The 115,442-nt window shown below is 43.7% G+C and overlaps 1 protein-coding gene across 1 annotated transcript; it reads left to right on the top strand.

Annotated features, from left to right (window-relative positions):
* Window positions 1-4,083: 4,083 nt before the first annotated feature.
* On the top strand, window positions 4,084-109,858 carry LOC114021340 (disintegrin and metalloproteinase domain-containing protein 9). Its single transcript, XM_043525839.1, has 19 exons — window positions 4,084-4,138; window positions 7,064-7,146; window positions 11,049-11,113; window positions 14,757-14,835; window positions 18,954-19,030; window positions 20,603-20,810; window positions 24,826-24,897; window positions 29,997-30,068; window positions 33,679-33,848; window positions 41,239-41,320; window positions 53,970-54,127; window positions 68,535-68,709; window positions 80,764-80,853; window positions 82,213-82,405; window positions 87,460-87,565; window positions 96,050-96,233; window positions 105,377-105,454; window positions 107,760-107,871; window positions 109,824-109,858. Exons 1-19 carry the CDS (start codon window positions 4,084-4,086, stop codon window positions 109,856-109,858), a joined length of 2,094 nt encoding a protein of 697 aa, XP_043381774.1.
* The last annotated feature ends 5,584 nt before the right edge of the window (window positions 109,859-115,442 follow it).

Genomic DNA, 115,442 nt, shown 5'->3' with positions numbered 1-115,442 from the left:
GGTAGAGCACTGTTTCAATCCTTTACCCACCCTTCTGCCCCTCTGTCGGAGTTAGCCAGCAAGCAGGAACTGAGAGTGTGTGGGGCCAGCTGGGCCTCTTATACCAGTGCATGAGCATGTGGCAGTAGAGGGTGCTAGAGCTGGCCCAACAGATACCACTGAGGGGGAAATCTTCGGTGACAGTGCATGCAGCATGTGCACACCTAATGTGGAATGGACATGAGCAACACATCTTGAAGAACAACAGTTAAGGAAAGGTTAGTCACTTTTATTTTCTGTGAGGAGATGTTTGTGGTTGCAGTCATCTGGGCTCCCCCAGAGGTCCAACAGACTATCCAGTACCTCCATTTCAAAAGTCTCTCTTTGTTTTTGGATAAGATGGACGATAGGCTCCATAGCCTGAAAGATTCCAGGGCAACATTAAAATCACTTGGAATCTATACTCTGGCAACAAAAAGGAAACAGTTCCCTCCACAACAGTCATACAGACACCAGGGATTTACTCCCTGTTCTCAGGATCCAACAAGGAGAAAGGATAGGAGACAACCATCAGTATGTTCATCCTTTCCAGCTACCTCATATAAACAGGCATTTTGATGGGTTGGTCCAGGGCAGTGGACCAGTTACTTTAGTTCCATCTGTTTCCCACCTCTTGTTTACAAATTGCTTATCTGCTTCCTAAGTGTTTGGGCCCATGTAACATCAGATCTGTGGGTCTCAAGCATGATCGAACTGGGATATGTCCTCTAGTTCATTTCTATCCCTCCTTCCAATCCCTTGTCTCTCTTCAGGGACCCCTCTCACCAGATTGTCCTTCAGCAGGCGATCCAGTCACTCCTTCAGGCATGGGCCATAAAGGAAGTGCAATTGTGCTTCAGGGGAAAGTTATCTACTCCCGCTACTTTCTTATTCTCAAAGCAAAAGGAGATTACAGGCCTATTTTAGATCTAAGAGAGTTGACCAAATTCCTGAGGAAAATAAAATTCCTCATAGTTACCTTAGTTTTTCTGAGACTGGTATGAATATATTTTCCACAGAATCCACCCTTTAACTGTTCAATACTGCTCCAGAATATAACCAAGCTGAAAGAAAATTTTAAAAAACTTTTAAAAAATTAACAAAATGTCCTCCAAAATTTGAAAAACAGCTTAAAACAATAACTCCCAGAAGTGAGAACTACTTTAATTCTTCAACTGGTTGTTAACACTGAAACCTAATAATTACTGTTCTAAGGCTTTTCTACAACTAAAAATTGAAATTTCTTGACTTTGAGGTGATTAATGGCACAACTTTAATCTTCTCTTCCTGAATTTTTTTGATGGAGCAAATATAAATTGTTATATGGAAAACAGTGTAATATGTAGGTTTAACAAATAATGCTGCCAAATCAGTCAGTAAAATATAAAGTGACAAAGAGAAGCTCTGTATAAAAGTAAAACTGGAGAGATGACATACTTCTTCTGTTAAACTCTACCTCTATGGAAAAGTGGAATCAGTTTTTTGAATGGAGTATAACTGAGCACTAAATACCAAATCCTGACTGTGAACAAGATAAATGTGGGAACATAAAAAGACAATATATGCTTTACTTGTATTACCTTTCTACAAGACACTGTGTGAGAAAAGCAGTATTCACTCTGAGAAGTAAACATAAAATATAGGAAAGTTGAAAAAGTACTGTTTGTCTTGTAACGCCTGTGTGCTTGAAGTGGCACTCTGGCCCCCTCTAGTGGTGGTTAGGCCCCTGAGAGATTGATGAGCCTACTGCAGCCTTGGCTAAGAGATATGTGTCTTTTACCTCATGCATTAGCAGCTCAGGCATTTAGCTCCAGAGGGTCCCTGGTTTGATCACTGCTGCCGATTCCCCTTCATGGGTCAGTGTTACAAGTGCCAACTCCATGGGATTCATGGAGAGATTGTTTTCTTGAAACTCTGTCAACATCAATGAAAAGTAGAGTCATGAGTTGGCAGAATGTGGCTTGCAGATGGGGGATTCATAGATGGGAGGTTTGGGGGTGGAACAAGAAGGAGCAGAACACAGCCTGCTGATGAAAGGCTTGAGGGGGCGATGCACTGAGGGTGGTTTGGGAGGTGGAGCAGGGCCCATGGGGACAGGGGGTGACTTAGGGAGGCATGTTCGCTTTGCCTGAGACAGATCATACCTGCAGGGGCTAAGGGAATCTGGGCTGTGCCCCAGAGAGGAGAGCCACAAAGAGAGGGCTGGAGAGGCAGCCAAATGCCAGGTTAAGAATGGGGGGAACCCCCAGCCCTGCCCCATGTAACCAGGACAAGCCAGAAACCTCTTGCCAGTCCCCTACCAGCTGAGAGACACCAATAGAGCTGCTGCCAAAACTATCTAACTGGAGAGGAAGCACCCAGCATTGCTTCTGCTTTCTGTTCTGGACCTGGGAGTGTCCTCTTGCCCGAGCAGGGTGAGCACAGAAGCTAGTAACAGGGGCAGGCTCAGCAGAGTGCCGAGGAATTGCTCAGCTAGGCAAGCCGGCTTCCCACTCCTTGCTGGGGGATTTTGATCAGTTAACATTTCAGTGGCCATAGGCTCAAAGATCTGTTGACAGATGTTTTTTCTTGCATCACCCTCACCTAGGGAGTGGCACCTGACCTGATCACTAATGGCTTTTACTAAGCAGAAGATCAAAATTTTTCTCCATAAAAGCAGTTGTATCCTTTTCCCTTCCAGCTTCCCCACCCCATTAGATCTGGCTTTTCACCCCCTCCCTGCCACCAAGGAATCGAAGCTGAGCCCCAGTTACGGGCTAAGCCCCAGTTATGGGCTAAGGATTTATTCTGCCACCAGGCGCTCTAGTCAAACCCCTCTTCTCGTTCATAGCCTCTCAGCCCAGGAAGTTCCAAGGACATGCCCACGTGAGACGTAATGGCAGCGCCTTGACATAGTAAGAAGAGCGTGGGACTGATTTTATTAACACTGTTGAGCTGCCTATGCAGACTGGCAACTTCTTTCTCTGAATATCACTGTAATCGGCCGTGAAAGTTGCTAGATGTGTTCCTGCTCACTTTGACACTTATTTCCTCGCTCGGGAAACCAAAACGTCACTAAGCCTGGTGACAAAATTGCTGAGTTGGCAGCACGGCATGGTGGGGTGGAGGACGGAGAGAGGAACGAGGCTGAGGGGGATTCATGTGGGAGCCAGTCAGGGTGGGAGCCACCAAGGTATCTTTGGGGGAGTGAGGCAAATGGGACGTGGCAAAGGGCAGGTTCAGGCGCGGGGTGGGAGGGTCTTGGGGCTAGGAGGGGGCGGGGATAGGATTGGGTGGCAGGTGGGGTTGGGCCTGAGGCAGGGAGGGGACCAGGGTGGCACTGAGGGAGTTGGAGGGGAGGAGGCAGTTGAAGCAGAGCTGGCACTAGGGCTGGAGGGGTGGGGGTGGGGCTGGCACAGATGCAGTAGGAGTGCAATGGCGGGGGGCTGGGTCTGAGGCAATAGGAGCGGAGGGGGTGGGGGCTGGGCCTAAGGCAGTGGGAGGGGAAAGAAGGGGGTGGGGCTGGCACTGAGGCAACAGGAGTAAAGGGGGAGGGGCTGGCACTGAGGCAATAGGAGCAGAAGGGGTGGGGGCTGGGCCTGAGGCAGTGGGAGGGGAGAGGAGGGGATGGGGCTGGCCCTGAGGCAACAGGAGTAAAGGGGGCGGGGGCTGGCCCTGAGGCAGTTGGGGCGGGGCTGGCACTGAGGCAATAGGAGCAGAGGGGGCGGGAGCTGGGCCTGAGGCAGTGGGAGGGCAGAGGAGGGGGCGGGGCTGGCACTGAGGCAGTTGGAGCGGGGGCGGGGCTGGCACTGAGGCAATAGAAGCAGAGGGGGAGGGGGAGGGGGCGGGGGCGGGGCCTGAGGCAGTGGGAGGGGAGGGGGCGGGGCTGGTACTGAGGCAGTTGGAGCAGGGGCGGGGCTGGCACTGAGGCAATAGGAGCAGAGGGGGAGGGGGCTGGGCCTGAGGCAGTGGGAGGGGAGAGGAGGGGGCGGGGCTGGCACTAGGGCAGTTGAGCAGAGGGGGTGGGAGACGCTGTCTCTGTTCTTGCAGCACGTGGTTGGCCGGTGTGTGTGAGGAGCCGCAGGGATGGGGCTGCAGGTCTGGGCCCTGCTCCTGCTCCTGCTCCTGCTCCTCAGCCCAGGTGAGGGGGGCAGTGAGTCTGGTGGAGATGCCAGAGCGGGTAGATATTTGGGGTCATGCTTGCAAGGTGGAGGCCATGCAGGGAAGGGGGGAGCCAGGAGTCAGAGCAGGGTTGTGAGGGAAAACAGGGCCAGAACAGGAGGAGGAGCAGGACTGGGGCACAAGGAGGGGAACAGGGGCTTGAGGGGAGGGGGAATATGGGATCTTGGGGGCAGCAGGGAGCACTGGGGGTAAATCAAAGGGTGGGGGATTTGTGAATCCAGAGCAGGGCGCACGGACGGGGGATTCAGGAGGTGCCAGAGAGGGACTAGGAGCAGGATTTCCTGAGAGCAGGTCAGGGCCTGGAACCAGGCAGGAGGCAGAAAGGGGCTGTGGGCCTGAGGGTTCATGGAGGCAAACTGGGAAGGGGGGCAAAGGGACTCTTTTGGGGGCAGGGAAGAGTGAGCACAGACGACCAAGGGGGAGGTTCAAGGAATGAGGCAGGGAGAGATTAGAACCAGGGGCAAAGGGCTGCGAGGCGTATGGATTCTGGAGTAGGGTGGCCCAAAGCAGCAGCTGGAAAGGGGCGACCTGGAAAAGGGGCTGGCTGGGAAGTGGCTGAGGTGACGTCTCTCGAGGCCGGTACTTGGCTGGTGTGTGTGAGGAGCAGCTGCAGTGGCGCTGCCTCCTGGGGGTTCCATGGCCAGGCTGATGCTGGGACTTTGCTCCTGCCCTTGGTCAGATGAGTTCAGGTGGGGAAGGGATAGTGGTGCCTCTCGTGGGGAGGGGGAGCAGTGTGGCGTTGCAGGGGGAAGGGAAGAGGGGCAGTGAGGTTGGAGGAGAGACGGGGAGGGGCCCACCAGGTGGGATTGTTGTTGCCAAGAAGGCCCAATGGCATTTTGGGATGTATAAGTAGGGGCATTGCCAGCAGATTGAGGGACGTGATCGTTCCCGTCTATTCGACATTGGTGAGGCCTCATCTGGAGTACTGTGTCCAGTTTTGGGCCCCACACTACAAGAAGGATGTGGAAAAATTGGAAAACGTCCAGCAGAGGGCAACAAAAATGTTTAGGGGGCTGGAACACATGACTTCTGAGGAGAGGCTGAGGGAACTGGGATTGTTTAGTCTGCGGAAGAGAAGAATGAGGGGGGATTTGATAGCTGCCTTCAACTACCTGAAAGGGGATTCCAAAGAGGATGGATCTAGACTGTTCTCAGTGGTAGCAGATGACAGAACAAGGAGTAATGGTCTCAAGTTGCAGTGGGGGAGGTTTAGGTTGGATACTATGAAAAACTTTTTCACTAGGAGGGTGGTAAAACACTGGAATGCATTACCGAGGGCGGTGATGGAATCTCCTTCCTTAGAAGTTTTTAAGGTCAGGCTTGACGAAGCCCTGGCTGGGATGATTTAGTTGTGGATTGGTCCTGCTTTGAGCAGGGGGTTGGACTAGATGGCCTCCTGAGGTCCCTTCCAACCCTGATATTCTATGATTCAGAGGGTGACACAGCAGGAAATGAGGAGCCAGGCCCACTGAGTTTTTGGGGGGATGAGAATGATTTTGTGAGGGCAGGGGCAGAACAGGATGGGGGAGGAAGGGGAAAGGTGTGAAGTAGGGAGTTTGGGGGTCATGGCTGTGGTCAGAGGTAGTGTGGAGGGATAGGGCAGGACCCACAGAAGGCTTGAGGGATGCTTGAACAGGGAAAGTGATGGGGGCTCCACAAAGAGATAGTGTTTTGTAGTGAAGCCTAGGCATGGTGATTTTGAGGGAAATAGGGTTGCTGAGGGGGTTTTGGAGCACTCCAAGGGGAGGCTGCATTTCTTATTTACCAGCTGGTGTTTGATTTTTTTTATTTGAGATTTGTGTCAAGCTCTTTTTAGAAGGAAATTCAGGTTCGATTAAAAATGCACAAGCCACATTTATATTTTTATTAAGTTGAATTAGCTTGAATGTTCTGGATATGTAAAATTGTTAAAATGTTTTTCATTTAAAACAGATCTATTAAAGAAAGTAACTATTATCAGGAGTTGATTAATTAAGTTTCATTGTTTGTGGTCTCTGTAGCCTTCAAAATTTTAGAACTAGTAGAGCTCCTCCCTTCATACATCGTCTTTATTCATATTATGAAAGAGGAAAATGAGTTTTTGTTTTTTAATCTCCCATTGGTTTCTTAAATTTGAAAAAACTAGTCATTGAACTGAACTAGTTGAATAAACTGAAATTAAGAAAATATTCTCTCTGCACCTGCAGAAGAGGATACTGGTGTCAAAAGCTGGTTTAGAACTTCAACAAACTCTGGTTCCACATGCTTAGCCAGTGACTTCCACCAGTTCAATGGTTTGACTTTCTTTAAACTTTGCAGCAAAAATGTACTGCTTACTATTGTTGTTGTAGTTAAACGATTTTAGTAGATTATAATAAGTTTAGGCCTTTAACATAGGTTGTTAATCTCAAATTTAATTTTAAATTGTTTATTTTTAACAAAATGAAACTTTAGTTAATTTAAATTAAAAAATGTTATTTAAATAAAAAATCTGTGTTTTTCTATCCAAATAAGGAAGCAAGATGGTCCAGTGAGGGTTTTGGCTGGCAGTGGGGGTGAGGAGAGAGGGCCTGCTGAAGGGGGAATATGTTTGATGGGGGGAGAGCAAATCAGGGTGATGAAACAAGGATGGGAGGGGCCTGCTTGAAAAATTAACTTGAGTTCGGAAAGAGAAGCAAGGGAATAGTAATGCTCTTTTCTCTGTCCAAGCTCCTCAAATGGTTTACAAATATTATTGAATTAAGACTTCATCCCTCTCATTTCCCCTTGAATTTTTCCTCATTAACATATTGTACAGAGTGACTTCTGTATAGAATTATTTGCAGTGCTAGTTTGGTAGAACATATCCCAGTTATTATAAACTTTAAATATTGTGTTTTGTCTTTGTAACTATTTCTCTTTCTAGGATTTTCTGAGACCTCAAACTTTTCTTATTATGAAATAATAGTGCCAAAAAAGCTTGAACCAAGGGATGGCATTGACAACAAGGTAGTACTGCTCTTTTAGAAAATGTTAATTGCTATGTTGCATCTGACCAATGGTCCATTAATCCTGTCTCTGACAATGGAAGTACCAGATGCTTTGATGGGAAGTGTAACACCTCCATTAAAAAAGTGTGTATTGGGGAAAGTTTCTTCCTAATTCTGAGCAATTAGTGGTTTGGGACTGTTCTAAATCACAAAGGTTGATCATCCTTAATACATTTTTATCATTGCCTGTGTGACTGCAGTTGATATTTTTATTAGAGGAACACAGTGGGCATTAATAACATAAATCATCTGACTGTAGTAAAAACATATATGGCTCAAGTGAAGGACTCTCCCTCGCAGCCTCTGCAGTGAAGACTGATGTAAAGAATTAACTTAGCTTCTCTGCAACAGCCTTGTCTTCCTTGAGTGCTGCTTTAGCACCTCTATTGTCCAGTGGCCTCACTGATTGTTTGGCTTCTGATGTACTTTAAATAATTGCTGTTAGTTTTTGTCTCGTTTGTTAGTTGCTCTTCGGATTCTTTTTTGGACTGCCTAATTATTCTTTTATGCTTGACTTGCCAGAGTTTATGCTCCTTTCTAGTTTCCTCAGTAGGATTTGACTTCCAATTTTTAAAAAAGTCTTTAACCGCCTCTTTTACTCTGTTTAGCCATGATTGCAATTTTTCATCTTCTTACTGGTTTCAGAGCAGCAGCAGTGTTAGTTTGTATCCGCAAAAAGAAAAGTAGTACTTGTGGCACCTTAGAGACTAACAAATTTATTTTACTGTTTGTTTGTTTGTTGTATACATTTAATTTGAGCTTCTATTATGGCTTTTTTAAAAAGTTTAGGAGTACTTGTGGCACCTTAGAGACTAACAAATTTATTTGAGCATAAGCTTTCGTGAGCTAGAGCTCACTTCATCGGATGCATGCAGTAGAAAATACAGTGGGGAGATTTTATATATACAGAGAACATGAAACAATGGGTGTTACCATACACACTGTAACGAGAGTGATCAGGTAAGGTGAGCTATTACCAGCAGGAGAGAAAAAGAATGTTTTGTAATGATAATCAAGGTGGGCCATTTCCAGCAGTTGAACAAGAACATGTGAGGAACAGTAGGGGGAGAAATAAACATGGGGAAATAGTTTTACTTTGTGTAATGACGCATCCACTCCCAGTCTTTATTCAAGCCTAAGTTAATTGTGTCCAGTTTGTAAATTTATTCCAATTCAGCAGTCTCTCATTGGAGTCTGTTTTTGAAGTTTTTTGTTGAAGAATTGCCACTTTTAGGTCTGTAATCGAGTGACCAAAGAGAGTGTAGTGTTCTCTGACTGGTTTTTGAATGTTATAATTCTTGACGTCTTATTTGTGTCCATTTATTCTTTTACATAGAGACTGTCCAGTTTGGCCAATGTACATGGCAGAGGGGCACTGCTGGCACATGATGGCATAGATCACATTGGTAGATGTGCAGGTGAACAAGCCTCTGATAGTGTGGCTGATGTGATTAGGCCCTATGATGGTGTCCCCTGAATAGATATGTGGACACAGTTGGCAACGGGCTTTGCTCAAATAAATTTGTTAGTCTCTACAGTGCCACAAGTACTCCTTTTCTTTTTGCGGATACAGACTAACACGGCTGCTACTCTGAAACCTTTAAAAAGTTTGTGTGCAGCTTGCAGGCATTTCACTCTTGTGACTGTTCCTTTTAATTTCCTTTTAATTAGCTTCCTCATTTTTGTATAGGTCCCCCTTTTGAAATTAAATGCTACTGTGGTGAGTTTCTTTAGCATTTTTCCCCTACAGAGATGTTCAATTTAATTACACAATGGTCGTTACTTCCAAGACGTTCTGCTATATTCACCTCTGGCACCAGATCATGTATACCACTTACGACTAAATCAAGAATTGCTTCTCCCCTTCTCCATGATTAGCTGTTCCAAGAAGCAGTCATTAATGGTGTCTAGGAGTTTTATCTCTGCATCCCATTCTGAGGTGACGTGTTCACAGTCAGTATGGGGACAGTTGTCAAAATCCATTGTTATCATCAGGTTTTCTGTTTTTGTAGCCTCTGTAATCTCCCTGAACATTTCATAATCATCATCACCATCCTGGTCAGGTAATTGGTAGTATATTCCTACTGTTATACTCTTATTACTCAAGCATGAAATTTCTATCCATAGAGATTCTATGGTACTGTTTGATTCATTTAAGATTTTTCTATATTTGACTCTATGCTTTCTTTAACATATTGTGCCACTCCCCACCAGAGCAACTTACTCCGTCATTCCGATATCTTTGATATCCTCGTATTACCCCATCCCATTGATTATCATTATTCCACCATGTTTCTGTGATACCTGTTACATAAATGTCATTTAATACCAAGCACTCAAGTTCACCCATCTTAGTATTTAGACTTCTGGCATTTGCATACAAGCACTTATACAATTTGTCAGTATTTAGTTGTCTGCCTTCATGTGATGTAGTTGAATGGAACTCTTTTTCACTTGACTTTCTCTTCAATTCCTACCTAACTTTATCAACTTTTATCCTCTCCTCTTTAATAAATCCTCCCCAGAGGGATGGCTCAGTCTGAACTGTGTGCTCCTCCACAATTGTTGCCTTTCTGCCAGCCCTTATTTAGAAACTCCTCTACAATCTTTTTAAGTTTACATGCCAGCAATCTGATTCCATTTTGGTTTAGGTGATTCCCATCCTTCCTCTCTAGACTCCTCCTTTCCCAAAAGGTTCCCCAGTTCCTAATAACCTAAATCCCTCCTCCCTACACTATTGTCTCATCGACACATTGAGACCGTGCAGTTGTGCCTGTCTAACTGGTCCGGTGTATGGGACTAGAAGCATTTCAGAAAATGCCACCTTGCAGGTCCTGGACTTTAATCTCTTATCTAGCAGCCTAAATTTGGCTTCCAGGACCTCTCTCCTGCCTTTCCCCATATCATTGGTATCTACACGTAGCACAACCACTGACTCTTTCGCAGTACTGCACATAAGTCTACCTAGATGTCTTGAGAGGATGCATCCTTTGTGCCCAGCAGGCAATCCACCTTGTAGTTCTCCCAGTCATCACATCATCTGGAAGGAGGGTTCCAACTATTGGGTCGTTTCCTTCTGCTCCAGCATAATGTTTTCCTTACCCAGGACCTTCATCCTCCTCAACAGCACAGAGGCTATCAGACTGGGAGTGAGACTGCTCTGCCATGTTCTGGAAAGGCTCATCTATGTACCTATCTGTCTCCCTTAGCTCCTCTAGTTCAGCCACTTATCTCAAGAGCCAATACTTAGTCTCTGAGAGCCATGAGTTGCTTGCCTGAATGCACTCACGCCTCCTTGCCCACAAAGCAAGTCATTGTACATGGTGCATTTATTGTAATAAACTGGATAGTCCCCACTCTGCTGCTGGACTTCTGCTTGCATTATTTTTACTCTTGCTGAGGTTTTAGGGGGTGGGGTGGGGTGGGGTGGTATTGGCCTAAATTTAGAGAATGTTCATTAGGTGTACCTGGCTCTCATCTCCCTCTCTAAACTCCCTCGCAAATCTTCCCTGGTCGCTTAGGAGCTGACTTTTGAAACCCCTGTTTTCTCTCAGTAAGCCCCACCCCCTTGTCACAGGATCCTAAAGTTAAATACTGTTGTTACCATGGGAAGTCAATGTATACAAGGGATCCCAATACTGCTAACAGTGATCCAGCTGGACCAATGTTACAGCTTTGGGAAGTATTTAGAAAAGTTCCCTAGTACAGAGGGTTCTTAGATGGAAGAAAGATACCTTCTCTGAACACAGTCTGAGGAAACGTAGTGGATACAATTTTCATAACATGCAATATCGTATAGGGATTGATTAGTATGAGTTTTATGATACTATTAAATTATGTTTTTTTATTTGAATGCTCTAGGAGGAGGTGTCTTATCTTATTAGAGTAGAAGGAAAACACCATATTGTTCACCTGTTACAGAAGAAGTAAGTAACTGCTCTCTTCCAAACCTTTCATCTGCTCTTTTTATAGAGAAATAGGTGTATGTGGGGCTTTATAATAAAGTATGAAGACAAAAGTTCCTTTCCCCAGAAGCTATCAGTCTAGATATGGAGAAATAACTGAAATGGTAAAGTAGGAGGAAAGGGATGCAAAGAAAACTGCTTATATGGGAAGCAGTTAGAGGACTAATAATTATAGCGGGTCAAGTGTTTCCATGTTTTAAAGTTAAAGCTAAATTTCCATTTTATAAGCTTGATTTTTTTATATACTTTCTAACTTTGCCAAGAGCAAACCAATGCACATGAAATTCTACACATGTGTAATCTTCTGCCAGAAAGGATATTTTGGGAAGTTTTGAAACACACTGGAGAATTAAAAAGACACAATTAAAATAAAAAAAGAATCCTAGTAAAATTGGAAACATGGATAAAATTAGAAAGGCTAAGATACAAAATGAGTTACACCTAACAAGGGACATACAAGGGAATAAGAAGAAAGTTTATAAATACATTGGGAGCAGGAAAAAAATTACCTCGACAAATTAGAGAACTGATCTGAAATCAACAAGATGAAATTCAGTAAAGACAAGGACAAAGTACTATACTTGGGAATGGAAAATCAAATGCACACCTACAAAATGGGGAATAACTGGCTGGGCAGTAGTGGAAAGGATCTGGTGGTTTTAGTGGATCACAAATTGAATATGAGTCAACAATGTAATGCTGTTGTAAAAAAGGCTAATACATTCAAGATGTATGAACAGGAGTGTCATGTGTAAGGCACGGGAGGTAATTTTCTCTCTCTAGTTGGCACTGGTGAGGCCTCAGATGGAGTACTGTGTCCAGTTCTGGGTGCCACATTTTGGAAAGGTGGGGACAAATTGGAGAGAATCTGGAGGAGAGCAATAAAACTGATAAAAGGTGTAGAAAACATGACCTATGAGAAAAAGTTAAAAACTCTAGGCATGTTTAGTCTTGAGAAAAGAAGACTGAGGGGAGACCTGGTAAGTCTTCAAATATGTTAAGGGCTGTTATAAAGAGGACAGGGATCATTTGTTCTCCATGTCTGCTGAAGGTAGGACAAGAAGTAATGGGCTTAATTTTCAGCAAGGGAGATTTAGGTTAGCTATTAGGAAAAACATTCTAACTATAAGGATAGTCAAGCACTGGAATAGGCTTCCAAGGGAGGTTGTAGATTCCGTCATTGGAGGTTTTTGGCAGGGATGGTCTAGGTTTACTTGGTCCTGCCTCAGTGCAGGAGGCTGAATTAGATGGCCTTTTGAGGTCCCTTCCAGCCTTACATTTCTATTATTTCAATTAATATGTTTCAGAGAGATGAGAGCTACAAACAAGATGCAAAAAGAAAAGGAGGACTTGTGGCACCTTAGAGACTAACCAATTTATTTGAGCATAAGCTTTCATGAGCTACAGCTCACTTCATCGGATGCATTCAGTGGAAAATACAGTGGGGAGATTTATATATGCAGAGAACATGAAACAATGGGTGTTACCATACACACTGTAAGGAGAGTGATCCGGTAAGGTGAGCTATTACCAGCAGGAGAGCGGCGGGGGGGAAAAAACCTTTTGTAGTGATAATCAAGGTGGGCCATTTCCAGCAGTTGACAAGAACATCTGAGGAACGGGGGCGGTGGGGGGGGGAGAAATAGTTTTACTTTGTGTAATGACTCATCCACTCCCAGTCTCTATTCAAGCCTAAGTTAATTGTATCCAGTTTGCAAATTAATTCCAATTCAGCAGTCTCTCCTTGGAGTCTGTTATTGAAGTTTTTTTTGTTGAAGAATTGCCACTTTTAGGTCTGTAATCGAGTGACCAAAGAGATTGAAGTGTTCTCCGACTGGTTTTTGAATGTTATAATTCTTGACGTCTGATTTGTGTCCATTTATTCTTTTATGTAGAGACTGTCCAGTTTGACCAATGTACATGGCAGAGGGGCATTGCTGGCACATGATGGCATATATCACATTGGTAGATGTGCAGGTGAATGAGCCTCTGATAGTGTGGCTGATGTGATTAGGCCCTATGATGGTGTCCCCTGAATAGATATGTGGACACAGTGGGCAACGGGCTTTGTTGCAAGGATAGGTTCCTGGGTTAGTGTTTTTGTTGTGTGGTGTGTGGTTGCTGGTGAGTATTTGCTTCAGGTTGCAGGGCTGTCTGTAAGCAAGGACTGCCCTGTCTCCCAAGATCTGTGAAAGTGATTTGTCAAAAACAGACTCCAAGGAGAAGACTGCTGAATTGGAATTAATTTGCAAACTGGACACAATTAACTTAGGCTTGAATAAAGACTGGGAGTGGATGGGTCATTACACAAAGTAAAACTATTTCCACATGTTTATTCTCCCCCCGCCCCCCATTGTTCCTCAGATGTTCTTGTCAACTGCTGGAAATGGCCCACCTTGATTATCATTACAAAAGGTTCCCCCCCCCGCTCTCCTGTTGGTAATAGCTCACCTTAAGTGATCACTCTGGTTACAGTGTGTATGGTAACACCCATTGTTTCATGTTCTGTGTGTATATAAATCTCCCCACTGTATTTTCCACTGAATGCATCTGATGAAGTGAGCTGTAGCTCATGAAAGCTTATGCTCAAATAAATTTGTTAGTCTCTAAGGTGCCACAAGTCCTCCTTTTCTTTTTGCGGTTACAAACTAACACGGCTGCTACTCTAAAAGAACAAGACGCCCCTCTTTGAGGTGATGAATCCATGTTAGCACTTGTAGGATGTATGCTTCCTAGTGCTGCTAAGCTTTTTGAACCTCCTAGAAAAGCAGTGCCCATGAGTCCACACAAACACTCCTTCCCAGAGCTAATGTTCAGAGCTAAGGTTATAAAATGTCACACCATCTCTTATTGCCTTGGTTTCTCTGTTTGGCATGTAGCTGTAGGTATGGGCAACTTCACTCTGTGCCTGGAGAGAAGCTCTTAATTTATTCAACCAAAAATCTCCTGTCAGCTACTTAATCATTCTAGGTTTGTCATGTTTGGCACCATTGTGCTTGTGAGAGAAGGGGCTTTCGAATGATACCCAACTTGACCTATTTCCAATGACATTGTGTTATCAAAATTTTCACCAACTGGTGGACCTGGGAGCCAGGGTGGTGAGAAGCAATCACCTCTGCCATACCACAGAAGGGTGTGGCTGAAATAATGATTCTGTAGTTTTTTATTAATCAAATGACACCTCTTTTACTTCTTTATCATTAATTTGCCCATGCAATTACATGTGCTCCCAGACTAATCTGTAAAATGGGAATAATGGGATCTCTGCAGTTCAGTTCACATTATTTTCTTCACTACCACAAGGGCTAGAAATATTTTTATAATGAATGATGAGATTTTAGAGCACAGCTCTGTGGCAAGAAGTGAATTCTACAGCAAATTCACAGCTACAGAATGTATTGGGCCCTGACATAGACCTAGAGCCTCAAAGATATGTAGGTGACTAAATCCCATTTATTTCAGTGGGAGCTAGGTGCCTAAATGCCTTTGAGGATCTGGTCCTTAGACCACATGTAACCAACAAAGCATATACATCAAGACTGAAAGCAGCAGGTCCTATGCTTTTGAATTTCTAATTTTAGGTTTTTGTAATCTTTATTTTCAGAATGTTCATAGCTCCAAATTTCCCAGTTTTTACTTACAATCAGAAGGGAGACTTGATAACAGATTATCCATATATACGGGTAAGTGTGAGAAATGTACCTAAGAGGACACAATACTGAGTAAAATTAAGCTGCCATGCTCTAAAGATTGGATGTATGAAAGTGTCAATTTTGATAGCAAATTCGTGGTTTTTTTAATTGGGTTATAACTTGAGGGTGTATTCTGTGCATTGAGGCAACCGTGTCCTGGGCTGAAGAGTGATATTTATATCCCTAAATATTGGTTAAAAACCCTGAGGTAAAATACTAAATCTTTGAATTCATTAGCCAAATTCTAAATGAAAGAGGGGATAACCTGTAGAAAATGAGCTGTCAAACTGGTGAAAGGTTTAAAATAATTTAAAAAAATAAAAGTTTAAAAACCTTGTTTGTCCTTCCTACTCTCTGTCCTCATGCCCAGCTAGATGGACCATTGGTCTGACCCAGTACGGCCATTCTTATGTTCCTACATTCTTCTGTTCAAATGTTTAGAGAGTCCTTTTCCAAATATATAATAAATGTAGACACAAAATGAATAGTTAGTGCAAGGACAAGAGCTGTGCTGACTTGTAGCAGGAAGTGGAGTGGGAGAGTGTGATGGTGGGAAGGGACCAATCTTTTTCCCATTGAAGTCATTGGTCGAACTCCTGTTGACCTCATTGAGAGGAGGATTGATTGTGCCTGAAGGAAGGAAATCGAACAAGGACACTCTAAAAAACACTCACTTTCAGTAGTTAGACAGCCCCCTTTTCTTTGGTTTGTTGGTATTTTGTCCTTTTTTTATGTAAGCTTTGGTGCTCTTTAACTTCAGCCGAAGGAAGTGAGAAGTAGAAGTGGCTAAAATTGTTGCTGGAAGTAAATTTAAATTCACCATTCAGGAGCCAGTCAGAAGAGAGACTGCAGTAGCCAGTGAGGCTAGAGACATAAGGTTGACATCCACATATCTCACATGCGTTGTTGGTAGATGGGCACTACAGCACACAGTGCCTCAGAAATCCTTTATTTTCTTTCCAACGTGTACATAGTTAAGCTGAATCTTCCTTCCTCTCTAGGGATGATTTACTGCTTTCTACATCCCAGTATAAAGACCATCAAACATGGAGGATAGAGAAAAGGACGCAATACACTTCAGTAGATAATTCACTGGAGTGGGACTGAGGCCTGGGTTCAGTTCTCAAATTTATCTGACTTGTGTGGCATTGGGAAAGTCACTTTACATCTCTCTGCCTCTGTTTCTCCACCACCGATTTGTCCATCTTATCTTTAGAATGTAAGCTCTTCAGGGCAGAAACTGTCTCTTACTATATTTTTGTATAGTGCTGTGGTGTTAATTGAGATGGAATAAATGTGCCCAGAGAATCAAAGGTGTTACTGTGACCCTATCACTGTTCAACATTATACAGTTAAACCAGGCTTCGGGTTTGGAATACAATATAGACACATTGGCCTGCTTAATCCCATGACAAACACACAATTAAAACATCATTATTAAAGATATAGATAAGGAAAGAACAGTTAAAGCATTTGAAATGTAAAGTATTAACAGTCAGAGTAATTAATCATTGGAACAGCTTACCAGGGCTTGTGGTAGATTCTCCATCTCTGGCAATTTTTAAATCAAGATTGCATGTTTTTCTAAAAAAATCTGCCTAGGAATTATTTTGGGAAAGTTCTCTAGTCTGTGTTATACAGGAGTTCAGCCTAGATGATCACAGTTGTCCCTTCTGGCTTTGGAATCTGTGAATCTCTGGCTTCAGCTTGTTCAGTCATGATGTAATTAAATGTAGGGGAACGGAGGAGGGTAACACTTCAACTCTCTCCAGGAGGTGTGAAGAAGGGGATTGGGCTCAGAGAAAAGTGTGTAGATACCACCTCACCCTGGGACAGGTATGAGTCTTCTGACTGAAGTGCTACAGTGTCAAGACTCACCCTGCAGGGACCCCAGGCTTTTGTGGCGACCCCAACCAATCAGACATATTGGGGTAATGAGCATATGGGAGCTCAGCAACTCTAACCATAGTTACCTCTTCCATGGAATAATGAGGGAGGAGATTTGTGCAAGTTAGGTAAGAGCTGATCTGTGATTTCCTGAAATTTGTATTTTGATAAAATCATTGGAATTGTTTAATAAGTGAGTTAATATATTAAGTTTGAATTAATAAGCAGTAACAGCAGATGCTCTGTCTAAAGGTGGGGTGCCAGCACATCTTGGGAATACTGGTGAGGTACTCCTGATGTGTATGGTTTTGTTTTGTTTTATTATTTTTTATAAATGAGAAATGTAATGAATTGGGCCTATGTCTGTACAGCTTATGAATTCTGGTTGATATTGAAAAGTTGTATTATGAAAAACGGCTGTATCATGAGTGTGTTAATGTCTGTGGATTCACCATTGATGACAGGAAGGTATACACCATACAGATATGATGGGGCAGTGCTTAGGCCTCAGTGACCCTATTCAGGTGCAAACACCTGAACAATGGGTGAGCTGTATCCTTAGAAAAGCAGTTTAGCTGAGTCTGAAGGGAACAGGGGAAGAAGGAGAGAGGAAAGTTATCCAAAAGACAGAAGAAAGGAAGGGAGCGGAGGGTTTTAAATAGTGAGCCGCACAGAAACAGAGAGAGCCAGACAGGGAGGAGGCTTTGGGGGCAAGAGAACAAGGAGGGCTCTGTCTTCTTTGTTAAGCCCAAATGGTCCAAGAACTCTGGACAGCCCAAGCCCAAAGAATACCCTGGAGTGGTGAGGAAAATATGGCAGTTACATGTGTGCAGTATTTACTGTTTTATATGATCTATACCAGTGGTGGGCAACCTGCGGCCCATCCGAGTAATCCACTGTCAGGCTGCCAAACAGTTTGTTTACATTTGCACGGCTGCCCGCAGCTCCCAGTGGCTGCGGTTCGCTGTTCCTGGCCAATGGGAGCCACAGGAAGCAGTGGCCAGTATGTCCCTGTGGCCCGCGCTGCTTTCTGCAGCTCCCATTGGCCGGGAACGGCGAACCGTGGCCACTGGAGCTGCAGGTGGCCATGCAAATGTAAACAAACTGATTGGTGGCCTGCCAGTGCATTACCCTGACTTGCCATGTGCAGCGTGCAGGCTGCAGGTTGCCCACCACTGATCTATACTCTAGTGTACTTTACATATTGGAGTAGTCCTAATAAGCCCCAATTATTATGTACTGTAATACAAATACATGAATAGGAAACTTCAGTCCTGCTTCTGAATATTCTTTCTAAGATCCTCCATGTCTGACAATTTGATTCTCCCTTCAAGGATCATTCATTTAAGTAATTTGAAAGAGAAGAAAGGTTTATTTTCTTAAGAGATTTGGGGATTCTTCTTATCAAGGCTTTGTTGCAAATGAATGGAGCCAGATAATATTTTAACTTTTACGCAGTTGTCTTCTCAAGTGGAAGAAATGATATTGTTCTGGAGTTGGTCTGCCTCCAGTATTAGGGAAAAGGGGAACAGGCCATTGTCTGGACAGGGAGGGTCTGAAGAAGAAAATTCACAAGTAAGGCTGCCTTTTAACTTCTGTTTCTTGCCAGCACTTGTATATATCATCCTTGTTACATATGATGTCAGATTTCCATATGAATCAGTACTTTTTTCTCAACTATTTGAAATACTAGTTAAAGCAAGATTATGTAGTTTGGGTGTTAAATTGAGGCCGCTTCATCCCTATTCCTTTACCTTCCCTAGACTGCACTAAATGAGAAAAATTAATATCATTTCTATCATGTACTGCAAACAGCAGCCTTCAGCTAGTTGTTGATGCTAAGGCTGCAGAAGTGTGAATAGTAAGGTAGACAGGAATTTGTTGTGTGAAAGGTGCAATGTAAGAGAACCTCCCTTTTGAAGCTCACTCCATTTCAGCTGCATTGTCTCCGCATGGTTAACATGAGTAAAAAGTAGCAAAACGTGGTTTTGCTACCAAAGTCAGCAGAACTAACTCTGAGTGCACACAAGAACAGAGCTGCTGAGTGAAAAGGTGCCATTTATACATGGTCACGTTTCATCTTAGAACCACATTTTGAGAGCAGATGCAAAAGAGTTTTGTCATTGTGTTGTGTATCTTTAATTTTGTGTAACTAGTGTCTGTTGTTCTATTTGACTACAATTAATGGTAGAGAAGAAAAACATTTTTTTTGGACCTTGCAGGATGATTGCTACTACTCCGGATATGTGGAGGATGTGCCAGAATCTGTTGCAGTTCTCAGCACCTGCTCTGGGCTCTGGTAATGTTGGCCCCTCAATCGGTTAGATTGTAAACCATGTGAATTACTTTCTTCTGAGATGGACACAAATCAGATGTCAAGAATTATAACATTCATAAACCAGTCGGAGAACACTTCAGTCTCTCTGGTCACGCAATCACAGACATGAAGGTCGCTATCTTACAACAAAAAAACTTCAAATCCAGACTCCAGCGAGAAACTGCTGAATTGGAATTCATTTGCAAATTGGATACTATTAATTTAGGCTTAAATAGAGACTGGGAGTGGCTAAGTCATTATGCAAGGTAGCCCCTTGCATTTCCCCTTGTTTTTTCCTACCCCCCACCCCCGGACGTTCTGGTTAAACTTGGATTTATGCTGGAAATGGCCCACCTTGATTGTCATGCACATTGTGGGGAGAGTGGTCAGTTTGGATGAGCTATTGCCAGTAGGAGAGTGAATTTGTGTGGGGGGGGGGTGAGAAAACCTGGATTTGTGCTGGAAATGGCCCACCTTGATTATCATGCACATTGTAGGGAGAGTGGTCACTTTGGATGAGCTATTACCAGCAGGAGAGTGAGTTTGTGTGTGTGTGTTTTTTGAGAAAAAAGGTGGGGGGGGGGTAAGAAAACCTGTATTTGTGCTGGAAATGGCCCACCTTGATTACCATGCACATTGTAGGGAGAGTGGTCACTTTGGATAGGCTATTACCAGCAGGAGAGTGAGTTTGTGTGTGTGGTTTTTGGAGGGGGGTGAGGGGGTGAGAGAACCTGAATTTGTGCAGGAAATGGCCCACCTTGATTATCATACACATTCTGAAGAGAGTGGTCACTTTGGATGGGCTATTACCAGCAGGAGAGTGAGTTTGTGTGTGGGGGGGTGGAGGGTGAGAAAACCTGGATTTGTGCTGGAAATGGCCCAACTTGATGATCACTTTAGATAAGCTATTACCAGCAGGAGAGTGGGGTGGGTGGAGGTATTGTTTCATGGTCTCTGTGCATATAATGTCTTCTGCAGTTTCCATGGTATGCATCCGATGAAGTGAGCTGTAGCTCACGAAAGCTCATGCTCAAATAAATTGGTTCGTCTCTAAGGTGCCACAAGTACTCCTTTTCGTTTTGAGATGGGAATGTAGATTTAACATAACAGTATCATTTTTTAGTGCCTTCTCTTCCGAATGCAGATTTTACGCAAACTAGTTCATAAGGGTCATTCCATAGGGCTAGATTCAAAAGTCTGTAATCTTATTTTCCTTTTTTATTTTATAGATTGTAAAACAGAATGTAGTGCAGTGATGACTGATCTGTGGCATGGTGGTCACTTGGGACTCTTCAAGCTCTTAATTGTTGCCTCTCCAGAGTAGCTGTGTTACCAAGAACATTTGTATTTGATTGTTAATTGAAAATGATTTTCCCCTATAGCACTTTTCTTTCAGGAAGGAAGAGGGGAAATTTCAATATTTCAAAAACTGCATTATACATCAAAAATAATTGAGATGAAAAATTTCTGACCACCTTTAATATTTATGTACATCTTTTAAGAAACTTTTCAGTTTTGAGCCCCTTAATCACACTTCAATTTTGCAATTCTCAGGGGACATTTGAAGGTTTATGATTTAAACTATGAAATTGAACCTATTAAATCTTCCTCTACGTTTCAACACATTATTTATCGAATGATGGCTGAAGAAGACTCACCTGGTCGGTGTGGAGTAATTGATGAAGATATCGAAGATGGAGCAGCTGAAAACAGAGAACGTCAAATACCTGAGGTTCAAACTGAGAAACAGCTTGTAATAGGTGTAAGCGTTCTATATAGATTCACGTAAAGTAAATTGATATTATGGAGAACTTACAAAGCTATGCGTGTTAGACCCATCTTTCAAACTCACTGTTAGAAGTGAGCTCACCTCTGCTGGAAATTCACAAAATAAATCTCTTCTTCCATAGTTTGTCCATCTATAAGTCTGGAAACAAAAAGCATTCCTGTCTGATTGTGAGGAAAGCAATTTGTCAGAATCATGGAATATATGTAAACCTGTGTGCCTAAATGCCCCAGTTGATCTGTCTCTGCTGGAGATAGAAGTTCCAGCTCTATTTCTCTTTGCTGATTTCTTTCTAGAAATGTTGTCATCTATGCTTTCTAGAAATGTTGTCACCCTTTGGTCAGGATTAGAAAAAGCCCAATATTCTGCTTCCATCTTGCAGAAACAGCTCACTTTTCTCCCTCTGTTTGTGTTTCACATAGGGAAGGCCTGAGATTCTGGGGTAGAACGGAGAGTAGAGTTAGTGTTACAGTTAATCTTTCCCACCTTTCTTTCTCCTTTTCCTCTTGGTGTGTTCTTGACCTATGGACTGAAGTGGGGGAATGCATTGGGAGCAGGCAAGTGAAATTAGGACTCTGTTCTCCAGTCCCTGTTTCCCCCAGCTGTGGAGATTGCCCCCCACTCATCTTGGGCTGGCGTTAGATCTCAGGACGAACGCTCACACTCAAAAAGTTAATGTTTCATATAGTTACCCTTTCTACCCTTTATCTCTTCTCTAGATTTGGGTGACTGGCATACTGTCCTCAACTTGCAGGATGCCTACTTCCATGGGGCAATCAGCCCTGGCCACAGAAGGCTCCTAAGGTACATGATCGGAGGACATCATTAACAGTTACCCATACTACCCTTTGAACTATCATCAGCACCGAGGGTTTTCACCTAGTGCATGGCAGTTGTAGCAGCCTGACTCTGCTGTTGGGACGTTCATGGTTGGTATGGGGTCACTCCAGTCATCAGGTGAAGAGCAATATCCCGTAGACTCTATCTGTTCACCTTTATACACCTGAAAATAAATAGAGAAAAATCATTCCTGTCACCACTCCAAAGAATTGGGGTGGTCCTGGACCTGACCTCAGCCAAGGCTTATCTGCTCTTACCTGTGTTTTGGGCTATACAGGACCTTTGTGCGATGTTCAAAGGTCAGCCAAAAACCACAGGCAGAATTTCCTAAGGCTCCTGGGCACATGGCTGCTACTTCCACCCCGCATGCCAGACTCCATCTCTGAGGTATGTAGGCATGGCTCAAATCAGTCTACTCCCCTCAGATACACCATCTGGACTAGTTAGTATGCATCCAGCCAGGGTATTGTCATCTTTGAACTGATAGATGAACCAACACAACGTGTGCGAGAGAGTCCCATTCTCACTGGCTCTCCCCGCTGTGACTGTGATGAGTCATTTCTGAGTTACCTTTGGGCCTGTGCCTACTTAAGCCCAGTGAGTCATCCCTGAGCCAAAGAGTGTGATGCGTCATCAGAGGCAATTACCTGCCGGTCTTGTGATAGCTCCAGCATGGCCACACCAGTTCTGGTATTCAGACCTTATACATTTATTCAACCGTGGCTTCATAAACATTATCACCATTAGAAGGACATAATCTCTCAGAATCATGATTTAATCTTTCATCCAGAGTCAGCATCCCTCTGCCTGACGGCGTGGATGTTGCATGGTTGACTTCTGTGGACAAGAGCTGCTTCTTGGACATTCAAAATATTGTATTACAGAGCATGAAAGCAACTAGAAGAACATACGTGGTTAAATGGAAGCATTTTTCTTTGTTGGTGTTAGGATATAGATATTCAGGCCTGCCTGTCAGGCCTACACTTTAAGAATGGAGGTATATGTTTATCATTTAGCTAGTAATAGAGGTATACAAGAAAGAATCTGTGTAAGGGCTTTCTCTCACTGTGACAGTCTGAGGCCCTGTTCTTAGGCCAATGCCTTTGGCTAAGCAGCAGAGGCAGCCATAAGCTGGGAAGTGTACGGTCACATCCTCACATTCCAAGCTAGTCAATATGGGGCTGTTAGGAAGGTGATCCGATCTATCACCTCCAGAGAAAGGGAAGAGCCTAGAAGATGTAAAAGGAAATTTAAGTTGATAGTTTTCTGTCTGGTAAGAACTCACTTATCAATAGACACAGCTGGGAAACCCTTATGTCTTTATAGATGTAGTTGTGAAATCCTCACTTCTGTATTGTTTTGTCATTATAGTTCCCACTTTGCTATTGTTTATTTGCATGGTCTCTGTCTGGTTCTGTGATTGTTTCTGTCTGCTGTATAATTAATTTTGCTGGGTGTAAACTAATTAAGGTGGTGGGATATAATTGGTTAGCTAATCATGTTGCAAGATGTTAGGATTGGTTAGGTAAATTTCAGTAGAATGATTGGTTAAGGTAGAGCTAAGAATATTACTATATAAATTAGGGGCGAACAGGAAGTAAGTTGGGATTTGAAAATAAGGAAAAAGGAACTTGGATTTAAGCTTGCTGGAGGTTCACCCCAATAAACATTGAATTGTTTGCACCTTTGGACTTCGGGTATTGTTGTTCTCTGTTCGTGCGAGAAGGACCAGGGAAGTGGGAGAGTGAAGGAATAAGCTCTCTAACAGTTGGCATCCAGTCATAGTTGTGTTCTGATCTAAGCTTCTGTTCTCATGATTTTTGAGCTATTTATTATCTTTAAAGATATCAGGCTTGTTGTTAAGTTCCCAAAAGTTCAGTTTCCCATTTAGCAGCAATGTTGGCCTGTCATCCACCAGAACAAGGAACTTCTGTCTTTCCCCACCAGACAGTTAACAGACTTTTAAATTGTTTAACATGAGTTTTTCCACCCATAAATTGGATACCTCTCCCATGGCACCTAAACTTGATTCTCTCAAAATAGATTGTTCCACCCTATGAGCCTGTCATCTTGTTTGTTACATCAGTGATCAATGACAACTGTATTCCTAGTAGCCTTTACTTTTTCTCATAGAATAAGCAAGATATACAATTCATGTCAAATTCTCCATATATTGTCTTTATTGTGGACAGAATGACAATGAGACCTTGTCCTAATTTTCATTCTGAAGGGGGTCTCAGACTTTGACATCAACCAATACCTCCACTTATCAGTGTTTTTTCCCTAAGAACTCATTCATCTGCAGGGGAAGCAAAGCTTCATATTTTTCATATTAAAGAACACTTTTGTACCACCTTATCAAAACAAAACCCACCTGCAAATCAATCACTCTTTGTGGCATTTGGTTGCATATCAAAAGAACAATCAGTTTCAGCTCAGAAATGTTCAGGATGGATTGCTGATTGCGTTCAAGTAGTCTATGATGTTAACAAATGGAGCCTTTCAACTTACATTGGAGGGAAATAGATCTGGGGCTCTTGTCTCCAGCAGAGGCAGATCAACTGTGGGTGCCTTTTCAATGACAGCCCTCCAGGTGTGGTGAGGTGGAAATATATAAAATTTCATGACTGCTAAACTGTCATGAGCAGTTCACAGCCTCTTAAAGCCCAACTTCACTGAAACCAAGTGTTGCAGGAAAAAAAGAAGTGAGAAGCTCGTCCATACCCAGCAACAGCCCTGGGACCAAAAGAGCTACTTCTTATTTTGACCTAAATCCTTTGCTGCACAAAAAGATTGTGGGATTGGGTGGGTTACAGCAAGAAACTGTAGATGGTTTTGTTTCCCCACTGAAAAAATGTGAACAACCACTGCTCTAGAGAAGCCCTATGGCAAAGAAAAATGATTTTTACAGTATTACATACTCAGTGTTGTCGGTTAGTTTCATGCAGTTCTATTCAAATTCATATTGTAGGTGCCATGACAATGTTATTCTGCAGAATTGTATTGAATTATATTTCTGTGAGATGTTCCCATGGGGTGAATTGTGTAATACAGGAGAGTATGGATCAGAGCTGTATTCTGTGACTCTTCATACAGGTAAAACACCTGAATTTACTTTACATAACCCTACTTTACATATCTTCACTTCCAGAAAGATGGACTAAGCCGTTCGTACACATCTTCCAGATACCTAGAACGTTATTTTGTAGCAGACAAAGCCAAGGTAAGTCTCATCAAATTATAGCGATAGTGCTTTGTTCTAATTGTAATTTGATACATTAAAACTATTTTAGTAGTAATCCTTCTGTACTTAAATCTCCCAGTAAAAATATATATGAAACATTAAAGTTTGATTTATAGATCAGGATGTGAACCATTCTCCTTAGTCATTGGTTAGAAATGTAAATATACTCTTCAGTTGATGACAGTTCACTGACATAATTTGTGTGTCCATGAAATGTAATTGTCACTGGTTATAGTTGCAGCTGTTCAGCCTGTGTGAAAATGGTGCTGGTTAAGGCTGGATCGATCTGCTTTGAGATTAAGGAAGGGGTCTTAAATAGTGCCTCAAGAATATGCTCTGAAATAAACTCAACAGACTCACCTATTTGGATATCAGTTCTGCACCAGTACATCTTGTACTCATATAGTAGATGCTTCTTAATAGTAATTGTGATAATAGCAACTTCAGGTTAAAGGCAACATTTTGCCAGGAACCAGTCCTGTCCCATTAACATCAGTGTTAATGGGATTCAGATATTAGCCACAGGAATGATGCTCATTAGCAATTTTCTTTTTTTTAGAGGAGATGTCCTACCTGTAATCAGATTCCTGGCTCTGAGCACATGCAGCTGAATTCTTCCACTATATGCCATGACTTCCTAACACATGGACCTATCACCAATAAAGCTCGGGTCCTGGAGGCACTATGTAAGCTTGGCATTATATGTGAATCCCAGCCAGTGGCAAGCCATGGATATAGTACCTGTGGAAGAGCTGTTTTTGCTTGCAGCTGCATTGTCGTTTCTGTGAGTCAGTGGTGGGCATTTCAGCAGCAGTTTCTGTCCTTCAGAAAGCAATGGTGATGGTCTTGTTGGGAAATTAATCCATGGCAGGGTTGAGACTCTTGATGCTTGCTACATGTTCTGATCCTCTTTCCCTTGGCGATAGTACAGTTGTTCATCTGACTTGCCCACATTGCCGTGCAGCAGTTCATCTGAGCCTTTTCCTGTACTGGTTGAGAGTCCTCTCTGTAAGAGATCCAGGTGCTTGCCTTGGTTCAGCAGAAGTGGGAGGGTCTGTCAAGAACATGGAAGAGTATATTTTCTGTCCATGGAGAGAAAGAAAGAAAAAATTTCCGCTCCCCCTTTTAGTGTTGAACATCATGACAAGGCTAAAATTTAATACTTTTATCATCTAAGTATACTTTTATTCTATCTTTATACACAGGACTGTTCAGATGCTCATGCTAGTCACATATCCAGACCAAAGATACACTGTTGTGACAATTTGATTTATTTTTTTGAATTGGGACCCGCTTTTGGCATGTGGGGGTAATCGGATCATGGCCTCTTACCAGTATTAGGTTTTAACATTCTTTCAGGCCAGAGAAACCTGGGAGGATATTAATCTGTTGGAGGTCCTAGAGTGGAAGAGGGAGCAACTTTTCCAGGCCAGCAGAGGAATTCCATCTATACAGAGGAGATTTATTTTTATCATCTGCTAACTAAGGAGCATGTCAATTAGAGAAGAAGGCTATTAAAATACAAGGATGGCCATTGGAAGTTTGTCTTGCCCAGGAATCTCACCCACCATCTAGAATTTCTCTTATGTGCAAACTTTTCAAGCATCAACTGTTGGCAATGGGAGAAAATCCAGACAAACATTGGCATGGTGCTGAAGTAAGATGCACCAGGACTGACTCTCTTCTGCCTCCTCCATCTCCCCCCAGCACACACACGCACACACACACTCCAGGTAGCATGCCACGAATGGACAGGGCCAGGAGCCCAGTATCACCATCCCCAAGGGACTTTTCCACTTACTAGTGCCACTGGGACATCTCAACCAAAGCATACTACTGTACTGCTAATAGTGTTATAATTCTATAGAGACAAGGTGGGTGAAGTTTATTGGACCAGCTTCTGTTTGTAAAAGAGACAAGGTTTTGAGCTCACACAGACCAGAAATGTACCCAGACTTGTAAACAAGCTCTGTGTAAACTTGAAAGCATTCCAAGAGAAGTTGGTCCAATAAAATAATATCTCACCCACCTTCTGTAATATCCTGGGACCCACATAGCTGCAACAACACTGCCTACACCAGTGGTATAATTTTATAGCAATCTACTAATGTGACAGAGTTACAAAGAGAACAGTATATGTAGAAATATGCACCAATGATTACTAAATCTGTAGTCCTCATCCTTTTTTAATAGTAAAAAATGAATTGATAGTGGCTTATTTACATCTTTATCCCATTTGGAATCTGTCTTGGTTGGGGAGGTAAAAGGGGGGCTAGGGAAAAGGTGTGGCTTCCATGCTCAATTGAAGCTAAATTCATCCCCTATTAATGTAATCTCTGTGTAACAATAATTTTATTGGTCGGAATCTGGATATCCCTCCTTCCTCCCCTTCCACTTATCTGGCAATTTCCAACATTATAATAATAACAGAGTTGATCGGTGCCACTTGCCAGGCTCTAGCTGCGGTTTCTGCTGTTTTGCTTCTTCCTCTCCAAGCTGTTCCCCAGGCTCATTCCTGAACAACTCTTTGGAATATGGCTCCAGGCCCACTCTGCTGCATGGCCTGGTATGGTGCTAGTTCCTGCTGCAGAGTCTGTTCTGGGGTCTTTTTCTGCTATTCTGCCCCCTCTGTCAATGGGCTGTCTTCTGGTGCTATCCACATCTCCTCTTCCTTCAGTCTGAAAATCATCATACCATCCCTGTTAGGAAGCTAGTCACTGTGGGCTCTAAACTCAGGATGGGGGCAAGCAGCTATTTGAACTCTTTGTAGTAGGGGCTAGTAGTCAGGGAGTTCCAGGACCTGCCATTGTCATCCTTGGCCTGTAAGTAGATGGTTTTGAGGTATTTAATATGCTCCCTGCACTAGGTAGCAGTCCAACTGATCCCCACTCCATCAAATTCTTTGAGATCCTTACATATAATTTCAGGTTTCTGATGCTTCTTCTAAAATCATGGTCCTTGCTTTCCTCACACCATAGGTTAACCAGAACGCTGGCATGCTCCTCTGGCCAGATAGCAGCATGCTGGGTAAGCATCATGTATTTGGCTCAGCTTGAAGATTGAGCTCTGTAGAAAATGGAGCAAGTCATGTGGAAAGAAAGATTAACTGACCAGTGTAAATAAACTGGCAGGTAGCTACCCGTTCATAGGAGGGTAGAAGGAAGGAAGTAAACAGAAGAGGTGGAAGGCACAAGCCCTAGGAATTATGAGATGGTATTGGAGGATTAACCAAACACCCACTCAGTTACACATACTTCAGCTCCATGATCATTACGAAGTTAGCAAGTAGGCATACACCTTAAAACGAAACACATGCTTTTACCCATACCCCAGGAGTGCAATAGAACATTGGTTCAAAGGACATATAAGCTTGTGGCTAATGGTTTTGTGTGTGGATGGTAGGAGTGTTTGGGCTAAAACACATAAGAATGTGGTAAGTCTGCAGTGTAGACAGACCTCTGGAGCAAAGAATGTAACTAGCAGGATTGGAGACTGCACAGGTGCTGATTTTCCAAAGTGCTGGGGGGTGCTCGAACCCCGGCTCTGCCCCAGGCCCTGCCCCCAGTCTACCCCTTCCTCCAAGGCTCTGCCCCGCCTCTTCTCGACCCCGCTCCGCCTCCACCCCTGAGGATGCCGTGCCCTCGCTCCTCCCTCCCCCAGCCTCCTGCACGCCGCGAACCAGCTGATCGCGTCAGGCAGGAGGTACAGGAAGGGAGAGGGAGGAGCTGATTTGTGGGGGCCTCGGCAGGCGGGAGCCACTGGTGGGTGGAGGGGAGCTGATGGGCTGCCAATGGGTGCTCAGCACCCACCGTATTTTCCCTGTAGGTGCTCCAACCCCGGAGCACCCTCAGAATCGGCATCTATAGGAGACTGGAAAACTCTGGAAAACAAGAATGGTGGTGGATAACCCACTGAACATGAACTCCTAGTGTAATGCCCTAGCTAAGTGAGCTAAACCACTTCTTGGGTTTATAAACAGGGCAACACTGAGTCAGAGTAAGAAGATGGTATTACTTCTGTATCCAGCATTGGTGAAACCATTATTGGAACACTATGTCCAGTTCTGATATCCACACTTTAAAAAGGATGTTGCAAAATGGATGAGGATTCAGCGAATACCCACAAAGATGATTTGAGGTCTGAAAACCTGCTTTCCAGTGAGAGGTTTAAGAAGTTCAATCTGTTCAGTTTACAAAGAAAAAGGTTAAGAAGTGACTTGCATACAGTCTATAACAATGGGAGATGATCAGTGATAGTAGAGGCTCTTTAGTTTAATAGACAAAGATATAACAAGACCCAGTGTCTGGAGACTGGAACTAAATAAATTCAGACTGGAAATTTTTAACAGAGCAGTTCATTAACCTTGTGAGCAATTTACAAGGGGATACCGTAGATTTACCATCACTGAAGTTTCGAAATAAAGATTGGATGACTTTCTAAAAGATTTGCCTAAGTCCAAGTTGAACGTGAGATCCCAGCGTGATGCTGTGGCCTAAAGGGCTAATGTAATCCTTAGATGCATCAACAGGGGAATCTTGAGTAGTAGTAGAGAGTTTCTTTGCCTCTGTGTTGGGCATTAGTACAACCACTATTGCAATATTGTGTCCAGTTCTGGTGTCCACAATTCAAGAAGGATGTTTGATGAACTGGAGAAAGTTCAGAGAATAGTCACAAGAATGATTAAAGGATTAGAAAACATGCCTTATAGTGATAGACTCAAGGAGCTCAATCTACTCAGTTTAGCAAAAGGAAGGTTAAGGGGTGATTTGATCACAGTTGATAATTGCCTACAAGGACATTAGTTTTTTGATAATGAGCTCTTCAGTCAAGATCCAAGGGTGAAAATCCTGATGGAGTATTTTCAGAGAAGTAGAATCACAGGAATATAACTCCCTTTTCTTGGAAAATGTAAGTTAATAAAAATTAATGGGAGAAGTGAAATAGTAATATGTAAGCAAATATGTCTGAATCACACTTAATGGAAAGATTTTTCATGAAATGTGCTGCTGTTTAAAGATATCACATGGAATTAATTTCTGTTCAGGATGGAGGTTCTAAAATGTTCTTTTCACTCCTAGTTTCGCCTTGAGGATTCTAATGAAACTTTAGTGACATTGAAGATGCTTCAATATATCCATTTAACAAGTGAAGTGAGTTACTATTTACTCTTCTTATTCTCATTTTTGGGACTCCTGTGGCTGACGCAGTGTTAGGACTGACCAATTGTACCTAGTCTAGGTTAGTAACCTACCCAATTCAAGGGAAGGTCCTGTTATGCCTTTTCCTTTAGCAATCAAATTTCCTGTTTTCTGCTGGCGTCGAGTAGAACCAACAAAATATAGTCCATCTGTGATGGGGTGTCTAGATCTCACACAGTAGCAATCAGGAAGAGGTGAATAAATGGATCAGTTACATCTCCAGCTGCGATTAAGTGGATGATTAGCATTCGCTGTGATAAAAGGCTATAGCTTAGGCAGAAAAGGGAGACAATCAAACAGCAGGCTGGCCATTCAACTGGTTTTAAGCCAGCTGGACCTGTTTTTGGTAATGTTTGTTCCTATCTGGTACTGGATGTGGTTTTGTCTGGTATCAGAGCATGCTGCTCCACCTGTGCCAGTGTGATCTTGCACGCACAGTGCATGTGAGGTCATGACACAGAAGATGTCATTTTTCAGAGCATGTTGCTCTGCCACTGCTGGAATGACTTTCCATGTACTGTGCATGTGAGGTCACACCATCCTTTGTGCAACACAACCTCACACGCATGGTGCCTGCAAGGTCATGCTGGTAAAGGGAGGGGTGATGCCCTCTGCAAAATGGCATCCTCCACGTGGAGTGACCTCACATGCACTGGACAGGGTGGGGTGGCATGGTCTGCAAAATGGCGTCCTCTTTGTGAGTTCATGCAAGGTCTCGGGGAGGGATTATGCAGGCAGGGGTGGATCTATGTTGTTTTGGAAGTACCTGGGTTCCCGGTATTCTGGGGATGCATCAGTGGCAACCCTACTAGAGAATCTGAGAGTTACCTTGAGGAAGTTCCTCAGCAGCAGACTGGGAAGAAGCTGACCAAGGAGATGGAGCTTTGGGGACAGAGGATTAGAGTGTAGCTCTGTAAAAGATGTCTGCAACCAGGCAAAGATAGAAGCAACCCAGGGAAGCACCAATGGATTGTAAGAAGTAGATCTTAACTGCTTAACACAGGGTCCCTGGGCTGGAACCCAGAGAAGAAGGTGAGCCTGGGTTCCCTTACCACTGCCCGCAGGAGGGGAGGTGTAAACCTCAGGAGTAAAGAGGCAAGAAATATTGAGCCAAGATCAGGCTTGAAGACCTAATCTAAAGTCATTAGACCTTAAGTTTTATTTGGACTTTTTGTTATCTCGGAAGGGGGTGAGGCTTTAAATGACTTGGTCAGAGGGCTGAGTCACATGAAGAGACAGATCATGAGTGCATGAGCTGCTGTTGGGGATCATTAGCTTCTTCAGCCTGGGCTGGATACTGGCAGGGAGCGAGACACGAACACCGATCTATGCTTCCCAGTGGGGTTGCTAAGGACTGAATGACAGGTGGAGATTAAAGATAATCTAGGGCTGGCCCAACACCTAAACAAATATTTTGCCTCAGTTTTTAGTAACAATAATGTGGAGCTTGGGGGCAGTGGCAGTGTGGCTAATGGGAACAAGGATATGGAAGTAGAAATTACCACATCTGAGGTGGAAGCCAAACTCCAACAGCTTAATCAAACCCAAATCAGGCCGTCTGGATAAATCTCTGTCCAAAATTTAAAGGAATTGGCACATGAAATTGCAAGCCCAATAGCAAGAAAATACAACCTAGATGGAGCTACTATAAGGTGGGTGCATAACTGGTTGGAAAACTGTTTCCAGAGAGGATTTAACAGTCAAGCTGGAAGGGCATATCAAGTGGGGTCCCTCAGGGATCAGTTCTGGGTCCAATTCTGTTCAATATCTTCATCATAATTTAGATAATGGCAGAGAGAGAACACATATAAAGCTTGTGGATGATACCAAGTTGAGAGGGGTTGGATGTATTAGCAGGAGTGTTGTAAACAAGACACAATAAGTGATTCTTCCTATCTACTCTGCACTGATTAGGCCTCGTCCAGAGAGGAGCAACAAAAATGATTAAAGGTCTAGAAAATATGACTTATGAGGAAAGATTGAAGAAATTGGGTTTGTTTAGTCTGGAAAAGAGAACACTGAGTGGGGACATAAAAGTACATAAAAGATTGTTACAGGGAGGAGGGAGATAAATTGTTCTCATTAATAGGACAAGAAGCAATGGGCTTCAGTTGCAGCAAGGGTGGTATAGGTTGGACATTAGGAAAAACTTTCTACCTGTCAGGGTAGTTAAACACTGGAATAAATTGCCTAAGGAGGTTGTGGAATCTCCATCATTGGAGGTTTTTAAGAGCGGGTTAGACAAACACCTGTCAAGGATGCTCTAGATAATACTTAGTCCTGCCATGAGTTCAGGGGACTGGACTAGATAACTTCTCTAGGTCCCTTCCAGTCCTACGATTCTGTGATTCTGTGGGACACTAGATGAAGAGGAGTCTGAGTTACTATAGAGAATTCTTTCCCAGGTGTCTTGCCAGTGGGTCTTGCTCACTTCCTCAGCGTCCAACTGATTACCATGTTTGGGGATGGGAAGAAATTTTCCCCCATGATAGATTAGCAGAGGTGCTGGCAGAATTTTGCCTTTCTGTGCAGTGTGGGGCATAAGTCACTTGCTGGTTTGAACTAGAGTAAATAGTGAATTCTCTGTAGTCTTTAAATCGCGGTTTGAGGACTTTGGTAACTCAGCCAGACATTATGAGCCTATTGCAGGAGTGGGTGGGTGGGCTTCTGTTGCCTGCAATGTGCAGGAGATCAGACTAGATGACCATAACGGTCCCTTCTGGCCTTAAAGTCTGAGGGCAGGTCTACGCGACAGCTTAAGTCAATCTAACTTACGTCATTCAAGGGTGTGAAAAAGACTCAAGTTACAGCAACCTAAGAGCTATCCACGCCGGCACTATGTCGGTGGGAGATGCTCTCCCACTGACATTACTTCTGCCTCTCACGGAGGTGGAATAATTATGGCGACAGGAGAGTGCCCCACCGTCAGCATAGAGCAGCTTCACCAGATGCACGACAGCAGTGCAGCTGCATCAGTGCAGCTGTGCCAATGTAGCACGTCTAGCATAGAGCTGCCATGAGTATATCAAGCCACCACGAGTTTAGCCGCCTGCCAACTTATTGTTGGATTGTTCTCTACAACATAATTTTGTTAATGGTAAACCCTCTATTCAGTTCCAGTTAAACAATATGCACATGAGTGAAGCCCATCCCTCCCATTCCCCGAACAGTGCATGAAAGTGATGGTATGTTCGTGCATGGGGCAGAAAGTACAAGTGACCATCGACAGAACAGAACAGAAAAGCTGTACACAAAATACTGTCAAATGCACAAAGTAAAGAAATGAAAAAGCAGATATTGGTCTAAGTTATTTCAGCTTTTGTAATTACGAGTGTTGTTTGTAATTATGATATGTAAACATTTTTCCAGCCAGAAATAAGATTTTCAAATCCATAAGCCTCCCTTTAACATTGTGATTTTAAATTGAGTCCTGCAGCTACTGATGATGCCAACAGAAATACACATGGGGAGGGACACCAACAATGTGGATCTATTAAGGATAATAGCTTCAAAGTTTTACATGTAGATGACTTCTTTTTAATACTTAATATTATGTTTTTAGATGTACCGTCCATTTGGTCTTCATATTATACTGGTTGGATTAGAGATCTGGACAGAAAGGGACCTAATAACAATTACTCACCTTTTGGATCAGGTTATTGGATTTTTTTTAAGCTATGTTGAAAATTTTCTTCAGCACCGGGTACATTTTGACCACACAGAATTAATTGTGTAAGACTTTTATCTTAATCTGTAAAAATATGTAAATACTGTGATTTACACTTATTAATTAGGATTTTTAAGATATTTTGCAAGATTCTGTTTGGAAACTAGAAAAAATATCCCCAAAAGGTATCCCTTATTTTCTGGTGTAACCCAGCTGACCATTTCAGTACTGGGTTTTCGCTTGCTTCTGCACCCAAAGTGTATGTCTACACTGCAATTAAAAACTCATGGTTAGCCCATGCCAGCGACTGGGGCTCATGGGGCTTGGGCTGCGGAACTGCTTAATTCCAGTGTAGTTTTCTTGGCTTGGACTGGAGCCCAGGCTCTAGGACCCTGTGAGGTGAGAGGATCTCAGAGCTCAGACTGCAGCCTGAGCTGGAACATCTACATTGCAATTTAATAGTCCCTCAGCCTGAGCCCTGCGAACCTGCGTCAGCTGAAGTCTAATTACTGTGTAGACATACTCTAAGAGCGCGGGGAGTTTGATAGTCTCTCACTTGCTTTGGAAAACCTCAGTTTATTCTAGAAACTGCACAAACATCCATAGATTTTTAAATCCAGAAGCACTCATTGTCATCATCTTGTCTGACTTGCATGACCCCGGACACAGGATTTACCTGAATTAATTCCTCTTTGGACTAGAGCATATCTTTCAGAAAAACATCCAGTCTTGATTTTAAAATAGAGAATCCACCACAATTTATGGTAAGTTGGTTATAAATATATGCCTTATTTCTAGTCTAAATTCCGCTTCTAGCCACTGAATCTTTTACAGCTAGATTGAAGAGCCTCCTATTTTAAAATTTCAGTTTCTAATATAGGTACTTATAGCCTCTGATAAAAGTAAATCCATGATCTTGTTTTTGAGGGATTGAGCTCCTTCAGTCTTTCAATATAAACATGTTTTCCAATCCTTTAATTATTTTCCTAATTCTTGTCTGAGTCCTTTCTAATTTTCAACAGCCTTCCTGAATTGTGGGCACCAGAACTGGACAAAATATTCCAGTTGCCCCAGTGCCAAGTACAGAGGTTATATAAGCTCTCTACTGCTACTCGATATTCCCGCTTATGAGTGGTTCCTTGAGGGCACCCACTTAAAGTTTCTGGCTTCCAGCCACCACCTTTCTTGGGTGGAGACCCATGTGTCTCTCCCTCCTACTGGGGATTTTAAGGCTACAAAGCTCCCTGCCTTACACTGTGATATCCTTAGCAAGCCAGTCTGCCTAACGGCCAGCACCTATGCTTTCCTTTCTATCTGAGGGGTATGAACAGTATATTGCCAGCAGTTACAAGTAACCACACAGTTCTTTTTAAGCAAGTACATTTATTCTTAAATGTGACAAAGCTCTGTCCTTGCCTCCGTGGGTCCAGCGTTTCCTGGCGGATTTCGCTAGCCTCAGAGGCTCACTGTAACCCTCCACATAACCCTTCCTCTCTAGAGACAAGGGTCACAGTCTACTGAGCCATTTTCATCATAAGCCAGCGAGGGAGGTGAGGAGAAGTTATCCTTCCTTGCACAGTCTCTGTTGTCTCCCAGTCTCAGTGATTAATCAGGGGGCAAAGTGAGAGGGGAGCCCAGGCAAACCCTCTACTCTGGGCTCCAACCCAGGGACCCTAATAGTATCAGCTATGGTAGCTGACCTTTCAAAAACATGACATGTACAATTCCCTGGGCTACTTCCCCCACAGCAGCTCTCACTTCCTCAAGCTCCACTTCACCCTTACCTCAGGGCCTCCTTCCTTGTGCCCGATATGGTGTGTACTACTCAGCCTCTCCAACAGCGCAACTTCCTCCCACAGCTCCTGACATGCACACCCACCTGACTAACTGGGAGGCTTTTAACTAGTTTCAGCCAGCCCCTGATTGGCTTCAGGTGTCCCAATCAACCTAGCCTTCTCCCTGCCTTCTGGAAAGTTCTTAATTGGCCCCAGGTGTCTTAATTGACCTGGAGCAGCTGCCATTTCACTTATCCTGGTACCAGGGATTTGTTTAGCCTGGAGCTAATATATCTATCTCCCACTACTTTTCTATAGCCATCTGGCCTTGCCCTGTCACATAAGGTAAAAGCATTACAGAGAAAGCATAATAAAAATAAACAGATTTAAACACACCTGGAGTCACTCATCAGTCTTGTGGGACCCTATTAGACCAAGGTTTTTTCCAACCCTTCAACAAGGCTTTTCTTTGTATGTTGATTTTGAATCAGTATATGCAAATGCTTACAATCTGAGGTGCTTACAATCTGAGTGCATCACTTTAATCACACCCACACACACTCTTTTTAGTTCCTGTAGGAGTTGTGGTAAGGCTGAGAATCTCTCAAGACATCTAGACAAACTCATGTGCAGTGCTGGAGAGGAGCCGGTACACATGGCCCATGTATGTACTAGTGACATAGGGAAGGTAGGGCTTCTAGTTCCACATGTAGGGCCAGTTAGGCAGAATGGCAGGGCCTCAATGCATGAGACTGTGGTGTAGGGAGGAGGGCTTCAGGTTTATTAGGAACTGGGTAACCTTTTGGGAAAGAAGGAGACTATACAGGAAGGATGGGCTCCACCTAATCCAAAATGGATACAGACTGCTGGCATGTAAAATTAAAAAGGTCATAGAGGAGTTTTTAAACTAAGAGCTAAGGGAAAGCTGATTGCGGAAGAGGATTACAAGATTCAGACAGAGATATCCCTTAGTGGAGAATCAATTAACAGGGATTCTCTATATCCTAGTGAAGAGGAGAGGATAGACGTTGATAAAATATAGGTAGGAACTGAAGAGAAACAGGTGAAAAAGAAGCCCATTCAATTACGTCACATGAAGGCAGAAAACTAAATATTGACAAACTTTGTAAGTGTTTAAATGAATCAAACGGTACCGTAGAATCTCTATGGATAGAAATTTCATCCTTGAATAATAAGAGTACATTCCTACTACTATACCATCAGCCACCTGACCAGGATGGTAACGGAGACTGTGAAATGCTCAGGGAGATTAGAGAGGCTACAAAAATAGAAAACTCAATATTAAAGGGGGATTTCAACTCTCTGCATATTGATTGGCTCCATATCACCCCGGGATGGGATGCAAAGATAAAATTGCTGGACACCATAACTGACTGCTTCTGGGACCAACTAATCCTCTAACCAACAATAGAGAGGCAATTCTTTATGTAGTTCTGAGTGGCACACAGGACCGGGCCCAAGAGGTGAATCTATCTGAACTGCTCGTCAATGGGTGACTATAATGTAATTATATTTAACAACCTTGGATGTGGCGGAAATACCAAAAAAAGTCTATCACAGTAGCATTTAACTTCAGAAAGAGGAACTACAGAAAAATGAGGAAGCTAGTTAAACATAAATTAAAAGGAACAGTAACAGGAGTGAAATGACTGCAGACTTCATAGAAACTTTAAAAAAAACACCATAACAGGCTCAAATTAAATGTATATACAAAACAAAACAAACAAAAACAGAGGACCAAAAAATGCCACCCTGGTTAAGCAGAGTAAAAGAGCCAATTAGAGTAAAAAAAAGTGGAAGTCAAATCCGACTGAGGAAAATAGAAAGGAGCATAAACTCCAGCAAATCAAATGTAAAAGAATTAGGCAGGCAAAAAAATAATGTGAAGAGTAATTAGAAAAAGACACAAATTAATAGCAATTTTTTAAGTACATCAGAAGCGAGAAGTCTGCCAAACAGTCAATGGGGCCACTGGACAAATGAGGTACTAAAGCAGCACTCAAGGAAGATGAGGCTGTTGCAGAGAAGTTAATTCATTGCATCAGTCTTCACTTCAGAGGATGTGATGGAGATTCCCGTACAAAATGGGAAATGACTACTTAGGAAGGAGTACTGTGGAAAAAGATCTGGGGGATCACAGTGGACCATAAGCTAAATATGCCTCAACAGTGTAACACTGTTGCAAAAAAAGCAAACATCATTCTGGGATATATTAGCAGGAGAGTTGTAAGCAAGACACGAGAAGTAATTCTTCTGCTCTACTCTGCGCTGATTAGGCCTCAACTGGAGTATTGTGTCCAGTTCTGGGTGCCACATTTCAGGAAAGATGTGAACAAATTGGAGAAAGTCCAGAGAAGAGCAACAAAAATGATTAAAGGTCTCGAAAACATGACCTATGAGGGAAGATGGAAAAAAACTGGGTTTGTTTAGTCTGGAAAAGAGAAGAGTGAGAGGGGACATAACAGTTTTCAAGTACATAAAAGGTGGTTACAAGGAGGAGGGAGAAATATTGTTGTTCTTAACCTCTGAGGTTAGGACAAAAAGCAATTGCAGCAAGGGAGGTATAGGTTGGACATCAGGAAAAACTAACTGTCAGGGTGGTTAAGCACTGGAATAAATTGTCAGGGAGGTTGTGGAATCTCTATCATTAGAGATTTTTAAGAGCAGGTTAGATGAACCCCTATCAAGAATGGTCTAGATAATACTTAGTCTTGCCTTGAGTGCGGGGGACTGGACTAGATGACCTCTCGAGGTCCCTTCCAGTCCTATGATTTTATTATTCTCACACCTGAGCCATTCTTTTTAGGTGACAAATCTGAGGAGCTGTGTCAGTTGAGAAGGTTTTAGAACAAATCAATAAACAGTAATAAATCACAAGGACAGATGAGATTCATCCAAGAGTTCTGAAGGAACTCAAATATGAAATTGCAGAATTAATTGTGGTGTATAATCTATTGCTTAATTCAGCCTCTGTATCAGACGACTGGAGGATAGCTAATGTAACGCCAATTTTTTTTAAAAGGCCTATGGGTAGTCCTGGCAATTACAGGCTTGTAAGCCTAACTTCAGTACCAGGCAAATTGTTTGAACCTAGAGTAAAGAATAGAATTATCAGACACATAGATGAACACAATTTATTGGGGAAGAGTCAACATGTTTTTTGTAAAGGGAAATCATTCCTCACCTGTCTATTAGAATTATTTGAGGGGGTCAACAAACAAAGATGATCTAGTGGATATAGCGTACTTTTGCTTTCAGAAAGCCTTTGACAATGTCCCCACTAAAGACACTTAAGCAAAGTAAGGAATCATGGGATAAGAGGGAAGGTCTTCTCATGGATCGGTAACTGGTTAAAAAATAGGAAATAAAGGGTAGGAATAAACAGTCAGTTTTCACAGTGGAGAGAAGTTAATAACGAGGTCACCCAAGGATCTGTGCAGGGACCAGTGTTGTTCATTCATAAATAAGCTGGGAAAGCGGATAAACAGTGAGGTGGCAAAGTTTGCAGAGAATACAAAACTGCTCAAGATAGTTAAGTCCCAAGCTGACTGTGGAGACTTACAAAGGGATCTCACAAAACTGGGTGACTGGGCAACAAAATGGCATATGAAATTCAATGCTGATAAATGCAAAGTAATAAATACCGGAAAATATAATTCCAACCATACATACAAAATGTTGGGATCTAAATTAGCTGTTACCACTCAAGAAAGAGATCTTGGAATCATCATGGATAGTTCTCTGAAAGCATCTGTTCCATGTGTAGCAGCAGTCAAAAACGCTAATAGAAATTTAGGAACCATTAGGAAAATGATAGATAATAAGTGAGAAAATATCATAATACCTCTTTATAAGTCTGTAGTACACTGTCACCTTGAATACCGCTTGTAGTTCTGGTCACTCCATCTCAGAAAAGATATGTTAGAATTGGAAAAAGTACAATGAATGGCAACGAAAATGATTAAGGGTATGGGACAGCTTCCATATGAGGGAAGATTAGAAAGATTGGGATGGGTTAAAAAGAGACAACTAAGGGGGACTATGATAGAGGTCTATAAAATCATGAATGGTGAGGACAAAATAAATAAGGGAAGTGTTGTTTAACCTTCACAGAACACACGAACCAGGGGTCACCCAATGAAATTAATAGACAGCAGATTTAAAACAAACATAAAGAAGCACTTCTTCATATAACGCACAGTCAACCTGTGAAACTCATTGACAGAGAATGTTGCAAAGGCCAAAAGCATAAATGGGTTAAAAAAAGAATTACATAAGTTCATGGTGGAGAAGTCCATCAGTGGCTATGAGCTCAGGTGGTCAGGGATGCAACCGTATGCTCTGGGTGTGCCAAAACCTCTGACTGCTAGAAATGGACTGAACAATGGGATTGATCACTTCATAAATTGCTTTGTAGTTTGAACTGTGGCCAAGGGGAGCTGCGGAGCTGGCGCTCAGGGCAGGGGCAGCGCGTGGAGCTCCCATGGCTGCCCCTCTGCCAGGAGTTGGAGGGACATGCTGACTGCTTCCTGGGAGCCGCACGGAGCTGGGCAAGGAGCCTGCCAGCCCCACTGCACCACCAACCAGACTTTTAGCGGCCCGGTCAATGGTGCTGACCAGAGCCACCAGGGTCCCTTTCTGACCGGGTTTCTGGCTGAAAACCAGACACCTGGCAACCCTGTTATGCAGCTGCAATAATCTAGTGCGTGGCACTTGATAGACTGTTGTGTGGCTGCGCAGTCGCACAGCTTAGAGGGAACACTGCGTCTGCCATGAGTTTTGTAAGTAAGATAGTTGCTAATGGCTCAGATATCTCCTGTCAGCTACTTGAATATTCTAGGATGTATTTCGTCAGGCCCTGCTGACTTGAAGACATCTAATTTGTCTAAGTAATTTTTTATTTGTTCTTTCCCTATTTTAGCCTCAGATCCCACCTCATTTTCACTGGCATAAACTATGTTAGACATCCAATAGCTACTAACCTTTTTGGTGAAAACTGAAACAAAAAAGTCATTTAGTACTTCTCCATTTCCACATTTTCTGTTATTGTCTTCCCCCCACACCCCATTGAGTAGCAGGTCTATCATGTCCTTGGTCTTCCTCTTGCTTCTAATGTATTCGTTGACGATGAGCCTGTCTAAACTGCCATGTTTCTGAAAATAGTTTCAATGCCCCTTTTTTCTGCACTTCTGTAAACCAGTTCCCCAGTAGTGAAGACAATTTGGGCCAGATCATCACATAATATAGATTGGTATAGCTCAACTGGGACCTGCACCAGTTCACACCAGCTAAGTTCTGGCCCTGTGTATATGAGAATGGGATGTATATTTATCCTGACTGCGTGAGTAATATTTGAATATGGTGTCACATAAATAGCTAATATTTTAACATGGTCACTGCTCCCAGTGAAATACATTTCAGCAGAGATGTTTCCAATTGATTCTGAGGGGCAGACTTTAGTCAGTAAGTGACTCTGGATTGGTGGACATTTATGTTATTAGAAGATGTATTTACAGGTGAGAATAAATTGTCGTGTTATCGTTCTAAACATAGGTTTATATATCACTCTTTTTATTTAGACTGAATGCATTTATAGCTGTATAGAGCAGTGTAATATCAACAGAACATTCTATATCTTTTTTTGTATTTTGTACTGCAGTGGTGGAAGATACCCAGGATATGATGGATATTCATATGGAGACTATCTGTGCACTAATTTTCCCTCAGTAGCTACTGTCAAAGTATGTGAAGTATAGTTCGCAGTACGTACACTTTGAACACTGATAATTTAATTAACATTATGCTAATAATTCATAATTTCATAGATTTTAAGCATAGAAGGATGGTCGAGTTTAACATTCTGTATATAACAGGACATTAAATTTCACCCAGACATCCCTATATTAAGCCCAATAACTTGAGTCAGACCAAAGCATTTCAATCCTCAGAAGACTAAACTATTGTGTACCACAGGCAGACCACAGGAAAGACACAGGTGCCACCAAGGCCCTTGCAATGGCAGAGAAACAACTAGGTGGAAGATGTCTAGATGATCTTAGCAGGTTATTCATGCCCCATGCAGAGGAAGTAAATCAAAAACAAACAAAAAAACCCAAGGTCCCTGCTGATCTGATCTGTGAAAAAGTTCCTTCCCAAACCCAAATCTGGTAATCAGTTAGACCCTGAGCCATGAGAGCAAGACCCACCAGTCAGACATCTGTACCACCTAAAAGCAGTGGTTCAGCCATTCAGTGCCCCATCTCCAGCTGTGGACAATCTCTGATCTTTCAGAGGAAAATGAACTCCCCCTGCTTGGATATATCTGGCCAGTTGTGATTAAAGCATATATTTTATAAAGATATCTAACCTGATTTTAAAGACTCTAAGAAATTATTCAGTTCCAGTGTTCAGTTATCCTTGCTGCTAGGAAATTGCACCTTTTTTCAAGGTTGAATTTGTCTAACTTCAACTTCCAACCATAGGATCTTATTATGGCTTCATCAGCAAGATCGAAAACCCCAACAAGCTATACACAGTCATCAACTCACCTCTCAACCTTCTCTTCAATAAGCTGAATAAGTTGAGCTCCATAAGCTCAACATCATAAGGCTTGTTTTCCAGTGTGTGGATCATATTTATGGCTCTCCTTTGAAATCTCTCCAGTGTTTCCACAAAGTGTGCACACTAGAATTTGACACAGAATCCTAATAGCAGTCATAGAATCATAGAATATCAGGGTTGGTAGGGAACTCAGGAGGTCATCTAGTCCAATCCCCTGCTCAAAGCAGGACCAATCCCCAACTAAATCATCCCAGCCAGGGCTTTGTCAAGCCTTACCTTAAAAACCTCTAAGGAAGGAGATTCCATCACCTCCCTAGGTAACCCATTCCAGTGCTTCACCACCCTCCTAGTAAAAAAGTTTTCCCTAATATCCAACCTAAACCTCCCCCACTGCAACTTGAGACCATTACTTCTTGTTCTGTTATCTGCTACCACGGAGAACAGCCTAGATCCATCCTCTTTGGAACCCCCTTTCAGGTAGTTGAAGGCAGCTATCAAATCCCCCCTCATTCTTCTCTTCTGCAGACTAAATAATCCCAGTTCCCTCAGCCTCTCCTCATAAGTCATGTGCTCCAGCCCCCTGATCATTTTTGTTGCCCTCTGCTGGACGCTTTCCAATTTTTCCACATCCTTCTTGTAGTGTGGGGCCCAAAACTGGACACAGTACTCCAGATGAGGCCTCACCAATGCTGAATAGAGGGGAATGATCACATCCCTCGATCTACTGGCAATGCTCCTACTTATACAGCCCAAAATGCTGTTAGGCTTCTTGGCAACAAGGGCACACGGTTGACTCATATCCAGCTTCTTGTCCACTGTAACCCCTAGGTCCTTTTCTGCAGAACTGCTGCCTAGCTACTCGGTCCCTAGTCTGTAGGAGTGCATGGGATTCTTCTGTCCTAAGTGCAGGACTCTGCACTTTTCCTTGTTGAACCTCATCAGATTTCTTCTGGCCCAATCCTCCAATTTCTCTAGGTCACTCTGTATCCTATCCCTACCCTCCAGCATACCTACCTCTCCCCCCAGCTTAGTGTCATCTGTGAACTTGCTGAGGGTGCAATCCACGCCATCCTCCAGATCATTAATGAAGATATTGAGCAAAACTGGCCTCAGGACCGACCCTTGGGACACTCTGCTTGATACCGGCTGCCAACTAGACAAGGAGTCATTGATCACTACCTGTTGAGCCTGATGATCTAGCCAGCTTTCTATCCACCTTATAGTCCATTCATCCAGCCCATACTTCTTTAACTTGCTGGCAAGAATACTGTGGGAGACCGTGTCAAAAGCTTTGGTAAAGTCAAGGAATAATACGTCCACTGTTTTCCCCTCATCCACACAGCCAGTTCTCTCATCATAGAAGGCAAATAGGTTAGTCAGGCATGACTTGCCCTTGATGAATCCATGCTGACTGTTCCTGATCACTTTCCTCTCCTCGAAGTGCTTCAAAATTGATTCCTTGAGGACCTGCTCCATGATTTTTCCAGGGACTGAGGTGAGGCTGACTGGCCTGTAGTTCCCCGGATCCTCCTTCTTCCCTTTTTTAAAGATGGGCACTACATTAGCCTTTTTCCAGTTGTCCGGGACCTCCCCCGATCGCCATGAGTTTTCAAAGATAATGGCCAATGGCTCTGCAATCACATCCGCCAACTCCTTTAGCACTCTCAGATGCAGTGCATCCGGCCCCATGGACTTGTGCTCATCCAGCTTTTCTAAATAGTCCCGAACCACTTCTTTCTCCACAGAGGGCTGGTCACCTCCTCCCCATACTGTGCTGCCCAGTGCAGTAGTCTGGGAGCTGACCTTGTTCGTGAAGACAGAGGCAAAAAAAGCATTGAGTACATTAGCTTTTTCCACACCTCTGCCACTAGGTTGCCTCCCCCATTCAATAAGGGGCCCACACTTTCCTTGACCACCCTCTTGTTGCTAATATACCTGTAGAAACCCTTCTTGTTACTCTTAACATCCCTTGTTAGTTGCAACTCCTTTGTGATTTGGCCTTCCTGATTTCACTCCTGCATGCCTGAGCAATATTTTTATACTCCTCCCTGGTCATTTGTCCAAGCTTCCACTTCTTGTAAGCTTCTTTTTTGTGTTTAAGATCAGCAAGGATTTCACTGTTAAGCCAAGCTGGTCACCTGCCATATATACTATTCTTTCTACACATCAGGATGGTTTGTTCCTGCAACCTCAATAAGGAATCTTCAAAATACAGCCAGTCTTACCAATGCTATCCACAAAAGCAAGATGACTTTCCTACTTCTTCTTGATATTCCCCTACTTATACATCCAAGGATTGCATTAACTCTTTTTGCCATGACATTGCATTGACAGGTCATGTTGAGGTGATTATCTTCAATGATCCATAAGTCCTTCTCTGAGTCACTCCTTTCCAAGACAGAGTCTCCTATCCAGCATGCATTTTGTTTATTTGGCCCAGATGCAGATTACCCTCACATTGGGCTGCATTAAAATGCATTTTGTTGGACTGTGACTATTTAACCAGATGATTTAGATCTCTGTAATAGTAAACTGTCTCCCTTGTTATTTACTTCCCCACCAATCTGTCACTTGTGAATTTTACCAGCAAAGATTTTATGTCATCATCTAGATCACTGATAAAAATATTGACTAGATGGTTTTCAATTTAATAAATCACCAGAAACAGCATCGATAAGTAGCCCAACTGTCACCCTGGATTTTGGGGAACTGGGAATAGTTTGCTTAAGAGAAAAGTTGGCATAAAATGAGACTAGGCAACCGCAGGAACACTGAACTGATACTAAACGTGGATATATTCAGCTAGGATCGTTGGCAGATGTCTAACCACAAATTTGCTTCAGCAATATGGTAATGAGTGAATATGGATTAATATGCTAGCCTATCAGGTAAAGGCAGTCCAATATTCTTAGGGTGAGGAAGTTGGATATGGACAGAGGAGGGTGGGTGTTAGTAAGAATATTAATGATGATTCCCAGGCCCTAAGTAAGCAAGAACCCACATGAAGTAGGTAGCTAGCCCTCCACCCTTCAATATTTTAGTACTATATCATTTATCTTCAAGCACTGGGGACCTGGACTATCTGACCCATTTGCATGCCAGAGACAGGGCTGGTCCTCTGTCTCTTACCACCAGATCTTCAATAAAGAGGTGTGAGTATATAAGTCTATGAACATAAATTATGCAGTGAATAACCTTTAAAATTTCTTTAATACTCTATTACCTCTATTTGCTTATGTGATTTGGAGCTTTCTTATCTCTATTAATTATAGTAACAAAGGTAATTAAGGTTGTGTTTTGCTCTCTGTGTGAGTGCCTTTGCTATACACCATGGAGTTCCTTACAAGATATTGGACTTATTAGTTTTGACTCTGTCGTGTCTGTTTCTGGGGCAAGAACCTTAGCACACACCTCTCATTACTTGAGTACCAATTGGCATTCATTACAGGATCGGGCTACAGTCTCCATCCCTCAAAACACTTTGAAGGGTCTTCTACTTTGCTAGAAGTTTGCTTTCTATGCTTGGTAAAAGCAAAAGGACCCATTTCCCCAGCTGATACACCCAGAACCCAGTTCTGGGAGTGTTGTACCATCTGATAGCTTTTGCAAGCAGATATCCAGGCGCTGTCCAAAGTGAGTTCAAATCAGACCATATTTTATGCCTTAGTCCCTTGCTCTTCCCCGATTTTACAGTAAGAGGTCAAGAATACCATGTCTTTGTGTCCTGTGCAATTACTTAAAAGTAGTAAAACCTTCACAGGATTGTGGGACATCCTAGAACCAAGTTGTGGAAGCAACAGGTAAAATTTCCTTACCTACCTACACTTTTATCATATATGAAGTAGGTGCCAGTGATCCATTAAGACTGGGTTCTTCGGCCTCCCTTCCAAGCATGGTACCTCCACTGTTCTCCCCCTGCCATCATCCACCCCTTACCTTCTCAAGGATGTTGAACAATTGGAAAGGATTCAGATGAGATATAAGAATGATTCAGTCTGAAAAACCTGTTTTACAGTGAGAGACTTAAGAAGCTCAATCTATTCAGTTTATCAAAGAGAGGAATCTGAAGCTAGATTAATTTGGATGGGGCATAACCCATCCAAATTCCACAAGAGAAGAGGCACTTCTTGATTTAGTCTTAAGTGGAGTGCAGGATCTGTTCAAGAGGTGAATATAGCTGGACTGCTTGGTACTAATGGCCATAATATAATTAAATTTAACATCCCTGTGGAGGGGAAAACACCACAGCAGCCCAACACTGTAGCATTGAATTTCAGAAAGAGGGACTACACAAAAATGAGGACGTTAGTGAAACAGAAATTAAAAGGTACAGTGCCAAAAGTGAAATCCCTGCAAGCTTCATGGAAACATTTTAAAGACACCATAATATAGGCTCAACTTAAATGTATACCCCAAATTAAAAAACATAGCAAGAGAAGGGAAAAAGTGCCACCGTGGCAAAAACAACAAAGTAAAAGAAGCAGTGAGAAGCAAAAAGGTATCCTTTAAAAAGTGGAAGTTAAATCCTAGTGAGGAAAATAGAAAGGAGCATAAACTCTGGTAAATGAAGTGTAACAATACAATTTGGAAGACCAAAAAAGAATTTGAAGAACAACTAGCCAAAGACTCAAAAAGTAATAGCAAAAAAAAATATATAAGTACATCAGAAGCTGGAAGCCTGCTAAATAACACTGGGACCACTGGACAATCAAGATGCTAAAGGAGCACTCAAGGATGATAAGGCCATTGCGGAGAAATGAAATGAATTCTTTGCATCGGTCTTCATGGCTGAGGATGTGAGGGAGATTCCCAAACATAAGCCATTCTTTTTGGTGACAAATCTGAGGAACTGTCCCATCTTGAGGCGTCATTGGAGGAGGTGTTGGAACAAATTGATAAACTAAACAATAATAAGTCACCAGGACCAGATGGTATTCACCCAAGAGTTCTAAAAGAACGCAAATGTGAAATTGTAGGACTACTAACTGTAGTTTGTAACTTATCATTTAAATCAGCTTCTGTACCAAATGACTGGAGGATAGCTAATATGATGCCAGAGGTGATCCAGGCAATTACAGCTCAGTAAGCCTGACTTCAGTACTGGGCAAACTGGTTGAAACTATAGTAAAGAACAAAATTGCCAGACACATAGATGAACATAATTTGCTGGGGAAAAGTCAACATGGTTTTTGTAAAGGGAAATCATGTCTCACCAATCTACTAGAATTCTTGGGGGGGGGGTCAACAAGCATTTGGACAAGGGGGATCCAGTGGATATAGTGTACTTATATTTTCAGAAAACCTTTGACAAGGTCTCTCACCAAGGTTCTTAAGCAAAGTAAGCAGTCATGGGATAAGAGGGAAGGTCCTCTCATGGATTGGTAACTGGTTAAAAGATAGGAAATAAAGGGTAGGAATAAATGGTCAGTTTTCAGAATGGAGAGAGGTTAAATAGTGGTGTTCTCCAGGGCCCTGTACTGGGACCACTCCTGTTCAACATATTCATAAATGATCTGGAGAAAGGGGTAAACAGTGAGGGAGCAAAATTTGCACATCATACAAAACTACTCAAGATAGTTAAGTCCCAAGCAGACTGTGAAGAGCTACAAAAGGATCTCTCCAAACTGAGTGACTGGGCAACAAAATGGCAGATGAAATTCAGTGTAAATGCAAAGCAATGCACATTGGAAAACATAATCCCAACTATACATATATAATGACGGGGTCTAAATGAGCTGTTACCACTCAGGAAAGCGATCTTGGAGTCATTGTGGATAGTTTTCTGAAAACATCCACTCAATATGCAGCGGCAGTCAAAAAAGCGAATAGAATGCTGGACATCATTAGGAAAGGAATAGATAATAAGACAGAAAATATCATATTAACTCTATATAAATCCATGGTATGCCCACATCTGGAATACTGCATGCAGATATGGTCACCCCATCTCAAAAAAAAAGATATATTGGAATTGGAAAAGGTTCAGAAAAGGGCAACAAAAATGATTAGGGGTATGGAACGACTGCCTTCTGAGGAGAGATTACTAAGACTGGGACTTTTCATCTTGGAAAAGAGACAACTAAGGGGAGATATGATTGAGGTCTATAAAATCATGACTGGTGTGGAGAAAACAAATAAGAATGTATTATTACTACTTTTCATAACAAGAACTAGGGGTCACCAAATGAAATGAATAGGCAGCAGGTTTAAAACAAACAAAAGGAAGTATTTTTCCACTCAACGCTTTGTCCGTCTCTGGAACTCCTTGCCAGAGGATGTTGTGAAGGCCAAGACTATAACAAGTTTTAAAAAGAACTACATAAGTTCATGGAGGATAGGTCCATCAATGGCTATTAACCAGGGTGGGCATGGATGGTTTCCCTAGCCTCAGTTTGCCAGAAGCTGGGAATGGGTGACAGGGGATGGATCACTTGATGATTACTTGTTCTCTTCATTCCCTCTGAGGCACCTGGCATTGGCCACTGTCAGAAGACAAGATACTGGGCTAGATGGACCTTTGGTCTGACCCAGTATGGCCATTCTTATGTTCATAAGGCACATCACAGGTAATTAACCATTAGGACAATTTATTGACCATTGTGATGGATTTTCCATCACATGGAGTCTTGAAATCAGGAATTAATTTCCTTCTAAAAGAAATGCTTCAGCACAACCAGAAGTTCTTCCTCAAGTCATGGTTCCTATGTGTATTCCACACATGGGTATGCGTGCATGCCATACGCTTGAGTCTGGAAATTATTCAAAGTAGTGTCCGTTGACCTGCACATGTGTAGTAGTTCTCCCCGTGCTCTCGAACATTTAAAAGACAGTGTAGGTAAATGCCTTTTCAGTTCCTTCTTACCCGCTGCCTGGGCTTAGTCAGAATCATGTCCTCCTTCACTCTGTGTACAAACTGTAAAGTAAAAATATTTGTAAATATCTTAGCTTAAGTAGTTTGTAGTTAGTATTGTTTATAGGTAGTATAGAATAGTTCCTCCCAGCCCCCTGTCGGGGGACGTTCTCCCCGTTCTGGGATTATACACAGAGTCTGGAATTCAAGAGTTGTCTCTCCTCCCTTTGCTCTTTCTCCATCTGTGATGAGCATCTGTGGTGCCTGTACTTTCTGTGTGAGGCACATATTGCTGCAAAGTGATCCTTTCTACCCAGAACTCAAGAAGCCTAGGCGCTTTGACTTAGAAAGTTTCTGATGGAGGAGGTTATGAGGCCCTCCTCTGATCTGGGTCCAGGAGACCACCATATACATCAGCCTCAACCAACCAGCAGTGCCCCTCCGAGCATTTGCCTTGGAGCAGAGCCTCTAACCCTGAAGTCCAATGAGTCTTCCTCGAGGGCTCCCCATGACAGTAGAGGGCACTCCCATGGGTGCAAGGACAGATCTCCACAGAGGACTGTCCATAGGAAATGCGTTCCCTCCCTGAGATAGCCCAGGTCGGGTGAGACATCACATATGGAACCCATGGAACAGGCTCCATCAAAGACCCCCAGATTGGAGGGCAAGGTGCACAGAAAGAGGGATCCACTAGTTTCAATGGTGACTGTGGTACTGAAATAGAAAGACAGATGCTTGCGAGTTCCTTCTATGAGTGAAGGGCCAGACTCATCATCGGTACTGCCTTGTTCATCTAAAAACAGTTTAGCTGAAACAGATAAGCTGGGTCCTTCAGGCGTGTCTGTTGGAATACCATGGGCCATACAGAGACTTACATAACACTGGAGGATATAACACATAACACTGGAGGATATATTTCTCCCACACCCACACTCTTCACTCCTCTCTGGCTCTGCCCTACTGACTGATGTTTTTACTCTGGAAGATGAATCTATGCCGATATCCCAAGAGCGGTTCCATCTCCAACCATGGGGCAAGAGTACCCGGTACTGATGGCACCGCCACTACTGAGGGAACAGTCCTCTGAATCAGCGGAGTCAGAGGAGATATATGCACCAGTATCTCTTCAGAGGTACAGGAGCCTGACCGACAATCAAGAGGATATGTTCACCACTCCTCTGGGTATGACGCCCTCCCCAAGCAACCGCTGGTACTGATTCCCTTGGCAGTCCTCTGCAACCAGTGGATCCCTCCTTCTGGTTTTATTGGTGCCCATGGGATCCATATATCAGGCATCTGGGCCATTCTCAGAGGTAGTACCACTCCTCCCCCTCTCGCTCACTGGTTCCATTGGTGTACGAGGAGAAAGAGCCAGAACTGCTTCCACTGGTACTGATGGTTCCAACAGGAGCTTCTTCATCATCTCTGGAGCATGCTGTCACTTCTTCATCACATTCTCTGCCAGACAACCACCATCAGTACCAGGAGCTGTTACAGCAGATTGCAGATGATCTATAGATCCCATTTAAAGAGGTCCAGAACCTTCAACACCAGCTCCTGGACATCTTGCAACTGCAAGGACTGAGTAAGGTGGCCCTTCCGATTAAAGAGGCTATATTAGAGCTGGACGGCATGGTTTGGCACACACAAACATCTTGTGCGCATACACCAAAAAGGGCCGAGAGGCATTTTGTTCCTGCCAAAGGAGCTGACTTTGTTTTCCCATCCTGCCCCCAAATCAGAGGTACAGGCAGCTACAGAAAGAGTCACAACTCATCCCCCCACATAGGTCTCTTAAAGGGATATCTCCCTATTAGGCACATGGGTTACAATTACATTGGCCTCTGTAATCCCCTCTCTTCAGGAGGGGATGTGGTTTGTGGCTCTTGACACGAAGGACATGTATTTCCATGTGAACATTCAACACTCACACAGGAAGTTCCTGCATTTCATGGTTGGCCAGGAACACAACCAGTTTCAGGTCTTCCCCTTTGGGCTTACTATAACACCCAAGATTTTAATGAAAATTTTCTCTGTGGTAGTAGCCCAGACTACTTGGATGACTGGCTTCTGGTAGGCCAGTCTCATCAGGCAGTCCTGTCAGCTACAGGATCTCTTCTGCAACTTGTTGCTACCTTAAACATTTGCATAAATGAAGAAAAGTCCATTTTATCTCCCACAAGAACAATAAACTTTATAGGAGCATGTTTGGACTCAGTCTTTGATAGAGCATTCCTCCCCACAGACAGATTTTATGCAATGAGGAACCTGATTTCCCATGTCACCGATAGACCATGAATTATGGCGCCAGGTGTCTCCTTCTGTTAGGCCACATGGCTGCATGCACCTACATGACACATTTCACCAGTCTCCACTTGCAGTGTCTGCAAGCTTGGCTCCACTTGATTTACTGACCAAACAGGGACCACAGTTCCAAGGTGACTGTTCCCACCAGAGTTCTCACCTCCCTTACTTGGTGGTTGAACCCAAACAAAGTCATGGTGGGGACTTCTTTCATCCCTCCCACATGCAGGAAATAGTGTCAGACGCCTCCCTTATGAGGTGGGATGCTCACCGGGACTGCCACACCATTCAGGGTGCCTGGATACTGCGAGAGGCAAGGCTACATATAAACGCACTGGAACTGAGGGCCATCCACCTTGCATGCAAGGCTTTCCTTCCCCTCCTACACTCGCTACACGTATAGATATCATTGAACAGTATCACTGCTGTGATGCCTATAAACAAACAAGGAAGAGCAAGATCTCATTCTCTTTGCCTGGAAGATGTCAGACTTTGGAACAGGTGTATGAGAAACCATATCACAATATAGTCCTTGTACCTCCCAGGTGTTCACAACTCCTTGGCAGACAAACTAAGCAGAATCTTCTCTGCAGATCACGAATGAGGGATTCATGACACAGTCCTAACTAAGATATTTACACAATGGAGTACTCCACTATGGGACTGATTTGTGTCCCAGATTAAAGGAAGTGTATTGCTCCAGGGGAGCCATGGGTTGCAACTCCCAGGGTGACCCTCTCCTGCTTTCCTAGACGGATGGCCTCAGATACATGTTTCCTCCCATCCCCCTACTCCCACAAATCATAGGGAAGATCCATTGCGACAAAGCCAACATCATTCTCCTAGCACCTTACTGGCCCAGACAGTTCTGGTTCACAGAACTTCTAGATACGTCCATCCGCCCACCTATCAGGATCGAACCATTTACAGATCTCCTAACCCAAGGAGGAAGGGATCAAGCAACCCAACCCGAGCTCTCTCCACCTCATGATCTGGTGATTGGATGGGCATCCAAAATAGAATGCTCATGCTCCACCCCTGTTCAGGAAATCATTAAGCAAAGTAGAAAGGATTCTACAGGAACCTGCTAACTAACCAAATGGAGGCACTTTTCGGCCTATGGATGTCTCCACCAATGTTTGCTGGATACCATTGGCTTTCCAATTGACCTAAGCTATCTCCTATCCTTGAAGACTTCAGGTCTAGCTCTTACTTTGCTGTGGGTATACCTAGCAGTGATTAGTGCCTTCTTCCCTCCAGTGGAACAACATTCTTTCTTTCTCACCAAATTACTGTACAATTAATGAAGGGCTAGATCAGGCTATTCGCACTGATCATTAAAGCTGTACCGCAATGGGACCTTATCCTTGTCCTGTCAGCACTCACAGGTCTGCCCTTTGAACCTATGGCAACAGAAGGGTACGTGAACGAGGAGCCATCCTCGCAGACACTCCCTATACGGTGTTTCACAGAGAGAAGATTTCTCTTCAGTTACACCCCATATTTCTCCCCATGATTGTTTCTAAATTCCACATCAGTCAAACAATACAATTTCCTGTATTTTTCCTGAAACCCCATGCTTCTGAAGACAAGAGACTTCACTCCCTTAATGTCAGGTGTGGCCTGGCATTCTACATGCAAAGAAACAAACCCATTAGAAAATCTCAGCTTTTTTTATTGCCATAGCTGAAAGATCGCATGGGCAAGATATATTCTCCCAGAGGATTTCTAAGTGGGTTTCAGGATGCATATTGGAGTGCTACAAAATATCTAGAATTCCTCCTTCCCTGGGGATATGACACCTCACTCCATGTGAGCATAAGCAGCCTCGACAGCATCCCTATCTGATGTCCTGCTTTAGGACATTTGCAGGGCAGTGACTTGGAGTTCTGTCCACATGTTTGTGACACATTACACTGTAATGGATTGACTGTGGATGAAGCGGTAGGAATGGCATTTTTGTGTCATCTTCCTTGCACTCTCTTCCAGTCTGAACACTGCTTACCAGTCACCCACATGGAGAATACACTATCATTTGAAAAAGAAGTGGTGAAAGTTACTTGCTGTAACTGGAGGTTATTCAAGATGTATTGTCACTATCTGTATTCCACAACCCGCCCTCCACCCCATCTGCTTCAGATCCTGTTGGATTTGCTGTAAGAAGAGGAATTGGAGAGGCATTGACTCATGCTGCCTCTCATACCATCAGTTAGTAGCATGAGGAAAACTCCTGCCTATATGCCAGTCAATGGACACTGTTTTGAAGAATTTCCGGACTCGCGTGCATGGTGTGCATGCATACCCATGGGTGGACTACAGATAGGAACCACACATCTCTAAGGACATCCAGTTACAGTAAGTAATCCCACTTATAGGCTTGATGTAGAGGAATTATGGGATGAAATTTTATGGCCTGGAGACCTTGGCGGAGCTAGGCATATCACTCGTAAGTAGTTCATTTTTTCCCCCTGTTAAAAGGATCCCAGAGAATAGTGTGAAGAAATTATTCCTTCACTCTGAAAGTTCTCTTTTCGAATTCTGCAATGTTCTAGAATTATCTGTTTGCAAATGAAATTATCCAGTGTGTCCGTGCAATAACTAAAAATGTGGCTTTTTATGTTCATATGTAATTCATAACTCCCTCTTGTCTTTGTGTTTTGTCTAACTGTGTACAGGCGAGATCTAGCTCAGTGCTCTATGATGCAATCAGTGTTGCACATGAGATGGGCCATTCTCTTGGCTTCCCTCATGATAATTCTAAGAGAAATACAGCTAGAGGCTGTGTTTGCAAATGCCCTGGAGGAGGAAAATGCGTCATGTGGTCATTTGCCTCGTGAGTAATATTTGTTTTTAAACTTTTAAATACAACAGTTATGGCTTTTGATAAGGTCATCTTGGAGAATAGTTCCTTTTTTCTATAGACTGGTTGTCTCCGATGCACGTGGGACAGGATAGTCCTTCCTCTACATAACATATCATGTAGGGGGACAGAATAGCAGTTGAAAATGTTCTCATCTTCAGTCACTGACTCCTCTTCCCTTCCTTTCCATGTGGCCAGTTGGCTCCAGCCTTTGATGAATTAGTTAAATTCAGAAGTCTTCTCTGTCTCAAACAAGTAATATTTTTCCTTTGGTTTTTATTTGTCCTTTTGGGGGCAGGGAGTTGTTTTGGGATTTTTTGGCTGCTTATTCCACATTTGACCTCATTTCCGTTGCATTGCAGTTTTGGAGTTCAGTATGAAACCCAAGAATGGGAAATGATTATGGGCCTCCTGCTCCTTGTGCTAGCCCACTTTGCAGTGACCTTCCCCAGGAGGTGAATGCACCTTGTGGCACTGGTTCTCCTTCAAGCGATTTCACTATAGGTGTATGTGCACCCAGTACACTTGAGTCAGATTTTTGCTAGCAGTACTGTTGGGCGCACGCATGTGCCCTGCATGTCCTTGTGCTTGCAGCTCAGGGCATAAAGGGCGAGATCACCTCAAGTCCCTCTTAGTTCTTTCTCACTGCCTGTGATGCAAGTTGGAGCTCCCTGTGTTGCTTCACCTAGCTTTATCATCTCTTGTTAGTGGTAAATAGTTCTTTTGTTTCTCTGTAGTCCTTTCTGCTAATAACTACGCAGACTCTCCAGGATTTAAACACTGTATGTACTGTCATTACTTTTATAAAAGATATTACCTCACACGTTGTCTACGTACTGTCAGGATGCGATGCCCTTGACTGGTATTCCTGTTGTCTTTTTTTGTTTGAACAAAGGACATTTAAAAGACAAATGCAGCATCCTTCTCTTCTGGCTCTCAAGGCCTTGTAGTTAAGGCCTTGGTACATTGATGGCTATGCCATGTTCTGTATTGTTTGGAGATTCAGCTGGATGTGGCTATTAATGACTAAAACAACACAGTTTTACCCCTCCCCTTCATAATTCAGGGCTAAGTTCTTTGTCAGGAGCTTTCCCTTCAAAGAGTAAAATGTGTATAAGTTCCTCTTTGAATGTCCTCTGCATATTCCCATTCATGGGATGCTCTGACTAGTGCACTCTGAATGGTTGAAGCCTAGGTAGCAGTGCCCATTGGAGCGCTCGCACGCCTCCCTCATCCATCCCCTTAGCAAACATCAGATGTTCCATGGTGAGGGTATAAAAGGGGTATGCACTTCAGCTGCTTCATGTTCTTCCAGCCATGACCAGCAGATGGATTAGGAATCCATCCAGGATTCTTCCAGATCGATATATGTAGTGCCTAGTTAGATGGTAGTTGTAGTTAGTTAGACATGTATTAGTATAGTTGTTTAGTTTGAATTTTTATAAGTATAAGTTTCTTTGGTGCTTTGATAGCAGAACCAAAGACCAAGAAATCAGGTTTTAAAAGATGCATGTCATGTCCGTTAGTATTCCCAGCATCTAGATGCCTGGCATTCTTGGGCCAGGGTCACTCAGCATCAAAGTACTCAATACACTTAATATTTACCATATGAACAAAGAAAAAATGGCAGAAAAGACTACAGGGAATCTTGCCTTAAGAAGCGTTAGCAGTGAAGCCTCCTAGAACTGAGGGTTCCCACGCTTTTGGTTAAGCCTCCTAGACCAGCATCTGGGATAAAGGAGGCACCAAGGGATCCCAGAGCCAGGGAAAGGCTCTGAAGGCTGACTCAGCATTCAGTGGCATCAGTCTCTGTTTCTAGTACCAATTCACAAGAGAACGATCCGTCTATTATGGTGCCAGCATCACAACCTTGTCCTGAATGTTGGCTCATTTCTACTGGCCTGGCATCTACCAGGAAGTCAGAGAGTACTGTGCCTCCTGTCCTGTGTGCCCAAAGGCCCATTTGATCACACTCTCCCAATCAAAACTCCCTTCACATGAATTGGGATGGATACGGTAGGACCTTGGGGAAAAAGTGCAGTGGGATGTCCATACATCCCGCTCATAGTCAATCCAGCAAAATGCAAATTGGTGAATTACCTTGGTTATACTGTGAGAGGAGACCAACTTAGGCCACTAGTCAGCAACGTACAGACATTGCTGGTATGTCCTGTTCTGCAGACTAAGAGGCAGGTGTGGCACTTCATTGGACTAATTGGCTACTTACTATAGGCTGTTTATTCCCAGTTTCACTGCCATCCCATCCCTTTGGTAGACCTGATACAAGATGGGAGTTCAAAGAAGGTCCATAGAGATGAACATTGTGAGAAAGACTTTCGCGCTTTGAAAGACAGGCTGTGCTAGGAGCCTGTCCTCTTCAGTCCAGATTTTTCAAGAATTTCGTTTGTGTTTCTTTCCTGCATCAATGTGGACTTCTTTTCATGGGAAGTGAAGGAGTCAGGCTCAGTCATTGGGGTCCTGAGGATCACGTTAAATGGGAGAGTATGTGGGCAGATCCCCACCCCAGTCAGAAAGGAGTTAAAGGGCTCCTCTGGGCACAATCAGCCTCAGCCTGGCGCACCTGTGAGACTTATAATCATTGAGGTGTTATTCTCACTGAGATCCAATCTTGTGAGGAAAAAATGCCAGGGTCACTTCAGTCTTCCAAAAGCACATCTAATTCATTCTGCACCTGCTGAGTTGTTAGTTGAATCTTTCCTTGATGCTGTTGAGGTGGCCGGTGTATAGCTTCATGAGACAGGGGAGCAAAGGATAGGGTCACTGATGCACAGAATTTAAGGTCAGAAGGAACCATTATGATCATCTAGTCTGATCTGCACATTTCAGGCCACAGAACCTCATCCACCCATTCCTGTAACAGACCCATAACCTCTGGCTGTGTTACTGAGGTCCTCAAATATTTATTTAAAGACTTCATATTTACACTAGTTTAAACCTGCAAGTGACCTGTGGCCAATGCTGCAGAGGAAGGCGAAAAACTCTCAGGCTTTCTGCCAATCTGACCCAGGGGGAAAATTCCTTCCTGAGCCCATATATGGTGATCAGTTACACTCTGAGCATGTGGGCAAGACATACCATCCAGACCCTTGGGAAAGAATTCTCTGTAGTAACTCTGAGCCTCCCCATCTAGTGCCCCATCACTAGCCATTGGAGATATATCGCAGATCGGCTACATGCCATTGTTGGCAGTCTCATCATCCCATCCCCTCCATAAACTAATCAAGCCTCACTCTTGAAGCCAGTTAGGGTTTTTGCCCCCACTGCTCCCTTTGGAAGACTGTTCCAGAACTTCATTCCGCTGATTAGAAACCTTCACCTAATTTCAAGCCTACACTTGTTGATGGCCAATATATATCCATTTGTTCTTGTATCCACATTGGTGCTTAACTTAAATAACTCCTCTTCCTCCCTGGTATTTATCCCTCTGATGTATTTATAGAGAGAAATCATATCTCCCCTCAGCCTTCTTTAGGCTAAACAAGCCAAGCTCTTTGATAGGTAGGTTTTCCATTCCTCAGATCATCCTAATAGCCCTTCTCTGCACCTGTTCTAGTCTGAATTAATCTTTCTTAAACATGGGAGACCAGAATTGCACACATTATTCCAGATGAGGTCTCACCAGTGCCTTGTATAAATGTACTAACTTTCCTGTCTCTACTGGAAATACCTTGGATCCTTACACTGCATTAGCCTTTTTCATGGTGGCATCACATTGGCAGCTCAGCTCATAGTCATTCTTTGATAGACCTGGGTGTATTGGTTTTTCTCCTTCCAAGTCTCCTCCACATTCAGATCCTTGAGTTCTTTGATGCAGTCCACTTCCCTAACTAATTCCATTATTTTTTTAAAGTTGAAATCTTTTGGAATCTAGGACCCTAGTTGCAGATCTATTTTTGTTATCTTTCCAATAGCACCGGTATAAAATGCCCAGCCAACCTTGCGCCCCCTCAGTTCCTTCTTAGTGCCCGTGATGGTCATTGGAACAGCTATTCTTGCCTTTGAAAACTCCCTCAGTGGACTTTTTTTCTTCTTCTTTCTGTACATAGTTAGTTGTAGTCAGTTTTAGATAATTTTAGTGAAGTTTCGTAACTTTGTGTTTTAGCAGAATTTTGTTGGTTCCCTGGTGCCAAGGCAGCGCCTTAAGCCCTGCACCTCCTGCAACAAGATTATGCCCCTGAGAGACCCACACTCATGTTGCCTGAAGTGCCTGGGTGAAGCTCACGTTGGGGACCATTACTAGGTCTACAGGGACTTAAAACCTTGCACAAAAAAGGGCCAGAAGGCCAGACTAAAGTTTTCGCTCATGAAGACAGCACTGAGACCTCCATCTGAGCCAGGCCAGTCAGACTCAGCACCGAGTGCCTTAGTTTCAGTTAAGAGTGCTCCCCCTACCGTACTAGAGTCCCGGCAATGATCACCATCCGCAGTGCCTAGGAAAAGGCACAAGAAACAGATGGCGAAGAGGGGGCAATCGCCAATACCAAAGACGGACAGGCATTGGGATCAGAATAGAGTGCAATCCAAACAGTACCGACCACACCGGAGTCGTTTGCCACTGCCAGAGACTGTGTCTTGCTGTTGGTATCAGTGTCAATGGTGGTACAAGAGCCAGCATTATCGGTGCTGGCAAAGAGGAGGGAACCTGCTGGATCCTGTCATCGTTCAGTCCTGTACCCTTCAGTACTGTAAAAGGGAAACAAGCTCTGCTGGCCTTGGTGCAGGCATCTCCACCCTGGCACCAGTCTCTGGCACAGGTGGGAATGGTACCACTGTGTTCACTGGAGAGAGACCTGTCTTCTTTGGAATTGGAGATCAGGTCTTACTCTTCCCATCTGAGGAGCAGTTCTTGCTACTCCTCTAGGCATTTCTATGCTTCCATGGACCTGGGCACAGAAGTACCATTGAGTGCATGCCCAGGAGGTCACTGGGGACTGCGCTGGTCCAGTGGCCCTTTTAGAGCCCCCTGGATTGTTCCCCCAGTTTCCAGGGCTCAATCCTGGTGCTCCTATTCAGTGGTCTTGGAAAGAAGGGGAGCATTGTCCTCTTGGGCAGCACCCAATCTGGACTGCAGTACTGAACCCGAAACCAAGCTGCAAGAGCCAGATCAATGGGATCCTGCCAAGGCAGAAAGAGAGGAAGAGCTTCCACAGCCAGTGCTGGCCTCCTCCTCCTCCTCCTTGGATAAGCTGTCTCAGGAGGGGGCGTTTCACCGCCCCTCAGTGACTGTAAGGCTCACCAAGAATTGTTGAAGAGTGTGGCCTTAAATCTGAGCATACAGGTGGAGGTAGTGCAAAGCCTACTTGACATGTTAGCTGCTATGGGCCCCTCAAAAGTAGCCCTGCCTCTCAGTGAGGCCATTATGGATCCTGTTAAGACCTTGTGGCAGACCCCGCATCCCTTCCCCTCTTTGTTCCTGCCCAGGCCACAAGTTCCTGTACACCCGTTGTCCCTCCCCCTAGTATCTCTGATGGTATCTGCGGCCAATGAGAAAGAAAGAAAGGTCTGTGGCCAGTGACCTGCGGCCAGGGTCATCAGGGTGCAACCCCAAAATCAAAAGGTTCAAAGAAATTAGACTTGTTTTGTAGGAAAGTTTATTGTACCTGAAGCCGTATGCAAATAGGAATGAACAATGCCTTCAGTCACTGGATGTTAGACGAGCCCTAGCTCTTTACATCTCACATACTCCATCTGTTCGACTATGATATTTTCATTCTATCTCTTTTTGTGAATTCTGGAGTGACTCTGAAGTCCAAAGCATAACATGCATGCTTGTGAGCAGATCAGGCAGATAAAGTCATTGGTAAAAAGAAAAGGAGTACTTGTGACACCTTAGAGACTAACCAATTTATTTGAGCATAAGCTTTCGTGAGCTACAGCTCACTTCATCGGATGCATAAAGTGGAAAATGCAGTGAGGATGTTTTATACACACAGACCATGAAAAAATGGGTGTTTATCACTTCAAAAGGTTTTCTCTCCCCCCACCCAACTCTCCTGCTGGTAATAGCTTATCTAAAGTGATCACTCTCCTTACAATGTGTATGATAATCAAGGTGGGCCATTTCCAGCACAAATCCAGGGTTTAACAAGAACGTCTGAGGAACAGTGGGGCGGGTAGGAAAAAACAAGGGGAAACAGGTTACCTTGCATAATGACTTAACCGCTCCCAGTCTCTATTCAAGCCTAAGTTAATTGTATCCAATTTGCAAATTAATTCCAATTCAGCAATCTCTCGCTGGAGTCTGGTTTTGAAGTTTTTCTGTTGTAATATCGCAACTTTCATGTCTGTAATTGCGTGACCAGAGAGATTGAAGTGTTCTCCGACTGGTTTATGAATGTTACAATTCTTGACATCTGATTTGTGTCCATTTATTCTTTTACGTAGAGACTGTCCAGTTTGACGAATGCACATGGCAAAGGGGCATTGCTTGCATATGATGGCATATATCACATTGGTAGATGTGCAGGTGAACGACATGAAAGTTGCAATATTACAACAGAAAAACTTCAAAACCAGACTCCAGCGAGAGACTGCTGAATTGGAATTAATTTGCAAATTGGATACTATTAACTTAGGCTTGAATAGAGACTAGGAGTGGTTAAGTCATTATGCAAGGTAACCTATTTCCCCTTGTTTTTTCCTACCCCCCCCCCCCCCACACTGTTCCTCAGACATGCTTGTTAAACCCTGGATTTGTGCTGGAAATGGCCCACCTTGATTATCATACACATTGTAAGGAGAGTGATCACTTTAGATAAGCTGTTACCAGCAGGAGAGTGGGGTGGGGGGAGAGAAAACCTCTTGAAGTAATAAACACCCATTTTTTCATGGTCTGTGTGTATAAAACATCCTCACTGCATTTTCCACTTTATGCATCCGATGAAGTGAGCTGTAGCTCACGAAAGCTTATGCTCAAATAAATTGGTTAGTCTCTAAGGTGTCACAAGAAGAAAGCCAAGGAAAGTGTGGGCCCCCTACTGAATGAGGGAGGCAACCTAGTGACAGAGGATGTGGAAAAAGCTAATGTACTCAATGCTTTTTTTGCCTCTGTTTTCACTAACAAGGTCAGCTCCCAGGCTGCTGCGCTGGGCATGACAGAATGGGGAAGAGATGGCCAGCCCTCTGTGGAGATAGAGGTGGTTAGGGACTATTTAGAAAAGCTGGACATGCACAAGTCCATGGGGCCGGACGAGTTGCATCCGAGAGTGCTGAAGGAATTGGCGGCTGTGATTGCAGAGCCCTTGGCCATTATCTTTGAAAACTCGTGGCGAACGGGGGAAGTCCCGGATGACTGGAAAAAGGCTAATGTAGTGCCAATCTTTAAAAAAGGGAAGAAGGAGGATCCTGGGAACTACAGGCCAGTCAGCCTCACCTCAGTCCCTGGAAAAATCATGGAGCAGGTCCTCAAAGAATCAATCCTGAAGCACTTACATGAGAGGAAAGTGATCAGGAACAGTCAGCATGGATTCACCAAGGGAAGGTCATGCCTGACGAATCTAATCGCCTTCTATGATGAGATTACTGGTTCTGTGGATGAAGGGAAAGCAGTGGATGTATTGTTTCTTGACTTTAGCAAAGCTTTTGACACAGTCTCCCACAGTATTCTTGTCAGCAAGTTAAGGAACTATGGGCTGGATGAATGCACTATAAGGTGGGTAGAAAGCTGGCTAGATTGTCGGGCTCAACGGGTAGTGACCAATGGCTCCATGTCTAGTTGGCAGCCGGTGTCAAGTGGAGTGCCCCAGGGGTCGGTCCTGGGGCCGGTTTTGTTCAATATCTTCATAAATGATCTGGAGGATGGTGTGGATTGCACTCTCAGCAAATTTGCGGATGATACTAAACTGGGAGGGGTGGTAGATACGCTGGAGGGGAGGGATAGGATACAGAAGGACCTAGACAAATTGGAGGTTTGGGCCAAAAGAAATCTGATGAGGTTCAATAAGGATAAGTGCAGGGTCCTGCACTTAGGATGGAAGAATCCAATGCACCGCTACAGACTAGGGACCGAATGGCTAGGCAGCAGTTCTGCGGAAAAGGACCTAGGGGTGACAGTGGACGAGAAGCTGGATATGAGTCAGCAGTGTGCCCTTGTTGCCAAGAAGGCCAATGGCATTTTGGGATGTACAAGTAGGGGCATAGCGAGCAGATCGAGGGACGTGATCGTTCCCCTCTACTCGACACTGGTGAGGCCTCATCTGGAGTACTGTGTCCAGTTTTGGGCCCCACACTACAAGAAGGATGTGGATAAATTGGAGAGAGTCCAGCGAAGGGCAACAAAAATGATTAGGGGTCTAGAGCACATGACTTCTGAGGAGAGGCTGAGGGAGCTGGGATTGTTTAGTCTGCGGAAGAGAAGAATGAGGGGGGATTTGATAGCTGCTTTCAACTACCTGAAAGGGGGTTCCAAAGAGGATGGCTCTAGACTGTTCTCAATGGTAGCAGATGACAGAACGAGGAGTAATGGTCTTAAGTTGCAATGGGGGAGGTTTAGATTGGATATTAGGAAAAACTTTTTCACTAAGAGGGTGGTGAAACACTGGAATGCGTTGCCTAGGGAGGTGGTGGAATCTCCTTCCTTGGAGGTTTTTAAGGTCAGGCTTGACAAAGCCCTGGCTGGGATGATTTAACTGGGAATTGGTCCTGCTTCGAGCAGGGGGTTGGACTAGATGACCTTCTGGGGTCCCTTCCAACCCTGATATTCTATGATTCTATGATTCTAAGTACTCCTTTTCTTTTTGCGAATACAGACTAACACGGCTGCTACTCTGAAAAAAGTCATTGGTGAGCATCTTGGTAGCTATAGCAGTGGTATGACACTTTTCCCTTGCAGCTAACAGTTGATTATTTCTGTCCTCTTCAAAGGCTTGGAAAACTCTGAGTGTGGTGTTTTGACATACTGACGCAGCCTTCTTGAGATCATCCGGTTTTATTGCACCAAAGCGTGTGCTGTTCTTGATGCTGTCCTTGTAGTGCTTTCTGGGGCGGTCTTGATTCCGGTATCCTTGTGCCAATTCTCCGTAAAAAAAAATTCTGGGGTGTCGATGTGCAGGCATCCTAATAATGTGCCAACCCAGCATAGTTGGGCTTTTATCAGCATGACGTCGATGCTTGTGGCATTTGACTTTTGGAGAATCTCCAGGTTTGTAATTTGTCTTGCCAGCAGATCCCCATAATGGCGTGCAGAGACCGCATATGGAAGGCCTCTAGCTCTTTGATATGTCATTTGTATGATGTCCAGGTCTCACAGCCATAGAGGAGAGATGTGAGCACAAAAGCTTGTAAAGTTTTCTTTTTGTTGAGAGGGTTATGTTGTAGGATTTCAGGTCTTTTCTACATAGCTTTCCTAGTGACTGAGAAGCTTTCTGTATCCTGTTTGTGATCTCTTTATCAAAAGATCTATCATTGGAGATGTTGCTGCCGAGATAGCTAAAATTGTCAACTTGCTTTAGTTGGGTTCCACTCATGGAGATGCTCGGGGATATGGCAGGGAGCGGTGAAGATGATTGATGCACCACTGCAGTTTTCTCCAGGCTGATTGTGAGGCCAAACAATTTTGATGCTTCGGCAAAGCCATCTATGATGTACTGGAGATCTCCCTCTGTGTGTGCTAGGAGGGCACAATCATCCGCAAAGAGTGTTTCTCTTATTAGTATTTCTTTTACTTTTGTTTTGTAAAAAGTACCTGACCTTGCATCCCCTCATGGAATACACAAATGATCTTTACCAGAAAGAACTAAACTATTCCAAAATTTCACCCAACTATATACAGCTATGGCTCACATGATGAAAGGTCTCCCAATCTCTTCACAGACAATTTTGTCCTGGATTACTTCATGTATTTGCACTTGTTATGCAAGAGAAGGAGGCGGGTGGTGGTGGTCGGGGACTCTCTCCTCAGGGGGACTGAGTCATCTATCTGCCGCCCTGACCGGGAAAACCAAGAAGTCTGCTGCTTGCCAGGAGCTAGGATTCACGATGTGACGGAGAGACTGCCAAGACTCATCAAGCCTTTGGATCACTACCCCTTCCTGCTTCTCCACGTGGGCACCAATGATACTGCCAAGAATGACCTCGAGTGGATCACTGCAGACTATGTGGCTCTGGGAAGAAGGATAAAGGAGTTAGAGGCGCAAGTGGTGTTCTCGTCCATCCTCCCCGTGGAAGGAAAAGGCCTGGGTAGAGACCGTTGAATCGTGGAAGTCAACAAATGGCTACGCAGGTGGTGTCAGAGAGAAGGCTTTGGATTCTTTGACCATGGGATGGTGTTCCAAGAAGGAGGAGTGCTAGGCAGAGACGGGCTCCTCCTAACGAAGAGAGGGAAGAGCATCTTCGCAAATAGGTTGGCTAACCTAGTGAGGAGGGCTTTAAACTAGGTTCACCGGGGAAAGGAGAACAAAGCCCTGAGGTAAGTGGGGACGTGGGATACCGGGAGGAAACACAAGCAGGAGAGTGCGAGAGGGGAGGGCTCCCCCCTCATACTGAGAAAGAGGGACGATCAGTGAGTGATCTCAAGTGCCTATACACAAATGCAAGAAGCCTGGGAAACAAGCAGGGAGAACTGGAAGTCCTGGCACAGTTAAGGAATTATGATGTGATTGGAATAACAGAGACTTGGTGGGATAATTCACATGACTGGAGTACCGTCATGGATGGATATAAACTGTTCAGGAAGGACAGGCAGGGCAGAAAAGGTGGGGGAGTTGCATTGTATGTAAGAGAGCAGTATGACTGCTCAGAGCTCCAGTATGAAACTTCAGAAAAACCTGAGAGTCTCTGGATTAAGTTTAGAAGTGTGAGCAACAAAGGTGATGTCGTGGTGGGAGTCTGCTATAGACCACCAGACCAGGGGGATGAGGTGGACGACGATTTCTTCCGGCAACTAATGGAAGTTACTAGATTGCAGGCCCTGGTTCTCATGGGAGACTTCAGTCACCCCGATATCTGCTGGGACAGCAATACAGTGGTGCACAGACAATCCAGGAAGTTTTTGGAAAGTGTAGGGGACAATTTCCTGGTGCAAGTGCTGGAGGAACCAACTAGGGGCGGAGCTCTTCTTGACCTGCTGCTCACAAACCGGGAAGAATTAGTAGGGGAAGCAAAAGTGGATGGGAACCTGGGAGGCAGTGACCATGAGATGGTCGAGTTCAGGATCCTGACACAGGGAAGAAAGGAGAGCAGCAGAATACGGACCCTGGACTTCAGAAAAGCAAACTTTGACTTGTTCAGGGAACTGATGGGCAGGATCCCCTGGGAGAATAACATGCGAGGGAAAGGAGTCCAGGAGAGCTGGCTGTATTTTAAAGAATCCTTATTGAGGTTACAGGGACAAACCATCCTGATGTATAGAAAGAATAGTAAATATGGCAGGCAACCAGCTTGACTTAACAGTGAAATCGTTGCTGATCTTAAACACAGAAAAGAAGCTTACAAAAAGTGAAAGATTGGACAAATGACCAGGGAGGAGTATAAAAATATTGCTCAGGCATGCAGGAGTGAAATCAGGAAGGCCAAATCACACATATTTTCTTTCTTGGGCCTGTCCTGTAGTAGGTGACTTCTGGGTACTCTTCTGGCTCTGTCGATCTGTCCAGTCAGAGAACACTTCAATCTCTTTGGTCACTCAATTAGAGACCTAAAAGTTGCAATTCTTCAACAAAAAAACTTCAAAAACAGACTCCAACGAGAGACTGCTGAATTGGAATTAATTTGCAAACTGGATACAATTAACTTAGGCTCGAATAGAGACTGGGAGTGGATGGGTCATTACACAAAGTAAAACTATTTCCCCATATTTATCCCCACCACCCCCCACCGCCCACTGTTCCTCAGACGTTCTTGTCAACTGCTGGAAATGGCCCACCTTGATTATCACTACAAAAGGTTCCTCGCCCCACCCCGCCCCTGCTCTCCTGCTGGTAATAGCTCACCTTGTGATCACTCTCGTTACAGTGTGTACGGTCACACCCATTGTTTCATGTTCTCTATGTATATAAATCTCCCCACTGTATTTTCCACTGAATGCATCCGATGAAATGAGCTGTAGTTCACGAAAGCTTATGCTCAAATAAATTGGTTAGTCTCTAAGGTGCTACTAGTACTCCTTTTCTTTTTGCGAATACAGACTAACACGGCTGCTACTCTGAAACTTGTCATTAAATTGGTATTTACTTATGTGGTTAAGAGTTTCTTAAAAGGTATTAATAATCTATATCCACCGATTAGAGATCCTGTACCTTTTTGAGTTTTAAATTTAGTGTTTTCACAGTTAATACAACATCTGTTTGAATGTATGGGAGATTGTACATGTTTCATTTACTGAGTAAGACTGTTTATAGTAGCTATTACCTCAGTGAGGCATGTAAGTGAGTTACAGCTGTTAATGGCAGAGCCTCCTTTTCCTGTCTTTCATAAAGATAAAATAGTATTACATAATCACATGAAGTTCTTGCCAAGGTGGTTTCTGGTTTTCATATTAATCAGTCATTAATTTTACCAACCAAGTGGGTGAAGCTAGATTACATTGGATGCTAGAAGGGCATTCATTTTCTGTTTAGACAAAACTAAGCATTTCAGACAATTACTCAATTTGCTAATGTCTTATAAGAAGAAGAACAAGGGGAAAACTGTCAGTGTGCAAATGCTTTCTAGATGGTTTAGCGTTATGTATTCAAGAAGCTTATAAGACAAAGGCAGCTCTAGTGGGAATCTGTAGAACGGCAACATCGAGTTCAATCCATACTTTCACTAAGCACAACTTATTAGACTGAGACTCTAGATCAGATGCAAAGTTTGATATAACAGTTCTGCAATCATTGTTTAGTTAGGACTCCATATCCCACCATCATTGGTTAGTTATTGCTTGTTATTTCCATGAGTGGGAATATTCAGAGGATACTCAAAGAAGAAATGAAGGTTACTTACCTGTAACCAGAGTTCTCTGAGATGGACTCTACATATTCATGCTCTCCGTATACTCTTCCCCACTTCCTGGAAGCCTTACTTACCGAAGGACCTGAAGCCGGAGCAGAAGTAACTGAGACTGCAGAAGCACTGTGCCCTTGTATACCCTTGCAGTGGAACATTCTGCATTCATTAAGGGGAGGAGCAGGGGAGCTGTGTGAGTTCTGTAATGGGCATTGCTAGCTAGGGTTCCACTGGTCAGAGCATCCGCTGAGTCAGAATATGCAGAGTCTATCTTGAAGAATTCTAGTTACTGGTAAGTAACCTTCATTTTTCTAACATGTTGGGATAATACTTAGCCCTGCCATGAGTGCAGGGGACTGGACTAGATGACGTCTCTAGGTCCCTTCCAGTCTTACGAGTCCATGATTCTGTGTTCTTTCATAGGCTCCTTTGCTAAGACCATCCCTCCCAATCCTCCAAAGCTCTGATGTCTGGTTCTTTCTGACTCTTCTCCCTCCTAGCCCCTGCTGAGAGGGAAGATATTTCTTTTACCACAGCTTTGTCTCTCATCCTGGTAGAAAGAGGATGCAGAAGAAAGAATTTCTCATCTGGGAATTCTTCTCTGTGGACAAAATCCAACACTGCAACCCCCCACAGTTCACTTGCTGGCTCACTTAAACTGAAGGTACAGCTTTGAAAAACTTTGGAGAAAACAGGAAGAGGAGTCAGTGACTGAGAGTGGGAAAATTCTCAGCTACTACTGGTTGACTCCAAGCTCATTTGCGTATACAGAAAGGACTATCCACCTAGTTTGCACCAATGGAATCAATCTGCAGGGAACAATGATGAGGTAAGGAATTATTTTTAAAACATGATTCATTATAAAATCAAAAGTATTTTAATAACAACTTTAATTTCCTGATCAGAGAATATTCAATGGAAAATATAGTGCAGGGTTGATTTCATGCTACAGTATAAACATTATTGTAAAGTGATTAGTCTGTTTTTTATATTTTATGTGCATGGTCAGTTTGTCTGTGTATTAGAGGAGTCCATTTAATTTTAAATCAGACCACCATCTGAATGAATGGCTTCAAAGTAATACATGTTTCTACTTCAAGAAGAAAACCCCAGGGTTTTTTTAACCTTCCTCTGCAGCATGGAGCGTGCATCACTTGCAGGTTTAAACTAGTGTAAATGGTGGATTCTTTTTAATTTGAAGTCTTTAAATCATGATTTGAGGACTTCAGTAATTCAGCCAGAGTTTATGGTCTATTACAGGAGTATGTGGGTGAGTTCAGTTGCCTGCACTGTGCAAGAGGTCAGACTAGATGATCATGATGGTCCTTTCTGACCTTTAAGTCTATGAGTCTAACTTCCAGTCATTGGATTTTGATATACATCTATCTGACAGATTAAAGTGCTCTTTAGTATTAGATATCTTCTCCTTACGCAGGAGGATACAGTGTACAGAGTTCAGTAACTGCTCTAGAGCAAACTATTATGACATGATAAGAAAACCAGAAAAAACTTGTCTACTTGACATACCAGAAAAGAAAGCATTTGGAGTACAGATGTGTGGTAATGGTGTGACAGACGATGAGGAGGAATTTGACTGTGGCATGGATGAGGTTAGTAACTGAAAACATCAGTTTAATGCAGGTTTTACAGAAGCATTGTACGTTTCTTGTATTTTATCCAATTTCAAAACTACTCTTCAAGAAAATACTGTGGGGAGGTCATTTTGGTTTTATCATAGAAGTGCTGTTCATGGTTCCATAGTTAAGGCTGAGTTCAGTTTGGCACTCAAAGCAGGGATTAGAACATAAAAACATAAGAATGACCATACTGGGTCAGACTAATGGTCCATCTAGCCCAAGGAATGAACGGGAACATGAATGATCAACTAATCCATCCCCTCTCATCCAGCCCCGGCTTTTGCCAGTCAGAAGTTTAGGGATACCCTGACCATCTTGGTTAATAGCCACTGATGGACCTATCCTACATGAACCTCTCTAATTCTCTTTTAGCCCAGTTATACTTTTGGCCTTCACAACATCCCCTGGCAACAAGTTTCACAGGTTGGCTGTGCATTGTGTGAAGAAGTACTTCTTTATGTTTGTTATTCTTCGCCTTGTGCACAGTTGTTGGAGAACTTTTTCTCTCAGCGATACCCATTGGGGTGGCTTGAGCACCCTCTGCCATTGTGCATCATGGGTATAAGAGGATGGAGTTGACCCCAGCCCTCTCAGTTCCTTCTTACCACCAGTGAGGGCTGTTGGTGCACTTCCAGTCTTGCTATCCAAGTTTTTCCATCACTCATTGCATATACTCTCTTTGTTGTTTAGTAGTTAGTAGATATAGTGCTTAGATTGTATTAGTGATAAGTTTCAGTTTTTAAGTCCTTTTTGGACGAAATCTGATTCTCAGGACTGGGTCCAGAGCCATGCCTTGCCCTCTGGGATTAAGTCCTGCCTGTCATGTGCCAGACTGATGCTGGTCAGTGATCTGCACCCAAACTGTCTAAAATGTTTGGGGGAATCCTACATAAGTGACAAGTGTCACATTTGTAGGGGGTTTACACCTCATTCTAAAAAGGATGGACCAGCAAGGCATAAGTGTCTCCTTATGGAGGTGGCACTTCACCCTCTGTTGGAACCATAGGACTCCAATGGAGTATACTCCAAGTGTGGCACCCTCCGCACAGATGTGCCTCCTGAGATGTCTTTGGCACCACGTTCTGTGTCTCCAGTACTGAAGAAGAGACACAGATCTTCCAAGGACTCGGTAATTCATTCAGCAAGACCTTAGGTACTGAGACCAGCTAGAGACAAGGACTCTGTGGGATGGCATTCCACAGAACATTCATCTGCTACAAGAGTGTTTTTTTGACTCTGGAACTTATGCTAGGCCCATCAAGCCTGACCCCTGAAATTTCTATACAAAGACACCAGACTCAAGACCCAATTCCAGTACCAATAATGCTGAGATTTGCTTAACCTTTTGGTATCAATGTCCCCAGCATTTAAGGAAGGGTTTCAGCTGGTACTAGTGACTGTAGTTCCTACATCAGCTCCACAAGAACATGCGGTTCTGATGTTGCTTCCGGTACCTAAAAAGCCAGTAGGTTCCAGGGGCAAGCCACTATTAATATCCCCACTACCGCCATCTCCATGTTCAGCTTACCTGTCTCTTGTCCACATGGGTTCTTCTCCACTGTTATAGCAGGAATCTGACTCATCTTGGATTCAGAAGAAGGGTCTTTTGTGTCCCATACCATACAGGAAGCTTATCCTCTGTCAGAGCCTTAGGGTCCATGGAAGTCACAGCAGTATCAACAGTGGCCAAATCATAAGGGGTAATGGCCTGTACAACCATGGAGTCCACCACTGCTATGTCAGTGGCCTTTCTGGACCCTGTGAAGTGCCCTAGCCCCTGCTATGACAACCCGTCTCCCATCTGAGTTGCCTTCCTCAAGGGTGCACAGAGACCATCAGTACTGCAGACAACATTCTCCAACACCCAGTACAGGCACTGGTACTGAGCAGCTGAAAGTTGCTCAAGCAGCTCCTCCATTGCAAGAGGTAGATCAGCCTTTGCCTTGGCATCCTGGTGCATCTTCTTCATTGCCAGATGAGGCTGTAGAGAAGTATGCACCACCACTAGAGGATTACAAGGCTTACCACGAACTGCTTAAAAGAGTGCCCCAGTGTTAGACATTCAAGCAGAAGAGGTCCATGAAAAAATCCCACAAGATAGTGGACATATTAGCGTGTGCGGGGCCCTCCAGAGTGACGCTTCCAATTAACGAAGCAATTCTGGAACCAATCAAAACATTTTTGCAAACCCTTTCTCCCCACGGCTAAATAGGCAGAGAACAGACACAGTGTCCCTTCTAAGGGTTCCAAACACCTCTGCTCTCATCCCCCTACATCTCCAGTAGCGGCAACAACTAATGAGTGGCAGAGGCAGGGACACCAAGAAGGGTTGACACCAAAGGGTAAAGAATCAAAGAGGCTGGACTTGTTTGGTCATCAACTTTATTCTACAGGAGGCCTACAGCTTAGAATTGCTAACCAACAAGCACTCCTATGTCACTACGACTTCACCCTAGGGGAAAATATCATGATGTTTAAAGACAGGCTACTGGAGGACTCCAGGCAGTAGTTCATTCTTATCGTAGAGGAGGGCAAGCTGGTGGCCAGGACAGCTTGGATATGGCGGACTCAGCAGCTTGATCCGTGGTATCTGCCATATCTGTTAGGAGGTGTTTGTGGCTGCAGTCTTCTGGTTTCCCTCCCGAAATACAGCATACCATCCAGGATTTGCCCTTTGAGGGTCTCTCCCTCTTTTCACAAAAGATGGAAGATAGGCTGCATAGCCTAAAAGATTCCAGGGCAACACTGAAATCATTTGGAATCTATACACCTGTGACAAACTATCCCACTGTGTAGGAAAGATAGGAAGTATGGCTTGAGACCACCCTGGCTTACCCAGGAGATCTTCAAAGATCTAAAAATCAAAAAAGAGTCACACAAAAAGTGGAAACTAAGTCAATTACAAACGATGAATATAAACAAATAACACAAGTATGTAGGGACAAAATTAGAAAGGCCAAGGCACAAAATGAGATCAAACTAGCAAGAGACATAAAGGGTAACAAGAAAACATTCTACAAATACACTAGAAACAAGAGGAAGACCAAGGACAGGGTAGGCCCGTTACTAATGAGGGGGGAAAACAATAACAGAAAATGTGGCAATAGCAGAGGTCCTTAATGATTTCTTTGTTTTGTTTTTCACCAAGAAGGTAGATAGTGATTGGACGTCTAACATAATGAATGCCAGTGAAAATGAGGTAGGATCAGAAGAGGCTAAAATAGGGAAAGAACAAGTTAAAAATTACTTAGACAAGTTAGATGTCTTCAAGTCACCAGGGTCTGATGAAATGCATCCTAGAATACTCAAGGAGCTGACTGAGGAGATATCTGAGCTATTAGCTTTGAAAAGTCATGGAAGATGGGAGAGATTCCAGAAGACTGGAAAAGGGAAAAAATAGTGCCAATCCATAAAAAGGGAAATAAGGACAACCCGGGGAATTATGGACTAGTCAGCTTAACTTCTGTACCTGGAAAGATAATGGAGCAAATAAGTAAGCAATCAGTTTGCAAACATCTGGAAGATAATAAGGTGATAAGTAACAGTCAGCATGGATTTGTCAAGAACAAATCTTGTCAAACCAACCTGATAGCTTTCATTGACAGGGTAACAAGCCTTGTGGATGGGGGGGGAAGGGATAGATATGGTACTTCTTCATTTTAGTAAAGCTTTTGATAGTGTCTCGCATGACCTTCTCATAAACAAACTAGGGAAATGCTACCTAGATGCTACCTACTATAAGGTGGGTGCATAACTGGCTGGAAAACCCTTCCCAGAGAGTATTTATCAGTGGTTCATATTCATGCTGGAAGGGCATAACTAGTGGACCCGCTCAGGGATCAGTTCTGGGTCTGCTTCTGTTCAATATCTTCATCAATGATTTAGATAATGGCATAGAGGGTACACTTAAAAAGTTTGCGGACGATACCAAGCTGGGAGTGGTTGCAAGTGCTCTGGAGGATAGGATTATAATTCAAAATGATCAGGACAAACTGGAGAAATGGTCTGAAATAAATAGGATGAAATTCAATAAGGACAAATGCAAAGTATTCCATTTAGGAAGGAACAATCAGTAGTACACATACAGCATGGGAAATGACTGCCTAGGAAGGAGTACTGCGAAAAGAGATCTGGAGGTCAAAGTGGACCACAAGCTAAATATGAGTCAACAATGTAACACTGTTGCAAAAAAGCAAACCTCATTCTGAGATGTATTAGCAGGAGTGTATTAGCAGGACCGCGAACAGGGAGTTTTGAGAGGGAGTTCTCCAGGTAAAGGAGGAGCAAATACGGGACCCTTGGGGTAAGTGGCTGACTGTAGTGTGTGTTTGTGTTTGGGGGTTATTTGCTGTGTGCTGAGCTTGTGTGTGTGTGTGTGTGTGTGTGTGTGTGTGTGTGTGTTTGTTTGTTTCAAGGACCGTGTGCTGTGGTTGGCAGTTGAAAGCTGTGACCGTCTAAACAAGTTTTGAAATCTAGAAGCCTCTGTTCATTGGCTGAGCCTTCATCGGGGGCAGGGCTATCAAGAAGGCCAGGGCTTTATAAAGAAGTGAGCAAGCGAACAGGGAGCTTTGCAAACAGGGGCCACTAACAGGGAGTTTTGAGAGGGAGTTGGGAAGGAGCGTGGGAAGGGGGCGAGGTACACTTGCCATTCTTTAAAACCTTTACACTAAACTATAATCTGTAATCAAAACTAAACTATAATCAGAACATCTTGATTTAAACAAAAACCCTATCATTAACCTAGTTAGCTATAGGAGAAAATGCAGGCAGAAGCCCAGCAGCAGAATGGGGGCTATCCTGTTTATTGCGCTCAGTGTAGCATGTATGATTACCTGCCCTGTGGGCGGGTGGCATATGTGTGCATTCGGTGCATGGAGCTCCTGGCCCTCAGAGACTGTGTACGGGCTTTGGAGGCCAGGGTGGCGGAACTGGAGGAGCTAAGGGAGACAGAGAGGTATGTTGATGAGGCTTTCCGGGACACTGTAGATTTGTCCCACCTCCAGTCAGGTAGCCCCTGTGCTGTTAAGGAGGATAAAAGGCCCAGAGAAGGAGAGCAGTCAACAGGAACAGAGGGAAACCTTCCCATAATTGGGAACCTCCTGCCAGATGATGTTGGGATATCCTCTCGCACTGAGGTTACCTCTCTGGGGGAGGGAACTCCAGTCATTAGGAAAAGGCAGGTGTTAGTAATGGGAGATTCGATCATTAGAAACATAGATAGCTGGGTTTGTGATGACCGGGAGAACCGTATGGTGACTTGCCTGCCTGGTGCAAAGGTTGTGAATCTCTCGAGGCATCTAGATAGATTTATGTATAGTCCTGGGGAGGAGCCGGTGGTCATGGTACATGTAGGTACCAATGACATGGGGAAGGGTAAGAGAGACGTCCTGGAGGCCAAATTTAGGCTGCTAGGAAAGAGACTGAAATCCAGAACCTCTATGATGGCATTCTCAGAAATACTTCCAGGTCCACGCGCAGAGCCAGGTAGGCAGACAGAGCTTCAGAGTCTCAATGCATGGATGAGATGATGGTGTAGAGAGGAGAGGTTTAGATTTATTAGGAACTGGGGAAACTTTTGGGATGGGGGAGCCTATACAGGAAGGATGGGCTCCACCTAAACCAAAGTGGATCCAGACTGCTGGCACTAAACATTAAAAAGGCTGCAGAGCAGTTTTTAAACTAAGAGACGGGGGGAAAGCCGATTGCTGCAGAGGCGCACTTGGATCGGACAGAGAATTATCTTAGAGGAGAGTCTATTGATAGAGATTCTCTAGGTTTTAGTCAGGAGGAGAGGATGGAAGAGGGTAAAGTATGGGCCAGATCAGATGAGAAACATTCACATAAAGAATCTGACACATCAGGAAAGGGCAGACAAATAAACAGTGACAAGTTTTTAAAGTGCGTGTACACAACTGCTAGAAGTCTAAATAATAAGATGGGTGAACTAGAGTGCCTCTTGTTTAAGGAGGATATTGATATAAACTGGGAGGAGAAGTAGATACGCTGGAGGGTAGGGATAGGATACAGAGGGACCTAGACAAATTTGAGGATTGGGCCAAAAGAAATCTGATGAGGTTCAACAAGGACAAGTGCAGAGTCCTGCACTTAGGACGGAAGAATCCAATGCACCGCTACAGACTAGGGACCGAGTGGCTAGGCAGCAGTTCTGCAGAAAAGTACCTACGGATTACAGTGGATGAGAAGCTGGATATGAGTCAACAGTGTGCCCTTGTTGCCAAGAAGGCCAATGGCATTTTGGGATGTATAAGTAGGGGCATTGCCAGCAGATGGAGGGACGTGATTGTTCCCCTCTATTCGACATTGGTGAGGCCTCATCTGGAGTCCTGTGTCCAGTTTTGGGCCCCACACTACAAGAAAGGTGCGAAAAAATTGGAAAGCGTCCAGCGGAGGGCAACAAAAATGATTTGGGAACTGGAACACATGACTTATGAGGAGAGGCTGAGGGAACTGGGATTGTTTAGTCTGTGGAAGAGAAGAATGAGGGGGGTTTTGATAGCTGCTTTCAACTACCTGAAGGGGTTCCAAAGAGGATGGATCTAGACTGTTCTCAGTGGTAGCAGATGACAGAACGAGGAGTAATGGTCTCAGGTTGCAGTGGTTGAGGTTTAGGTTGGATATTAGGAAAAACTTTTTCACTAGAAGGGTGGTGAAGCACTGGAATGCGTTACCTAGGAAGGTAGTGGAATCTCCTTCCTTTGAAGTTTTTAAGGTCAGGCTTGATAAAGCCCTGGCTGGGATGATTTAGTTGGGGATTGGTCCTGCTTTGAGCAGGGGGTGGGACTAGATGACCTCCTGAGGTCCCTTCCAACCCTGATATTCTATGATTCTATGATAATAGGCATCACAGAAACCTGGTGGAGGGAGGACAATCAATGGGACACAATCATTCCGGGGTACAAAATATATCGCAAGGACAGAACAGGTCATGTGGGGGGGCGGGGGAGTGGCACTATATGTGAAAGAAAATGTAGAATCAAATGAAATAAAAATCTTAAATGAATCCACATGTTCCATAGAATCTCAACGGATAGTAATTCCATGCCTCTAATAAGAATATTACAGTAGGGAGCTATTATCGACCACCTGACCAGGACAGTGATAACGACGATGAAATGCTAACGGAGATTAGAAAGGCTATCAAAATAAAAAGTCAATAATAGTGGGGGATTTCATTTATCCCCATATTGACTGGGTACATGTCACCTCAAGATGAAATGCAGAGACAAAATTTCTTGATACTTTAAATGACTGCTTCTTGGAGCAGCTGGTACAGGAACCCACAAGGGGAGAGGCAACTCTCAATCTAGTCCTGAGTAGAGCACAGGGTCTGGTCTAAGAAGTAACTGTAACAGGACCGGTTGGAAATAGTGATCATAATACAATAACATTTAACATTCCTGTGGTGGGAAGAACACCTCAACAGCCCAACACTATGGCATTTAATTTCAGAAAGGGGAACTATGCAAAAATGAAGAGGTTAGTTAAACAGAAATTAAATGGTACAGTGACTAGAGTGAAATCCCTGCAAGCTGCATGGACGCTTTTCATAGACACCATAATAGAGGCTCAACTTAAATGTATACACCAAAATTAAAAAACACAGTAAAAGAACTGAAAAAGAGCCACCATGGCTTAACAACCATGTAAAAGAAGCAGTGAGAAATAAAAAGGCATCTTTTAAAAAGTGGAAGTCAAATCCCAGTGAGGTAAATAGAAAGGAGCATAAACACTGCCAAATTAAATGTAAAAATGTAATAAGAAAATCCAAAAAGGAGTTTGAAGAACAGCTAGCCAAAAACACAAAAGGTAATAACAAAATGTTTTTTAAGTACATCAGAAACAGGAAGCCTGCTAAACAACCAGTGGGGCCCCTGGACAATCGAGATACAAACGGAGCACTTAAAGATGATAAAGTCATCGTGGAGAAACTAAATGAATTCTTTGCTTCAGTCTTCACTGCTGAGGATGTTAGGGAGATTCCCAAACCTGAGCCGTCTTTTGTAGGTGACAAATCTGAGGAATTGTCACAGATTGAAGTGTCACTAGAGGAGGTTTTGGAATTAATTGAGAAACTTAACAGGAACAAGTCACCGGGACCAGATGGCATTCACCCGAGAGTTGTGAAAGAACTCAAATGTGAAATTGCGGAACTATTAACTATGGTTTGTAACCTGTCCTTTAAATCAGCTACTGTACCCAATGACTGGAAGATAGCTAATGTAACACCAATATTTAAGAAGAGCTCTAGAGTGAGCCTGGCAATTACAGACCGGTAAGTCTAACGTCAGTACTGGGCAAATTAGTTGAAACAATAGTAAAGAATAAAATTTTCGGACACATAAAAGAACATAAATTGTTGTGCAAAAGTCAACATGGTTTCTGTAAAGGGAGATCATGTCTTACTAATCCATTAGAGTTCTTTGAGGGGGTCAATAAACATGTGGACAGGGGGATCCAGTGGACATAGTGTACTTCGATTTCCAGGAAGCCTTTGACAAGGTCCTTCGCCAAAGGCTCTTACGTAAATTAAGTTGTCATGGGATAAGAGAGAAGATCCTTTCATGGACTGAGAACTGGTTAAAAGACAGGGAACAAAGGGTAGGAATAAATGGTTAATTTTCAGAATGGAGAAGGGTAACTAGTGGTGTTCCCCAAGGGTCAGTCCTAGGCCCAATCCTACTCAACTTATTCATAAATGATCTGGAGAAAGGGGTAAGCAGTGAGGTGGCAAAGTTTGCAGATGATACTAAACTGCTCAAGATAGTTAAGACCAAAGCAGACTGTGAAGAACTTCAAAAAGATCTCACAAAACTAAGTGATTGGGCAACAAAATGGCAAATAGTATCAGAGGGGTAGCCGTGTTAGTCTGGATTTGTAAAAGTGGCAAAGAGTCCTGTGGCACCTTATAGACTAACAGACCTATTGGAGCGTAAGCTTTCGTGGGTGAATACCCACATCGTCAGATTCATGTGAAATGGCAAGTGAAATTTAATGTGGATAAATGTAAAGTAATGCACATTGGAAAAAATAACCTCAACTATACATACAATATGATGGGGGCTAATTTAGCTACAACTAATCAGGAGAGAGATCTTGGTGTCATCGTGGATAGTTCTCTGAAGATGTCCACACAGTGTGCAGCGGTGGTCAAAAAAGCAAACGGGATGATAGGAATCATGAAAAGAGGGATAGAGAATAAGATGGAGAATATCTTATTGTCTTTATATAAATCCATGGTATGCCTACATCTTGAATACTGCGTACAGATGTGGTCCCCTCATCTCAAAAAAGATATACTGGCATTAGAAAAGGTTCAGAAAAGGGCAACTAAAATTATTAGGGGTTTGGAACGGGTCCCATATGAGGAGAGATTAAAGAGGCTAGGACTTTTTAACTTGGAAAAGAGGAGAGTAAGGGGGGATATGATAGAGGTATATAAAATCATGAGTGGTGTGGAGAAAGAATAAGGAAAAGTTATTTACTTGTTTTCATAATATAAGAACTAGGGGCCACCAAATGAAATTAATGGGTAGCCAGTTTAAAACAAATAAAAGGAAGTTCTTCACTCAGCGCACAGTCCACCTGTGGAACTCCTTGCCTGAGGAGGTTGTGAAGGCTAGGACTATAACAGGGTTTAAAAGAAAACTGGATAAATTCATGGAGGTTAAGTCCATTAATGGTTATTAGCCAGGATGGGTAAGGAATGGTGTCCCTAGCCTCTGTTTGTCAGAGGGTGGAGATGGATGACAGGAGAGAGATCACTTGATCATTATCTGTTAGGTTCATTCCCTCTGGGGCACCTGGCAATGGCCACTGTTGGTAGACAGGATACTGGGCTGGATGGACTTTTGGTCTGACCCAGTATGGTCATTCTTATGTTCTTATGTTTTAAGCAAGACACGAGAAGTAATTCTCTGCTCTAATCCACACTGATTAGGCCTCAACTGGAGCATTGTATCCAGGTCTGGGCACCACATTTCATGTAAGATGTGAAAAAATTGGAGAAAGTCCAGAGAAGAGCAACAAAAATGGTTAACGGTCTGGGAAAACATGACCTAGGAGGGAAGATTGAAAAAATTGGGTTTGTTTAGTCTGTCAAGGTGGAATAAGCACTGGAATAAATTGCCTAAGGAGGTTGTGGAATCTCCATCATTGGAGATTTTTAAGAATAGGTTACGCAAAAACCTGTCAGGGATGGTCTAGATAATACTTAGTCCTGCCATGAGTGCAGGGGACTGGACTAGATGACTTCTCAAGGTCCTTTCCAGTCCTATGATTCTGTGATTCCCTACCAGCAACCCCAGAGGCTCATGGGAATAAGCTCTTTAGCTTAGACATAAATGACTCATCTGTATCCTCTTTGCCTTCCTTGGGTTCTTCCCTGGGGATGCTAAATTTCTTAAAGGACCTAGTTTATCGTTAATTTTAACCCATGAACTAATTAAAATTGTAAATTCTTAGAAAATTAGTTCAGTCTCTATTGAGAGAGTAAGTGCTACCATTTTGGGAAGGTATTTTTCATGTATACCAAAGCAGTTGAATCCCTGCTGTAAGTGCAAAATGGAACTCAACCTACATTATGAAGTTGTTACCAACACCTTTGTCACCATAATAGGCCGTTAATAGGCTCAGGTTAAGAGCTTGGGTAACTCTTCACTGGGGCCATTGTGACATCAGTGCTAACTACACCAGTCGCCAAATTTCTTCTGCAGCTAATTTGTATGCAACAGTGCTGTTGGCTGTAATGACTCCGTGGTCCGAGCGGAGACTGGACACATCTAGTTTACTTGGCCCAACTGTCACTGCTCTTTAAAGGTTCCATGGCTGCATCAGTGCCTGTAAGGCTCTCCATGCCATTGTTGCCTTAGCACCACTCCCATTTTGGCAGCAGTACCAGGAGAATTAAGACAGGGGTACAGGGGGAGCCCTTAAAACCCAGAAACATTGGGACTCAGGGAGTACGCCAGGGGTCTCAAACACATGGGCTGCGGGCTGAATGCAGCCCTCAGGGCTATTTCCTGTGGCCTGCCAGCTCCCTGCGGTCCCCCTGTCCCACCTAACGCTTAGCTAGAGCAGCTCCGGCCCTCAGGGAAGGGGTTGGAATGGGGGCAGGGAAGGGGTGGGAAGAGGCGGGGCAGGGGCAGGGCCTCATAAAAGGGGTGGAGTGGGGGTGGGGCCGAGGGCGGCGCGGGGGGAGGTGTCAGTAATGCGGCCTTCAGGCCAATGTACTAGACCTCATATGGCCCTCGTGGTCATTTGAGTTTGAGACCCCGGGACTACGCTATCTCCATACCTAACTGCACATAGGACCAGTCTCACTAATGCAACCCTCTAAACCAGTAGGTAAATTACAAATTGAGCACCAGATTCATGAGTGTGCTTTGGCTGCTGAATGCTTCTTTAGTGTCCTGGTGAATCTGCTTTTAAAAGCATACATTAAATAAAACTATTGAAGGTTGTTTGCACATGTCTTCAGATCATTAGAAATATTACATCTGTCTATGGTACTTATGTGACCCCCATCACTGTAGAATCTGAACACCTCACAATCTTTTAAATGTATTTATCCTCATAAGACCCCAAGGAGATAGGGAAGTACTCTTATCCCTGTTCACAAATAGTTTTTCTGTGCCTCCGTTCCCTGAGTGTCTTGTCCTCAAGCTCACATGAAGATTACAGCAAAGCATGGAATTAAACCCAGTCTTCTCAGTACTAGGCTACTCTCATAACCACTGGACTATACTTCCTCTCTAGATGGTAGCATTCTCTTTGGATTTCTTGTGTAGCATTTGGATCTAAAATTTTAATATTTCTTTTAAATCTATATGATTTGAACTGTGGTGGGGAATGGGAATTTGTCTCTCAACTTCACTAACTTTATTACTATTTGAAAGAAATAGCACTAATGACATTCAGTAAAACGATAAAGTATGAGAGCAGTGCTATGCCAGGAGAACTCTGCAGCAGATTGTTATAGTGAGGTGTTATTTCATTTTGTATTTGAAGGTGTGCCTACGGAATGGTTGTTGCCTAGCCAATTGTACGGTAAAGCCAGGTGCTGTCTGTATTTCTGGACCTTGCTGTGAAAACTGTCAGGTGAGATAAAAATGTGATAACCTTTAGCAACCTGAATCATTCATGCTGATGCCCAGATACACAGGCTCAGCAGCTTCAGTACTCCAGAAGAGAGAGGTTTAATTCCTACCTGTCAAGCTATCACAGAGGTTTGGCAAACTACAGCCCACGGGCCACATCTGGCCTGCGGGACCGTCCTGCCTGGCCCTTGAGCTCCCGGCCAGGGAGGCTAGCCCCCGTCCCCTCCCCTGCTGTCCCCCGTCCCCCGCAGCCTCAGCTCGCCGTGCCGCCAGCGCTCTGGCCCACCACTCCTGCTGGACAGCACAGTGGCATGGCTGGCTCCGGCCAGGTGGCTGGGCTGCGAGCTCCTGCTGCTCTGAGCAGCATGGTGAGGGGGCTGGGAGCGGCGGGATTGGATAAGAGGCAGGGGGTCCCGGGTGGCAGTCAGGGGACGGGGGAGCAGGGGGCGGTTGGATGGGGCGGAGGTTCTGGGGATGGGGAACAGGGGGGGTTGGATAGGCGTGGGAGTCCCAGGGGGCCTGTCAGGGGGCGGGGGTGTTGATAGAGGTCGGGGCAGTCAGGGGACAGGAAGGGGGTCGGGTTCTGGGGGGGTGGTTAGGGGACAAGGAGCGGGGGGGTTGGATGGGTCAGGCGTTCTGAGGGGGGCAGTTAGGGGGCGGGAAGTGGGAGGGGGTGGATAGGGGGTGGGGGCCAGGCTGTTTGGGGAGGCACAGCCTTCTCTGCCCGGCCCTCCATACAGTTTTGCAACCCTGATGTGGCCCTCAGCCAAAAAGTTTGCCCACCCCTGAGCTATCAGTTTCTTTTCTTTGACATAGGGGATCTGCTGATCTGACTCTCATTTACGCCAGACATTCTAATGCTGTAAAAAGATATGAAGTGCTTGTTCAGTAAATTGCTGGCCGAGTCCCTTCCCCCACTTACCAGTGACTGTTAACTCCAGCTGTTGTGCAATGTGAGTGATGTGACCCCAGGCCTAGCCTCGGCAGACCCAACCTGCAAAAGAAAATGAATAGATAGGCAAGAATCAATATCAATAATGATCAGGAGCTTTGATCATTGTTAATTATTAAAAGCACTAACAGTTTAATCATCATTTTGGAGTGGAAAAGGATTACAATTATTTTAAAGATTAGAATTGGAATGCACTGTGTTAAATGTCAACATAAGACCAAGAAAGTGAGTTCTACTTAATGAATTTATTTTGCATCTTCCTTTTACCTGATCTGTGTTAAAATAAATGGCTAAGTAACTACAGGTTAGATGTTAGGGAACTGCTAAAACAACATTTTAATGACAGCCTGTGGTTTAGGCTTCCTGAGAGAAATCACCTTCAGATCTCTGTATTATTATTTTCAACAGTTTCATAGAGAAGGAAAAATATGCAGAGAAAGAATTGGTGAGTGTGACCTACCTGAGTACTGCAATGGGACTTCAGAATGGTGCCCAAAGGATGTGTTTAAGCAAGATGGAACTCCGTGTGGTGACAATGTCCATTGTTTCCAAAGGAGATGCCCCAGCCATGAGAGACAGTGCAAAGCTATATTTGGCAAAGGCAAGTTTTCCCTGGTTGTATATAAAAATAAATAATAGCATCACTTAACTCTTAGGAAACTGGTAACTTCTTAAATGGCTGCCATCTGGGGATGGGCTAATTCTCCTTTTGGGAAGGGGTCTCTGCCATAGAGGAAGGGAGAGTTTGTATGGCTACTGGGAGGCAATGTCAAGTCAAGATTCCTGGATGCAGTGAGTCGTGAGTGACACTGCCTGTCCTCTGCTGGCAAACTCCCCTTCTCCCTGAACTTATCCTGTCTAATTAGTGAATCTTGAACATCATACCTACATATTAGTTTACTCTATAGCACCAGTCACTGTAATATTGGATGACCAGATAGCAAGTGTGAAAAATCAGGACAGAAGGAGAGGGGTAATATGCTCCTATATAAGACAAAGGCCCGAATATCGGGATTGGCCCTATAAAATTAGGACATCTGGTCACCCAACTGTCATACCTAAACATTCATAATGTGCCCAACTTCTGCTGCAAGATCCTTCACACTCCCTCAACCCAGGAAGTAACAGTAGAGGTCGGGAGTGGCTCCTTGATAGCAAAGCAGCTGGCGTTTGGGAATAGGTGATTTGGGAAAGTTGGATGAGATGCCTGCTTAAGTGGTAAGGGAGTCATCTTTGACTACAGAAGGTGCTAGATCCGGACTATTGATATGGGACGGGCTCACTTTAAAGAGTAGAGGGAGTAGGACAGACCGAGGACAAAAGAGATATTGAGGGGCCAGGCTACATTTTGGAGCATAAGAGATGGGGTATTGAGATACCCAGAAAGAATGTAAATCACCCTCAATTCCTACTTTGGTCTGAAAGGTTAATGTTGCAAATAGGTGTAAAATCTCCAGTTGCCAGGTGTTTGCTTTGTTTACATGATACTCAGTGTTTGTTCACTGTTTTTACTGTGCAGCATTTAAGTGTGCAGTACATATACACATTCTTATATCATAAATAGATTTTCACTTTTAGCCAAATCAGTTTTTCATTTCAGTTACATTTTAAGGCATGTGTCACAATATAACTAAATGCAATCTCCAGCGTTAGAATGCTGGAATATTTTGCAATTGATTCCTTTCAGGCTCCCCCTGCTGTGCTGTGCTGAGTTCGCATATAAGAATGCAAATCATGTCATGGTGCAATATAGCACATTCTTTGCAAACTATAGTTTTCAGCCCCACTTACCCATAAGTTCCCCAGTACTGGCCGCCATGGATTTAGCCTCCCACCTACATGATGTGCACCAGGAGCTCAGGGAACACAGTCAAAAAGGCCTATTAACACCATGTGGACCAAGACCATCAGGCTGCCCCCAATCTGGCTGTAGGGGACAAGGTGTGGGTCTCTGCCCAATGTTGTCAGATGTTGGCTGTGTGTGTGTTCTTTCAGTGTGCTGTCCCAGCTCTGAGCAGGTAGTGGACACAGCAGATCTTGATAGAACTGCCCACAAAGACCACAAGACTCAGATTAGTAGTGAAGGCACCCAGCCAGGTTTATTGTCAACAAAGCACAGTACTACTATCCCACAGACTCTACCGGACCACTAATATGTGTATTCCTGTAACAATGGACTCTGCTCAGTGAATGGCGGGACTTTGCATTCCCCCCTAGGATGGCCAAAGACACTCTCTCGGAGACTCCATTTTATACACTGATACAAACAAGTTACATATTGCCCTCTGATGTAGCTAGTTACTGCCCCTCTGATGTGGTTAGTTACCACCCTTTACCTTGTACATGTTGGTTCAATCTAATCATCTATATCCATCACCCTGTTATCTGACTTTATCTTTAAGGAGGGGGTCAACGTGTCCTTGTATCATCTTAGGGGAGTGTTTTCGTACCGTACTTGGTACCACCCTTCTGGAATGTGCTTGCATGAGTGTCCTGTGCTTAGCGCTTCTCAGGAATGTTTGTGTTTTTGCAATACCAGCCCTGTTCTTGCCAGTGTCCGTGAGCCGGCACGCAGACAGAGCCTGGCTTCTGCTCACAGCCTGACTGTTGCTAATTTTGCTTTATAGTAGCAGGGCTTGACCACTACCTTAGTACAGGCCTCAGGCCTCAGAGTGGGCTTCTTATACAAGGCCTCATGTCTCAGGCTCTCTCTTTCTACCACACCCAGAACCTTAAATTGAGCCACCTATCCGCCAAACTAGACTACCAACACCTGGACCCTTTCAAGATTATAAAACAGGTAAACCCAGAGGTTACAGCTGCCCGAGTCCTTGAAGATCTACCCCATCTTTCACATCTCACTTTTAAAGCCCTGCACTGAGAATCCAAACTCAAACTGCTCCAACCTGCCAACCAATGCCCACAACAGTCTATGGAAAGGAGGAATACTTGATCCACTGAATCCTTGACTCACAGCGATTTAGGGCAAAGCACCAGCACCTGGTGACTGGGAAGGCTGTGGTCCAGATGAACAGTCTTGGGAACCTGTAAAGAACATGCACATCCCAGACCTGTTACAAGAGCTTCTTCAGAAGTAACCTGAGAAACTGGATTGCCCACGGCCCTTTGCTTGCTTGTTCCCAGCCTTGATCCCACCTTGTTCCAACCCTGCATCTGCCTGGGACGCAGCCCTGCTCCTGCCCTGGAACCAGCCTGGCTCTGGCCTTGTCTTTGCCTTGCCTCACTCGAGATAACCTAGCTCTGACCCTCAGCTCCAATTCTGGCCAGAAGCCCACTTCTGACTTTGGTTCTGAGTAGGCATGGCCACCTATATTTGGGTCTCTGACACTCTATTGCTACTGGAGATTCCCCAGTTCGTGCATCCAACGATTGCATTAGCCCTTTTGGCCACAGCATTGCACTGGAAGCTCATATTCAGCTGATTATCCACCACACTCCCCAAATCTTTTTGAGACTCACTGCTTCCCAGGGTAGAATCCCCCATTCTTTGTTCCTAGAAGTATACATTTACATTTAGCACATTAAAATACATATTGTTTATTTCTGCCCAGTTTACCAAGCAATCTATACTGCTCCATATTACTGATCTGTCTTCTTCATTATGTACGCCTCCTCCAATTTTTGTGTATTCTGCACTCTTTATCGGTGGTGATTTCATGTTTTCTTCTAGTTCATCGATAAAAATGTTAAATAGTACAGGATCAAGACCAAATCCCTGCAGGACCCCACTAGATGGTGATTCCCCATTTACAATTACATTTTAAGATGTATTGGCTCACTTTTAATCCATTTAATGTATTTTATATTGTTCTAGTTTTTATGGCATACGGTACCATGGTGTTAAAGGGTTATGTACTCACTGAGGTTTTAGTTGTCTGGATTGGGGCAGTCAGTAATATAGGGCAAATACAAACTGACCTTTATGGCCTCAGCTACATATGTAACACATTACACCTCGTTCAAAAATGAGATATTTCAGGCACTGATTGGCAAAGAAGTACAGTGTTTCCCAGACTCCCTTCAGCTATCAAAAGGAGTTTGCCAATCTCTCCCTCTTACACCAGATCTGTTGACTTAACATAACAGAAAAGTAGATTGCCCAGACCTATATTCTGTATATCTGATGGCCTGGGCTTTGATAGAACGATCTTGTTGTCCAGTGGTACATGTCGTGCTTAACTCTTGGAAAGAATCAATACTGGAGTGTAATAGCCTCAAATGGAAGAGATTTGTTCTCTGGCCAAACAGTCATAATGTAGCCCCAACAATGTCCCCAGTTCAGCATATCTTAGAATATTTGGTACAGCTGAAACTCTCAGGTCTCTTTTTATCATCAGTTAATTTGCATCTAGCAGTTATATCAGTATACCATTCTCTCATGTATTCACACACAACACAGTTAAGAGATTCATGAAAGGGTTAAGAAAATCCTTCCACCAGTTAAAGACCCTTCTCTAGCACAGGACCTCAACATCGTCCTCACGTAGCTAATTAAACCTCCATTTGAGCCAATGGCAGAAAGCTCTTTATTTCACCTCTTGGCTAAAGCACCTTTCATTATAGCCATAACATTTGCCGGAAGAGTTAGTGAACTTCACTCCCTTGTGACTGACCCACCATTCACTGTTTTGCATAAGGACAAAGTTGTGCTACATTCCTATCCCAAATTCCTACCTGAAGTGCTTAATTGCCAGTGGTTTTATCCAGCCTACATACACATGTAGGAGAAATAAGCTTCACGTTTTAGATGCAAAAGGGACTTCAGTTTAATCAGTCTGTACAATTCAGAAAGTGCCGTCATCTATTCATTCCCTATACTGGTAATAAAAAGGGTCAAGTGATCACATCTCAGACACACTCAAAATGAGTTAGGTTGTGCTTTTGTGAGGCCAGCACTTTAGTATTGAACCCTGTCCCTCCGAAAATGAGGTCACATTTCACTAGGAACAACGCAGCTTCAATGATATGCCTTACACATATTCCTTTCATACAGATCTATAGGGCTTTAACATGAAGTTCCATGCACACATTTACAAAACACTATTCTTTGGACTTAGCTCCCAAATTGGATGCACAATTTGGCAGGGCAGTACTTCAATCCCTCTTTAATTAGGACCCACCATTGTCTAACAGGAGTAATGCTTGACTATCCCGTGACTGAGAATATGTATAGGACACTCAAAGAAGAAATGGAGGTTACTCATTTATGACCAGTGTTTCTCAAGAGGGACTCTTCATATTCACACTCCTACCCCACTTTCCTCTCTTCCTCCAAGTCCTAAAGACATCCTGGGATTTGGAAGAGGCAGCAGAAAGCACTGAGGTGGATGGAGCGCCATGTCCCCTTTTATAGTCCTGCCCTCAGAATATTCAGGAACAATGAGGGCAGCAGTAGAAGAGAGTGTGAGAGTGCCCCAACAGGCACTGCTGTCCAAAGGTTCCACCATCACAGCTGCACCGGAGGTGCCTCCCATGCATGTGACTATGCAGAGTCCATCGCAGAGAACTCGGGTTACAGTGAGTAACTCCATTTCTTCAAGCCCTTGAAATGATTGGAGGGGTTAGTACAATGCACCATGCACTTTATTTCTGCCTTGTCATTTACCTTGTTCCTTTCCTCTCCCCCTTTTGCAGAAGCACATCTGGCCCCACTGAGTTGTTTCAAAACAGTGAACACTAAAGGTGACCGGTGTGGCAACTGTGGTGGGGATGGTCTTGCTTACAAGAAGTGCCAACACAAGTAAGTTGTTTACATTGATCTGTATGATCTACTGGAAAATGTACTCAGGAGAAATCACTGTAAATAAAAAAACCGCATTTTAAGAAGTAGTGTAGAAGAATAAGTCATAGGCAAGTGAGAGGAGACTCAGCATCATTTCACCAGAGGTCCAGTTTATTTAAGCATTTCATTTTCACCCACAGTGGATTTGAGGAGCGTGCTTTGGTTTTTGAAAGGTAGTTTACAACATGCCAGCCTGGGCAGTGGCAATGGCTGTCACAACTCTTGTGATTTCATTCTACCTCAGGAGCTGACACATGGTTGAAAAGATTAGTCAGTGGTCTTGTCAGCTCTGCTGTTTTATATGAATGGACTTGCAGGTGGCTAGAGCTTACTTGCTTGTAGATGTTGAATCTTAGATATTGCTTGTTACTAGACTCCTACCCCTCAGTGGCCTCTGGGAGGATGAGGGAAGCACAGGCCTTTTTGTCAGACATGATAACATTGTATAACCAGAGCCCTGCAGCCAAGGTCATAGCAACAACTATTGCAGGCAAGCAAGCCATGGTTTGAAGCCAGTAAGTGAGCAGCAAGCCTTCTTCCGTTCCTTCAGTTTTTGAAGATGGTAGCCAGGTGGTTCCTCCCCCTTGAAAGTCCTCAGGAATCATTTGGTGAATCAGAATGGGACACTCTCCTTCTGAGGTCACTGGCATTACCCAATTGGGTTTGATTAGTTCACCTCTAAGTAAATGAAGAACTAGCCCAATCCAGTAATTTCAGAAATTACATAGATGAAAAGTGTATCTAGTCTGTTGAAGTCATGGGTCAGTCCACAGAGGTTAGATCAACCATCCTAAAATGCCACAACTCAAAAATGTATTTTTTAAAAAATGCAAGGCTAGTGAAAAGTTGTAACTGAAATAATAGGAAAGCACCAATTGTACATACACTCAGCCATGCACATAGAGCACAGTTCCTTATTCTACAGACAGATGCTGTAACTTCCCGTTTATATTTTGGTACTCAGGGGCTCAACTTTGAACAGCATTTGTTCACCCACAATCTAGATGAAAAGTTAGATTTTTAACTTTGAGACATTAGAAAGTATTTTCCTCCTAAAAATAATCATAATTTGGGGATTCAGTTTGTATATGCAGGGCTATCTGCCTCATATTTCTCATCCTCTGTAAATGGAGGCTGGATAGTTGATCTTGCCCACTTGTCCTGCCTCCCAGTATGTGGCAATAACTTTCTTGTTAACTAAGCCAAGCTTTGATTTTGCCATGGGTCAGTTTGGGTTTGCCTTTGGTTCATTTTGGTGATTATTTCCCTAAGTCTTTTCCTTCCTGTGGAATTAATTAATGCAGAGTTCTGCCCAGAGAAGTGTCCGTTTTACTTTGCCTTTCTCATTCAAAGAATCACTGGATGGAGATGTGGCTCTCATCCTGCAGTATGTCCTGCCTTCTCAATTTTTAGTTGAAAGTAATACACAACCTATTTCACCTGCAGACTGGGTGCAATTTCCCTGCAGCACTGATGCTCCCTGACTGCAGTGTATCCACCTTTCTTCTAAACAGCCAGGAAGTTAGTGTCACGGTTACAGAGCTCCCTGCACCTTTGACTCCTCTACTCTCTCTGAACATACTCCCCTCTTGACTTCCCCTGTCCTGGGGTGGCATCCCATGGTTATCCCACTCTTCCGACTGGTCTCAGGCTACAGCCCTCTGTGTAACAACCAGGATTTGTCAGCAGGCCTGACTGAATTTGGCCCAGCAAAACTTCCCTTGAGTTGTGACTAATGTTTTATACAATAACCAGACAACCTTCTTAAAAAAAAGCATTGTTGATTCTTAAAAGCAGGAACACAGCACAGCATAAGAGAAAGAAGATCTGAAAACAATAAAAGGTCTATATATATACCTGTGTTATCTAAAGCTTGTCATACCTCTGAAAGCTTAGGAAGACCCAGTTGCTTTAGACCTATCCCGCAGGGCCTGTCTCTGAGTGAGTCTGCTCCTCCGAGTACTTCTCTGACAACTCCCCTACTCCCTTTTAGAGAGTGACTTTTTAACTGTTTGTTGTCATTTTGATCTGTTAACTCCAAACCTTGGCAAAATAAATCATGTAATTTATCTGGTGCCTGGGAGCAGCATCTTCACAGCTTAATAGCACAGGCATTGTTTCTTCACTTCCTGCCCTGTTTACCAGGAGGTGGGTGTTTTACCTTCTGACAGCCCGCTATTCACCTAAACCCCCATATGCATACAGTAAAGATATCAATATAGTCATACAGCAAACATTCCCCATGACCTGGTTAAATACAATAAATTAATACAGATCAGTTTTCCTAAATTATTACATATCGGCCCCACGTGTACCACAGTTAGAGCTTCCTGCTCCATTGCTCTTGATGTGGAGGAGGATATTTAAGCTGATGACCCTGGGTGGGAGGCTTACAGGGAATCTATCCTCAGAGATGTAGTTTTTGAAAGGGAGCAGACTAACTGTGTTCATTAGGTGGTGGCTTGTATGACTCTGCAGAGCTGGAGCAGGAGATACCCTTTTTAGATTAACCAAATGCTCAAAGGTTCTCTCATTTCATAACTGTCTTGGAAATCCTCTTATTCCTTTCGCCCTCATTCTCTCCTCCTTCTCCTATCTTTCTTTAGCCCACCTCCATATCTCCTTGATCTCTCCTCAGCCTTCCCCTCCCAAAATCTCCATGCTTTCTCTCCATGGCCTCTGTCCTGCTCCCCTCACCTTTTCACCCCATTCCCCATCCAGGAAAAAAATGTCTCTCATCAGCTCTCTCCTGTGCATGGAAGGGAGACCATCTGAGCTCTGACTTGAAACAGAACAACCACAAAAGACCCTGTCAGAACTCTGATGACAATAACAAGAAAACTACTATTTCTACAAGTGCTTGTCCATATGAGTCAACAGTGTAACACTGTTGCAAAAAAAGCAAACATCATTCTGGGATGTATTAGCCAGAGTGTTGTAAGGAAGACACGAGAAGTTATTCTTCCGCTCTACTCCAAGCTGATTAGGCCTCAACTGGAGTATTGGGTCCAGTTCTGGGAGCCACATTTTAGGAAAGATGTGAACAAATTGGAGAAAGTTCAGAGAAGAGCAACAAAAATAATTAAAGATCTAGAAAACATGACGTATGAGGGAAAAGTGAAAAAATTGGGTTTGTTTAGTCTGGAAAAGAGAAGACTGAGAGGGGACATGATAACAGTTTTCAAGTACGTAAAAGGTAGTTACAAGGAGGAGGGAGAAAAATTGGTCTTCTTAACCACTGAGGATAGGACACGAAGCAATGGGCTTAAATTGCAGCAAGGGAGGTTTAGGTTGGACATTAGGAAAAACTTCCTAACCGTCAGGGTGGTTAAGCACTGGAATAAATTGCCTAAGGAGGTTGTGGAATCTCCATCATTGGAGGTTTTGAAGAACAGGTTATACATGTTCCACTCTTGGTGTGCACGTGTCCCATGTGCTCAAGATCAGGATCTCTCGGCCAGCAGTGTACTGGCTGCTTTTGTTAGACTGCTCTATGCAACCGGCTTTAGATCCAGGTATGTGTAAAGTCCTCAAAATCCACCTCAGGTGCGTCCCTGTGAATTCAGGATCTGTTCGCTCCTGGGCCCTGTCTTTCAAGGCTTCAGCTTCAGATGTGCTAGGACCAGCAGAACTAAATCTTTAGAGGGAAAGGAGCATCACTCCTCAGGTAAAGAGGGAGATCACCTACATAAACCTATATTAAGAAGAGGTCCAAGTCACCCCATAGCTCCTGTTCCAATGAGATTCCACTGTCTTAAAGTACTGCAGTACCTCTGAGAGAGCATGGTACCAGAATCCCAGTACTGCAATGACATACTAAATAAATGGCTACTTCAGCACCGAGCACTCCAACGATGGCTGTCATGGTAGAGCATCGTTGGTAATGAACACTTTGATAGTGCTTATATTGATACTGATTTTTTTCGGTTACTTACCATATCGGCACCATCAAGTGTGATTTTTTTTTTGCAGCCCCATTCTGGTCGGTACCAAGAAAGTAGGTGGTACCAGGGGATTTATGAGTGTCAGAGAAGCCTGAATCTCCTTTACTGCCTGCAAGAAATAACATTCCTTCAACAGTACCAATGCCCACTGTCACACTGGCACTGGGTGTCTCCTCAGAACAAGCTCCCTAGACTTATCTTTCAGCCTAGTACGTCAGCTTTGGCAGCCCCTCCCCTAGACTTGGAATGTTTATTGTCTTTGTCTTCTGAGTCACAACATAATAGACAGGGGATCCATTCGTTATTCCCCTAAGGCCTCTTCATGTGAATTAACTAGGTTGGAAATTGAGGGATTCATTTAGATCTTGTTCTTTTAGGGAGTATGAGGGTAGACATATGCCCTGGTATCCTGTTCCATGACCCCCGGGCCCCTCCCCCTACAACATCCCAACACACCCTTATTGGAACACCTGGGGTCCTTATCATTTGAGACATCACACTTTTAAATCACCTCCGAGGATTAAGTCCTTCTTTGCTACTGTGATAAATGAAGGGGCGTAGCTGCTGGAAATGGCCCAACTTGATTATCATACACATTGTAAGGAGAGTGATCACTTTAGATAAGCTATTACCAGCAGGAGAGTGTGGTGGGAGGAGGTATTGTTTCATGGTCTCTGTGTATATAATGTCTTCTGCAGTTTCCACAGTATGCATCCGATGAAGTGAGCTGTAGCTCACGAAAGCTTATGCTCAAATAAATTGGTTAGTCTCTAAGGTGCCACAAGTACTCCTTTTCTTTCTGCCTTTTATGGACACCCAGCCAGCCAGTTAGCTATAAAGTCCCTCTTGATGGCTGTTATCTGCTTGCTTTACCTGTAAAGGGTTAAAAAGTCTCCCTGGCTGGGTAAAAGAAAGGGAGTGGGCACCTGACCAAAAGAGCCAATGGGAGGGCTAGAACTTTTTAAAATTGGGAGAAAAAACTTCCCTTTATCCCTCCCCTCCCCTCCGCTCCTCCTCCCCCTCCCCCAGAGAGAGGGGACAGAGCAGGAAAGGGCTTGGAGCTATGCTGTAAAAAGCTTTAAAATCAGGTATGAAAAAGTATCAGATCATACCTCAACTTACTTATCTGAAACCCCAAATATATAAGTAATCAGGGAATGTCTAGGAAGACGCGATTAGGGTTATTTCTTTTATTTCTTATTGGCTTGTGACACCTCTGTGCTAACCCCAGATGCTTTTGTTTTGCTTGTAACCTTTAAGCTGAACCTCAAGAGAGCTATCTTGATGCTTGATTTTTGTAATTGTTTCTTTTAAGATCTAGCAAAAAGCCTAAGTTCCAAATGAATTTCCTTTCTTTTTGGGTTTAATAAAATTTACCTTTTTTAAGAACAGAATTGGATTTTTGTGTCCCTATAAGGTTTGTGCATATGTTGTTTAATTAGCTGGTGGCAATAGCTGATTTCCTTTGTATTTTTCTCAGCTCTTCCTGGGAAGGGGGGTGAAAGGGCTTGAGGGTGCACCACAGGAAGGAATTCCCAAGTGTTCCTTCCTGGGTTCTCAAAAGGTCGGGGGGTTCGCACTTGGGTGGTGGCAGCATGTACCTATCCAAGGTCAGAGAGAAGCTGTGACCGTAGGAGTTTAATACCAGCCTGGAGTGACCAGTATTAATTTTTAAAATCCTTGTGGGCCCCCAACTTCTGCACTCGAAGTGCCAGAGTTGGGATTCATCCTTGACAGCTACTTATCAGGAAACTGCAGTTTCTCAACTAGCAGTACATCAACCTGAACGTTCAGAGGAAATTTCTGAGCGGGAGCTGCCTCAGACCAGTAAATTAGCTTTGCTTATAGCCATATCTTCCTGTTCCCTTGTCATAAATATAAAGGGAAGGGTAACTACCTTTCTGTATACAGTGCTATAAAATCCCTCCTGGCCAGAGACAAAACCTAACAAAAATATTTTTACACACACTTGGTAACAGGCTTGGTGGTGCTGGTTGCTGCCAGTGAGGAAAACAGACAACAAAAAATGAAAACAAAAGAAAAATACCAAAACATCTTGATTTATTTGGATGTTAAAGTTATTCATCAGCAAGCCTTCAGTTTAGAATTTCAAATTATTAGGCATTATGTGCCTATTATAATTTTCTGAATTATAATAAATTCTCTCACTTCATAAAAAATTTGCCTCAAGGTATCAGAAGAGTTTAAAGCATCAATTTCACAGAACCAATTAATTGCAAGAACATCTCTCTAGGAAGCTCTGGATGCTGCTGACACCATACCCTGACCTACGGTAACTTCAGTGTTAATGAAGAGGATATCTTGGCTCTAGGGTTCTAGATTTCCTCAAAAGACCCAGTGAACCATGGAAGATCTTTCTTTTGGACAGTCCAGAACATTTTAGTACATAGACTGCTGATGTCTTTCACTTCCTGAAGGACTCCCAAGCCACTCTTTGCTCTTTTTGGATCTACACTCTTCCCCAAAGAGAAATAAGGAAGACCCTGCAATTCATCAAGACAAAGACATTTGCCCAGCACTTTCTTCCACCAAAGAACTTCAGAGCCTCTTTGAAAGGGGCAATGCTGTCAAAAGAGGAGACCTGTCTCAAGACACAGTGTCAACTGAGTCTACATCTGCACCCAAGCAACCATTGTGATGGGTTGATCAAGAGTTGCACTACAGTCTGTTCACAGGATCTAGACCCTTCTTCCCCTCCCACTTTGGAAGCATCTCTGCTTTTTCCATGATGCATGGAACTTACCAACAGGCTGCTGGGTCCTAGAAATAATCTCATCTGGATAATTCATTCAGTTCCATACTGCTCTTATTCTCTCCCCACCTTTCCAGTTCCCTCTTCAGGGACCCATCTCATGGGAGGCGGCTGTTGCACTGGGGAGAGCTCTCACTTCTGTCTCTCGGAGTAATAAAAAAGGCTCAGCCTCAATATCAGAGGGAAAGGTTTTATTCCAATAATTTCATAACCCTGAAGAAGGGAGATTGGCACGTCGTTCTGGATTCGAGGAGGCTCAATACCTTCGTCCATCACTTCAGATTCAGAACGGTAATCCTGGCATCCACGGTTCCATCACTAGATCCGCAAAACTGGTTTGCAACTCTTAATGTGGAAGACGCACACTTTCACACTGCAATACATCCAGTGCACAGGAAGTGTTTAAGCCTGTAGCTTGGATAGAATCCCTATGAGTCTCAGAGGACCCTCTCTTTTGGTATCTATTCAAGGCCAGTAGTGTTTACCAAGCTTCTAGCAGTTGTCCTACCTAAGAAGATAGGGTATAATAATGTAATTTATCTGGACTATTGGCTTGTTCAGGGAAAGTCACCACAGTAGGTGGAATCCACCATCCAACTGATTCTTCATTTCTTCCTTGCTGTCCGCCTGAGAGCCAACAAGGAAAAGTCTAGATTAACACTGGTGCAAAGAATAGAATACATAGCTGCAGTAACAGACTCTAACACAGCTAGATCTTATTTGCCCCAGGATGGATTCTGGTTCATACTACTGTAGCTTTCTTACAAAGCATACCCCTTTCAGGCAGCTAGGTGGGTTCAATCCATACTTTTACAAATCAGTATTCCATCGTAGAAACATCAAGGTCAGATGTGTCTTTTCTACCTACTTAGCTCGGGTTACTGCTTGTGAGTCACCAAAAGTGGAATATATATATGGAAAAGCCCTTAAAAAGAAAGAACTGGAGTAACTGCAGTTCTTCTAAATGTGTTGTCCATATATATATATTTATTTAATATATATTTATAAATATATATATTTCATGGCCCATCTTATCTATTAGTATAGAGCTCTAGATTCTGCAGTGGCAAAGGAATTCACTGGGAGCCGCTGCATCCTTTGTGCCCTTGGTATGCGAGCACAAGGACACTCAGGGTTTATGGAAGGCCCACCAGACACTACTGCTGGACAAAAGACTTCAATTTTGAGTGCATGTGGCTCATGTGCAAAAGAGTAGAATATATATATATATACAATACATCTCAAAGAAATTCAGGTATTGTCAGGTAAATCACTTTACTTTCATTCATACATACCAGAGCACTTTACAGAGAATGGTAGTAGGGCTTGGAGTAGAACAGTAGGCTTATAGACTAGGTTCCAAATTCAGGTCTTTAGTTCAGTTCTTTATTCCTGAGCATCAGGCCAGCAGTGCACACCCCTCCCCATTGCTCTCAGCCTAGGAGGCAGAGGCAGCAACCCACATTGTTCTGCTCTCACCTCTTTACCAACTGCAACCATATTGATGAGCTCCTGATTGAACTGGACACAATCCTCCATGGCAGAAAGGTCAGTAATCATAGGCTGGGCTATTAGTGGGATTATCAAGGCACAGAGGATGTAGGGAAGGTCTTATGGGGAGTGATTCTGAATCTTCCATGGTAAGATACACCACAACTCCCATACAGAATTCTTCAAATGTCTGTATAAATCTTGAAGCAATTGTTCTTGTTGTTTTTCTTTCAGAGATGTCTTGTGCGGAAGACTGCAGTGTGTTAATGTTAAAAAAATACCTCAAAGCAATTATCGTGGGTCCATAGTTCAGACTCCAGTTGGCAATGTTTTGTGTTGGGGTACAGAATTTAGTGCTGGGATGGAGGTAGTAGACATTGGATTGGTGAGAGATGGCACAGCATGTGGTGATAACAAGGTACTGTAGTAAGTACAGTTAGATTTGTGAACGGATGAAATACAGAGGAGGACTTGAACTCTTGTTCCCCTCTCCAAGTTTCCTTCCCTCCCCTTACCTGAAAAACTTCTAAGACACTTCTGAGGACAACCTGTTCTCCACAGGTGGCTGAGGCAGACCAGTAGGTACCCCCTTCTTAATCCTTCAAAAGACATGAGTGATTAGTGGCAACAGATATTCTTCCCTTTTGTGGGGTATGTGGAGAGATGATAAGAGTCAGATTTTTCCAATGCTCCTAGGTGCCTAATTCCCATTTCAGTTGAAGTTAGGTGCTTAGGCACTTTAGAAAATCCCACTAGCTACCTATCTTTATCTTTGGGCACCTAAATACCTTTAAAAATCTGACTCTAGATGTCTCCTACTCTCCTGAATGTGCTAAACTGTCTAAATCCATCTTCATTTTCTCTGTATATGCCAGCACAGGACTAAAAAGACACATGCTAATGTTCCAGGAAGAAGGCTTGTACAAAAAGGTGTATCTTGCAACATGCTCTGAGAACAGTTAGGCTTGAGCTAAGCCTGCTCTGCCTGGGTACCTGTCTGGGTTTGCAATATTAATCTAGAAGCAAAATCCTCAAATGTTAAAATAGTGCTTAAAAACCGGGAGGGTATTTGTCCCAGCAGTTACATGCTTGTGACTGATGGGATGATTGGGCCCATTTCATTCTTCCATTGGGTGAGTGTACAGGAGTTTATCTAGCTACTTATCTGTTTTTCTGTGACTATATTTTTATTTTGATATCTGAGAATGACTGTACAATCTAGTCTACTAGGTGCATAATACTCACTTTCTCAGCTGTGGTTTTTAAATGCTTTAAAGTTTGTCTTTAAAAATGCAAAAAGGCCCAGGAAATTTATAAACAACATCATTTCTGTACAACTTCTTTAATTCCTGTATTGGTATCTTTTCCCCAACAGCATAAAAGGAAGTCTGCATTCTTCTTTGAGTTACTGCAAAATTGGATCCCACTAAAGGTGCTTGTGTGCCCCATCACAGGAGTTCAGAATGTACCAGATACACCTTCGTGCTCCCCCTCCCAAGTGCCACTCCGTTCCTTCCCACTGCTTAGACAGAAAGTTGGAATAACATTGTGTCCCTACTGTACTTTGTTACTTTGCAGTTAGAGTAGAAGTTTGTAGTTTGTTTAGTTTCCTGTAGTTGTTAATGTTTCATTTAGCCCATTGGCAGTAAAATATATTTTAAAAAAAAGAAATAAAAAATAATAGAGCATAGACTGTATCTGGGAATGATGGCTGAGCCTAGATTTGTTGGGATATATATATATTCATCACAATGTAGAATGTTATAGGTCATTGCGGCCTGATATGAATGATGCATGCTTGACATGAATACGTGCGTTGCAAGTTCGCAACCGAAACAAGAATTTAAGGTCAAGGACTATTAGAACTATTTGTGCAAAAACAATCTTATGTTCCGAGAAAAATACAGGAAATCATCAGAAAATGAAATAACACCAACTGGACTAATATAAAATTGTACTAGAACTGGAGGAAGTGGCACATCTTGGATCATGGCGGCCCGGCCAGGATTGTCTCTTTGGAATTGTGTGGGTGGAAGGCCTAGTAAACAAAGGCAAAGAACCGATGTCACGACAGAATGGACTATAAATGTTTGCCTATGACTTCTGCAAATCAGTCATTTATTGATCTAGAGCCCCATCTGGATATAGATGTGGTTTTCGCCGGCTCCCCGCATCTTATGATCTTATCCTGATGGAAGGAATGTCGACTAGCCATCAGGACCATTCTGATCTTTGGACTCTGGTATAGTATGTTTGGGGTGTGAATGTGGAGTAAGGTTTGTTTTATAATCAATAAAGAGCATTTAAAGTATTATATACCAACACTGTCTCCGGTATCTGCTTGCTCCCCATCCAATAGGGAGACCTCTATTGCAGGTCTAACAGATTTCCTGGCTTTAAATCATGCCCCCCTTGTTGAGGAGTGTCTGGGGGAGAGGGGATATTCCTCTGACAGAGACCCATGACACGTATCTCTACTGTTTGGATGAAGAGCCCATCATTGCTAAGTGTTCAATATGCAAATTATTAAGAAATATACACGGAAGGAGAGACAAACTAGAATAAACATTTTCCTCATGGAAAATGCATGAGGTTTATGGTGGATTCTGAACAGAGGCATGTTACCAGAGACATGACACCAAGCTCAGGAGGAGCAAAGAAACCAAAAGAGACTCTACAAAATCCTTCAGGTCAGTTAGGGATCCCTGCTGTCCAAGGACTGAGAGAGCTGGACTCCAAGTCAGCTTCTCTTCACATTCTCTGTCTCCAGTGCTGGGTAGGAGGAAATGTTTTTTAATGGTGCTGTTGGAGTTGGCATGGGAAGAAGCAGGGTCAGAGCTGTCACTGTTGCATCACCATAAAGAACCATCCCAGAAATCTTCTTAGCTGGTACCGAAGGCTTGAGGGGATAGGAGGGCACAGATGCACTTGTTACACTCCACCATGACACCAGAGTTGTTGGCACTATCCCTCACAGCTCCAGGGCGTTCAGCATGGTCATCCCAGTGCCATCTATATTGGCACTGCCATTACTAAATAAATCCCACTCACCACTGACTGTTTCAGCCTCTGTGGAATCTTCAATATGGAGGGATGTGGCACTGGCTTCCTCAGCACTGATGTCCCTTACAAGTAATTTCTTGACACCTCTCTGTGTCCTCACTAGATCTCAGGATTACTACAGAGCCTGACTCACCAATAATCTCATGGCCATAGCCCCTGCACTGGCTATATCAGGCAGTGCTGCCCCGAGCCTCCCTTAGTTCCTTCTTATTGCCCGTAGCTGGAGTCAGAGCTCTATGTGGTTTTTATTTCACCTTCTTCTATTTAGTGACTTTGTTCTCTAATTGTATATCGTTAATTAGTACCCCGAGTATAGTTACTTAGATTTAGTGTTAGGTAGTTGTTGTTGAAGTTTTCCCTGGTGTTGCCCTCACCAGGATTTAAACATTGTCTGTTGTTTTGGGAACGATCCCCACGTGGAGTGTTTGCTGTGTCTAGGTGAAGCCAATGTCAAGGAGTAGTGTTCAATTTGCAGATCGTTCACGAAATAGACTCAAGTGGTGAGGTATCTTCATCTGAAGCAGCACCTGCTCGAAGAAGCCAGGCAGCCTGCTTTGGCACAGAGGATCTCATCAGCTCAGAGGTTGCCCCCTAGTGCAGAGAATGCTGCCACTTCGCATCCTGGAGCTGGCACCTCTTTGAGGAGGCAGAGGAGTAGTACCCCATCAAGTGCACTGAGGAAAAGGTCATGTAAGACGGGACATGGAGTGGCCTCGGTCATTCAGGACTTATCTCCCTCCCCCAGAAGAAGCAATGAATCCTGGTGCACGGCATGGAGCATGTCCTGTCAACCAGGAAGGTCAGAGACCCTGTACTATTAACCCTGGTTCCAGCCCTGAGGCATCCACTGAGTCCGATACCAATGAGGGCAACAGTGGCTCCAGCTACTTCCATGCCGGCAACATATCAGGCAGTAGCGGACCTCCTCTGCCTTTCTGTCCTCACCTCTCCGTTGGTCCAGAACTTTGCCAGGGCTGTCTCCTTTATAACCCTATTGGCTGGCCAGGCCACTGAACTTAAGAGTCTGTCAGTGCTGCACCCAAATGCTTCCCTTCCAAACTCAGTGGAAATGGGGCCAGTACCAGACCCAGCACAAGGATCTCCATGGCACTAGGAACTTTGGTACCCCCTATGGCTGGCACCGCAAGTGTTGCCATGTTGGCAGTCACTGCCTTCAACTTTGGTATCATTGGTTACTTCAGTACCAATGCTGACTCTGGTGTCAACCCCACTCCCTGCACTGGAAGCAACAAAGGCATACTCAGTGATGCCAGTGCCATTTCCACTGTCGGTACCAGCCCCCTTGTCATTCTGGGCTATGGATGAGTGGGACCAGCTACTCACACCCTCAGGGTTGGCTCACCATTATGGCCCAGGACCACTCGATAATTGAGTCAGGACCTTTCTCTTTCTTTCTTCCCATCACCTGATTGAGAGCTGTTCATGGAACACTATGGGTACCAGGATTGGCACACATCTCGTTATCTGATGGAGGCCCCTGCCCTGGCACCTATGGGCCACCAATGCCCTATGCATACTAGTAATCTCCACAAAATCCATGGGACACTCCTCAGTTGCAGAGACCCGCTCCTCGTCCTGCTCAAGGCCAAGACCACTGACTACATCTATGGCAGTGACTGTCAGTTCACCACATCTGCAGGTACTGGTGAGGCTTCCCCTCAGGGAGCCTCCAGAGTTGTCCTGCCTGGGCCAATCAGCCCTGGAGCAGGATCCAGCTCAGGCACACTTAACTGCCTCATCCTCACCCCTGGATGGTTCTGTGGTGCTGGGATGTTCCTCCCCTTTGGTACCAGAGGATTTCAAGGCATACCAGGACCTGTTACTGCGTGTGGCTGCATCTCTGAGTAAGATGGCAAAAGAGAAGCTGTTTTCTGTGTGGTCATTGGCCCATGGAATTCAACCAATACTGTCTTCTATCCAGGACATATTGGAATACCTGCTGCACCTTCAGTCTTTTGGACTTGAGCTTAGTTTATTCAAAGTGCATTTGGCAGCTATACTGGTATTTCATCCCCCTAGCAAGGGAAGATCAATCTTCTCCAATCCCATGATAGCAAGGTTCTTAAAAGGGCTTCTTCACCTACATCTGCCAGTCCAAGAGCTGGTTCCTCTGTGTGACCTTTAAATAGCCATAGTCTGCACCGCTACAGACTAGGGACCGAATGGCTAGGCAGCAGTTCTGCGGAAAAGGACCTAGGGGTGACAGTGGACGAGAAGCTGGATATGAGTCAGCAGTGTGCCCTTGTTGCCAAGAAGGCCAATGGCATTTTGGGATGTATAAGTAGGGGCATAGCGAGCAGATCGAGGGACGTGATCGTTCCCCTCTATTCGACACTGGTGAGGCCTCATCTGGAGTACTGTGTCCAGTTTTGGGCCCCACACTACAAGAAGGATGTGGATAAATTGGAAAGAGTCCAGCGAAGGGCAACAAAAATGATTAGGGGTCTAGAGCACATGACTTCTGAGGAGAGGCTGAGGGAGCTGGGATTGTTTAGTCTGCAGAAGAGAAGAATGAGGGGGGATTTGATAGCTGCTTTCAACTACCTGAAAGGGGGTTCCAAAGAGGATGGCTCTAGACTGTTCTCAATGGTAGCAGATGACAGAACGAGGAGTAATGGTCTCAAGTTGCAATGGGGGAGGTTTAGATTGGATATTAGGAAAAACTTTTTCACTAAGAGGGTGGTGAAACACTGGAATGCGTTACCTAGGGAGGTGGTAGAATCTCCTTCCTTACAGGTTTTTAAGGTCAGGCTTGACAAAGCCCTGGCTGGGATGATTTAACTGGGACTTGGTCCTGCTTTGAGCAGGGGGTTGGACTAGATGACCTTCTGGGGTCCCTTCCAACCCTGATATTCTATGATTCTATGATTCTATGATTCAATGGGGCCTCCTTTTGAGCCCCCAGCATCTTGTCCCTTTCCACTCTTCTGTTGGAAAACTGTTTTCCTGGTTCCAATAACATCTGCAAAGATAGGGTGTAAGGAACAGGCTCTGATGGCAAAGTTTCCTTATAGAAGATTCTCCAAAGACAAGGTGACTTTACAACCATACCAAAAATGTTTGTCTAAAGTGGCCTCTCAGTTTCACTTGGACCAGGCAGTATACTTCCCTGTATTCTTTCATAAGCCACATTCATCTCTGGAGGAGCAGCGTCTCCAAACATTAGATGTCAGGCAATGCCTAGCCTTCTATTTGGATAGGACTAAACCATTTCATGCTTTTCCTCACCTGTTTGTGTCATATGCAGATCGCATGAAGAGTCAAGTGTTCTCTTCACAGACCATCTCTAAATGGATAATATCTTGTGTCAAGACTACAGATGAAATAGCTTTGGCTATACCACCTCAGTGGGTGCGAGCTCATTCAACAAGAGCATAAGTAATGTCTGTAGCAATCCTCAGTGACATTTCCATATTAGATATTTGCAAGGCTGTTACGTGGTAATACATACATACATACATTTACGAACCATAATGCCATTACCACATCTTCCACGGCGGATGCAAGATTCATAAGGGTGGTCCTGCAATTCTTGTTTAGGTAGACTCCAAGGCCCTCCTCCTGGGAGGGGTACAGCTTGTGAATTACAGCAAATGGAATACATGGCTGCATCTTTTGCAAGACGAAGAAATGGTTATTTACTGTAACTGTGATTCTTCAAGATGTGATGCAGAGTATATTCCATGATCCACCCTCTGTACTCTCTGCACTGGAATCTCATCTCATGGATGTTCAGGGTGAAGAAACTGAGTGGGGGGGCAGTGCCACTTCATCTAGCGAGGGGAGGGGGCTATGGCACAAGGTGTGAGCACTGCCTAGAGCCCTACGTGGATACACAAATGTGTATCCACATCCGATTCGTATCCACAAAAAATATCCGCGGATATCCGCAGATATCTGTGGGTTTGCAGGGCTCTACACTGGGGGCCAGGCTGAGGCCCCAAGGCATCCCCCCTGCTGGAGCCCGGTTGGGGACAGCCATGTGGGCAGCTGTGGGGAGCCTGCGTGGAGTCACAGACCCTCCACCTGCCCTCAGCCAGGCGGTAAGCCTGGCGGGCGGGGACACAGTCGGGGCTGTCTCAGCCCCCCACCCCCGCCCGCATTGCGGGCAGGCGAAGGGTCCTCCACCGCTCCCCAAGGCTCCCCAGCTGGGCTCCACGCTGGCCTGGCCAGGGGGAGGGGGAGACCTGGGGAGCTGCCTGGGGGCTGCTTGGGCTCCACGCCCAAGGCAGGTGGAGGGTCTGTTGCAGCTCCCCACAGCTGTCTGCCCAGCTCTTACCATAGCCGGGCTGCGGCTTCAAGCCACCACCCTCCCCGGACGGAGCCGGGTAAGGGAGAGCCACGCTGGCAGCTGTGGGGAACCGCAGCGCACCTTCCTCCTGTCCTGGGTGGGGGGCCTGAGCAGCCCCCCACCAATTGCCCCTGCCTCTGAGCCCCCCGTCAAATGTCCCAGCCCCTCCGCCCATATCCCCGCCCCTCCAGCATCTCCACCCACCCAGGGCAGGTGGAGAGAGTCAGGCTCCCCCCAGCTGCCAGCACGGCTCTCCTGGCCCCAGCTACTGCCAGGGAGGTGGCTCGGAGCCGCAGCCCAGCCATGGGAAGAGCTGGGCAGGCAGCTGTGCAGAGCCACGGCAGACCCTCCCCCTGCCCTGAGCGGGGAGCCCGAGCAGCCGCCCGCCAGATATCCCAGCCTCCATGCCTCCCAGTCTCTCCACCCGTATGGAACCTACTTTTGAACCTTTATCCAATTATTCAGTTCATCTATTGTCAATGAAAGTGAGTTGCAAGCTTTCATGATAAACACTCCCAACATAGTTTTTGATATGGCTAGAATAACTATGAGGCTTCACCTGTCTTTGATTCCAAAAGTATTGTCAGACTTTCATATAAATCAGTCTATTCACTTACCAGGTTTTTCCCCAGAAACCTCATTCCTTGTCAGCTGAATCTAAATTAAATACTTTACATGTGAGAAGATCATTGTTATATTACCTGGATAGAACTAAACCTATTAATAAGACTTCAAAACTTTTTGTTGTTTATAGTAATAAATCCAAAGGGATGGCTATTTCATCACAAAAACTCTAAAAATGGATATCAGATTGTATTAGGATATTGTACAATAATAGTGAGTCCTCCTTCAAACATTCAGACTGGGTGGCAAAGGAACTGCGTGGCAGTTGATGTCGCCAGGCCCTTTATGCCATCAGGAGAGGGAGTGTGAGAGCATACTGGGTGCAAGCACAATACCTGCTGGACACTATTAGCTAAAATGTTCCAAATTCCTGTCCTGGGGCACACAGAAATCATGAGTGGGATCCACATGTGCAGAACTTCTCAAAGAATCACAGTTACTGTAAGGGAAGTAACCAATCTTTTTGATGCCTGGCTCACCTTTTTTCTTCTCATCTCAGTTTACCACCATTATCCTAAGTATTTCAGTGTCCAGGTTGATTCCCCATCTGACCCAGTAGCTGCTCACCACCTTGCTCTCACCTTCCTATATAATCTTCAATGATCAATTGATTTATAAAGTACAAAACTTAATCCTAGATGTCAATATGATATACCTAAGGAGCAGCTTCACGACAGAGAATCTCCCCAACAGGAATTGACCTTAATCTTGCAAAAGGCATAGGATATAGAATAACAGGTTTGCGCCTATTGAGTAATGCTTGAAATACTGAACTAGGCAAATACTGGCCAAAAATTATTAAATGTGACCAACTGCACTGAGAGGGTAATAGAGAAAGATAAGAAATTTAAATGTAATGTTTCAAGAGAGCTACCTATAGTGCAAGGTTTTACACTAAAAATACTTAAAGGAGAAATGTTATTTTCTAGAAACTGATTCTTTGAGTAGACTGTCTATATCAGGGGTTGGCAACCTTTCAGAAGTGGTATGCCGAGTCTTCATTTATTCACTCTAATTTAAGGTTTCGCGTGCCATTAATACATTTTAACATTTTTAGAAGATCTCTTTCGATAAGTCTATAATATATAACTAAACTATTGTTGTATGTAAAGTAAATAAGGTTTTTAAAATGTTTAAGATGCTTCATTTAAAATTAAATTAGAATGCAGAGCCCCTGGGACCAGTGGCCAGGACCCGGGCAGTGTGAGTGCCACTGAAAATCAGCTCATATGCCACCTTTGGCACATGTGCCATAGGTTGCCTACCCCGGTCTATATAGATCCACCCTCCCCACTTCTTCGGCATCTCTGATATAGATTCTGATGAAGTGGAAGGAACACCATTCTGCAAATGAGCACATTCACAGCCTTTATGCTTGCTACTTTCTGGAGGGCTCGGCTTTGGTGCCAAGAATGCAGTGAAACTTTGAAAAAACAATTATTTACCACTAATTTTTCTTTTTGACCCTAGGTGTGGTTTCCACATCTATTAATCAGTCAGAATACAGGCTTTCCTACTGTCATTCCACTATCTAACGTATACTTATGTGTGAACTTTTACAGATATGTATAAACAGGACATGTGTCAATATAACAGTTCTGAATTATGACTGTCATGACAAAAAATGCAGTGGTAGAGGGGTAAGTAGCAAAGATTGGAACATCCCTTGCATATTAAAATGTAATAAATAAAACACTGGAATTAGTTCTCTCAGCAGCTATGTTTCACATTAGATATCTTGTGCTCCATCTGATGAAAAGCCACTACAGTGTATGACACATGATGTAGTAAGATCTCCAAAGCAGTCAGGTCTCATGCCTTATAGGTTTTATAGATAATAAATTATTTCTATGCATTGCACTTACAATCAGCTAGGGAGTCAGTGCAGAACAAGAAACACGGGTGTTACATTCTCATAGCACTAGATGAAGGCTCCAGAATAGCACTAAATGGAGCACAATACAGTCATCCAGCATGGCCCTGACAGAGATATTGATAACTGAGCTGAGGTCTGCCTTAGATAGGAAAGGTCATAATCTTCAGGCCAGCTGAAGGTGATAAAAGGCATTTTGGGCCATTGCTGTCCCCTAGGACTCCATGGTTTATTGTTGGATACAGTAATACATTCCTCACAGTGGGGTGTGAGGTTTGCAAACCTCAGTTAAAGTGCACTGAGATCCTCAGATGGAATGTGCAAAATATTTCATTAGTTTTATTCCTTTTGACCAGGCTTCCCATCCACGTACAACCATGTCTCCTCTTCTTTATTCTCTCTTGTTTTCTCTCCACAACAACTTTCATTCCGTCATCAACAAGAAAATGATAGAACCGTAACTTCCCTTGCTCTTAATGGCATGGCATTTCTAGATGACTTCATAGGAATGTTTACAAATCCTGTATTTTGTGACAGTGCTATGACCAGCAACCCTTGTTCTATGACTTTCTTACTGAAGAGACTGAACACCTCTAGAGTGTCAGTTGAATGGGAAAACCTCAGATAAAAATTGCCCTCCACAGTAAGATTGAACCCATCCCATGCTAATTTTAAAGAGGAAATTTGCTATGCAGGATAAAGGCTTGTCTACTCTAGGTAATAGCTTAGCTGTACACACCAAAAGTCTAGGCGGAATCACGGAGAGATGAATGTGGGTATTTCAGATACTTTTGGAATAAATGATACTGAGGAACAGAAAATCTCAAATGCCAATGAAATACTTTGCTGTAGTGATACACATAAATATGAACAATTTTTTAATGTCATCAATTCTGTGAAACTGGAGTAACCTGGATTCCTGATAAACTGCCCAAAGCCCCAGCATGGCACAGACTATATAGGATACCTTCTAGACATGGCTATAAGGCCCTGGGGGCTGGGACTAGAACCAGAACCAGAACCCTGATCCTTTGACTCCAAAAGCCCTCACCTGCCTCTACCACTTGAGCTATAGGAGAACTCCTGTAGCAGCTAATAATGGAAGTGGATCGCATATCCTCTGTCAGTCAGCCACTAAAAAGCAATGTGCACAGTTACTTCATTACTTACCCATCTGCAGTTGGACATTTTTCATCCTGAGGTTCACAGGAGTTTAAGTCCAGCAGTATAAGGAGACCCATGCAGACCACAGATGCGATTACTATTTAAATCACACACAAATAGGGAACTGAAACAAGAACAAGATGATAGTATGACAGGATGTGCATGCTCCCTTCTGAGCTGGACCATTAGTAGTACCTTCACTAAGAATCATCCTTTCTTAAAACCCAATTTTACAGTGTAAAAAACATCTGGCTGATTTCTGGTCTGATCTGAGGTCACCATACTACTGAGTATTAACCTGAGTTTAACCAAGGTCTAACCAAACTCTTTGGGGCAGGGACTGTCATTTATTACACATTCGTACAGCACCTAGCACAATGGTGTCCCAACCTTCTTTGTCTCCTTTAGGCACTTCTGCAAAATAAATGTTAAATGATAACAACTAGCATTGTGTTCTGACCTCAGTTTACTCCTAGAAGTAGAAAACCTGCTTATAATCCCATGGCTCCTCCTCCACTTTAAATCAGTCAGTGAGCCAACTCCTGCTTTCCAAGCTGCATTCCTAGCACCAGATGGTGCAGTGGAAAAATAGAAACAGAAGCACTGGAATGGCAACAAGTGGAGTTCAAGAACTACAGGTTAATACAGCCAGCTTCACCTGGCTCTGACAGTAAAAGATTCTCCTCCAAGATAAGAATACGCAGGTCTCTACTTTTTATAGTACAGAGAGAAGGAAAAAAACAACTCTCCCATATGCACTCTGCTGTTGGTTTCTTGCTACCTATCTTTCTCCTGTGTGCTTTCAACATGATTCAATAAAATTACAATTTTTCATATATTAGCCCTTTAATAATGCTATCTATTAGATTTTATTGTTTCATGCCATTTATACATTTATTTTATTTCAGGTGTGCAATAGCAACCGAAACTGCCATTGTGATTTTGGGTGGGCCCCTCCAGACTGTAAATACAAAGGATTTGGAGGAAGTGTTGACAGTGGGCCCCCTCCGACTCCAAATGGTAAGTGCTGTGAAAAACTAAGCACTCAAGACAGTTCACTTTCTTCTCTATCTTCTGTTACATCAACATCAGTTCGTCTGCTGTTGCCAGTCTTTTTATTTGTTTCACTGATGAGCCTCCAGACTTCACTTCCATGAGTTATATTTGTATAGTGGGTAACCTTTCTTTCTCTTGCCAGTTTGGCTTGGCAAACTCTAAAACATATAGTCTGAATGGGGGAGCTTACATACATTGCTCTCACACGCCAAACGAGTGACCTCCAATCTGTACCAAATCTCCTCCAAACCAGTGAGTTCTTAAGTTTGGTTTCGTGGTATCTGCTCCAGGGGAAACAACATGTTTCATGTTCTTCTGAGTATAATAACATGTAGCATGTTGAATCTTGTTTTGGAAATTTGCTTTGTGAAAGATTTGAAAAACCTTTTGTAAAACACCATTTAAGCAATAATCAATTAAATAACAGATTCTAACTAGATAAAGTCTTATATTTGGTAATTTACTCATATATAAATTAGTAACATCAGATTTGCAGCTGCTTTGGATGGATTGATCTTGGCTGTGTCCTTGAGTAAAGCACTATGGATTGATATTTATATTTTCTGTTTATGTCCTTCTTTTCTGTAGGTTCTGATTTTCTTGGCTGCTAGGGTCTTCCCTTGCACAGTCTGTCTCTTGCTGCTTCTGGAATTTTTATCTTCTCTTCTTCCAGTTGATCACTCTTTTTCTTTATCTCTGAGACCTTTGTTCTCTCTTAAGGTTGTATTTTTCCATCTGTTCTTAAAAACAACAACAACACACCCCACCTTTCATTCTTTTCCCATAATTTAACCATACTACATCTCACCATTGCTTAATCCTCCCATATTTGTTAATACCATTCCAAACATTTTAGAGAAAGAGTTGAAATCTAATGGTGTGAGAGCAGGCCTGGAAACTAGGAACTTCTGAGATCTCATCTTGGCCCTGACAATAACTCCTTTGTAGCCATGGGAAGTCCTCTCTGTGGCTCTGTTTTCTCATCTCTAAAAGAGAAATAATATTTAACCATACCTCACAGGAATGTGGTGAGGAGAACATAAGAACAATCATAGTGGTCAGACCAATGGTCCATCTAACCCAGTATCCTGTCTTCCAACAGTGGCCAATGCCAGGTGCTTCAGAGGGAATGAACAGAACAGGGAATCATCAAGTGGTCCATCCCCTGTTGCCCATTCCCAGCTTCTAGCAAACAGAGGCTAGGGACACTGCAGAGCATGGTTTTGAATTCCTGCCCATCCTGGCTAATAGCCATTGATGGATCTATCCTCCATGAACTTATCTAGTTTTTTTTTAATTAATTTTAAGTAATTGATCAGTGGGTCAAATTTAGAACTGGTGAAAGCAGGTGCATCTTCCAAAGAAACTTCTAGGACACATTCCTCAGTGACTTATGCTGGCAGAAACTGCCTATGCGTGGTAGGTGGTAAAGTAATGTACCTTGCTCCAACTAGGCACTCACTGGATGTGCAATATGAACATAACTTACATCTGAAGGGAGTGTACCAGAAAAAGCAGTCACCAGAAGATTGAAAGATAAAGTGGGATCACCTCCTTACTCTCTGCCCCTACCATCTTATCCTAAACTCTCCTGTTAATACATATCAGGGATACATCTCTTTCTCCACACTGAACTATTATCTTTTTAATGGCTAGGCTTTCCCTGGAACTTGGATAAGTTAGATATTGTTATTAACAGATATTTATCAAATACAGCAGTCTGAAACCAGGACGGGAAGGGGTTTCACTGTTGTTAACTAACACTGGTACTTCTCACTTACCATGAACATGCGAGACAAGTGGCGTATAAACAAACTCTGTGGAACTGTCTGAAAGCTCATACTAGGCCTCAGGAACTGCATTTTCATCTGTGTACTGACTGATTCAGCTCTACAATGTCTTCTTCGTGGATGCAGATTCTGAGGTGTCTGCTTTCCCAGAGTTTGACTAAGAGAAGGACTGGAATGAGAGCAAACTGTAACTCATATAAAATGGAAGACATGCTAGTTGGAGGGAAATATTAGGCAAATATGCAAGTGTTGTCTGCATCTTCAGCTGTGAGGCTTGTTCACCCTTTTTCTGATTGCTGACTTGAGGCTTTACTGGTCCCATCACTGCTGTTGAATTCTTGATGTGGGGTGGATGAATTGTGATACCTTTTTAATCTAAGGCCAGGAAGCTGTAACTTGTACTCTAATGTAAACCTGGCAGATGTCACCCACATCTTTGTCACTTCCAGCCCGCACTATAACAATGTGATCAACTTGGGGCTGCCCTTGAAAAGAACTGGAAGTCATTATTTATACAAAACCTAGAAGGCCTGATTCAGATATCTTAGTCAAACCAATTAGTACCTGTTGTACTGATCTCTAGGGCCAAAAGAGTTAAAGGTGTTATAAACTCTTTCACTGTCCAACATTGAAACAGTATTACAAAAGTTCATGGGGAGGGGGGTCCATAGAGACCCTGGTTTACTCAGTTTCTTGGCAAACATCCAAAAGCATTCATTCTAAAGTTGGAAGTTTATTGATCAATCACAAAAAAGAGCAAGAAATCAAAACAAGCATTTACATAGAAACCGAAATTGAGTGATTACACAGTACAAACAATTAAATACTATTAAAGTCTTTCTTTTTTTTGGAGGCAAAATCTCAGAGTGTCTTATTTTTACCAACAGCCTTTCTTTGATGAAAAGGAAAGGGTTAATTTTATTCTCAGTCCTGATGTATGAAGGGTATTCACTTCTGCTTTTAACAGACAGACAAACACAAGGTGGAAGAGAGAGAGGATAGAAAAGGTGGCGGAAATATAGTGTTTGTTGATGTTCTGGGGACACTTGGGTGGGCTGGTCGGTCACAAATGGATGCTTTAGGCTGGCAGGTCAGCCACAACATCTGTTGACTGGTCCCTGAATCACATTCCTGTCAGGAACATCATCTGGTTGGGTCTTTTCTGCTCAGACAGGGCAGGGGATGGATGGGCTATCTCATCTCGCTGTGCTGATGTGTGCAGTTCTGTTGATCTTAGGATCTGATGAAAAGCCAAAAAAGTGAGAGAGAGGATAGCAGGAAAAATATGGAGAAAGAAGTGGTTTGGGACTATTTAGAAAAGCTGGATGAGCACAAGTCTATGGGACCGGATGCACTGCATCCGAGAGTGCTAAAGGAGTTGGCGGATGTGATTGCAGAGCCATTGTCCGTTATCTTTGAAAACTCATGGCAATCGGGGGAAGTCCTGGATGACTGGAAAAAGGCTAATGTAGTGCCCATCTTTAAAAAAGGGAAGAAAGAGGATCCTGGGAACTACAGGCCAGTCAGCCTTACCTCAGTCCCTGGAAAAATCATGGAGCAGGTCCTCAAGGAATCAATTCTGAAGCACTTAGAGGAGAGGAAAGTGATCAGGAACAGTCAGCATGGATTCACCAAGGGCAAGTCATGCCTGAATAATCTAATTGCCTTCTATGACGAGATAACTGGCTCTGTGGATGAGGGGAAAACAGTGGACGTGTTGCTCCTTGACTTTAGCAAAGCTTTTGACATGGTCTCCCACTGTATTCTTGCCAGCAAGTTAAAGAAGTATGGGCTGGATGAATGGACTATAAGGTGAATAGAAAGTTGGCTAGATCGTTGGGCTCAACAGGTCGTGATCAATGGCTCCATGTCTAGTTGGCAGCCGGTATCAAGTGGAGTGCCCCAAGGGTCGGTCCTTGGGCCAGTTTTTTCAATATCTTCATAAATGATCTGGAGGATGGTGTGGATTGCACCCTCAGCAAGTTTGCAGATGACACTAACCTGGCAGGAGAGGTAGATACGCTGGAGGGTAGGGATAGGATACAGAGGGCCCTAGACAAATTAGAGGATTGGGCCAAAAGAAATCTGATGAGGTTCAACAAGGACAAGTGCAGAGTCCTGCACTTAGGATGGAAGAATCCCATGCACCGCTACAGACTAGGGACCGAATGGCTCGGCAGCAGTTCTGCAGAAAAGGAGCTAGGGGTTACAGTGGACGAGAAGCTGGATATGAGTCAACAGTGTGCCCTTGTTGCCAAGAAGGCCAATGGCATTTTGGGATGTATATGTAGGGGCATTGCCAGTAGATCGAGAGACGTGATCATTCCCCTCTATTCGACATTGGTGAGGCCTCATCTGGAGTACTGTGTCCAGTTTTGGGCCCCACGCTACAAGAAGGATGTGGAAAAATTGGAAAGAGTCCAGCGAAGGGCAAGAAAAATTATTAGAGGACTGGAACACATGACTTATGAGGAGCGGCTGAGGGAACTGGGATGATTTAGTCTGCGGAAGAGAAGAATGAGGGGGGATTTGATAGCTGCTTTCAACTACCTGAAAGGGGGTTCCAAAGAAGATGGATCTAGATTGTTCTCAGTGGTAGCTGATGACAGAACAAGGAGTAATGGTCTCAAGTTGCAGTGGGGGAGGTTTAGGTTTGATATTAGGAAAATCTTTTTCACTAGGAGGGTGGTGAAACACTGGAATGCGTTACCTAGGGAGGTGGTAGAATCTCCTTCCTTAGAGGTTTTTAAGGTCAGGCTTGACAAAGCCCTGGCTGGGATGATTTAGTTGGGGATTGGTCCTGCTCTGAGCAGGGGGTTGGACTAGATGGCCTCCTGAGGTCCCTTCGAACCCTGATATTCTATTCTATGATTCTATGAAATAGTTGGGTAGAAAGTAACACAAAAAGAAAAGGAAGACAGAACAGGATCTTTTGTGCCTCTGAGGTGCTGACAATTAGGTATCCCCCCTTATGGGCTGAGGACTGGATGTCATGATGATATAGTGACTTTCAGGTCTCACAGATGAAAAACGAAGTTCCTTACACAAGAGCAAGGACTGGTGGCCTTCCTGTCTGGAAGACAATCATTCAGTCTGGTCTGTTCCTTATGTCTTGATGTCAGGGAAGATGAGATAAGAACATAAGAACAGCCGTCAGACCAATGGTCTATCTAGCCTCAAATCTGTCTTCCGACAGTGGCCTATGCTTCAGAGGGAATGAACAGAAGAGGGCAATCATCAAGTGATCCTTCCCCTGTCGTCCACTCCCAGCTTCTGGCAGTCAGAAGCTTAGGGACACCCAGTTTATGTACATACTACAGCTTACATGAGTATAAGTTATGTTGTTGAGGGGTACGAATAAGCTACCCCCCGAACAATGTAAGTTACACCAACCTAAGTGCGGGTGTGGACAGCGCTATGTCGGTGAGAGAGCTTCTCCTGCAAACATAGCTACCACCGCTCACGGGGGCTGGAGTGATTAGGTCAACAGGAGAATTCTCTCCCGTCAGCTTAGAACATCTGCAGTCGCAGCACTGCAGCAGTGCAACTGCATCAGTGCAGCTCCGCCGCTGTGTGCTCTGTAGTGTAGCCATAGGATTGCATCCCTGACCATCTTGGCTAGTAGCCACTGGTGGACCTACCCTCCATGAACTTATCTATTTCTTTTTGAACCCAGTTATACTTTTGGCCTTCACAATATTTCTCTGGCAACAAGTTCCATGGGTTGCTATGCATTGTGTAAAAAAGTACTTCCTTTTGTTTGTTTTAAACATATTGGCTATTAATTTCATTGGGTGACCCCCTGGTTCATTCCCTCATTATTTTGTTCACAGTTAAATCTGTTTTCGTAAACTTGGCACAGACAACTTCGTTCTCATGTTTGCTTATTAAATCCAATCTCAGCACAGTCATTGAACCATATCAGTAGGCCTTTATCGTTTGGACTAATTCAGTCTCTCTGTATGGTTTCCTTGTACCTGTTTATAACATTCTTTATTTTAAATAAATTGGCCTTCTTTTCATGCTTAATTCCCAAGCAGGTAAAATTTATAGACCAATTATCGTAACATACCTGACTCCAGAAATGGCTCCACTGCCTTCAATAGGATCTTGGAGTGTTATGGTGCTATTCAGCATAAGTAAGGGTATCATAATCTGGCCCTAAATGGACACCAGAGGCAAAAGAGTATGGGTAAGAATGTCATGCACTTCTTTTTTTCTGTGTAGCACATTGGCCCCAATTATGTTCCTACCCAAAGCCCTTGAACTTTCTCTATTCACTTATGTAGCATTTCTCTATCTGACTATAAGCCTATATCCCACAATGTGGGTTGAGTCACCCATTCCTTTTAACTGAGTGTTACTTTCCAATTTTTTTGTAAACTCACTAAATTCCCATATCCCCAGTTCTTCTTCAAATGATAGTCCACAGATAGTCCACTTCTGTAATGCATGTGTCCCACACAATCAAGTTCAGATTATTTTGGCCCGCAGTGTCCTTGGGACTGTGTCTGCACCTTACACGTCCTCACACATTCCCACGAGAAGGCATAAAGTGGAGGGGGCCCAACCATCCCTCAGTTACTCCTTATCGCCCATTGCAGTGAAATGTAACACTTGGCTATATCTGTATCTCTTGCACACTGTTTGACCCAAAAACTGTTTTTGTAAATAACTAGTTAATTAGTATAGTGTTAGCTTAGCATGGTATTAGTATTTGTTAGTGTCCATTAGTATATATTTAAAAAATAATTCTTAGTTAGGGATTTACCTGGTACCGAGATACAGCCCTTGTGAATGAACCGAAGACTCCTGGCGTCAAGACTTGCCCATCTTGCAATGCAGCCATTCCTCTGAACGATGGACACTCAAGGTGTCTTTTTTGCCTCATGGAGGGGCACATCCCTGACAGAAGTTTTGTTTGCCATTCTGTTTATAAAAAGACACAGATGGTGAGAGAGGCTTGCCTTACATTATTCTTCAGCCCCTCAGATCTGGAGAAGAAAGGCCCTGGTAGGCTTGAGCAGCCTTCATTGCAGTGTTCCTGTGAGCGCCAGCTTAACTCCAAGCTCCCAGGCTCTCTCAACTAAGAAGGTGTCTGCTGAGACCAGAAAAGCAGCTAAGTCAACTGAAAGGGGTAAAAGAGAACACTGCTGCACTGGAGAGCACAAGTCTAGGTCACGTGAATCACGACCTCATAGAAAAAGACAGACTGCCTCAACCTCCTTTCTCAAGAAAGTTCACGGCCCAGAGCGGGTCTCTCTGACAGCCTCACAGAGACATGTTGCTGAGCAATGCTGATACCATATCAAATCGAGTTCCATACTTCCCCTGCTGCTGACTTTCAATACCAACTTTAATGTCTCCTTGGAATGCAAACTGCACCATGACTCTGGGGCTGATGACCACTCGATACCAAACTTCTCAACACTCAAGTCATTTTCAGTACCAAGCGACCTAATGGTGAGTGCTCAGCCTAAATCATCACTACTGTCTTTGGTGGTGACAATTTCATCCACAGTACCAACCACTGATACTGGTATGCTTCATCAGTGCCGGTAAGAGCAGAGTCCATCGTTCAGCCTGGGATATCTGTCAAACTATCTCCACCTTCAGAAGTGGCATATTCATTCTTTCCAATTCAGGGGACCCCTATGACAAGACATTCTTATAGCAGGAAGTGGACTCACTTCTAAATCATGGAGCAGTGGAAGAAGTGCCTCTAAAGTTCAGAGGGAAGGGTTT

The sequence above is a fragment of the Chelonia mydas genome, chromosome 1, assembly GCF_015237465.2.
Source record: "Chelonia mydas isolate rCheMyd1 chromosome 1, rCheMyd1.pri.v2, whole genome shotgun sequence".
Taxonomy (NCBI): domain Eukaryota; kingdom Metazoa; phylum Chordata; order Testudines; family Cheloniidae; genus Chelonia; species Chelonia mydas.
The sequence above is the reverse complement of the archived record's forward strand: the minus strand, read 5'-3'. Positions and strand labels throughout refer to the sequence as shown.

Coding starts and splice junctions, on each gene's coding strand:
- LOC114021340 (XM_043525839.1), top strand. CDS start 4,084: ATGGGGCTGCAGGTCTGGGCCCTGCTCCTGCTCCTGCTCCTGCTCCTC. Junction 11,114..14,756: donor GTTCACCTGTTACAGAAGAA/GTAAGTAACTGC, acceptor CTTTATTTTCAG/AATGTTCATAGCTCCAAATT. Junction 33,849..41,238: donor GACCACACAGAATTAATTGT/GTAAGACTTTTA, acceptor TTTGTACTGCAG/TGGTGGAAGATACCCAGGAT.